The sequence below is a fragment of the Dipodomys spectabilis genome, unplaced genomic scaffold (genome assembly GCF_019054845.1).
Source record: "Dipodomys spectabilis isolate Male_0828 unplaced genomic scaffold, ASM1905484v1 ptg000210l, whole genome shotgun sequence".
NCBI lineage: Eukaryota > Metazoa > Chordata > Mammalia > Rodentia > Heteromyidae > Dipodomys > Dipodomys spectabilis.
Genome location: NW_024870887.1, coordinates 3,211,355 through 3,333,250, shown reverse-complemented (window position 1 = coordinate 3,333,250; position 121,896 = coordinate 3,211,355). Strand labels below are relative to the sequence as shown.

General features: G+C 45.9%; 3 protein-coding genes across 4 annotated transcripts in view; all 3 read right to left on the bottom strand.

Annotated features, from left to right (window-relative positions):
• Positions 1–7,844: 7,844 nt before the first annotated feature.
• Positions 7,845–16,575, bottom strand: Tmem214 (transmembrane protein 214). Its single transcript, XM_042696765.1, has 17 exons — positions 16,384–16,575; positions 15,314–15,513; positions 14,615–14,765; positions 14,245–14,379; positions 13,958–14,040; positions 13,451–13,556; positions 13,280–13,361; positions 12,926–13,027; positions 11,795–11,936; positions 11,323–11,414; positions 10,990–11,038; positions 10,716–10,820; positions 10,409–10,526; positions 9,551–9,647; positions 9,169–9,337; positions 8,894–9,033; positions 7,845–8,676 (listed from the first exon to the last, which is right to left on the bottom strand). Exons 1-17 carry the CDS (start codon positions 16,526–16,528, stop codon positions 8,550–8,552), a joined length of 2,043 nt encoding a protein of 680 aa, XP_042552699.1. The 5' UTR covers positions 16,529–16,575; the 3' UTR covers positions 7,845–8,549.
• A 4,329-nt stretch (positions 16,576–20,904) lies between these two features.
• Mapre3 (microtubule associated protein RP/EB family member 3) lies at positions 20,905–76,891 on the bottom strand. 2 transcript variants are annotated; one of them, XM_042696783.1, is made up of 7 exons: positions 76,733–76,891; positions 26,485–26,612; positions 25,811–25,956; positions 25,066–25,267; positions 23,634–23,788; positions 23,329–23,481; positions 20,905–21,788 (listed from the first exon to the last, which is right to left on the bottom strand). In XM_042696783.1, exons 2-7 carry the CDS (start codon positions 26,603–26,605, stop codon positions 21,720–21,722), a joined length of 846 nt encoding a protein of 281 aa, XP_042552717.1. In that variant the 5' UTR covers positions 26,606–26,612; positions 76,733–76,891; the 3' UTR covers positions 20,905–21,719. The 2 variants fall into 2 exon arrangements, with proteins under 2 accessions (XP_042552717.1, XP_042552715.1); XM_042696781.1 differs by lacking the exon at positions 76,733–76,891 and having other exon boundaries at positions 25,111–25,267.
• A 17,717-nt stretch (positions 76,892–94,608) lies between these two features.
• The window catches only part of Dpysl5 (dihydropyrimidinase like 5), an 81,391-nt gene continuing 54,103 nt past the window's right edge, over positions 94,609–121,896 (bottom strand). Inside the window, exons 3-13 of the mRNA XM_042696717.1 lie at positions 117,255–117,413; positions 115,138–115,317; positions 114,338–114,406; positions 112,675–112,719; positions 110,478–110,553; positions 109,282–109,438; positions 103,726–103,867; positions 101,652–101,794; positions 100,256–100,463; positions 96,937–97,105; positions 94,609–95,215 (exon numbers count right to left, since the gene is read on the bottom strand). Coding sequence (XP_042552651.1) covers positions 95,130–95,215; positions 96,937–97,105; positions 100,256–100,463; positions 101,652–101,794; positions 103,726–103,867; positions 109,282–109,438; positions 110,478–110,553; positions 112,675–112,719; positions 114,338–114,406; positions 115,138–115,317; positions 117,255–117,413 — 1,434 coding nt within the window. The 3' untranslated portion in view covers positions 94,609–95,129. The remainder of the gene's footprint in view (positions 95,216–96,936; positions 97,106–100,255; positions 100,464–101,651; positions 101,795–103,725; positions 103,868–109,281; positions 109,439–110,477; positions 110,554–112,674; positions 112,720–114,337; positions 114,407–115,137; positions 115,318–117,254; positions 117,414–121,896) is intronic.

Here is a 121,896-nt window from a genome sequence, read left to right as displayed (position 1 = left end):
CTTGCCAGTATCTGTTGTTTATCTTTAGAAATTACACCGTGGGTGTCAGTGGTTCATACCTGTAATCCTACTTACCTGGGAGGCTGAGGTCTGAGATTGCAGTCTGAAGCCAGCCCAGGCAGAAAAGTCTGTCTGTGAGACTCCTATTTCCAATTAACCACCAAAAAGCTGAAAGTAGAGCTGTGACTCGAGTGGTAGAGTATTATCTTACACACACACACACACACACACACACACACACACACACACACACACACACACACACACACACACACACACACACACAGGCTGGGAAGGTGGCTCAGTGGTAGAGTGCTTGCCTTGCATGCATGAGGTCCTGAGTATGATTCCTCAGCACCACATAAGCAGAAAAAGTGGGAAGTGGTGCTGTGGCTCAAGTGATAGAGCACTAAGCATGAGCTGAAGAGCTGAGGGACAGCACCCAGGCCCAGAGTTCAAGCCCCATGACCAACAAAAAAACAAATGACAACAACAACAAAAAACAAAACAAAACAAGCTGAGCGCAGGTGGCTTACTTCTGTAATCCTAGCTACTCAGGAGACAGATCTGAGGATCCCAGTTCAAAGCCCCCTGGCAGGGAAGTCCGTGAGACTCTTATCTCCAATAAACCACCAGGTAGAGCACTAGCCTTGAACTGAAGAGCCCAGAGTTCAAGCCCCATGACTGACAAAAAACAAAAAACAGCCGAGGAGGGCACAGAACTTGAGGGATAAAGGGTGAAAAAGTACAGCAGTGGACTCACTGGACATTATGAAAGTTAACTATACAACTTGTGGATGGAGAAGGGAGGAAGGGACTGGGAGAGAAGGAGGGAGAGAACTGGGAGAGAACACACTGTATGAAAGGAAACATACTCATTACGTAACTCATGTAATTGTAACAACCCCAATAGCCACTATATTAATAAATTGAACTCAGTTAATTTTATTACATTTATATTTTAAGATCATTTAAGGATTTTATTTTTTTCCTGTCTTTGTGAATGGATCTTCCATCTTATTCTCTACTAGTTGTCACTAGATGATGGAAAACTCCTCTTCCTTCTCTTTTTTTTTTTTTTTTTTTGTCAGTCACGGGGACTGATCCTCAGTCTGGGCGCTGTCCCTCAGCTCTTCAGCTTAAGACTCGTACTCTACCACTTGAGCCACAGTGCTACTTCCAGTTTTCTGGTGGTTAATTAGAGATAAGAGTCAAGGACTTTCCTGCCTGAGCTGGCTTTGAACTTTGATCCTCAGATCTCAGCCTCCTGAGTAGCTAGATTACAGGTGTGAGCCACCAGCACCCAGCTTTTTGTTCCTTTCTTGACAGGATCCTACTATGTAGCCCAGGCTCGCTTCACATTCTGAATTCTTTTACTTATCTACTTGATTACAGGCATGTGCCACTACACCTAGCTTTGTTTTGTATTTTATATCCAGCTAATTTACCACCCTCTCAGTAATTTTTTTTTCTTTTCCTGTCAGTCCTAGGGCTTGAATTCAGGGCCTGGGCACTGTCCCTGAGCTTCTTTTTGTTCAAGGCTAGCACTCTACCATTTGAACCACAGTGCCACTTCTGCCTTTTTCTGTGGTACTGAGGAATCAGACCCAGGGCTTCATGTATGCTAGGTAAGCACCCTACCTTTAAGCCATTTTCTTAGCCCCCTCTCAGTTAAAAAAAAAAAAAATGGAAGTGGGTTCTGGTAGCTCACTCAGGAAGCTGAGATCTGAGGATTGCAATTTGAATCCAGCCCAGGCAGAAAAGTCTGTGAGACTCTTATCTCGAAATAAACTGCTGTTAAAGCTGAAGTGGAGCTGTGGCTCAAATGGTAGACAATTAGCCTTGAGCATAGTGAAGCTTAGGGACCGCACCCAGGCCCTGAATTCAAGCCCTAGTGCCAGTGCAAGAAATAAAGCAAAAGCCGGGCGCTGGTGGCTCACGCCTGTAATCCTAGCTACTCAGGAGGCTGAAATCTGAGGATCGCGGTTCAAAGCCAGCCTGGGCAGGAGAGACCGTGAGACTCCTATCTCCAATAAACCACCAGAAAACCGGAAGTGGCGCTGTAGCTCAAGTGGTAGAGCACTCGCCTTGAGCTGAAGAGCTGAGGGACAGCGCCCAGGCCCAGAGTTCAAGCCCCACGACCGACCAAAAAAAAAAAAAGAAATAAAGCAAAGAGCTATGGGCATGCGTATTATATCTACAAATAATGACCATATTAGAAATTAAATGAGAAAAATAAATCATTTATGAATTAACAACAATGAATATTCATATTTATTAGCATAGTTTAAACATGTTTAAATGAAAGTGGCATTTTTTACATTAAAGAATTTCTGCTCTCGGGACTGGGAAGGTGGCTCAGTGGTAGAGCGCTTGCCTTGCATGCATGAGGCCCTGGGTTCGATTCCTCAGCACCACATGAGCAAAAAGAAAAAAGCCAGAAGTGGCACTGTGGCTCTAGTGGTAGAGCGCTAGCCTTGAGCTGAAGAGCTGAGGGACAGTGCCTAGGTCCAGATGTCAGGCCCCACGACCGGACCCAAAAAAAAAAAAAAAAAAAAAAAAAAAGAATTTCTGATCTCACTGAAAACAATATATCTTCTGTATTGAATCAGTTACTTATTTATTTATTCATTTTGAACTCTGGGCCTGGCGCTGTTTCTCAGCTCTTCAGCTCAAGGCTAGTGCTCTATCACTTGGGCCACAGTGCCACTTCTGGCTCTTTCTGCTTATGTGGTGCTGAGGAATCAAACCCAGGACCTCATGCATGCAAGGCAAGCACTCTACCATTGAGCCACCTTCCCAGCCCCCTTGAATCTGTTATTGATTTCATTAGTTGAGGATTAAGAAGAAAGTCTGGTTTCACACAGATAAGTAGTTGGAAAGGAAAACAGTATTTTGATACCCTTTCCAGCTAACCACCTCTGGTGGAGACATAACAGGAAGAATACAGTGACAACATAGCTGGTGTGGACTTGAATACCAGTGCTTGACCATGCTCAGGAACTAGCAGTTCTACTTCCTTTTATGCTAGATTTCTAAGTGGTGTCCATGTCAACCCAGTAACAAAAGCAAATGACATCTCAGAATTATTACGAAACAATTCTGAATTCTCAGAAGTCCCCAATAGGTCTTCAGGCTCTGGAGAGTCCTGGAGCACACTGTGTGAGCCGGTAGATTAGACTGCCCCAGGAGGCTGCGGAGACAGCAGACCCACCCAGCTACACCCCCCAGGCACTTCAGAACCATCAGCTTCAGTGATGGTCAGTGAGGGTCTCTCTAGCCAGAAGCTTCTAGGGGCTCTTCTCACCAAATGTGGAGACAAAACTTTTCTCCCATAGCTTCACTCCTAGTGCCCCCATGGCCAAGAGTAAACCACATTGGTTTCCTTCAAAAATATTCCTATGTTGGACTGGGAAGGTGGCTCAGTGGTAGAGTGCTTGCCTTGTATGCATGAGGCCCTGGGTTTGATTCCTCAGCACCACATAAGCAAAAAGAAAAAAAACAGAAGTGGCGCTGTGGCTCAAGTGGTAGAGTGCTAGCCTTGAGCTGAAGAGCTGAAGGACAGCACCCAGGCCCAGAGTTCAGGTCCCACGACTGGACCCAAAAAAATATTCCTATGTCAAAATTTTGACTCCATTTTAGCTCTGACAGATCCTCGCACAAGCGCATTGTGTCTCTGGGTAAAGACCCTCATGCCACCAGGTCCCCCACAGTGGGCAGATAACAGAGCACCAAGAGAAGTGGCTGTGGCCTGCCTGGCAAGCAGGACTATGTGGTCTAACGTGATTCCAGAAAGCATGAAGTATGTGGTCTAACATGAAGATGGAAAATGATCACTTAAGAAATTTTCAAGAGCCAGGTGCCAGTGGCTCACACCGGTAATCCTAGCTTTTCAGGAGGCTGAGATCTGAGGATCCTGGTTCAAAGCTAGCCCGGGCAGGAAAGTGAAACTCCTGTCTCCAATATACCTCCAGAAAAACTGGAAGTGGCACTGTGGCTCAAGTGGTAGAGCATTAGCCTTTAGCTGAAGAGCTGAGAGACAGCGCCCAGGCCCAGATCTGAAGCCCCACAACCAACAGAAAGAAAAAAGAAAAAAAAAAAAACCTTCAGGGCTGGAAATGTGGTTTAGTGGTAGAGTGCTGGCCTAGCATGTATGAAGCCCTGGGTTCCTGGGTTTGATTCATCAGTACCATATAAACAGAAAAGCCAGAAGTGATGCTGTGGCTCAAGCGGTAGAGTGCTAGCCTTAAGCACAGAGAGGCTTAGGGACAGAGCCCAGGCCCTGAATTCAAGCCGCAGGACTGGCAAAAAAAATTTTTTTTCAGTTATGCTTTCCAATTCCAATATGGCTTCTGAATTCTGTTCTAATTTCACCTCATCTGAACTTCTCTCAGCTCTCATGTTTAGAACCTATTCTGTGGTTGAAAAGATGCACCTCAAAATACATGGTGTAGCTGTGTGTTAGCGGCTCATACTTGTCATCCTAGCTATTCAGGAGGCTGAGATCCAAGGATGGCAGTTTGAAGCCAGCCTGAACGAGCAAGTTCGCAAGACCCCCCATCTCCAATTAACCACCAGAAAGTCAGGGGGTGGAGCTGTGATTCAAGTAGTAGAGCTCCAGCCTTGAGCAAGAAAGCTCAGGGTCAGCACCCAGGCCCTGAATTCAAATCCCAGAACCAGCACACATGTGGGTGCAAACACATGCACAAACAAAATTTTAAAAAAGTGATCAATGCCAGGGCACTGTGGGAAAGACAGAAGTCCAGAAACAGCAAAAAGACTAGTAGCTGCCCATGGCACTGGCAGTAGGGGCAGGAGGGAATCTAGGACAGAGAAACCCTTCTGTTGAGTGATGGGTGCATGTCACTAGGCAGCTCCTGATCTGTCGTATGTGAAACGAATAGCAAGCCTTTGATAAGTATGGATGCTAGGTAGTAACTGAGTTACTGTAAGCTTGCTAAATTCATGCACGTCCCACAATAAAGGATGTTGATGGAGAGGTTTTGTGTGTGTGTGTAGAATACGTGGAAGCTCCTACTTTTGCTCTATTTTGACTTGAACCTGCAACTGCTCTAAAAAGCCTAGGGGCTAGGAAGGTGGCTCAGTGGTAGAGTGCTTGCCTTGCATGCCTGAGGCCCTGGGTTCGATTCCTCAGCACCACATAAGAAGAAAAAAAGCCAGAAGTGGCATTGTGGCTAAAGTGGTAGAGTGCTAGCCTTGAGCTGAAGAGCTGAGGGACACCGCCCAGGTCCAGAGTGCAGGCCCACGACCGGACCCAAAAAAAAAATTTAAAAAAATAAAAATAAATAAAATAAAAAGTAAGCCTATTAAAAAGTAATAACTGATGTGCTAACATAGTAAAAGAATGAGACTCATGTTCCTCCAAGAACACATTGGAAGCAAATGCCTTTTTACTTACACAGGATATTCAATGTTCTATTAATATCTACTTATGCCCTGAATGGTGGAACCTCTCTTCAGATTCCATTCCTTATGCTTCAAATGTAAGGCAATGAGAATGGCCAGTGAAAGCGGAATACCACACAGGAAAAATGCAAGGCCCTGTGTCCCTGTAGGAACAGAAACTCTAAACTTTATAGATCATTTTAAGCACCCACGTAAATCCCAACTCTTTTGGGTGGTTAGACATTAAGATGCTCAGGTGTTACCTGACCACACAAACGTATCATTGCTAACTGGACCTTCTGTAATAGGGTAGAGTGGACAGGCCTATGGCCATAAAAACAGTGTATTTAAGGGTGGTGGCATTTTGAGCATGGATAGCAATGCCACAGGGCTAAGTCCTGCAATACTGTTATACACCAAGTACCATCAGACTGCCCTGCTCTGATACCAACAGTGGGGACACAAAGATGTGAAGGAAATGGAGGCTTGCTTTGACATGTGGAAATATAGGTTAGAAAGGACCTCTCTGCACATCACTTTAATAACAATACTGAGTTATTAAGCTGGGCAGTAGCTCACACTTGCAATCCTAGCTACTCAGTAGGCTGAGATCAGAAGACCCAGGTTTGAAGCCAGCCTGGACAGGCGAATTTGTGACTCTAGGAACCACTAAAAAACTGGACTGGAGGTGTGGCTCAAGTGGTTGAGTGCCAGTCTTAAGCATAAAAGCTAAGAGAGTGTGCCAGGCCAGTTAAGCTCTTGTACCCAGTACTGACACAGGGAAAAAGCCTATTTTCAGCTTTTCATGAGAATTGTGATAAGCACCCATACTCAATCAGCCCTTCTGTCATCCGAAACTTATGTGTGGAACTTCAGCTGTGTATGAGCAGCAGTTACAGCTTCCAGATGTCTGAGGTGACAGCTTCCTTCTATTCTCAGTAGCACGGCCAGACTCATCCCACACCCTGGAATACTCAGGGGGCTCATATTGGTTTAATTTACTAGCTCAGCTTGGATTCTCCACTTGTTGACAGTTATGTAAAAATGCAACGTCTGGATGTCTGGTTTTGCTTTAATGGAGAGCAGGTGCAGTGCTGGACTACTGACAGGAAAAATTGTGGACAATCTCAATATTAGGTCAAAAAAAAAAAAAAAACCCAACAAAACTATTGAGCCTGGTGTGATAATGCTATAGTCCCAGCACTAGGTGAGTCTGAGGCTTGAGACCAGCCTGGGATACACTGGGAGATGCTATCTCAAAAAGCCAATTAAGGTAAACTTATTACCTCGAGAGGTTGTGGAGATCCCAATGAGCCTAAGCTGAAGGGAAGTATTATCCACAAGTACTCTAGTGTTGGAAATTACACAAGATCAGATCAGATCCACTTCCGGTTAGGAGCCTGTGGTATTCCCAGTTGTTGGACCAAAGAATTCAGCCTTGCTGCTGTGGACTTTTCTTGGGACAAATGCCCTACCTGTCCCACGCTGCTTCCCACCTAGACTCACCAATTCAATACTCTTAGGGAAGAGTTGAACTCTTTTGCCTGATAGTTAACAGAAGAAATGAACCATGTCCTGGGACACTTTGACTCTTTCTTTGCCATGCAGGATTCCTCTTCTGGGGAAGAAAATAATCAGTTACCTGCCACTAGATGAGCAAGGGTCTGCAGAATGTAAGTGGTTTACTTCTGAGAGATACATTGTGAGATGCTGTAGTGGTCACAACTTCCCTTGGGTTGAGATGTTTTTACATATGCTATTTTATACTCTCTTGCTGCCTGGAGAAGCTGGGAATTTGTTGTTTTTTTTTTTTGGGTCCGGTCGTGGGGCCTGAACTCTGGGCCTGGGCGCTGTCCCTCAGCTCTTCAGCTCAAGGCTAGCGCTCCACCACTTGAGCCACAGCACCACTTCCAGCTTTTTTCCTTTTGCTTATGTGGTGCTGAGGAATCGAGCCCAGGGCCTCAGGCATGCAAGGCAAGTGCTCTACCACTGAGCCACCTTCCCAGCCCCGAAGCCGGGAATTTCTTAGGGGACCATTTGCGGAAACTGGTGTGTGTGTTGCGGGGGAACTGAAATAGCAGCTTCGGTTTGTTTGGAACCAAATCCTGTCCTGTCTTTGGAGTTTTAAATCTTTCACCCACTGCCTTACAAAATCAATCAATGAAGGTCTTGGCAAGCACAGGACTAGAAGACCCCCGCCACTCCCACACCTCACATTTCTAGTCATAAACACGCAGGCTATGGAAGCAAATTATGGGACAGGAATCACCATGACAAGTCAGACGATAAAAGGAGTGGAGCAAGTTTTGAATGATGGATGCGGGCTTTCCCTGACATCGATATAGCCGGTAGCCACAAGACCCCAGGCAGAGGCTGGCTACTTTGTTGTTCTGCCCCATATATTTGGGAAATCTGTACGTGGATGTGGACAGGAAAGCTAGAAATCCAATGTGTCCTTTATTCCACCTGGTAGGCACCCCTGGGAGCCATATGCTGACTCCCTTCTCAGCAGGCTGATGGAAGGTTCTCTGGCTCCCAGCTGAGAGTGGGCTGGGCAGTGGAGATGCTAAGCCAAGGCAGAGTCCTCAGCACTGAGGGGGGGCAGGGCTGAGGAAGGAGGACACAACTGGAGGAGACGGTGAGGGGCCTCAGAGGGCTTATTCTGGGCGGTCTGAGGTGACAGGCATTCCCCCATGTCCACCAAGGTAGCTGGGAAGAGGTGTAGCTGCTGCTGCCCATGGTGGTACAGAATCCTGAGGTCTTTGCCCTTTGTCACTGTAAAAACTAATGTTGTGACCAAGAGGAGGCCGCTGAACTCACCAGGAGCCCCATCTTTGGAGATGAGCTGTTGGAGCATTAGGATTTAGATGGAAGTGGAAAGGAAGGCCAAGAGAGCAGCTGAGAGGCTGCCAGCCCAAAGGAGGCTGAGAACTGTGCAGCCAGGTCCCTAGGTGTCCAGTGGTCCTGAGGGCAAGGGGCTGCAGACCCGTGGCCTGGCCCCCTGAGAGACAACTGGGGCAGAGGAAGCGGGCCTCTTGCCTAGGAGATGGAACGCGGGCACCAATGAAGAGCGCCACCCTCTGTGCTGCAGTAGCCTCAGATGGCCTGCCCAGGAAGGAAACTAGTGGCCAGGGAGACAGGGCTTATTGTTGGGATATCATGGTGAGTGCCCAGTCCAGGAAAGCCCCTGTGATGTCCTGTAGGAAGAGCCAGGTCCAGCGGGCAGCCTCACCAAGCTGTGTCTTCACACAGTCCCAGGTCACCTCACCTCTGGGAGAGAAGGAGAACATTTTGAAGTCAGGAAATGTGTGTGTGGCTGCATCAACTCACAGGACTACAATGCTGACCCACAACCTTCATCCCGGAGTATCCGAGAGTGAACAAGGGTGGGGAAAGGTGACAGACTCAACAGGGCTGCCTAATCCCTGGGGGCTGGGAGTGGGGCCATGGGGTGGCGGGGCTGCAGGGCCCCAAGTAAAGGTCCTACCTGCACGCCTTGTGGCAGTGCTCCTGGGCCTGGGCAAGGGCTGATAGCAGTAGATGCCACACTGGCAGTAGCACGCTCTGGTAGAGGAATAGTATCAGCTCCCTCAGAGACTGGTACAGCTGGTACAGGACATCAGGGAGCTGGACCACAAGGCATGGCTGGTCAGAGCACCCAATGCAGCCAACCTAGGTCCTGAACAACTCTCCCCAGCTCCCTACCACTGCCCCTTCCCAAGAACTCTGCCTCTTGTAGGACTGGCACCCTGTCCAGCTTACCCTCTGGGAGAGACCAGTGAAACTGTCACCAAACCAGGAAAGGTGAGAGGCACAATGGGCAGAAAGGAAGCTGAGTGTGGCATTGGTGTGAGCCCAGGCTAGCTGCAAGCTGGGCTGAAGCATGGTAAGCAGGTAGGAGCTGCAGGCCGGCAATGTCTCCTCTAGCCAGCTGTTGGAAGAGGTGGAGGGAAGAAGGGCAAGCTCTAAGTTTCCTCTGGCTAGCTTGGCTCTCAAAGCATAGCCAGGGAAGGGAACAGGAAGGGAAAAGAAAACCACAAGTACCTCCTGATATCTACATCCACCTTGTCCACCAGCCCCACCCTGAGCCCCAAGCCCTCTCTTTCACACCCTGGCTCTCCTTCTCTACCTGGGAGCAGCTCACCTGTAGCCGTGTAGGCTGTAGGAGTAGAGTTTGGTACACACTTGCTGGCCAGCAGGCACGACACCAGACGACTGAAGCAACTGACCGGTGAGGGAGGCTGAGTAAAGAAGCTCTGGTGAGCTGGGAGGAGGGGGGGCAGGGACTTGAGGAGACACCATTGAGTTCTCAGGTTGCAGGGCCAGCTCCAGGCTGACTGGAACAGGCTCAGAGGACGGCACACAGGCCTGCAGGGCTGTGCCAGGTAGTCAGGAGGAACAGGACAGCAAATTGGGCCCAAACCATAGGACTTAGAAAGCCTCAGGTCTGAAAGTCTGCTCTTCCATTTACTAGCTCTAATAGTAAGCTATCTTAAATCTTCAATTTCCTCTGGAGTTTAAAGGACATAACACCCACTCAGATGATGTTATAAATATGCAACCAACTGTGTGTGTGTGTGAGCACATGTGTGCACATGCACACATGCTACAGATTGGGGCTTGAGGTCAGGGCCTCATATTCTCCCTCGGCTTTTTCACCGAAGGCTGGTGCTCTGCCACTTGAGCCACATCTCCACTTTTGGCTTTCTTCTGGTTAACTGGAGATGAGACTCTTTTGGATTTGTCTGCCTGGGCTGGCTTCAAACCAGGAACTTCAGATCTTAGCCTCCTAGGTCATGTGAGCAGAGCCAGGCGCATAAATGTGTTACCACTTCCATGGCGCACGGTACCAGCCAAAGTGATGGAAATGTTATGTCTACAGATAGAAAAATCCATCAAAGTTTTTTCCCCTGAAGTGTTGGGAGCTTTGCAGGGCAGTGAGTGCGGGTGCCACGTCTAGCTGTGTGGGCCGCCACTGTGTGCTCTTCCAGTCACTGCTTACCCTGGAAAGACCTGTGTGACCACAAGTCATGGCACAGCAAACCTACAGCAAAGACCAGCAGCAGCAGGAGTAGCCGGGTCCAGGGTGGCTGAGGGCCCCGTGCCTGCTGTAACAAGCCCTGGGAGGACAGGGGGAGGAAACAGTGGTTAGCGGGGAGAGGGGCTGGTCCTTGCTTCCTGCTTCAGACCCCAAGCCAGGCCTTTAGGACGAGAGTCAGGCCCACACATCAGACATGAGGTAATGGGGGTTCCAGACAGGTAGAGATGTGAGCCAGACCCAACCTGGGGTGTGCCAAGACATGCTGCACCTTGCAGGCTGCTTCACAGGTGACGGCATGCGGGTTGCCCTTATTTAGCAGCTCCTGGTTGGTCAGCTTGAAGGACTGAATGGTTTCTTGCAAAGACTTCCGCACCTATAGTATAGCACAAGTTAGGTTGTGAATAGGAAATCTGGCCTGGGAGAGACTCCTGCTTCTACCCTATTTCATGTTCCATGCCAGGGACACAGCAAAGGGAGGGCAGTGGCAAAAGGGAACCCAGACACCAGAAGAGGCTCAGCCTCCTATCCACCCAGGCGCTTACCTTCTTGGGGATCTGCTCCCAGGTCCTGAGCAGGTGCTCCAGCAGCAGGCTGTGGGTGAAGAAAGCATAGCCCTTTAGTCAGGCAGCCCACTCTGGCCTTCTTGCTGCTTATGAGACTCTTGCAGGCTGGAAGCCGGTCCCACTGCCCCAAATTGCCAAGCAGCTCTCAAGGGCAAAGTTCCCACTTAAGTTGAAGCATGAGCCTCTAGAACAATGACCAGTGCTGCCCTTCTGCTTCCAGGACAGGGACAGGGACAGGCCAGTCTCAGGATGGAAACATGAACTGGAGTTTTTCTATGTGGGTCAGAAGCAAGCAACCCCACCCCCACATGCCTGGACTGTGACAGGTGCTTGGGGTACAGCTGCCTCCAGACGCTGGTGCTGAGGGGGTCCACAGTCAGGCATTGGGTCAGGCTGCTCAGGAGCTGCACAGGGGGGCAGAAGAGAGAGTGGAATGTGCTGGGGGCTCAGGTTGGTAGAGGAAGAGTGCTGAGAGGTCATTATGTAACACACCCACCCAGAGAGTGCAGAAATAGTGTCAGGACTCAGTTTTGAGACTGTCAAGGGGCATCGGACTAGGACTCAAAGATCATGCATCCATAAATGACAAAGCATCAGAGATCCCACACACCTGATACGCTGACTTTCCAGACCCAGAGCACAAGGATGCAGGGAAGGTGGCTGCAAGAGCACCTTGCAGAAATGCCAGGGAAATGGGCTTCAAGAAAGGCAGGACCCTGGCCAGCAAGCAGGGCCCACCACAGCTGATCTGGCCAAGGAAAAGAAGCCTCCACCAACTCTTTACCTCTTTCTTCATCCCAGCGGGACAGCTAGGGGTGGCTCTGGACAGGAAAGAAGGGAAGTAGGTGTGCAGGGTAGATTCCGGCTTTGCTCCAAATGCTAGCACCTTCAGTCGGGGGTAGAGCTGACACAGCTGCTCCTGCAGGCTAGGGAGGTAAGAAGGGCCAGGCCCTGGTGAGCTGTGCCATGTGACTGTTTTGCCTGCGTGGGAGACTATACCCTGATACCCTGGTAGAGGAGCTATCACTGAGGGCCTTGTGAGGGCTCGAATTCTTTTTACTCAGACTCTGGAAAACCTGTGGAAAGCCATACACCCTTTCCCTAAGAAAATACCATATGCCAATCACTGATGGGCCCATACAATTTCAGGGGTTCACCAGTCCCTTGAAGCTTCCCATTTTTTTTTTTTTTTAATTTTGTTTTTGTTGTTCATGGGGATTGAACTAAGGGCCTGGGTGCTACCCTTGAGCTCTTTGGTTCAAAGCTAGTATTCTACCACTTGAGCCACAGCTCTACTTCCTCCCCATTTTTTTCTTTTTCTCTTTTTAGTCAGTCATGGGCTTGAACTCAGGGCCCAGGCACTGTTCCTAGGCTTTTCTGCTTAAGGCTAATATTCTACCACTTCGAACCACAGCTCCATTTCTGGTTTTCTGGTAGTTAGCTGGAGATAATAGTCGCACAGACTTTCTGCCCAGACTGGCTTTGAACTGTGATCCTCAGATCTCAGCCTCCTCGGTAGCAAGGATTACAGGCGTGAACTACCAGTGCCTGGCTAAGCTTCCTATTCTTTTTTTTTTTTGGTCCAGTCGTGGGGCCTGAACTCTGGGCCTGGGCGCTGTCCCTCCAGCTCTTCAGCTCAAGGCTAGCGCTCTACCACTTGAGCCACAGCGCCACTTCTGACTTTTTTTTTCCTGCTTATGTGGTGCTGAGGAATCGAACCCAGGGCCTCATGCATGCAAGGCAAACGCTCTACCACTGAGCCATCTTCCCAGCCCCAAGCTTCCAATTCTTTAACTTCCCAGGTTGTGACTCTCAGAGCTAGTGTGTCTGGAACAGAAGGGAGGGGGATAAAATTCCTGGGCCTGACCTTGCACTGGGATCTTTTCCTCGCACGTGTCCCCCAGAGCAGCCCTACCTGGGCGTTAAGGAGTTGTTGGGCATATAGGCAAAGTCCAAAAGTGGGAAGAGGTCCTTGGGGCCAATCACGCCAAAGCCCTTGGTAAGATTGGGGTGCATCCTGTGGGATAGGAAAAAAGGTTTTTTGTTTTTGTTTTAGATCATGATCCCAGCTAAGCCAACATTAAGAAAAAGGGCATAAATGCTACCCTATCCCTTAGGCCTTAATGGCTCTCTTTCCTTCCTCATCATCACACTCAGAGGCGAGAGAAGCTCGCGCCCATGGAGGGAGACCAGGCTCATAACATCCCATTTTGCTGAAACAGCCTTCTATGGAAACCCTGGGCCTTCCCTCACTGTTCCCCATACTTACAGGAACAGCCGATCCAGGTACGCAATAGCAAAGGGAGACAGAGACTTGATTCCTAGCACAGGCAGCATGATCCCCAGCCACACTGACAAGACAAAGGTCAGAGAGGAAGCCTTAGGCTGATATACAGGAAACACCAAGTGACCAGCTCTTCTGGCCCTACTTCTCTGTTACCTTTCAGTCCCTCGGTGAGACTGGAAAAACCTGCTTGCCCCATGGCCCACATGATGGTCAGGCATTTGGCTGGTCGGCTCTGGTGGGATCTTAGCAATTCCAGGAACTGGTTGGGGAGGACAGGTTGAGATAGCATCAGAAATACCCTAGAGCCTACCCCATGGGAAGAGAGATGTTACCTGGGAGCGCAGGGAGCGCTGAGTGACATGGTGTGCTATGGCAGTGTAGTGCAGTGCTTCAGAGCACAGCTCACCCACCCACAGCTTCTGCCATGGACTGGCTGACCAACCCCCAAAAAGTCACTCTGTCTCTCTCCAATCCCACCAATAAAGTATGGGTCATGGCAGTACCTGCCTCGTGCATATTGCCAGCAGGTACACATAAGTGCTGGCCAGCTTGTGTTATTCCTGTGCTGCAGGGTCTTTCACCGTCACACAAAGGAGCCAGGTCTACAGATTCTGCCCAGACTCCCCAGTCCTGGCCCTGACATCCCCACCCAGGGCTCACCTTGGCCAGGTTTGCAGTGGCAATCTTGGGCCTATCCTGCAGAATGGCCTGGATACAGATGCGGTATCCATGTAGTGACTCCCCTGAAGAGACACATGTTCTCAGACTTACTTGCCATTTGTGGCGATCTCCTTGTTCTCATAGTTGTCATCCTAGCACTCAAGCTCAAGGAGTTCTAACCTCCTCCCTGTTCAAAAAGACTGTGAAAATTAGTACATTTCTCTGTTGGATACAGAAGAAAAGGAACAGGCTACCAGGTGGTTACGGCTCACAGGTCTCCCCCTCACCTGGTGTCTTATCCAGCTCTTGCAGCATGGTGAACAAACAGTGGTCAAAAAAGAGCTCCAGAGACCCTGCCGCCTTCGTCAGGAGCCCTCGGATGATCCCACGCAGCTCCCGGCTCACCAGGCTGTAGGGATAATCTGGTGCCCGTTGGGCTCTATATAAGTGCTTGGGACCCTGGTAGCTTCAGAACACTGCCTCCTGAGTGGAAGCAGAGGTCCCTGTGCTGAGTCTAACATCCTCCCTCTCCCAAGAAGGCCCAGCCAACTTACATAGCCACACATAAACCAGGTGGGGGGCACTGGGCTGTTAAAAATGCACAGTCCATTCAGAATTTCCTTGATCCTGTCTGAGCAGAGAGGTTGGGTGACTAACCATGTGTGTGCTGGCTCAGGGTGGGCTCGCTACGTGGGGCCTGGAGCTTGTAGTTGAGATAGCTGGCTAGGTCCTTCAGCCATATGGAGGGGTTCCCAGTGAACACACTCTGGCTCTTGTCCAATTCCTTCTGCAGAGCTGCCACATCTAGCTGCCAAGGACACATACTTCAATGGTGGGTTATAAGTGAGGGGAAGGGAGGCGAGGGAGGTTGGGAAAGGGGCTGAAAGGAGGGGGTGGGAAGGACCACAGGTTTCTGTTCTTAAGCCGAGGTATGTTGAACGCCACAGTTCTGCTGCATCCAGATCTTGAGAAAGCATGGGGCAGTGCAGCTGAGTAGGCTAATCTCAACTTCCTGGTAGGCCTTTCACATGTTCAAGGGGGAAAAAGCCAGAGGACAAGATGGGATGTGAAAGATCACTGCTTCAGTGAGAAAGGGAACCACAGCCAGCTTTCCTGTCCCCTTCCTGGTGTCTCCAAGAATTTCCTCTCACTCATCTGTGTTTCCATATAAACTTCCCATTTGTTTTCTATCTGAAGTGCAAGCATTCTTTTCCCCTTGGCCTTTCTATCTTTTTCTGAACCACTCAACTGAGTGTTCAAAATCCCACAGGTCCCACACCTGCCTGACTTCCCACCCCCACCTTCTCTGTACTCAAATTTCAGATCCTTCCATGCCTGGAGTCTAGGAACACTCACAGCTTTCATTGCCTCCTCCAGGCTTCGGAAGGGGCCCTGCTTCTGGTTCTGGTTGTTCAGAGTTGCCACCTTCTTTGGCTGCTTCTTGTTGGCTGGTTTCTTAGGCTCCACAGCAGGGGGTGGAACCTGTTCCTTATTCTGCCGCTTCATGATTTTCTCAAAGCCTCGCTCGTAAAGGGTGCTGGTGGTCTGGATTGGAGCTGGGGTGAAGACAGAGAAAGGGGGGTGACAGGAAAAGCTGAAGTCACCAGAGCTTGGCAAGGACAGTGGCCCCTTCTCTAACAGCACATAATTCATCTGCCTGGAGAAAAGTCAAGGCATCTTCTTGCTTGGGGGCTGCTCAGGAGCACCGTGGCCACCTGGTGGCTGTTTTCAGTCACCACAGTCTGGCTCTTGCAGACTGGACAAGTTGTTTTGTGGGGTTTTCCCCACTCTCCCTCTCTCTTTGAAATCAGAGATGTCAGAGTGTATGGGAATCCGCAGAGGCACTGATACAGAAACCTGGCTTCTTTGGTGCCTGGCTACTAGTCTGGGAGGGCAGGCTTTCCATCCCATTTCCACCCCATTTCCTCCTGATTCCCACATGACAACTCTATAATCAACAAGTAGCAAACTTTCTCCACTCCTCGGGACACCGAGGGCACCTATGCCAACTGGGACTAACTCCTGGTGGGTGCTGAGTGTGTTCTTTCGCTGGGTTACTGTCCGTCCCGTCCCGGCCTGCGGGCTCCTTGAGAGGCATGGTGTAGCATCCAGAAGCCATGCCTCCGCCCGACGCTCAGCCCGGGGACCGGCGAGGGCCCGGACAGCTGGGAGGGTAGCGTGCAGCTGGAGCCTGAATCCCAGTCCACTCCGACACGCGACCCTGGACCAGGAGTCCGCCTCGCTGGGGCTCCCTCCACCCTTGTGTGCGGAGAGGACGGCCACTCCCCGTGCGCCATTTGCCAGGTGGCCGGGGGATCTGCCGGCAGACGCAGGCCCTCGAGGGGCGAGGCGAGCACCGGGATCGCGAGCAGCTCGCCACGCCCGTCCCGCCCCGCAGGCCCAGGTGGGCGGCGGCCGGTACTCACGGGTCAGGTCGTATTTCCACACTCCGTTCGCCTCCCCGAGGGCCCGACGGTCCCCGCCGCCACCTCGACCACCGCCGCCGGCCCTAGGCCGCCGGCTCTTCTTCACCACTTCCCAACGCCCTCCACCTGCCGCTTTGGCTGCCATGGCTCCAGCCCTCCGCCCGGCCACCTCCCGTTTTTCCGGTCGGCGCGGGCGCAGCGCAATGCCACGTCTTCTAGCTGCCGCCGTGAGGCTGCTTGGGACTTGTAGTTCTTTTGCCGGTCACCGCGAGGCAACCTGGGACTTGTAGTCTTCCCACCGCGTTCCTTGCGGGGCTTGGGGCTGAGTGGCTCGGGGCTTGGGGCTGAGTGGCTCAGCCCAAGCCCCAACCTCTGCCTGGACAGCCACGAGGGGAAGCGGGCAGCTTGCAAAAATCCTTGACCCAGTACTTGCTGCACCCGTCCTCATTACTGGCTGACTTGGAGATGGAGCCGTTTCCATTTTTGTTGCTTTTCCAACGGTGCGAAAAGAATGGGCTGTAAATAGTTCTCACCTGGAGAGTGTTTGAAGCTTAAATGGTTCTTTCTTTCTAGAAAGGTGCTAGCAATTCTGTTGCTAATGATGAAACTTTAGGTTTAGTGGGCAATACAAATCTAATCTATTGAGAAAGAACCCGAAAGTGTATGGATTGAAGGGAACAGGCAGACTTTGGGAGGGCCTGAAGTGGAGAGGGCCAAAACACTGATCAGAATTTCTCTGATGAGAGGCAGAGAAAAGTCTGGAATTGCCAGATCAGGTTTCCCTTTCAGGCAGTGACAGAACAGGTGCTGGCTTCTGCCATTAAGTGTCCATCTCAAGTTGCAGGTGTGGCAGGGAAGTGGTCAGTCCCAGACTGTGGAGACCCTGCAGCCAGGTTACTGCTCAGATGTCCACATCCCTGGAGTGCAAATTCTTAAGAGAATGCAGAGCTAAGGGACTAATAAAGTCCTCAGATAGAAAGTTAAGGAAGGCTTTCTGAAGGAGACAACAGTTAAGTTAAATTTCGAGGAAAGGGAACATTTTCATTGCTTGAGGATTAGGGTGAGAGAACGTTTGAATTCTATAGGCGTATTAATTTAAGCAAAGCCCTAGAAGTGGAGAACTGAAAGTGGTGTAGTATGATAGTACGCTATGGGATTTTGGAGGTGATGAAATTGGAAAGGAATCGGAACCCATACAAGGGCCTTGCCTTCCAAATCTGGACTTCATCCACCAGGCCCTGGGAAGCGACTGGGAAGGTGGCATGAACTACTCATTTTTGGAAATGAACAAAAATTGGTTGGAAGGATGAGTTAGGCAGGGGATATTCACCATCCTTCATCCAGACTGGCTTTGCCTCAGTGAACTGAGATGGAATGATTTTGGTCAAGGAACATAATTAATTTCTCAGATCATTCGTTCAGCTCTACTAAGAGGGCAAGAATAAGCCCCCTCTTTGTTTGATCTCTGCTGTGTCTCACGTATGATCACAGAGAGGCCCTGTTTGGGGAAGAGAAACAGAAATGGCTTTCCATAGAGGCAAAGCAGGGGCTGCTCCCCAATGGAGACATGCATGATGGATGAGGAAGGGACTTCTCTTTTCTAGTTCTTACTGGAATAATCTGGAAAGTTATCCATTATAACTTGGCATGTAGGGGATAAAAGAAATTAGAAGTGACTTTGTATCCATAAGCTCTGGCTATTTGAAGAATTAAACATTGGCTATTGAGGCAATCCTAGGTAAGTACCCACATGAAATTTGGGACTCAGAAGATGTTGATTTAAGAGGTCAGGTAGATGTCCAGTGTAGGGGGGCACAAAGAAGGGTAAGATCATTTGATCTTTATATGAGTTTTCTATTGCTTATGTAACAAATCATCACAGGCTAATTAGGCTTAGAACAAAACAAATTTATTATCGTAGAGTTCCGAACAAGAGGAGTCTGGCTCACATCTTTTTTTTTTTGGGTCCGGTCATGGGGCCTGAACTCTGGGCCTGGGCGCTGTCCCTCAGTTCTTCAGCTCAAGGCTAGCACTCTACCACTAGAGCTACAGCACCACTTCTGGCTTTTACTGCTTATGTGGTGCTGAGGAATCAAACCCAGGGCCTCATGCATGCAAGGCAAGCACTCTACCGCTGAGACACCTTCCCAGCCCTACATGTATAATTTTTGTGTGTGTGCTGGTATTGGGGCTTGAACTCGGGGCCTGGGTGCTTTCCTTTACCTTTTTTGTTTAAGGCTAGCATTCTACCACTTGAGCCACAGCTTCACTTCTGGCCTTTGGTAGTTAACTGAAGATAAGAGCCTCACAGACTTGCCTGCCTAAGGTTGGCTTCAAACCATGATCCTCAGATCTCACACTCCTGAGTAGCTAGGATCACAGGCATGAGTCACTAGCACCTAGCTGAATGGACAGCTGTTTTGGGAGAGGCATTGTGCTACCTACCATACTCACTTTATGATCAAGATAGTCTAGGCCTAAAGTTGAACGTTGGATAATGCAGAAAATGACTCCTTTAACCTTGTATAGACTACATGAAATTATTTTAATATTAGGCAGGGGAATTAAAAGTCATCAAAGCCAGGTGCTGGTGGATCATGCCTGTAATCCTAGTTACTTCAGAAGCCTGAGATCTGAGGATCGCAGTTCAAAGCTAGCCTGGGCAGGAAAGTCTATAAGACTCTTATTCCCAATTAATCACCAGAATTAAGGCACTAGCCTTGAGCAAAAAGCTCAGGGACAGTGCTCAAGCCTTGAGTTCAAGTCCTACAACTGACCAAAAAAAAAAAGCCATCAAAGTAAATAAATGTAGACAAGGAACTTGGAGAAAAACAGGATAAGGTCTGTAGGGGTTGGTAGGGGTTAGAGGTCAAGTTTGGAATGACCAGACACAAGTTGTTTATTTGATTTGTGCTCTAGAGTCAATGGAATAATGGTGAGGGTCTCTGAGAAGGGTTCTTGGGCAGGCCAAAGAAGAGACAGTTACAACTCCATCTTGGTCAGATCCAGGATGGTAAGGAGACTTCTGAGAGGGATAGCCTAAAGCTAGAGGAACTCTGGAGGTCCTATCTCTGTGGTTTCTGGTGAGTAGTGAATCAGAAGTCAAGAGGTCTGAATTCTAGTTCAGATTTCTACCACCCTAAGCGAGTCACATCCCTCTCATCAGTCCCTGAAGGCTGATCTAGGTGACACAATGTGCTCACATTTACTTTAGCATACTTCAAGCCATGAGGCTTCCAGGATCTTGGCTGCTTCGACCCTTTTCCGGCATCTAGCAGGTACTTAGACTCACCTTTGCCTAAAAGCACTCATTCCTCACTTGGGCCTGCAGATATGGCCCTCTAAGAGGGTCACAGAAAGTAGGAGGAAAAGCTTGTCTTCCCTGTCTCCATTTTGATCTCAGTCCTTGCTCTGAGCCATTGCCTCTGGAGTCACCTTGCAGCCACCTTGAAACCCAGGAAGGTCAGAACTGATGGATAACACCTCGTGACCAAGGTCTATGCTGACCCCCTGCAAGGCAGCCGTGACTTTCTCATGGCAATCAGGCCCCACCTGATCATCCTGAAGTGACAAACCAGACCAATCTCTGGCCACCTGTGACTAGTTCAGCTTAATAGTTGTGCATTCCTCTCACCTTGCTTCAATTCTTACTTGATTAGAATCTGTAGCTTATGTTTGTGCCCAAAGCTGGGCTGGCATTCTTACTTTGCCTCTTCCTGAGGTATGCCTATCTTGTTCTTTATCACTATGCATCTCAGCATATTTGGCCTACTGGAGCTAGGGGCTAGACCTGGCAAGTGGAATACTTGGAGCTGGGGCCTGTGGCCTAGAACGGGAGGAAACACTGGGAATGTGGGCTGTGTGGATGAGGCAGCTTTTCTGACTTGCTTTTTCCACTGGAACTTGTTCTTAGATAACAACCACTCAGGGGATGAGGTGTAGCTCATTGGTAGAATGTCTGGTGTACACAAGGCCAGGAGAGAGAGAGAGAGAGAGAGAGAGCAGCACCCAGGACCAGAGTTCAAGCCCTATGACCAAAACCCCCCAAACAAACAAACAGAAAAAACAACAAAGAGAGAAAGAAAGATTGATTGTGCCCTCTGGGCCTCAGTGCTCATGGCTGCTTGTTTTCTGAACCCTCCCAGTCTGTCATGTGAGTCCTTGTCCCCAGCTGCAATGCTGCTGTGACAGTGGGTGGGGATCATCATACAGTGCAACTGGCCCAGAGGTGCTGGAACTGAGCACTCTCCACCAGGCACTCCATAGCCCCACAGCTACTTTCCAGGCTGCCACTGACCCGTCACAGGTCTTGACTCCGTTCCTCCTCAGGAAGTGGGCTCCTTTGCCTTCCTTTAGACTCTTGTCACCGGGGTTGAGTTAGCTCTAGGCAAGTCCAGTGCTATAGGTGGCTTCTGATGGCGGCAAGGCTCTCCTGTATAGCCATCCCTTCTGGAGCAGGAAAGGACAGAAGTGACCAACCCTGACTCTCAGCTGTGGTTCAGTCAAGGGAGACATACCATAGACTTTTTACCACACAAGTTTATTTAAATAAAAGTGGACACATATGTAGGCTGGTGCCTGAGGGGCAGGGGTTGGAGGTGGGCAATGGGGGCAGACGGACAGTGGGGGGCCAGGCAGAATCTGTGTGGTGTAAATCAGGCTTCAGGAGGGAGCTGTTGGGGCCTTGGGGCAGTGCTGGGGCCTTGGTGCTGGGGTAGGGGGTGAGCCTAGTGCCAGGAGGTCATTTCTGTCCCTTGCTCCCCGCCTTCTCTCTGGCCCCCACACCCATAGCACCGCCTCCTCAGCCCCTCTCCCTCTCCTGACATCAGCCCTCCCCTCAACTAGTAGGAAGTCAAAAGACAAAATAAATAAGAATCACTGAGTCCTGCCCTGGCCTTGGCCCTGGGGAGAGGGGAGCCAAGCCAGGCACGCTGCCCCAGCCCTGCTGTCAGCCCTGGAAAAGAACGGGTAAAGTGCAAGGACAATCCAGTAAGTAAAAATATACCAATGACTTTGTCAAATATACAGCTGCTGGCTGTCGGGTGGCAGCAGCACCCTGGGAAGTGTTGGCCGACATAGCATAGAGACAACGGAAATAAATAGGGGCGGGGAGAGGGCAAGGGTCCTTTCCCCCTGGGCCAGTGCCACTTGGAGGACCTGGATGGGCCTCTGCTTGCTCACCTGCCCCAAACCTCCCAAGCCCTGCTTGCCCGGCTCCCCCATGCTGGGGCACTGACACAAAGCACCCGCAGGCCAAACTGGCTGTAAGGAAAGGATTATAATGTGGGGGTGGCATGGGGAGGGGAGGCACGGGGAGCCGCGCAGTCAAGCCGCCCTCAGTACTCGTCCTGGTCTTCCTGTTGCTGTTCTTCAATCTCATCATCCTCAGGGGGTGCAAATCCCTCCTGGATAGGGGAAGGAGAGGGAAAGAGTGGGCCAAGGCCAGGATGGGAGTATCAGCTTCCATAGGTGGCCTAGAAGCAAGGGCCAAGTGCCCAGGAGCCCAGAGTTCCAGTCCTTCTTTCCCTGCTAATACTGCAAGGCAGGGTAGTGAGGCAAGGTGACAGGGAAATTAGAAAACAGACATTATTTAAACAAACAAACAAACAACCCTCCCCCCAAATAAAGCCTGGTGCCATTGGCTCATGCCTGTAATCCTTGCTACTCAGGAGGCTGAGATCTGAGGATCACGGTTCAAAGCCAGCCCAAGCAGGAAAGTCTGTGAGACTCTTATCTCCAATTAACCACCTGAAAACTGGAAGTAGGGCTTGTGACTCAAGTGGTAGAGCACTGGCCTTGAGCTGAAAAGCTCAGGGACAGAGCCCAGGCCTAGAGTTCAAGCCCCACGACAGAGCAAAAACAAAACAAAACAAAACAAAAAATGATATCTAGACTCAGGAGTTGTGACAGAACCAGAAACTCAGACTGAAAAATGACCAGAACAGCAAAGATCTGAGTCAACTATTTAACAAGGAGCAGACCTAAATTCCTTCTACCACCCTCTCTTCTCTCTTAGATGTTAAATGAGATCCACTGCCTTTAGGTAAGTAACTGGGTCTCAGGCAGAAAGGGCTTTTTAAAAAAAAATACATCTGTGGCCAGGAAGAATTACCGCCCCCTCCCCTTCACCCCCGAAAAAGACCACAATGAACAAGTACCTGTGTCTCAAGACGCTTTGATTGTAAGGGGCTACTCAGATCCATTATCTCCGTGCTTGGGTGAATATGACCCAAACAGGATAATGGGGAAATTATTAGGTAACCATATTGCTAGGCGGCCAGTTTTGAACTGAAACCCAAGCCCAGCTTTGGAGCATAAACAATAGAGTCCAAGGTCACCCACTGAGCCTTAGCTCCTATCTTCTGCCTGCTCTTTCCTTTTCTTTTTCCCTGCTGTGTCTTCCTGCACTAAGTAAATTCTGCTGGCCATTACTTTGAGGATGATTTCAAAATAATTTTTGTCATTAGCCCAAGACCCTGGTGGGTGGGCTTGGAAAACTGAGTTGAGTGTTCTCTTCTGCTGGGGAGATTTTTTTTCTGAATACCTTCCTGGTGCCAGGCACCAGTGGCTCACACCTGTAGTCCTAGCTACTCAGGAGGCTAAGATCTGAGCATTGTGGTTCAAAGCCGGCTGGGGCAGATAAGTCTTTGGGACTCTTATCTCCAAATTAAAAGCACTGACAAGCTTGAAGCAGAGCTCTGGCTCAAGTGATAGAGCACTAGCCTTGAGCACTAAAGCTAAGGGACTAGTTTAAGCCCCAGGACGAACACTCTCTCACAAAGAAATACCCTCCTGGAGACAGCTGAATGGTACCCTGTACTGGTGATGTCATCAGCTGTAAATATTCTCCAGTCCAACTCTCCAGTCCTACTGTGTTTCTGGTCTTGATGCAGGGCCAAAGTTTGGGAGGAGCCAGCAGGCTTGGGGTGGGATGGGGAGGCTCACCTCAGTGGCATAGAGAATGCCAATGATGCCCGAGATAACAGGGCTGTTTTCACTTTCATGTTCTTGGCAGATGAGCTCAATGTCACGAAGCTTGCTGAAGTAGAAGTCACGTTCCTTCTCCAGCCCATCCACTGTCAGCTTCAAATCCAGGAGCTGCTCAGGCAGAAGGCAGTGTTTAAAGCAGCTGTCCCGCGCCTCCTCTGCCTGCCTGCCTGCCTGCCTGCCTGCCTCTTATCCCTGGTCACTCCGTAGGGCCTAGCCTTTATGCCCGGAAGATCTCAGCTACTTTTAACCAACCCACTCACCTGCTGATTGAGTTCAAGAATCTGGGCATCCGTCTCATGGCCGCCATTTCGTGCTGATGGGGGATTCTTCCGGAGGATACAGGGTGGGGCCACATTGCTCAGTCGGCCAGAGGTCTGCATGTTCTTGGGGCCTGTGGGGGACGTCCTCTGTGGAACTGCCCAGAGGAGAAGAGTCAGGTGAAGCCATAGCAGGAGTCAGCCTGGTGTGAGGACTGGGGGTGGGGGTGGGGGTGCAGGCCCATGCGATAGGCAGGCACTCCCCCTGGGGAAGGTCATCTACATCTAGGCCTCAAGCCTTAGCCACATACAATATTACAGCAACTGGGCAGCCTTTGGCAAGCCTGGGAGCACAGGGGCCACTAGAAAGTAAAGGAAGGGTGAGGGGCTGGGGGGCAAGGCAAGCTGGCCTGGGGCAGGCACACTGCGATGCGAGACACTGGGATGGCAGATTTGGGAAAGTAGGGTTTGGAAGGGGTCAGGGCTCTCTTATACTTATGGCCAGAACCTGAGGGAAAGGAGCTGGCCCAAGGTTTCCCCTTACAGAAAAGCCCAGGTCCAAAGCCACTCTCAGTGACCCCCCCCCCCCCCCCCCCCCCCCCCCCCCCCCCCCCCCGCCAGCCCCCCGGGGGCCTATCTTAGGAGGGGCTCTGTCGCCCTCTGCTGGGCTACATGGGTATCTGAGCAATGGTGGCCACCGGCTCCTCCTCAGCACAGCCCACATGCTGTGGCAACTCGCTCTCTATTGCTGCACTTGCTAGACAGCACAGCTGCTTCTAATGCAAAGCAAGCGGTCGGTGAGGACAGGCCCAGGCGGAACAGCAGCGCAAACAGAGGAGGCAGTTCTGCTATGACGGGTCAGATGCGGGCTGGAGCTGCTTTTCTTCTCTTTCCCTTTCCAGCCTTGTTACCCAAAGCTCTGCCACATTTCCCCCACACCCTCTAGCACGCCAACAAAGTGATTTCTAGAAAGTCATCTCTCGGGGACTTTGGGCTACGGGGCTTTGGGAAGGGGCAGATAGGATCAAGCTTCGTAAACTCCTGCTTCCAGAGGGCAGGGGTGAGCAAGGGCTGTGGTGCTGGCACCAGGCCCTTGGCCTGATGGACTTGGAGGAGGAATCATGCCAGCTTGCTGCCTCATGATCTTGAAGCAAACATGTCAGCACACCCTCAGAAACAGAGTGCCCTGGGCTCTTACGGTCGGCTGCCACCATGGGTGCAGGTGGCTCTCCTTTCAGAGCAATTTTTGAAGCCCTCTCATCCCCTTCTGGGACTCCCTCATCTAAGTGGGCAGCAGGCGACGTCATCTGAACTCCGTGATAACAGTCTCCTCCAGGCTGGCAGGGCCGGGCCGGTAGCCCAGGGGGGCACTCCTGGCTATGAAGCTCTGCCGGCCCGGCCCCCCAAACTCCCTCCCCCAGCTCGGGCACATTACCTGCTGTGCCAATGAGTTTCTTGGATTTGTTGAAGATCTGATCACCTGGGTTAGGAGGCGGCGCTGCGTCCTGGCCCTGCCGCGCCAGCAGAGGGTTGTAATCCTTCCCATCATAGTTTGCGTCAAAGAATTTCTTAAACCACTGAATAAACTCAAAATTATCTTGGAATTTTCCTTTCACTAATTTCTCTACAGGAATGATCTGAAATAGACCACATAAGCAGAACATTTTAACCACCTGTGGTGTGGGGCTGGCTTCCTGGGTGAGCAGGCCCAGCTCTCAGGAAAGCCAGCCCCAAGGCTATCCATCTTTTCCACCCCCTCTCCCTCTCCCATGGCACCACAAGCAGATAGGTAGGCCGGAGGTCTGACCAGGGACCCAGAGGCCTCCCTTTCCTATAGGAAGAATTTTGTAGGGAGGTAGCCCACAGTCCTGGGGTAGTCAAGGCATGGGTGAGCAAAGAGACTTTTCTTGAACCCTATGGAGAGATATAACAGAGCAGAATACACAGAGCCTTGATATCTGGGGTTGGGGTCCATAGAGGAGAAAGGGAAAGGAAAGTCATCATGGCGTGATGTCAGGTGCTGGAGTGTTTTCCACTGTGCCTTCAACTGTGGAGAGTCAGGGGGTAGAGAGTTGCATGTTGAAATGACCCAAGCAGCCCTTGTCACCCTGGCTGGTGGGCCATCTTCTTCCCCAGGGGCACACAGCTCCTCAGAGACCCCTGGGGGAACAGACACCTACTTTGTCAACACCCATCTTCTTGAAAGCTGCTTGCAGCACCTTGAAGTTGTGGATGTATTCATGTTCTAGTTTGGCTTGGAACTTGACCTTCCTCAAATGCACACAGCCAGGGAAGAGCATGTCCATGAACTGGCAGTAGGCTGCCCCTACAGAGAAGAATGGTGGAGGTCATCTTCTACTACTTCAGTCCTCTGTTGTCTTGTCCTAACAATCCTGGGCCCCTCTTTTCCCTCTCTGTCCAAAGGCTGGGGCTAATACTCCAGTTTAGAAAGGTTCCCCCCAGTCTTCCAGGAATAAATGCAATTGTTACTGTCCATTTACTTACTTATTCTTGGGTGGTGCTAGGCGGGTGCTAAGCGGGCATCCTGGCCCACAATGGCTACTTATTGATGCATATCTCGTATTATCATCATCAACACTATATGTAGGTGAAGCCTATTGGCCACTTAGCTAGACAGGTGATAGTATCTCACTATGTAGACAGAAATCTGAGACCTAGAGAGCTGTAGTAACTTGCCCAAGGCTGCAGCAGCAAAAGAGCTGGGTGAGCGAGTAGGGTGGGCCTCCAGAGCTCTCTCTTTATGCTAATCACAAGCTACAAGCCTGCTGTGCTATTCTGCCTTCCTACTCTCCCTTTCCCTCCAACAGGGCCACTCCCAATCCCAGCCTCCTACCTGAACAGAGCTGTTCTATCTTGGTGTAGTTGAGGTGCAGGGAGTCATTGACCCACGCAAGCATATCATGGCGACTCAGATTTTCACTGGTCACAGATGTGGAGTACACATTGACGGCCATACCCCAGCTGCAAAGAGAGGAGAGGCGAGGTCAGACAGGGCCTCATGGGGTTTTCCAGCTGCTAGGAGAGGAGCCAGTGAGGCCTGGAGCCCTACTTCTTGGTTACCTTGCTACAAAAGGGGGGCATATTCATTCATTCATTCATTCACCATTTATTTCATTTTTTAAAAATAGAATCTCAAATTAGCCTAGAATTCACTATAAGAGGCTAGTTTTGAACTCTTGACTATCTTTCAGCCTTGCAAGTGCTACCACGTCCCAACGACTCCATTTTTAAAACATTTAAGCACCTGGCACGTGTGAGGAGCAGGTGATACAAGGGTAACTAGTATGGTCCCTGACATTAAGGAGTTCAGACAGGCAAATCCACTCAGTAGGGAAGGATGGACATAAAAGCACATAAAAATTCAAGGATGGCACAAACAAGGGTGTGAGCTCTTCGGTTTGGCAGGCTCCGTGAAGGCATTAGAGCAGAGATGTTGGAGCTTAACAAGAATAGGAATTTTCCAGACACATAAAAGGATGGGGTAGAAGGGCACTGCAGGCTGAAGGACTAGCAAGAGCAAAGGATGGCTTATTCCGAGAACTCTGGGTTGTTGGGGAATTCTGAGCATCATATTTCCGTTTTGGGGCATAGTGTGATGAGGTTGGCAGGCACAGACCTGGGAGGGTTTTGTTTACCACGAAGAGGAGCCTGGAATTTCTATTTAGTCAAAGGGAAGCCATGGAGGTTTTAAGCAGATAGTATAACCTAACCAGATTTATGTTCAAGGAAGCCAGCTAACACTTCTGCCTCTCCTCTGACTTCAGATTCCCCATTTTTGTGGCCTGTTGGCCTCCTGGCTGACCCAAAGACAACGAAATTTCATTTGTCCAGAACCTTCTCACAAAATACGGTTCAGCTTCCGTATTTATTTTTGCATCAAATGCCCCAACAGCCCCTAAGTGAGCTAAAAACTCACTTTAGGGCATCATCTGAGCCCCTGTGCGCCTCAACCCTCCTTCCTCAGTATGCGAGGCTTTTCATTTACTTGGGGGCTCCTAGATACTTTTTCTGTAGCCAGAGCCACAAAAAACCTTTCCCAAGCCCTTTTGGCCTGCAGTCCCTTCCCTCCCCTGTGTATCCCAACACTGCTGTGGTCAGAATCTATCTAACAGCAGGTCCAGCCACTTGTGCTCCAGCTTCAAGCCCGCAGTCATAAACAAGGCATCTGTGGCCGAATTTGCCTAGCAGTCTTAGCACTCACAGGGTTGGAAACATTTTTGACTTGGTGTCCAAAAATTTGAAGTTGGGAAACTTCACCCTTTGGGATTTCTGGCATCTTTGGGGGCCTACGTTCCTGTAGTCACACAACAGCTGGCACTGAGCAGAGATGCTCCCCTCTGACCGGCAGGCATGGCTGCTGCCCACCCCATCCACCAACTCACACAGAGGCCAGCTGTTCGCTGTTGCTTGTCACTGTTAGAGAAGAGCAAGTGATTTCGGTGACTTGATCTTCATCAGAAATGGAGAAAACAGACAGCAAAGGGACTATGTATTCCCAGAATTGTGGAGCTCCTACTTCTAGAGCGAAGAATATCTCCCCAGGCTTAATCTGCAGTGTTTTGTGAAGTGAAAACATGCCCCACACTCTTTCTGGTCCCCTATAAGCAACTGACACTCTCCCCTGCCCCGCCACAAATCCTGGGGCTTGAACTCAGGGCATGGCTGCTGTTCCTGAGCTTTTGTGAACAAGACTAGTGCTCTACCACTTCAGCCACAGTTTTACTTCTAGCTTTTGAGTGGTTAATTGGAGATAAGAGTCATGGATTTTCCTTCCTGGGCTGGCTTTAAAGTACAATCCTCAGATCTAGCCTCCTGAGTAGCTATGATTACAGGCGTGGGCCACCAGCACCTGGCAGCAGCTGGCTCTAAATGCCACCCTCCCCCAACACATATCCAATTCTAAACAGAGCCCATACCTCTAGCCTTATTGCCCACTTTTTCTTCCAGTTAGAGGCTAGAGCTCCCCATTTGCCCTGTCTGGAAAGTTGCTGCCACCCCAAGTTGATTCCTTCACTGCTTCAGAGATTCACAAATACCACCGGACCCGCAGCACTGGTGTAGTATGGGAGTCAGCTTGTGAGATATTTTATTCTCATACCTACTGCAGACCTGCTGAATCAGGATCTGCCTTTGACCAAGATGCCTACAGGGTCTGTACCCAGGCAGGGGTGGACTGCACTGATTTAGAGAGGAAACTCAGCTCACCATGTGCTGGGTTGGCTCCTCTCATGCCTCTATCGTGAACTTTTTTTTTTCAGTACTAGGGTCTTGGAGTACAGGGGGTTGCACTTGGCTAGGCGGGTGCTCTACCTGAGCCATGCTTAAGCCCTTAAAAGAACTTTTTCGGGCTGGGAAGGTGGCTCAGTGGTAGAGCGCTTGCCTTGCATGCCTGAGGCCCTGGGTTCGATTCCTCAGCACCACATAAGCAAAAAGAAAAAAGCTGGAACTGGCACTGTGGCTCAAGTGGTACAGCGCTAGCCTTGAGCAGAAGAGCTGAGGGGCAGCGTCCAGGCCCAGAGTTCAGGCCCCACGACCGGACCAAAAAAAAAAAAAGAACTTTTTCTTACAATAAGAATTGTGAGAGAGAAATCCTGTTATTACCAGGTGTCAGTGGCTTATGCTTATAATCCTCACTACTCAGGAGACTGAGACTCGAGAGTCTTGGTTTGATCTTGGTTTGACAAACTGAGAAGCTCCTTCCTTCAATTAACCGGCAAAAAGTGGAGAAGTGAAGCTGTGGCTCAAGCGGTAGAATACCAGCCTTGAGACCCAGGACTGGCACAAAACAACAACAAAGAAAATTCAAGACTGCCAGCCTTTAGCAAAACAAATACGCGTTAAAAATTTGTTTCTAGTTCTTCATCCATTTAAAAAATCAGCCTTATCCTTTACTGCCTGGAATCCCAGGCAGGGATCAAAAGCCAAGAAAAACAAAAATGATTATCTTGGGAGCTTCTGAAGACTTAGAAACTGGCAGTTTCAGAGGTTTTCCAGGGTAATTTTGACTTGCACAGTGGCTTTGAGCCTGCCGTCCTACATTCCAACCCTTGCACTGAGCCTCAGACTTGGTTCTTTGCCTGCCTCCTTATCAGGAAGTGCCTGGGCTCCCAGGCCCTGTCATAGGCAAGGTGTTCAGTAAAGCTAGAGTCACTGATGGCTGAATGACATCTCACATTTTCTCCTCTTAGTATCTTCTCTGCTCCCACCCCATAGGGCTTGGCTTCAGCATCCTCTCCAGGGACCTTCCCCTGAACCCTGTGTGGGATGCATGTCCTACACCTCTCTTGCTCTGTCACCTGAGCACAGATCCCCCTGAAGTCATCTTTGACCAATTTTTAGTGAAGAGCAACTGTCTGACCATGTTGGCAGAAGGGAAGGGCAGACACTGGAGCTAAAAGGGTGTTTCTGAGCTTCCAGGGGCATCATCTAAGGAACTAGCAGGGAAAATGGATTGTACTTAGGACTTCATACTTGCCAGGCAAGGACTCTACTACTGGATCCACATTCCAAGCCTTTTGTTTTAGTTTGTTTTTTAGGTACGGTCTTATACTGAGTAGCTGAGATTACAGGTATCTACTACCACATCCAATCCCCCTCTTCTTCTTGGTACCAAGAAAAATTCTCCACTTTCCCTAGAATTTAAAATACAATTGAAGACCTTCCTGTCAGAAGTCATCAAGAACTACATGGCCACTTTAAAATGTTCAGGTCTTCTCAGCTTGCCTAGACACTCCCGATTCGGTGGTGCCTGATGATAGGAGGGTATTTTTCCATACCTCTCATCTTGCCTGTGACAGGGTAAGTAGTAACAGTGACGGTAAAAGGAAACTGAGAAAATGGTTCTTCTTGGGACCCAGTAATTAAGCATGCTGCCATTTCCATGGAGCTTTTGGATGAGTGGGCAGTCAACACTAGAACCCACATTTGGGCTGCTTTCTGCCCTGGCTGGGGGCATCTTGGCTCAGGATGACTCAGCCAAAAGTATCCAGGGGTGTCGGCAAGAATCCTCCATTACATGTGCCTGGGCTCCAGGAAGAAATCAGCCTTCCTGTTTCCTTGCCCCTCACCAAGCGGAGGAAGGCGGGGAGCCCTTTTAATTTTCCTCTTGAATTTTGGCACTATGCCTGGAACTAAATATGGCCAGCAGGTGGCACCCAGGTTCTGAGCAAAGATTCCTTTAACTGCCTCCCCCATCCCCATATCATCTTTCCCTGGCTCAATTTAGAAAACAGAGAGTCTCTGAACTTGGATCTAGCCCCCAAAGAGGAAGCCAGTGTCCATGAAAATTTGGTCTCAGGGAAGGGCCTAGCGTGGCGTGCCTGTCCTCTCAGAGCTGGCCCAGCACTAGCTGCATGAGCGTGGGGGGGGGATGGAGGGGATGGGGAAGGGAGGAGGGGTCCTGCTCTAGGGCTGAACTGAACGAAACCAGCTCCCTTTCCCTTAAACCGTAGTTGAATTTGTCAGACAGTCCAACTTTGGATGGCCTTTGATGTGGATGACATAGGCCTGGACACAAAGCAGACCAGCTGCTGGGACATGAAGTATTTGCCCAAGCATCTGGTTCACTGTGACCACCTGCCTCAGTAACAGCAGAGACAGTCCAAGAAAACAGTGATAACACATTTGTACAAGAGCTCTTTACCTCTGAGGGAGAATAGAAGGTAACAGCCGGAGAGGGCAGCTCTGTCTCAAGAGCAGTAATAGCTGGGTCTTCTAACCCTGTCTTTCCACCACCATCTTTGACACATAGTGACTGTCTGGAAAAGCCACATCCTGACTAAGTTATAGCATGTCACCCCTCAAATGGGGCTGTGCCTCTCCAGATAGACCAGATCAAGACTTGGGAAAAGTCTGTTTTTCAGGGTATTGACTCCTGGTAAGACTACCATGTCTAGAGATGGGGGAAGAAAAAGTCTAGGAGGGTGATCCAGGCACTGGTGGCTCATGCTTATAATCCTAGCTAGGAAGCCTGAAGCCAGTCAGTGAGACTCTTATCTCTAACCAGCAAAAAGCTGGAAGTGGAGATGTGGCTCAAGTGATAAGAGTGACAGCCTGAGTAAAAAGCCAAATGAGAGTATGAGGCCCTAAGTTCAAGCCCCAATAATCCCACACAATATAAACTTTAGGACATTTAATCTGGTGTCTTTGCTTAGTCATTTCTTATGCCAGAATCCTAGGGTCTTGGCACATTTACAGTTCTTGTTGAAGGTGAGCTACTGGTCAGTTGCATACTGAAGCCTTGAAAAATGTTCATCAAGCCCAAATCTTGATATCCAAAGGCCAGAAGCATTTCTAGAGACCAATCACCTTTCCCAGATGCCCCAGATGCACTTATCTTAGGAACTTCTATTCTGAAATTATAAAGATGGTCAGTGAGTCTGAATACCTCTGAAATCTCACACTCAATTCTTAATATTACCAGCCTACATTTAATTTTGCCTTTGTGTTTTTAAATCTTCAGTGAAAATCTCTCTCTACAGATATGTATTGAAAATAATTCAGGATCCTCAATCTTTCTTAATTCTCAGAACTCTACCACTTGATCCATATTTCTACTTCCAGGTACAGGGCCTGGGGCTTGAACTCAGGGGCTAGGTGTCCCTTAGCTTCATTTTCTCTACCCATTGAGCCACCACACCACTTCTGGCTTTTTTTGGAGATAAGAGTCTCACAGATTTTTCTGCCTGAGCTAACTTCAAACCACAATTCCAAGATCTCAATCTCCTGAGTAGCCAGGATTACAGGTATGACCACCAGTTCCTGGTGCACTTTCAGCATTTTTTTTTGGTCAGTCATGGGGCTTGAACTAAGGGCCTGGGTACTGTTCCTGAACTTTTTTGTTCAAGGTTAGTGCTATATCACTTTGAGCCATAGTTCTCCTTCCAAATTTTTCGTGGTTAACTGGAGATAAAGTCTCATGGACTTTTTTAACTGGGCAGGCTTCGAACTACCATCCTCAATGTCAGTCTTCTAAGCAGCTAGGATTACAGGCATGAGTTCCCAGCACCTGGCACTTTCAAGTTTTTGTTGTTTTGTTTTGTTTTGTCTGTCATGGGCTTGAACTCAGGGTCTGGGTGCAGTCCTTGAGCTATTTTTCTAAAGGACAGCACTCTACCACTTTGAGCCCCAGCTCTACTTCTGGATTTTTGTTTTTTGAGTGGTTAACTGGAGATAAGAGTTTCAAGGGGACTTTTCTGACCTGGCTGGCTTTGAATCTCGATCCTCAGATCTCAGCCCCTTGAGTAGTGAGGGTTGAGCCACTGTCACCTGGCTACGTTCAGCTTTTTGATGGTTAATTAATTGGAGATGAGTGTCTTGGATTTGTCTCCCCAGGGTGGCTTTGAACCTCTATTCTCAGATCTCAGCCTCCTGAGTAGTTAGAATTATAGGTATAAGCCACTGGTACATGGCGCCAGTGGTCTTTTTACCCTACATTCAGCCCTGTTCTGATGGTCTCTAGAAAATTCCTTGTAGATCTCATCTCTTCCCAGGATGGCTATGAAAGACACACATTTTCTATTACTATAGGTAGTGACTGGCATGCAAACCAGCCATCTCCAAAGTCTATGCTTTGATAACCCTGAATCTCTAATGAGACCACCTGGGTTCAAATTCAAGTCCTATCATGTCCTGTTTGATTTTAGGACTTGGATTCCACAGCTAAATAATGGGACCAGTGACAGCTCCCATCTCATAAAACAGTTGTAAGAACCAAGTGAATGACTGTACAAAGCCTTGAGCATAGAGCTTGGTGCCCAGTGTTTGCCAAGTGTTATCAGCATTACTATCCAACAGTGAAAACCCAAAGGTATATATTTGAGAAGAAGGCTCCCAGTACAGAGCCATCTTTGAACTCTGAGACCACAGATAGGCCAATTCAGAAGGAAGACAGACTGCAGAAATGCACTTTTCTCTGCCCTGTGTCGAGGGACAGCCACCTGGATTTTCTGAAGTGGAGTATCTAACTACGATCCTTCCCCAATGCAGATTTCCCATATATCTACTTAATAGATACCACCATACCTTCCAGGAAAACTGGAACAGACACTGTGGGACCAGAGGAGAGTGAGCTCTGTGGAGTCTGCCAAAACCTTTCTGCTCCCAGTGTGGAGCTATGCCCATCTTCACTGGGCTACCCTTTCCTGCCCAGGCCCAGGAGGGCTGAAGTCACCTGTTTGGAAACTCTGCAAAATTGCTACCCCTTGCCCCCTTGGCTCACACATCCAGGCTGTCCTGGAGTTGTGTGCAGGCAATATATGCAGGCAGGGATGGAGAGTTCTGAGGGCCTGGAAGAGCCCTGCTAGCGGGTCACAAAGCCCTGGTCACTCAGCCAATCACCTTCTTCTAATGGCCAAGCAAGGACTCGACTCATAGAGAGGCTTAAAGTTGAAGCAGTCAAAGTAGAAAGGAGCCAATGGGTAGTTCCAGGGTTGGCTGGGACAGTATGCACCTACTCCAGCAGATCCAGCACGGACAATTGTAGGGACAGGTAGGGCCCAGAGCTTCTCCAGGATTCCATTCTCCCAACTCCTTCATGTTATATTGCTCTTCCCAAGATCCTGAGCCTTACTGCAGTCCCAGACACTGTGTGTTGGTATATTCTGCTAAACACTATCTGGACTCTGTGGGTTACCCTCATTCCAGCCTGGGAAATATAGCCACACCCCTGTAGCCACTGTTTAGAAGTTGTCCTTGGGGGAGGCCTGGGTATATTGTTCTTGCTGACCATAATTCAAAGGCTAAAGGGAAACCCAGGACCATAGTAAAGAGAACTACTTCTCACTGCTAAAATGAATCCCTTTTATTAGGCTCACCCATATGGCCAATAGAGAGGTCCTAGAAAACCTCAAAGTTTTCCTTGGGGTATCTTTAAGTTCTTTAAATGCTGTTTTATATATATATATATTTATATATATATATATGTGTGTGTATGTGTATATATATATATATACACATACATATATACATACACACACACACACACACACACACACACACACACACACACACACACACACACACACACATATAATTTTTTTATACTGGTACCAGGGCTTGAACTCAGGGTCTTATATTCTTTCTTTAGCTTGATCTACCACTTGAATCACACCTTGAGTCTGGCATTTTACTGGTTATAGTTAATTAGAGATGGAGTCTCACAGACTTTTCTGCCTGTACTGTCTTCAAACTGACATGTTTAAGCCAACCAACTTCTATAGAGCTACCATCAAACCAAGGCTACCAGCATCTGGCTTCTGGAGGCTCATTTATCCTCTACCCTTTCTGCCAGAAAGCCTGCCCTAAAGATATCCAGAACAAATTTAGTAAGATTCAGTGTGCATTCTCTGTCCTCTTGCCAGCATTTCAACCATTCTTTTTGTGGTTGTCCTGGTACTCCACCCTGCAGGCTTATCCTGCAGGACTAACCCCAACTGGAGATGGCCAGCCCCCACCTGAGTGAGGACTCACACTGGAGAGGTTCCAGAAGGTTCCAGAAACTTCTCTTCTGGCCGTTACAAGGAATTCCTACCAGGAACACCCTCCCCCCCCTTTAATTTTTGAGCTGGTACTAGGGCTCAAACTTATGGCCAGGAAGCCTTCTCAGCTTTTTTTGCACAAAGCTGGTACTTTACCACTGGAGTTGTAGTTCTGTTTCTGTTTCTAGCTTTTTTTTTTTGTTTGTTTGGCCAGTCCTGGGACTTGAACTCAGGGCCTAGACTCTGTCCTTGAGCCTCTCTCTGCTAAAGGCTAGCAGTCTACCACTTGAGCCACAGTGCCACTCCCAGTCTTTTCTGTTTATGTGGTACTGAGGAATCAAACCCAGGGCTTCATGCATGTTAGGCAAGCACTCTACCACTAAGCCACATTCCCAGCCACCATCTAGCTTTTTAAAAATAAATTTTAAATTACTTTATTGTTATTATATAGGTAATGTACAGAAGGGCTGTAATTAAATGAGTCAGGTAATGAGTACATTTCCTTTTGGTTAGTGCCTTCCCTTTCCCCACTCTCTCCCAAGTCCCTTCCTCATGTGTCCGCCCATGCGTTATATGGTACACTTTTATCAGTGTCCATGTATGCATGTGTGTGTCTAGATATATAAGTATAGCTAGATATCAATATCAATATGTACATAAATATCTTTAATTTTTGTTACGGATGGTTTTAGTTTTGCTGTCAATTGTGAATGATAGTTTCACTGGGCACACCAGTTTGGGTTGGCAGTTGTTGACCTTCAGGGCTTGAATTACACCATTCTAGTCTCTCCTGGCATTCAGAGTTTATGGGGAGAGATCTGCAGTAATTCTGATCTTCTTTCCATTGTAATATAGTTTCTTCTTTAATTTTGCTAAATTTAAATTTAATTCCCTAATAAAAACGAATTCCTTAAGTCCAGAGTTTTCACTATGATGTATGTAGAAGTATTTCTTTTTGGGTCCTGTCTTCTAGGAATGTTATATGTGGAGATTCTCTCTAAAGTTTGGGGATGTTTTCTGTTAAAAGTTGAATGCTTTTCAGTGCCTTCAGTTTTGAATTCTTCTCCTTCATCTATTCCGACTATTTGCAGAGTTAATCTTTTGGCTGAATCTGCCAATCTTGGATTTCTCTTTGGGATGTTCTGAGTGTTTTTTCCATACTTTTGATTTTTTTGGTTCTAATTCCTGTGTTTTATCCTCAGCTCTGGATACCCTATTTCCTATTTTGCTTAGTCTGTTGCTTATGCTTTCAACTGTGATCTGCAATAGGGAAATTGAGACTTTCATGCTTCCAAAATGTTTGTTGATATCAGTTCATAGGGTGTTAATTTCATCTTTTAATCAGGTATATAGTGTTTCTATCTCCCTCCCCATGTCTTTTTGGGTGACCTGTATATTCTTGGTCATTTCCTCCTTATATTCTTCTATTTGTTTTTGGATATGCACTGTCATTTCATAGGCTAATTGTATCATCATTGCTTTAATGGTCCTTTTGTCCTCTATCACTTTTTCTTCACTCTCACAAGGTCCTTCCCTGGACTGCTGTTGGCTTTTGAATTTGGTATGTTGTCTTGATTGTTCATGAGTTTCGTAATCTTTCATTGTAATTTATGCAATTGGGTTCAGGGACTGTTGGGGACGTATTAAGTTAGTAGTGGTAGGGTGTGACTCACTGGATGGATCTCTGACTTTGTGTTTAGCAGCTTTCACCTCAAGGTGGTACAAACAGTGTAATGGGTCCTGGCCAGTTGTTAGGCCTCTGTGGTGGGCTGGGTGTCCTAGCCTGGGTTTAGGCCCAGTGGCAGGTTCCCATCATGAGGTACCTGCACAGAAGTCTACTGTTCTGGTCTGGACCTGAGTCTAGAGTAGACAGATGCCCACTAGTGGTAGTGGGGAGGTCATGTGCCTGAGTCCTGGACTGGTGTCTACTTCCAGTGAGTTAGGAAGCAGCATTCTGTTGCCTGGACCTTGTTTGAGTCCCAGAGGGGGCCTAGTCACTGTGTGATATGGGGACGTCCTGGACCGGCATCTACTTTCCACGTGGTGGGGAGTTGCATTCCAGTCTCTGCATCAGGTATGAGCCCAGGAGGGGGCAGGCTACCATAAGGTGTTGCAGGAAATTGTCTCCACCAGAGTCCTGGACCAGTGTCTAATTCCCAGGGTGGGGAGCTGCATTCCAGTCTCTGGACCAGGTGTGAGCTCTAGAGGGGGTGGGCTCCTTTTGGGCAGTGCTGGGGAAATGGTTCCCACTGACATTTAGCAGGTCAGGTTTTTTTTTTTTCCTCTGTGTTCAGCCATGGCTACAGAAAGTGCCCATTTTCAGCTTTTGCTGAAATGAGTCTCACAGAGTTTTCTACCAGGGATGGCTTTAAACACCAATCATCAGTTCTAAACCTCTTGAGTAGGCTTACAGCCATGAGTCACTGATGCTTGGGTTATATTTCTTTTGAAGTTACTGCATGGTTGCTTTAACTGGCAAGTATCTGCTAACCACTAACACACATACTAAATGGTCTGTGGGGTACCCTGAAGCCGCAGTACCATTTTAAGGCCTGGGTGTCTTGTCTTTAAGGAGCCTTTGTTTGACTAGCCAGATTAAAAGTCTCCCATAAAATAAGGGATCAGAAAACTAGAAGTGCTCAACAGGGCACATACATTTGTCTTTCATGCTCTCTGCAGCATGCAAAGGATGAGTGAGGGCTCAACAGGAAGGGGGTTTATCAGGGTATCTGGTACCTACTTTAGGCTTGCAAAGATGTCAGGAGGTCAGCAGTGAAGAGAAACTGGGGAACTGGGAACACTGGGAACATGTTTACTATTACTGTTATTTGAAAAAGTGAGTATGAGACCCATGACTAAGTCTTAGAAGAATGTTAGGGCACATAATCAAAGAAGAGAAGGTGGAGAGTGGTAGGTGAGGTCCAGGGAGCCAAGGGAAGGGCCAGGATCCAGAGGAGGACATCTGCCTTGTTAATGCTACCAGACATTACATGGAGAAATGGTCATTGGATTGTACAATAGGGCATGATGAAACAGTGAATCATCGTGTTGTTGGAGAATGGGGACAGACGCTAGATCTGTAGACAATTTGGGAGTTCCAGATTGTTTGCTCATGAGGATGCTAAGAAATCAGGAGTATATCATCAGGCCATTGTGTCTGTGCAAAGTTTCAGGGAGACCAGAGTGGTTGCCTGCATGGCAGCCACTTTAGTTAAAATTTGAAGAGACAGATTGAAATACAGGCTTGAGCTCTTCAGCTTTACATCCCCCATTCTCTTTTGAGTCCATTGCCTACTACCCTAAGAAAGTTCTACTTCTTTTATCTGAGCAGAGAAGCTCAGAGGTACAATCTTATGATCTCCCTCAGCTGCTTAAACCACTTTGTCAAATGTGAGAAGAAGAAACAGGGAAAATGATAATGTAATAAAATCTTAGCTAAGCTGATCATTTGGAAAGTGCTGTTTTAAATATTCATGTGCTGCACTGTTTAGCTGTGGCTAATCAGAACTCCTTCTGACCTTTAGTTTTATGGAAAATTAGTGTATTAGGACAGGGAGGAATAAACAATACTGATGACCAAGGACTCTGCAGAGGCTCCAACCCATTTGGTCAGTCACTCACCCATCACCATTTATGGAGCAGGTGCTCCTCTCACACAATGTTGAGTTTCAGGCACTGTGCCAGGTTTGGGTCCAAAGGAGGGACTGAGGCTCCTGCAGGAACCCAAGAACAGTGGGAGCTGTTCAACTGAACAAAATTACCGAAGGAAATCATACTATGATCCGCTCTTAGACACTGTTGGAGCCATGCTGCTGCTTATTCAGGCCAGGCTCACAGAAGAGGCAGAGTGTGAATTGAGGACCAAGGTTAGGGAGACGTATGAGGAGGTGGGAGGCCTGCAAAAGCTCACCCAGAATACCTGTTGCGGTAGGAGATACTGCTAGAAAGGTAGACAAAGCCACATCAAGGACCGCTGGACTGCTTTTATCCTAGGAAGAAATCCACCAAAGGATTGTTTCTTATGTGTATAGTATATTTATAATAATATAAAACACTGGTAACAATACTATAGGAAAAATAATAACCTAATTTCCAAATAAAAGTTATAATAAGTAAAACTATAGCATTTATAAACAGCATACAGTAAATAATTTTAAAGAGGATTTATTTTATTTTTTGGTGGTCCTGGGGTTTGGCCTCAGGCCTTGTGCTTGATGGGCTGGGGTGGGGGGCGGGGGTGTCTATCACTAGAGCCACACTTCCAGTCTGCATCCCTCTAAATTTTTTGTAACTTTTATTTTTATTTATTGTTATTATTAAGTAGTTATAGAAAGGAGTCATAATACCATAAGTCGGGTTATGAGTACAATGCTTCTTGGTCAATGTCACCCCTTCCTTCATTTTCCCCCATTGAACTTTTAATGTTGAAATAATTTTAGACTCACAGTTCAAACAGAAGAATTCCTATGCATTGTTGCCTAGCTTCCCTCATAACATATAAAGATGATGATGATGATGATGATGATGATGATGATGATGATGATGATGATGATGATGATTTGTTGGTCAGTGGCTTGAAATCTGGGCCTGGGTGCTGTCTCTCAGCTCTTCAGCTCAAGGCTAGTGCTCTACCTCTTGAGCCACAGCACCAGTTCAGGTTTTCTGGTGGTTTACTGGAGAAAAGAATCTCACGGACTTTCCTGCCTAGGCCTTTCCTGTCTGGTCTGGCTTTGAATCGCAATCCTCAAATCTCAGATCCTCAGATCTCAGCCTCCTGAGTAGCTAGGATTACAGATGTGAGCCACCAGCACCTGGCTTGTAAAGATCATTATTTAAAATTTTTTTATTGTAAAGATATGTACAGAGGGGTTACAGTTACATGAGTAAGGTAACATATTTCCTATCGAGCATTGTTACCCCCTCTTTTGTTTTCCCCCTACCATCCCTTCCCTCCCTATCTCCCCAACTCCTTCCTCCCCCCCCCCCCCCCCCCGCAAGTTGTAAAGTTTGTTGGCTTGTAAAGATTATTAAAATCAGGAAATTGACAATGGCATCTTATTAAAATACAGACCTTACTTGTTTTTCACCACTTTCTATGAAGTTTATCACAAGTTATGGCCACTCTACTAGGATACCAAACTGTTCAAAGCCAGGTGTTAGTGGCTCAATCTGAGGATTGGGAGGTTTGAAGCCAGCCTGGGGAGACAAATCTGCAAGACTCTTGTCTCTGATTAACCAACAAAAAGCCAGAAATTGAGATGTGGCTCAAGTTGTAGAGCATCAACCTTGAGCCAGAAAAACCTTAGTTAGAGGCTCTGATACAAACAAAACAAACAAAAACCCACAACAACAACAACAAAACCAACAACAACAACAAAACCTCCCTTCAACTACCTCTGGGAACCACAGATCTGTTCTCCATCATTATAATTTTATCATTTTATGAATGTTGTATAAACGGAACCATATAATAACCTTTTGTATTTGGTTTTTTCCCTCCTTAGTCCAGTGTTTTTGACTTTCATCTGAATAACCGCAGGGATTAATAGTTTTTTTTTCACTTCTGAGTAGTATTCCAATTAATGGTAGGTGGCTAGAAGCACCACAGTTTATTTGTTCACTCACTGAAAGACTTGTAGCTTGTTTCCAGTTTTTGGTGATTACAATAAACCCCATGAAAACATTCCCAGATATTTCTTTCTTTGTTCACAAGGATTAGGCCCTGAGAAAGATCACTCCAAACCTTTCTATCTTCTGAGAACTGCAAACCTGGTTGAGGTATAAAGAACACAGATAAAACCACAACTTGACTAGGTGCCAGTGGCTCATGTCTATAATCCTAGTTATTCAGGAGGCTGAAATCCAAGGGTTGCAGTTTGAAGCCAGCCCAGGTAGAAACATCTATGGGGCTCTTTTCTCTAATAAGCTGCCCAAAAGAGCCAAAGTGGAGCCCTGGCTCAACTAGTAGAGCACTAACTTGAGCAAAAGAGGTTCAGGGACAGAACCTGGCCCTGAGGTCAAGCCCCAGGATGGGCACAAAACAAATTAAAACAAAACAAAACAAAACAAAAACCCACCACCATTTGGAGTCCTTACACTCATTTTATAATGGGGAGTAGGAAATGTTTCTTTTTCATATCTTTCTACTTTATCCCTTACACTAAAATAAATCCTTGATCAAAACTTTCATCTTGTACAATTCCTTTTTTGTAAGATACTTTAGAAACGCTTTTCACATGCGAATCTCAAGAACTTATGATTTTTGCATAGAAACTGGGAAGTTGAGGGAACTCACCCTTCATTTGGTGACACTAGGATTATTTGGCTGAATATATCAAAGTTCAGAATGACTTATTTGAATTTCTACACAAACTTGAACAGTAACTAAAGGAGATCTAAAACAGTCAAAAACATGGTAGAAAAATGACTTAGTGGAGAAGTCTTTAAAGGTAGGATCCTGGCTCCCATTTAAACCCCCCAGTGGCTGGGGCTATAAATTTTCTCAGGATGTTGGAGTCATAAACAGAACATTCCCTCACCAGAACAAAACACTTAAAAAAAATCTCCTGTGCCTTCTGAGGTGGCTTATTTTACAGATGTAGCTATATACCCTGCTTTCACAGTGTTGTTTTTGCCTTCCTCTGGGAATATCAGTATACATGGACTGTTCTGTCTCAGAGATTTACTGAGAGCGGATTCCTCAACCACAACTTCAAGGATCTACCCTGTTTGTCATTCTGCTTTTGCTGTAGATGTGGATGGTTTTTTTCTTTTGTTTTTTTTTTTGTCTTTTTTTTTTTTTTTTCTTTTTTGTCAGTCTTGAACTCTGGGCCTGGGCGCTGTCCCTACACTCTTCAGCTCAAGGCTAGAGCTCTACCACTTGAGCCACAGTGCCACCTCTGGTTTTCTGGGTGTTAATTGGAGATAAAAGTCTCACGGACTTTCCTGCCTGGACTGGCTTTGAACCGTGATCCTCAGATCTCAGCTTCCTGAGTAGCTAGAACTATAGGCGTGAGCCACCGGTGTCCAGAGTAGATTTTTTTTTAATTTCTGCATGTGCGTGTACATGTGTGTGTGTGTGTGTGTGTGTGTGTGTGTGTGTGTGTGTGTGTTCTAGAGGTAATATAGAATCTAAGACTGAGCTGGGCACTGGTGGCTCACGCCTGTAATCCTAGCTACTCAGGAGGCTGAGATCTGAGGATCTCGGTTCAAAGCCAGCCCGGGCAGGAGAGACCGTGAGACTCCTGTCTCCAATAAACCACCAGGAAACCGGAAGTGGCACTGTAGCTCAAGTGGTAGAGCACTCGCCTTGAGCTGAAGAGCTGAGGGACAGCGTCCAGGCCCAGAGTTCAAGCCCTACGGCCGACCAAAAAAAAAAAAAAGAAAGAATCTAAGACTGACTACAGCCATCTTTGTTTTCTTTTAGGAAGGACAATGGGGTTTTCCAGAGAGTTAACAATTGTGAGTTGTCCCAGGGAGCAAATCCTTTAGTTCTGATAGACTGTTGGCCATTCCAAACTCCCCAGGGAAAGAAATCCTGGCTGACCACTCAGCAAGTCTCTAACTTTTCTGTAATCACTGAACTTAAAAGTATGGCTGGATGGTTCATAAGCACATACTCAACCACCTCAGCCCTCTGGAATGCATGCAACCTTGTTCCTTAGTAATATAAAGATCAGGCCTTTTATGAATTAATTATTCCTTAACCAATCTGCTATCGTGAGCTTCCTAATTCTCACAAATCTTTCCACCTATCTATACATGAAGATACAGACAAACCATTGGGGTTATGACAATTTTTGCCAGTCCTAGAGCTTGAACTCAGGAACTGGGTGTTGTCTCTGAGCAATTCTTTTGCTCGAGGCTAGCACTCTACCACTTGAGCCACAGAGCCACTTCCAGCTTTTTCTGAGAAGTTTACTGGAGATGAGAGTCTCATGAATCTGCTTGCCCAGCTGGCTTCGAATAGGTGCTCTGACCTCAGGCTCCTGGGTAGTTAGGATTATAGGCGTGAGCCCTGGCAGAAGAACTTTTATTTCCTCTTTTACAATGGGAGTTCTCTCTCTCTCCCTCTCTCTCTCAATCTCTCTCTCTCTCTCTCTCTCTCTCTCTCTCTCTCTCTCAATCTCTTTCTTTTTTTGTTGCTCATGGGGCTTGAACTCTGGGCCTGGGCACTGTCCCTGAGCTCTTCAGCTCAAGGCTCTACTACTTGAGCCACAGCCACTTCCAGTTTTCTGAGTGGTTTACTGGAGATGGACTTTCCTTCCCACGCTGGCTTTGAACCATGATCCTCAGATCTTAGCCTCCTGAGGAGCTAGGATTATAGGTATGACCCACCAGTGCCTTGCAAGTTATCTCTCTTGACTCGGGTACAAAGCACATAAAGCATCCCCTCCTTGTCTGATATCCTCAGAAGTTACACTAGCGTAGGCATCAACACACCTTGTTTCAGGATAGCCTTTCAAGATGACGGTCCTTCCTACTGTACAACATGTGCTTCTCACTGAAAATACAAATTTCCCAGCCAGTGTGTTTACCACAAAGGAAATCCTACTACTTCTCTCTTGCCTATTTCTATTCATTGTGGTCATACTTTGAACCCTGCTCCTCTGCCTTCCCAAGGCCATATGGCCCATTGGCTTCTGCTCTAGGAACAAGAGATTGCTGGATAACTTATCGGAGGAGACACCCTGGGTCTTGACTTAGGAACTCGTGCCCTAACCATTCAAAGAGCAATCAGGATTGCTTTCTCTTCTCCTCAAGCTCTTTCAATTCATGCTTGATAAGAGACCTAAAAAGAAGGGTGAATCCTACTAAATGTAAAAGTGATAGGATTTGCTGCTGAAGGAGATGTGAAGGAGACAGGTCAGGAAAGAACTTCATGTTCTAGCCTATGACATAGAAAGCATGAAGAAACTGCAGGAGGAGCAAGTTTGAGTGTGGGTGAAGACCAGGAGCTCACTTGCGTTATGCTGTTAATCATATTCAAAGAACACTCATGAATATTAGAGATTTTATTTCAGTGTTTGCCAAGTATGCTGCCACTGAGGCTATACCTCCAGCTTCAGAAACATGTGAAATGGGGCATAATATTCCATACCATTATTAAGTCATTCACAAATTGCCAGACATTTTTGATATTTAAATATTCTTGGAATTAATATCTTTAACATTCAGTTTTTGTTAAATATATAACTATATTACTAGGTCAAAGGTATGACATATTTTCTAAGGCTTTATATCTTTCCAGAAACCTGTACTTTTCTTTTTCTTCCAGAAGTTTATGAATGTTCACTTCAACAATGCTCACAAACATTGCTATTTTAAAGAAATGTGTTGATTTAATAATGGCCTTTTGGGTTCTTTACCCTATTTCTTTGATTACTAGTGAAGGAGACATTTCCATGATTACCATCCACATATATTTTGGACAATAGAGTTTGAAAGATGCTTGCGTGTAATAGATATCTAGAAATCCTGATGATGAATTCTCAGCATTCACACCTTCTACTGAAGATCTAGGATCCAGGGATGTCTGTACTGATCTATATCCATGGCATTTATCTTTTTAAAAGTAAGTCCTTGATAGTCTATATAATTTATTATGTAATGAAACTTATCCTGAGATATTAGAAAACATCCCTTTATGAAGGTTTTGAAGACTCACCTGAGATGCATCTGAATAATGTTGCCATACTCAAGCTATACTGAAATGTAATTTGAGATAGAAAAAGTAGAAGTTTGGCAACAATGTAGAAAGCCTACAATCCTAGGAAGCCAAGACAAAGCAAGATATTATCTATGATATTTCTCCCTCATATTTCTTTTTTTTTTTTTTTGTCAGTTGTGGGGCTTGAACTCTGGGCCTGGGGGCTGTACCTGAGCTCTTCAGCTCAAGGTGAGCACTCTACCACTTGAGCCACAGTGCCACTTCCAGTTTTCTGTGGTTTATTGGAGGTAAAGAGTCTCATGGACTTTCCTGCCCGGGCTGGCTTTGAACCCGATCCTCAGATCTCAGTCTCCTGAGTAGCTAGGATTACAGGTGAGCCACCAGCACTGGCTCTCCCTCATATTTTTGTCTAGAAGATTGGTGTGAGATAAAACAAAGTTAAGAAAGGGAAATGACTTAGGTAAGTAGAAGAAATTGAGAATTCAAAGGCAAACATTAATTGTGCTACCAAAATAGATAGCCTTGTGGTGAATTTCCTAAAAACTACATGGACACATTTAGCCATGTGGACAGGCAGTGCTGTACATGAAAAAAGGAGGGAAAAGACCCTGAAAGGCCCCATTCCAGCTCTGCAGCTTGTGATCTTCCATGCTCTGGGGAATGGCAGCCTTCCTAGGCTTGAGTTTCTTACCATAAAACAAAAGCACTTTTGAGCAACACCATGGGTATGACTCAGAGGCACAGAGATTCTCTGCCACAATTCACGGACAAGAGATGCAAATAGTCAACACAGGAAGCACTCTCACCTTTGTTAGCAATCTAAAAACATCTGTCACCAGACAGTCATGAAGGTAAAAGATAACCTCAGGTACAGCCATAGCAAACCTGACACTGCTCAATTCAAGTTAGATATGTGTGTGTGTGTGTGTGTGTGTGTGTGTGCGTGTGTGTGTGTATGTGTGCACGTACACATATTAATCTTAGGGCTTGAACTCAGGGCCTGAGAGCTGTCTCTGAGCTTTTTTGTTCAAGACTAATGCTCTATCACTTAAGCAATAACTTCATTTCCGCCTTTTTGGTGGTTAATTAGAGATAAGAGTCTCATGGACTTTTTTGCCCAGGCTGGCTTCAAACCATTATCCTCAGATCTTAGATCCCTAAGTAGGTAGGGTTACAGGTTGAGTCACTAGTGCTCAGCTTAGGCCATGGATTCTTTTTTTTTTTTTTTTTAATTTTTTTATTGTAAAGATACTATACAGAGGGTTACAGTTACATGAGTGAGGTAATGAGTACACTTCCTCTTGAACATTGTTACCCCCTCCATTGTTTTCCCCCTACCATCCCCTCCCTTCCTCCCTTAGCCATGGATTCTTAATGCAATTTTGGTAAGTAGAAGGACACTGAGGACTATGATTGTTCAAGTGTGCAGGATTGACTTTGTGGAGATTACATTGGGGAAGGAGAGATTTTGGTAGAATCCTTCCCTGAAGAGTTTGACAGTAGGTGATAGAACAAGGCTGTGGCTTCAGCTAGATTCACAACAGATGCCTCATAGTGTCTTTCTTTTTTTTTTTGTTGTTGGTCATGGGGCTTGAACTCTGGGCTTGGGTGCTCTTTAGCTCACGGTGAGCACTCTACCGCTTGAGCCACAGAGCCACTTCTAGTTTTTCTAGTGGTTTATTGGAGATAAAAGTCCCACAGACTTTCCTGCTTGGGCTGGCTTTTGAACCATGATCCTCAGATCTCAGCCTCCTGAGTAGCTAGGATTACAGGTGTGAGCCACTGGCACCCGGACTTTTTTTTTTAAATAAGTTTTTTATTGTGAAAATACCATAGAGAGGGGTTACAATTACATGAGCAAGGTAATGAGTACATTTCTTATCAAGCATTGTTGCCTTTTCCTTTGTTTTTCCCCTACCATCCTTGCCCTACCATCTCTACAACTACACTCCACGGCGCCCCCCCCCCCCCCCCCGTAGTGAGTTTCTTTTCCTTTCTCTTCTCTAGTGGTGGTATTAATGGACAAATAAGCATAAAACCATACCCCAAGAAAAGAGCTCAGAGAACCCAGAGTCCTTCCAGTACTCTGGGGTGACTTATGTAAAGGACCACTAAACTAGAATCCTTGCCATTTTCATCCTGGCATCAGACTTCTAGAGTGCCCACCTGCCTGCGTTCAGCTTTAGTTCAGCCTAGCTCACCACTCACTCCTCTGAGCACATAGATTTCATGAATATTTTAGTACCTGCTGCATGCACAGAGAAGATCCGGCCAAAGGACTTCAGTCCAGGAAGTCTTCCTCTGGCCCATGTCTGAATCCTTGATGAGGAACATGCATAGTGGCTAACTGCTCACATAACACAGTGGTGATGCTCAGGGATAATTTACTCTTAATTCTACTTCCCCAGGAAATTGCAGCATGTCACAATAGCAGCTTCATGTGATTCATTGTCCCCAGAATCCACTGATACTGTCTTCTCAGCTTTTTCTCTGTTACAGATTGTGGCCAGTATCTCCCCTTCCACCCGCAACCCCATCTTTAGGAGCAGCTCCAAGTTTTTCCTCTATCCTCTTAGCCACATAGGTCTTGTTAGACATCCCATCCTCCCAACTCTCATGTATTAAACTCAGGGTCTCACACTTGTGAGGCAGGTGCTCTACCACCTATAGTTTCCAGACTCAGTCTTGAATAAGACATTTCTCTAAGGTCCTTTAGGGGAGAGATAATCCAGTTTGAAGACTTAAGAATCACATAAATATTTAAGATCAAGAGAGACAGTGGCAAAGCAGGGAAGGATAGGAGAGCTCCCTATGACACTGTTTCCTAAGCGGGGGCCAGCAAAGTGTAGGCCACAGCTCTATCTGCTTTTCCAGTAAAACATTTTGTTGGAAAAACATTCATGCCCATTAATTTACCTACTGTCTACAATTGCTGTCATTTGACAACAGCAGAGGGCTCCACTCCCACTGCCGATAATGTAGGCTAGAACTCAGCCTTGTGCCCACTTTGCTTGCTTGCTTGCTAGGTTTGCTTGCTTATAGCTGGTGTTCTATCACCTGGACTACACTTCCACCAGGATGTTTTTAATTGGAGATAAGACTCTTGAGGACTTTTGAGCCTTGTGATCCTCCGGATCGTAGTAGTTAAGATTATAGGTGTAAGCCACTGGTACCCAGCTCAGAATGAAGTAGTGTTCTGACTAAAACCATCTTGCTTGAAAAAGTCAAATATGTATTAACTGGCCCTAACAGTACCTACTGGTCCTTGTTAACAAGAATCTACTTATTAATCTACATAGGATCACCTAACCGGAGAAATAATGTGGTTTGGAGATATTGCAGATGACAAATATGTCTTCCCAGGTATTATCCAGCACTGCTGATTTAAAATTTATCTCTGTAGAATAAGTTATAGACTTGGAGACCTATCATATGGTATGCTGTAGGATCTGGTTATGGTGGCAATTTTAAACAGAAGTGGTAGTTATTATGGAAGCTAGAAAAAGTGGTTGAAGAGCAAAACAATTTTGTTCATACAATTTTGATGATATCCAGGAATGGCGTCCTGTTTAGCTAGGATTTATATTCTGGTTACCAGGACAATGCCTCATCCAGCTGACAGAAGAGAATTAGACAAGCTTGATGGTGTGGATAACACGTGATTTCCTAACATCTTCCAACTCTACTTGTCCTGATTTCATGCTCACAAAGCAAGCTCCAATTACTCTTCCTATTTTCAAGGCACCATGATATTGGGAAGAAGTATATTGCTTGCTACATTAAATTGATCTTCTGATACAAATGTGTCTGCAAACACAAATTAAGTAAAATTTCTCAGGGCTCAGTGACCTTAAGAAGAGATGATCATTAAGACGTTAGATTTAAAAACCCAAGAGGCTGTAAACCTGAACTGTATCAGTTTCCTTAAAACATGGCACACAACAGTTAAGACAGAGCATCACTAAACTTTTCCAAATGTGCAGATGCACATGTATGCTGAAATGTTGGACAGCTCCTACCTGTGAAGATGAGGGCTCAACTCCTGGGGTATCCTGGAAGCAATCCCCAACTCAGACAAGCACACTTCTCCAGATGTCCATTATATGCCTTGGGTTTTCCTGCCAGACAAGAACTTTTGGACCTATCCAGTGCTTGTGACCAAGCTGGGCCTACAGTGGTTAAGATAAAGGATCAGAACTATCATGTTCCCTAAACCCAGCAATTTCAACTAATATAGCTGAAAAGGGGATATAGAGGCTCCCAGGTGGTCTTCAACCTGGCAGTTGCACAGTGCAGTGAGCCATACTGTACACCAAGAACTTGGTCACCACCTAGTGGCCACAACTGTAAGGCAGGCATTACATTTCCTTTTGACCACCAAGCACTCTTCCCCAAGAAGCTTTCCCATCCCTGAGAGCAACTTCTGTGTTTGAGGAGGGACTTAGGCATATGACTATGGAAACTGGTATATTTTGTTTTTTGTTTTTTGTTTTGTCAGTCATGGGGCTTGCACTCTGGCACTAGCTCAAGGCTAGTGCTCTACCACTTGAGCCACAGCATTACTTCCAGTTTTCTGGTGGTTTATTGGAAATAAGAGTCTCATGGACTTTGCTGCTTGGGCTGATGTTGAGCCATGATCCTTAGATCTCAGCCTCCCGAGTAGCTAGGATTACAGGTGTGAGCCACCAGCGCCTGGCTGAAATTGGTGTATTTTGGCAGAGGAATTTGTGAATTTTACACTAAACAGCTTAAAGTGACTTAAAGTCGAAGAAAGAAAGGAGGCATAGCAAACCGGTTTCTGGTTTTGTTTGCAATGCTCTAATGTGGTATCTTGTTAGGCCTTCCAGTTGGAACATGCATAGTCATTCCAAAGCCATGCAATCCTTATGACTGAATTGAAGCCAACTCCTCCAGCCAAGTGAACAAACATAAAATGAGTCTGAAAGCACAACATGTATAGCAGGAGATAAAATAGAACCCTAGATTTCTCAGGAGAGAAGCAACACATTATGCAGAATCAACCCTCCATGTAGAGAAAAGGTTTTAAGTCATCTTCATACTTCTGGCCCACAAAGTGTTCTAACAAGGACGTAGCTAAGAAAGACACAATCAGTGGTTATTTGATTCTAGCTTTATGAGACTTATAACATTTGTACTGCAACTCTATTATCTTAGGAGATTAAGAGCTGAGGATCCTAGTTCAAATCCATCCTGGGCAGTAAAGTCTATGAGACTCTTATCTGCAATTAATCAGAAAAAATCTAGAAGTGGAGGTGTTGGTCAATTGGTAGAACACCAGCCTTGAGCAAAAAAGCCAAGTGAGCGCAAGTCCCTGAGTTTAAGCCCCAGACCAGTTCACATCCACACCAAAAAAGTATTATGAAAGCAGGAGTAGGGATAGGGGAGTGTCTCCTAGTTTTGTCTCTTTAATTTCAAAGCATAGTGAAAGTAGATGCTTATTGTTTGCTGTTTACACCTGACTTCTTTTTTCTTTTTTTTTTTTTTTTTGTCAGTCATGAGGTTTGAACTCTGGGTTTGGCGCTGTCCCTCAGCTCTTCACCTCAAGGCTAGCACTCTACCTCTTGAGCCACAGTGTCACTTCCAGTTTTCTGGTGGTTTATTGGAGATAAGAGTCTTGCAGACTTTCCTGCCTGAGCTAGCTTTGAACTGCAATCCTCAGATCTAGCCTACTGAGTAGCTAGGATTACAGGTGTGAGCCACTGGTGCCCAGCTCATCTGACTTCTATTACTTTCAAATGTCATTTCATCTCCTAGAATAAATAAGTATTAAAAAAATGATCTAAGCACATCACTTTGTTAAGTGCTAGGCTTCCCCTAAAATGACTATATATAATTTTTTGGGGGGGGATTGAACAAACATTGAGGATGCAAGGCAAATGCTCTACCACTAAGCTAATATTCAATCCTAAAATAATATTTTTGTCAGAGGGTAGAGCTATTAACTTTTAGATGTAAATATAAGCAATATAAACATGTATCATTTGTTCTCTCTTAGCTAGGAGTAGTAAGCAGTCATTTGTTCATGACTGGTCTCATTTAGAGTTTGAGAACTGACTACAAGTGTGAGACTGAGCATGGATTGACCAGAAGGTGACAGGGGCTTCCAGAGAGATGATTTAGGCAATTCCATGATAGAGGATTCTGAAAGAGTAGAGACAGACTAGCGATGTCAAGGACTCTTAAAATGAGTGCATTTCTTTCTGTTCTACAAATAATGGATACAGAGTTTTGAAATTTCTGTTTTGAGTAAGAATAGAAGTTACTTTGGAACAGGCAGGCATGGGTCATAAAATTGAGTCGTGACTTTTAATAAAGCATGTGGTCCACAAACATTTATAGTGAACTGCCACCACAAAGTTCCCTTCTTCCTTCCACTGCTGTCAAACTCTCTTATTATGGAGGCTGTAAGCAGTTTTGGTCTTAACTACCACTTCCTTCCTGCTACTGCCCTACTATTAGGACTAGTCATGCTAACTGACCTTCAGCTGTCCCTCAGAGTCAGCTCTGACCATCCCCCAGGATGGCCGTCTAAACCTCACCAGAATGTGCTTAAGTGTTCTCTCTTTTTCTCTATTCCTTCTTCCTTTTCTCCCTCCCTCTCTAATCACCCAGGTTGGCCTCAAATTCACAATCTTCCTGCCCTAGCATTCTGCATGCTGTGATTACAGTGTTCACTTAGCTAACTACTACTAGCTAAGAGAGAACAAATGATACATGTTCATATTGCTTGTATTTACATCTAAAAGTTAATAGCTATACCCTCTGACAAAACTATACTCTCTGAGAATATTAGCTTAGTGGTAGAGTATTTGCTTTCATGCTCAATGTTTGTTCAATTCCTCCCCCCCCAAATTATATATATTTTAGGGGAAGCCTAGCACTTAGCAAAGTGATGTCCTTAGATCATCTCTTAAATCCAATAAATATTCACTGTGCACTCACTGAATGACCAGACAGTGCTGGGCACTGGTGACTGACAGATAAACAGCATGAGGCCCTGCCGTTAAGGACCTTATGACTAAACAGTAGAAAAAGACATGTACGATAATAACATGACATACAAGGGCTATCGATGCAATGAATTCTTCTATGGAAACTCTGAACAATTGCAATAATTACTTTGTTATTAAGTTAAAACTTACATAAATACTGTAATCCTAGCTACTTTGGAGGCCGAGATCTGAGGACCACGGTTCAAAGCCAGCCCAGGCAGGAACGTCTGTGAGACTCTTATCTCCAATAAACCACCAGAAAACCAGAAGTGGCGCTGTGGCTCAAGTGGTAGAGTGCTAGCCTTCAGCTGAAGAGCTGAGGGACAGCACCCAGGCCCAGAGTCCAAGCCCCACAACCGACAACAAAATTATATAAATAGAATACAAATTAAAAATAACACAGATGAGTTATTAGGACCTTGGATGGCTTTTCTTATCAGTCAAGGCGATATTAGCAAAGCATCTTGCAGGGCCCACCTCATTCAGAGAAGAGCCATTTCCCTCCTTGTCCATAATGGAACAGGCACTGTCTGAGGCTCTGGAGCTTAGCAAGTATTCAGAAAACAGCTGCCAGAAGTTCCATGCAGCCTCTTCTTTAGGATTCTGACAAATGTCAGAATGCTATCACACAATGAAAGATGGTTGCATTTCAAGATTTGGTTTCTCTACTAGGAGCTGTTTATGAGCAGTTGTTCATGAGCATGTTGAGTTGGTAATAATAAGCTTGGGATTTCCTTGAAGGCAGTGTTGAGCCAGTGCACAACTTTGTCCTGGTCCAAGGTGACAGGAAAGAAGTGTGGCAGAGTTGAATGAAGCCCTTCAAGCCAACATAGACCTCATGGAATATAAATGAGAATGATTCAGGAGATCAGTGGGGTGGAGTCAGAAAAGAGGGTGATGAGGGGATGATCATGATCAAAGTACTTTATATGCATGTATATTAAAATTGGTAAAAAAAAAAAAAAGGGGGGGGGAGGGGATTAAAATGGGCTAAAGGGGAGCCAGACACCAGTGTCTCACACCTATAATCCTAGCTACTCAAGAAGCTGAGATCTGAGGATTGTGGTTCAAAGCCAGCCTGGGCAAGAAAATTTGTGAGATTCTTATCACTAATAAACTACTAAAAAAAGCCAGAAGTAAACCTGCTAGCCTTGAACTAGAGACAGTTCAGGGATAGCACAGAGGTCCCAAGCTCAAATCCCAAGGCCAGCATGTACACACCCACCCACACATACACATACACACAAAGGGCAAATGGGGGATGAATTTGATCAAAGAATATTAATTATATACATGTCTGGAAAAACCACAGTGAAAACTCTCTGTATAATTAATATATGTTAATAAAAATATTGAGCTCAGAATTTGGTGTGTAAATAAATGACCTGAGTGTATGATGACTATTCAGATTCCTGACACTCCCACAGAGAAGCAGATATGGACCAGGGCTTGGGACTAGTCCTGAGACCTCGCCCCAGTGACCTTTGCAAAGTCTCCCTGCAACTGGCCCTGCCCTTGCCACTGCTAATCAGTCAGTAAGGAGCTGAGTCACTGTTATTCAGTCAGTATGAAGCCAAGTCACTGCTAATCAGTTAGTATGAAGCCTAGTCAGGACATAGCATATTTTTTAACCTATGGGGTTTTTTGTTTTTTGTTTTTTTTTTTGGGGGGGGTCCAGTCCTGGGGCCTGAACTCTGGGCCTGAGCGCTGTCCCTCAGCTCTTCAGCTCAAGGCTAATACTCTACCACTTGAGCCACAGAACCATTTCCAGCTTTTTTCTTTTTGCTTATGTGGTGCTGAGGAATCGAACCCAGGGCCTCATGCATGCAAGGCAAGCGCTCTACCACTGAGCCACCTTCCCAGACCCTAACTTATGGTTTTTTTCCTCATCTCCAGAAGCATCAAGTCCTTTTTCTTGGTTTCTAGAGTGTTGTGATAGAATAATGCCAAGTGGGGGACAAAAATAAATATGCTGACTTTGTATATAGATGCTAAAAAATGTCTATGATAGGTCATAGCTACAATGATCACCAAGCTAATTGCTTTCTTCTGCTAACATTTATAATTCAGTTAAACATATGCAGTGTTCTTTCTTAATGATGAGACATGCAGATTTTAAAAGAATAGAGACTAGAACAGATGTTACTTCTAATAGCCACAATGCCAAGATTTTCCACAAATTGGCTTTCCTTACTTTAAACAGTATCCTTTTCAATTAAAAAAATTTTCATTTCTGTCCAATGTGACTCAGAATAAAAGGTTTAGTGTACAAAGTTTAGAAGTGACGTCTTTTTTTAGTTAAATAAAATATATGAATATGAGATTTATTTTTTGGGGGGGTTCTGGTCATGGGGCCTGAACTCTGGGCCTGGGCGCTGTCCCTCAGCTCTTCAGCTCAAGGCTAGTGCTCTACCACTTGAGCCACAGCACCACTTCTGGCTTTTTTCTTTTTTCTTCCCAGCCCATATGAGATGTTTTTAATCTTTAAAAATTGTCTAGAGCTGGATACCAGTTGTTCATACCTGTAATCCTTGCTACTCAGAAGGCTGAGATCTGAAGATCTCAGTTTGAAGCTAGCCCAGGCAGGAAAGTCCATAAGACTCTTATCTCCAATTAACTACCAAAAGGCTAGAAGTGGAATTGTGTGGCTCAAGTGGTAGAGAGCAGGCTTTCAGCAAAATAAAAAAAAAAATGAAAGCATCCAGGACAGCATCTAGACCCTGAGTTCAAGCCCCCATCAGGCACAGAAAATAAATGATAAACTCTCAAGAAGAACCCTTTTACCGATTCAAGAAGCTAGTGTTACAAAAAAAAATAGTGGTTGGGAAGGTGGCTCAGTGGTAGAGTGCTTGCCTTGCATGCATGAGGCCCTGGGTTTGATTCCTCAGCATCACATAATCAGAAAAAGCCGGAAGTGGTGCTATGGCTCAAGTGGTAGATCACCAGCCTTGAGCTGAAGAGCTGAGGGACAGTGCCCAGGCCCAGAGTTCAGGCACCATGACCGACACACACACACACACACACACACACACACACACACACACACACACACACACACACACACACACACACACACACACACACACACCACTAGTGTCACGTCATATGTTTGCTCAGGCTAGTGGGCCAAAAGTCACATCCTGTTTCAATGGCCACATCAATGTTTCAATGGCTTGCACACACACCCTCCAACAGCTGGTCTGCTAGGAGGTAGTAGCAGTGTTGCCTATGGAAAGATGGTTCTGGAGGAATGAGTTCCTCTGCTGTCTTTTGCCTTGCTCTTTATGTTCTTAACTAAAGCAAACATTCAACAAGCTCTCTTTTGAAGTGAAATTCATTAACGGGGGTCTCAAACGCTCTTGCTTATGAAAGAAGAGCTGAGGTAGAATTAAGCCAGCAATTTCCTGGCAAGGTTCTAAACACTGGTCAGAAATCTTTGCTGCATTTCACAAGCATGTAAGGGGTAGCAGTTTGCTGACATCTTTGTCTAATGCCTCCTCCTAGAATGAGCATGGGAGGTTAGGAACACACACATTCTCTCCTAATTGACTCTTCTCAGATCCTCGTATTGGTGTCAAATCTCTTTTTTGAAATTCTCAACTTTATATTCAACCATGAGAAACTTTTAAAAAATAGGCATGAGTGTTTCCTAGTAGATAATTTTAATGTTGAGAATTAATTCTCTTCCCTAGTCCCCAATCTACCTCTTTGAAGTCAGCATGCCTTTCATCTGTAAATGTGAAAATAAACATGAATTATAAATTCTTTCTCATCTCCAAGGAGGAAGTTCTATTTACTTCTGAGGAAGAAATCCTTATTTTTCAGAGCTAGAGAGACAGGAACAGAATGGGGACTCTTTTTTGATGGTTGGGATATATTTTTAAACTAAAAATGTCTACTTTTTATTTTGTCGGTTGTGGGACTTGAACTCAGTGCCTGGGCACTGTCCCTGAGCTTTTATGCTCATTGCTAGTACTCTACTACTTGAGACACCTCCACTTCCAGTTTTCTGGTGGATAATTGGACTTTCTTGCCCAGGCTATCTTGGAACGGAGATCCTCATATCTCAGCCTCCCGAGTAGCTAGGATTACAACATCCAGCTTCCATCTACTTTCATTAGCAACTATGACTAGGCCACTCCTCCTGAGCTCTTCTCTAGATGTATTTTATACAATGGGTATGAGCAGTCTGCATCTTTTACAGTGGGAGTTTTAGCACCTCCCACATGCCCAGTAATGGTTCTATTGTGAGGAACCTGACCATCACCTCTAGTCCCCATGTCATGTATCCTGTGACTCATCTCCAGTACTCTGTGCCTCCAGGGGCATCAGCTTTATGATTGATGGATACACAAAATGTCCTTACTAGGTCAAACCAATGGTCTTCTAGGCCTAGTCTGCCTAACAAGCTCTAAAGGTGCGTGTTTTGGAAGATATAATCCACCCACCTTTTTAATCACCTTAAAAGCTTCAAAGGAACACTACATCTTGCAAAGCTCACATTCATACCCCCTGCTTTTTACCACTACTAATCGTGTCCTGTCTATGTTTCTGCCAGAAGTCTGGGAAGGTAATACACCCTTACTATATCAAGAAGCCTTTCCTTCATTCTAACTTTCTCAAGCTTCAATTAATTAATTAATTTTTTGTCTCTACCACTGAGCCACCTTCCCAGCCCTACATTATCTTCTTGCTAAGTTGCAGTCAGCTCCATGCATAGGGGTGGGGGTAGGGGCAGTCCAGCAGCCATTTTCCCGTCCCATTGCAAGATTCAGGTGCAGAGTGCTGCCCGTTGCCACACCTAGCATTGCTGTTTTTATCCTTAGGAGCACTTCTTCCAGAACACTGAAATATCATATCAGGAAACTTTATTTTGAAGTCACCTCATCCTCAAGGGATACTTTTACTGTGCTAGCAGAGACCTGAAACATAGCATGATGACTTAAGATCAAAATAAAACTCTATCTTAGCTACACTTACCCACAGGTGTCTGAATGCTCCCCCTCACTGGCTGGCCTGACTATAAAATTTACTGGAGCATTTAGGAAGGAGTAGAAGGGACATGCCTGGGTCCTGAATTCTTCCTTGTCCTTTAGCCTAAGTATCAGTTGCTTAATATGATTTATTGGTTGATTTCATAAGATTGATTATACTGGAGTTTGTACTTTGGACCTTGTGCTTGCTACGTAAGCACTCTACCACATGAGACATAGCTCCTGTTTCTTTTTGCTTTAATTACTTTTCAAATAGGGTCTTCCTTTTGCCCAAACTGGCCTAGACTACAATCTTCTTATTTATGCTTCCCACATAGCTAGAATGACAGGTATATGCCAATATGTTCAGGATATTGTTCTTTGTTTTATTATTGACTGAGATTGGGTCTTAGGAACTTTCACTGAGGCTGCCTCAAACTATGATCCTCTTTATCTCTGCCTCCCAAGTATTTAGGATTATAGGCATGGACACCGTACTCATCTTTGCTTAGATGGAAGTGCTTCAGCCCCAAGAGAGATTGTGAAGACAATTGCTACTCAAACTCATTTCTTCCCATTTAGGGAAGGATGTTGACTGTTCCTCAGGGTCAAACACAATCCTTCATGCTCCAAGCTCATGAGGTATTTCACAATATTCTTGTTCACAATATTTCCTGAGATTGTGTCTATACATCTCATTTCCCTATGTGTAAACACTTAGCCAAGAGAGTTCTGAGAGCACCAGTCTGAGTGTCACAACCCAGAGTAGCCTCTGCAGAGTGAGAGTGAGTCAGGGTGACAGGAGGTATGATCTAGGCAATAATTTCTGTCTCTTCTTTTTTTGTCAGTCACGGGGCCCGAACTCTCGGCCTGGGCACTGTCCTTCAGCTCTTCAGCTCAAGGCCAGTGCTCTACCACTTGAGCCACAGCACCACTTCCGGCTTTTTCTGCTTATGTAGTGCTGAGGAATCGAACCCCGGGCCTCATGCAGGCAAGGCAAGCACTCTACTACTGAGCCACCTTCCCAGCCCCTAGGCAATAATTTCTTATTGCTATGTAACAAATTACAAATTTAGTTGAATAGAATAGCACATATTTATCATTTTATAGTTCTGGAAATTAGAAGTTGTCTCGGCAGGCACAGTGGGTTAAATAGTGACTCCCAAAATATCCTAAACCACAGAAAATGTGAATATGTATGTATGTGCATATTTTTATCAGTTGTGGGGCTTCAACTCTGGGCCTGGGCATTATCCCTGAGCTCTTTTACTCAAGGCAAGCACTCTACCACTTTTTTTTTGGGGGGGGGGGTCCAGTCGTGGGGCCTGAACTCTGGGCCTGGGCGCTGTCCCTCAGCTCTTCAGCTCAAGGCTAGCGCTCTACCACTTGTGCCACAGTGCCACTTCCGGCTTTTTGCTTTTTGCTTATGTGGTGCTGAGGAATCGAACCCAGGGCTTCAGGCATGCAAGGCAAGCGCTCTACCACTGAACCACCTTCCCAGCCCCACTCTACCACTTTGAGCCACAGTGCCACTTCCAGTTTTCTGGTGGTTAATTGGAAATAAGAGTCTCATAGACTTTCCTGCCCTGGCTGGCTTTGAACTGTGATCCTCAGATCTCAGCCTCCTGAGTAGTTAGGATTACAGGTGTGAGTCATCAGTACCCAAATGAATATTGATTTGACAAAAGAATAAGCATTACCTTCTAAGGCAAAATGTATGAGAAGAAATTTATCCTGGATTATCTGGATGACCCCTGAATATAATTGCATGTATTCTTTTTCCAGGACTGGGAATGAGGCTCAGTGGTAGGGCCCGTGTCTAGCATGTGTGAGGCCTGGGTTTTCATCCCTACCACCACATACACCATATTAAAATAAAAATAAAATATACTATACATATATTTTTTATGAGAATAAGGTAGGAGTTTGAGCGAAGAGGTGACAGTATGATTACAGAAGCAGAGATTGGAATGATGTGGCCATTAGCCAAGGAAGCCACCAGAAGCTAGAGGAACAGCAGATTTCCCTAGAGATTTCAGAGTACAGCCACTTTGATTTTGGACCTCTGGCCTTCAGGAGAGAGAATACATTTCTGTAGTTTAAACCATACAGTCTGTAGTAATTTGTTACAGTTGCATGAAAAATGGATACAGTTGGTCAGCATCAAGGTTGGTAGGGCTTTCTTCTGGAGCCCCTAGGGGTTAAGAAGGGAAATCCATATCCTTGCCTTTTCCAGCTCCTAGATGCTGCCTGCATTCCTTGGCTCTTGGTACCTCTTCTGCTTCCATCATCACAATCCTCCTGGGTTTTCTCTTCTAAGGACCAGATTGGGCCACCTGGATAATCCAGAAATATCTTTCCATCCCCAGATTGTTAACTTACCCTGCAAAGTCCCTTTTGCCATTTATTTTTATTTATTTATTTATTTATTTTTTTGGGTCTGGTCATGGGTCCTGAACTCTGGGCCTGGGCGCTATCCCTCAGCTCTTCAGCTCAAGGCTAGCGCTCTACCACTTGAGCCACAGTGCCATTTCCGGCCTTTTTCTTTTTGCTTATGTGGTGCTGAGGAATACGAACCCAGGGCCTCATGCATGCAAGGCAAGCGCTCTACCACTGAGCCACCTTCCCAGCCCCTAACGCAGTAGGTGTTTTTTTTTTTTTTTGGGGGGGGGTGGGGGTCTGGTCATGGGGCTGGCCTGAACTCTGGACCTGGGCCCTGCCCCTCAGCTCTTCAGCTCAAAGTGAGCACTCTATTACTTGAGCCACAGAGCCACTTCCGGTTTTCTGGTGGTTTATTGGAGATAAGAGTTTCATAGACTTTCCTGCCTGGGGTTGGCTTTGAACTGCGATCCTCAGATCTCAGCCTCCTGAGTAGCTAGGATTACAGGCGTGAGCCACCAGCGCCCGGCTCTTTAAACATTTTTTTTAGGGGCTGGGAAGGTGGCTCAGTGGAAGAGTGCTTGCCTTGCCTACATGAGGCCCTCAATACCACATAAGCAGAAAAAGCTGCAAGTGGCGCTGTGGCTCAAGTGTAGAGTACTAGCCTTGAGTTGAAGAGCTGAGGGCTTCACAACTGACAAAAAAAATAAAAATAAACTTTTTTTTTAGTGTTGGAGTTGACCTCAAGGCCTCACACATACTAGCACTCTGCCACTGAGCTACACACCAGCCCATTCCTACCCACACCCATTAGGACTGTAGACTGTGGGAGGCTCCCCAGGAATCCATGTCCTAACGTCAGGAAGCTGTGAATGTGTTAGTATAAATGGCAAAAGCGGGGCTGGGAAGGTGGTTCAGTGGTAGAGCGCTTGCCTTGCATGCATGAGGCACTGCGTTTGATTCCTCAGCACCACATAAGCAGAAAAAAAAAAAGCCAGAAGTGGCGCTGTGGGAAAGAAGATACATGTAAATGCAATCAGATATTCACATATCTGGTGCCTGGTCGCACCAGGTCTTCCTATGGTGGGCATAGGGCTGGTACTGGCAGGGAGGAGGATTGGAAACAGAGGGCCTGTGGCTATACCTGCAGAACAACAATATTTATACATGGATTGTATGTTTAGTGGGGTCACTTGTGAAGAAGGTAGTGCTTCAGCCCACTGAAGCCACCGTGGCTTCAGTCTGAGTGGAATAATTTCAAGTGGTTAATTCTCTCAGTCTTTTCTACTCTTTAATTTTTCTATAAAAGAAAAGTAGTAAGATCCCATTTTTAAAAAATAAACTGTGGCTAGGTGCCAGTGGCTCATGCCTGTAATCCTAACTACTCAGGAGGGTGAGATCTGAGGATCACGGTTCACAACCAGCCTGGCAGGAAAATCTATGAGACTTATCTCAAACTAACCACCAGAAAACCAGAAGTGGTGCTGTGGCTCAAGTAGTAAAAAAAACAATAAACAACCACGCCCACAAACAAAAACTTGTTAATGTGTATATAGAAAAAGTTAGGATAGTCAACAAAATAGCAGCAGTGATTCTTTGGGGTCAGGTTATAAAGACCTTCTACTTCCTGAATTATGCATTCCTGCAATGTTTTGATTTTAAAGTAATTTTGAAGTAGGTTTCTTATCTAAGAAGTGGGGGAAGAGTGTTTTGTGACTTGGAAGCTTCTCTGAAAAGATGGGTAGAAGGCTGGGAAGGTGGCTCAGTGGTAGAGCACTTGCCTTGCATGCTTGAGGCCCTGGGTTCGATTTCTCAGCACCACATAAGCAAAAAGAAAAAAGCCGGAAGTGGTGCTGTGGCTCAAGTGGTAGAGCGCTAGCCTTGAGCTGAAGAGCTGAGGGACAGAGCCCAGGCCCACGACTGGACCCCCCGCCCAAAAAAAAAAGAAAAAGAAAAGATGGGTAGAATATGATGATATTTGAGAATAATCTCCCCTACCTCCTCTCTCCCCTCCCCTCCTTGCCCATAAGTGAGGGGGACTGCTAATCCATGTATGCAAACACTAGCGGATGAAGGGGAGGCAAGTGGAGCAGAGGTCCTGCTGGGAATACTCTGGAGGAATAGCTGTAGGCTGATGGCCACTGGAGAAACAAATACCTGTTATATCTCAAGTCCTCAACACTGGGAAGGTGGCTGGTGCTCAGGATAACCTGGAGTCAAGGCACTGAGGTACATTTCACACAAGGACTAAGCCTTTAAGATATGAACTCTGAGAGACATTCTAGATCCAAACTATAATAAGTCCACATTAGTACTCAGGAAGCTGAGACCTGGAGAATTACAGTTTGAGGCCAACCTGGGGAATAAAAGTCCATAAGACTCCATCTCCAAAATGACCAGCAAAAAGCAGGAATGAAGGCATGGTCCAGGGTGGTAGAGCACCAGTAGATGAGAAAGCTTTTCAACTGCAAGATCCTAAATTCAAAACTAGTACCACCAGAAAAAGAAAACAAAAGTGAATGCATCTGAGTTTCACCTGGAGACTCCAGCCTAATGGGAGTGGCATTTCCACTGTCACTCCCAACCTGGAGATGAAGAAGTCAAAGAATGGCTGTTCGGGCACCCTTTCCCCTCATGGACACACATGAGGGCTTTCCAGTTCTTACTGAAGTCACTTCCTTCTCCTAGGAATTAGTTATAGAACTAAGGACAAGCTACACCTCAGAAATCCTCTCTTTCTGTGGTGTTTTTTGAGGCCCAAGTATTGCTCAGGTCTTATTTGTTTGGCTGTTTTTTATTTTGGCAGTACTGGGTATTGAACTCAGCACCTTGTGGTTGCTAGGAACACCTAGGCAACACACCTCCAGTGTGCTGTTCAAACACATTAAATGCTATTGAAAAAAACAGATTTTTTTGTGTGTGCCAGGTCTAGGGCTTGAACTCAGTGCCTGGTTACTGTCCCTGAGCTTTTTTGCTCAAAGCTAGTGCTCTACCATTTGAGCCATAGCTCTACTTCTGGCTTTTGGTAGCTAATTAGAGATAAAAGTCTCACTTTCCAGGCTGGGAAGGTGGCTCAGTGGTAGAGCGCTTGCCTTGCATGCATGAGGCCTTGGGTTCAATTCCTTAGCACCACATAAGCTAAAAGAAAAAAGCCGGAAGTGGCGCTGTGGCTCAAGTGGTAGAGCTCTAGCCTTCAGCTGAAGAGCTGAGGGACAGCACCCAGGCCCAGAGTTCAGGCCCCACGACCGGACCCAAAAAAAAAAAAAAAAGTCTCACTTTCCTGGCCAGGCTGGCTTTGAATTGTGATCCTCAGTTCTTAGCCCCCTGAGAAGCTAGGATTACAGCCATTGGCACTCAGCTGATAGAATATTTTGTAAAGTAGAATATTTTGTAAAGTAGAATATTTTGTAAAGTAGAAGAATATTTTGTAAAAATAAATTTGACAACTCAACACATATACAAACACTACACATATATATGATAAAACAAAGGTTTCATTAAACATTTCTTATCCTTACTATGAGCAATGCACGCTGATATTTTCAGGTGCATTCACTTTTGTTTTCTTCTTCTGGTGGTACTAGTTTTGAACTTAGGGTCTTGCAATTGCAAAGCTTTCTTGTCTACTGGTGCTCTACCACCTGGACATGCCTTTACTCCTGCTTTTTGCGGGTCATTTTGCAGATGGAGTCTCATAGACTTTTATTCTCCAGGCTGGTCTCAAACTGTGATCCTCCAGGTCTCAGCTTCCTGAGTACTAATGTAGATTTATTATAGTTTGGATCTAGAATGTCTCTCAGAGTTCATATCTTAAAGCCTTAGTACCTGTGTGAGTGATGCCATTGGGAGGTGTTGTAACCTTAGGAGGGGGGCCTAGTGGAAGGAAGTTACATCATTGGGGTGTGCCCTTGGAGGGGATTTGGGGACCCAGGCCTGTCTCTTTCTCTCTCTCCCTCTCTCCTCTCCCTCTGTCTGGCTTCCCAGTCACAATAAGCTGAGCAAGTTTGTTTTACCACGCTGTATTGGATCAGTCAACCGCAATGGCTCAGTCAACTGCAGACTGAAACCCTGGGTCAAAATAAATCTTTCTTGCAAATGGATTTTCTCAGGTATTTTGTCTCAGCAACAGAAGCTAATACCAGGACCCAGACCTAAAGTGGAATTAGGGTGCATGTCACAGAATACTTCCCTGTAGGAAAGACATTAGGCCAACACTTAGGAGGTTAGGAGAGTTAGTTCCAGGCAGAGGAAAACAGCATGTACAAATATCCCTCATTTCAAAGGAAATATATCAAGGAGATGTGATTTGCTTAAGGTCCCCATCATGCAGGCCCAAGTCTCCCAAGTTCAAAGATTCTCCACAGCAGCCTATCAGTTGTATTGTTCTTCATTTTACCTAATTAAGAACCAAGGACTAATTATTCTCTCCTAGGCTGACTAGGAGAAAAGAGAGAACCCAGGAGGCTATGTTTACAGAAAGCCCATTAAATTCTACATGCAAAACAATGCCACTAAACTCCTACCCCACCTGGCATGAGGCCTGCACTATGGGTGTTTGTTCCTTCCTGGTAGGACCTGGCCAGGAGCCAGACCCCTGCTTAGTCCAGCTTTCATGAAGGGGCATTTCACAATGTCCAGATGGGGGTTAGTCTCTGTTGAAGGGATTTCTATCTCTGCACATGGATGCCTACCCCTAACTTTCCACATGGTTTTTTCCACCCCACAGTCTCTGCCATCAGCACTGCGACGGCTTCACACTGTGAGCTGTGTAAATGACTTCAGCTATGCAGCGTAAAGGTAATGTGAGTTGAGTAAGTCAAATAAAGGTTATGACCAACAGTGTCAGTCAGGGTCAGGGTCACATGGACAATGTAAGAGGACAGGCACAGAGGGGTCAAAGGGCCTCAGGCCAAGCTTCAAACTTGGCAAGTTGTATAGTTTGTCTACTTCCCCAAGCTCATCTCCAGCTGAGGGGATGAGTGAGGGCAGGAACCCACGGACAAGGAGTTGCATCTGTCTAGAGGACACGCGGCTGGTCCTCTTTCACTTACAGAGACTGGATGGTCTTTCAGTGACAAAGGCGGGAGAGAAATGGCTCAAGAGGGCAGGTGGTCAGAGTTGGAAACAACTGGACCCATACACAGCATGTCTACAATAGAGTATCAAGCCGGGGAAGGTTTCAAACACTGGCTGTGCAGGCAGATAAGGACTGGTGACAAGCAGGGAACATAGGAACCACAGCTGACATGCAGAGGTGCCACACAGTGCCAACACCTTCTCAAGCATGACTACCACCCAACTCCACTACTTTACATTTCTCCCTCATCAGTCTCAAGGTAATCTAATTATAACCGCAAAGGCCTAGCTCTTCTGAGATTTTAACTATTAGTTTTGAAATATTACTAGTTTTACATGTCCACTAAAAAGAATCAAAATGTGATACAAGGGTAAACAAAAGTAAAAACAGCCTCTGTCAAACTGTAAAGTTAAAGTTACAACCTTCACTCTGCCAACAACTTCCTCACTGCTCACCCATCAAAGTCCAAACCTGTTTTCTGTTCTTGCTGGGGTTGTAATTACTCTGCCCCCTCATTCTGGCTGGCAACCAGCACCGACTTAGATCTGCAGCCCTTCCCTCCACCTCTGGCCTCAGGGCCAGCTGCTTCACTTCCATCCTCAATTGTGCCTTCTCAGAAACTTTGTCCTGAACATGCCAAACCACCCCCAGTCGTGGTGCCCCTCCCATTGCTGCTCCTCCAGGCCAGCATTTTGAAGACCCAGCCAATTATGAATTAAAGAACCCAACTTGGCCCTTGCCCTTATACAATATGACTTTTATTCGTTTCCACACACCCAGGCTCAGTTCTCACCATGGCTAATTCAGGCCTTTCAGACCTCGATCCCCCACATCCTCCTCCTCATCCCCTACTCAGCAAATGGACTTGGCTCTGCTTTAGAGGATGTGACAAGCTTTTTCTCAGTAGAAGCCCCAATTGTGTCCCCCGAACGTCATCTGCAAGTGAAGTAGAAAGAGCCATTCTGTCAGATGCCAGTGGCTCATGCCTATAATCTTAGCTACTCAGGAGGCTGAGATCTGAGGATCCTAGTTGGAATACCACCCTAGGCAGAAAAGTCTGTGAGGTGCTATCTCCAGTTAACAAACAAAAAAGTTGGACTGCAGGCATGACTGGAGTGTAGAGTGCCAGCTGTGAGCAGAAAAAGCCAAAGAAGAGCATGAGGCCCTGAGGTCCTAGTACCAGAAAGAAGCCCTCCTACCAGAAAGAAAAAAAGCCATCTGCCGTCTTCTCCTTCAAAAGCCCCAGAGAAAGGGAGAGGGCACCTTTCTCTGTGAAGTGATCCCTTCCTTTTTGTTCCCTTTCTCCTTAGGCCAGACTATTTTCCTCAAAGAGGGTTTTCCCTTGGTATCTATGGGGAACTAGACCCCTCATGGATACCAAAATCAGTTGATGCTCATGTCTCATATTAAACAGCGTAATACTTGAATATAACCATATACATATTTATTTTATTTTTTGTCTGTCATGGGGCTTGAACTCTGGGCCTGGGTGCTGTCTCTGTACTCTGTAGCTCAAGGTGAGCACTCTACCACTTGAGCCACAGTGCCACTTCCAGTTTTCTGGTGGTTTATTGTCAGACTTCCCTGCTCGGGCTGGCTTTGAACCTCAATCCTCAGATCTCAGCCTCCTGTGTAGCTAGGATTACAGGTGTGAGCCACCAGCACCTGGCTCTCCCTTATATTTTTAATCAGGGTCCAGGGACAAAGTGGATGAACTAAGAGTGCATGAGAAGATTACATATAATACTTAATGTGATAGCTACAAATGGCTTCATTTGCATGGGTTCAGTATAGTACTTGGCACATGACAAATTAAAGTTTTGCTTCTGGAAACTTTCTAAAACCAAAAAAATTTCTCTGTGGTCAGTTAAGTTTACAAATGTAGAAGCTGCAGACATGGAGGGCTGGCTGTAACTTTTTTTACTTTCTGCCACTAAATATGCTCAGACCTCTCCAGTATCAAAAAAATCACTCTAATATCAAACTCTAAATCAAAAGTTTGTTGGATCAGCACAATGTATAACAATACTATTCAAAATAAAAACAAGTCAGACACTGGGCTCACACATAATCCTAGCTACTCAGGAGGCTGAGATCTGAGAATCCTAGTTCAAAGACAGCTTGAGCAGGAAAGTCTGTGAAACTTTTTTTTTTTTGGTCAGTCATGGGGCTTGAACTCTGGGCTTGGGCGCTGTCCCTGCACTCTTCAGCTCAAGGCCAGCGCTCTACCACTTGAGCCACAGTGTCACTTCCAGTTTTCTAGTGGTTTATTGGAAATAAGAGTCTCACGGACTTTCCTGCCTGGGCTGGCTTTGAACTGAGATCCTCAGATCTCAGCCTCTTGAGTATCTAGGATTACAGACACGAGCCACAGGTGCCCAGCTGTCTGTGAAACTCTTATCTCTAGTTAACCACCAGAAAACCAGAAGTGGAGCTGTGACTTAAAGTGGTAGAGCACTAATCTTGAGCAAAAGAGCTCAGGGACAGTGTCTAGGTCCCAGAGTTCAAGCCCCATGACTGATTAAATACATAAATACCATTTGTACCCTTTGCCTTTATAATTCCATTTTATTGAATATACCCCCAAAGTAATATCCATAAAAGAAAAACTCTCTTACACAATGATGTTCAAAACAGAATTTCCTTTTTTTGGTGTGTGTGTGTGTGTGTGTGTGTGTGTGTGTGTGTGTGTGTGTGTGTATGTGTCAGTGCTGGAGTTTGAGGTCAGGGCCTGGACACTGCCCTTGAACTTTTTTTTGTTGAAAGATAGCACTCTATCACTTGAGCCACAGCTCCACTTGTCTTTTTGATGGTTAATTGGAGATAAGAGTCTCAAAGACTTCAGACTGTTCCTCAGATCTCAGTTTCCTGAACAGATAGGATTACAGGTGTGGGCCACTGATGCCTGACTTTAGAAAAGAGATATTTGTACATAAAAATGTTGGAAATAATTCAATTGCCTATAGCAGATAAACGGTGATGAGTACTTGGTATACAAAGATATGACAAAAGAAATGAAGTCGTCAAAATGATGATATATGGATTAGGTTAATAGAGAAATCTGCAGGTGAAACACCCTGTAATATATCAAATATGTTTTAAACAATAGCTATATAAATTACTATGAAACAATGCATCACAAATTCATCTATGTTTGCTGATAAAGAGCAATTTTATAATAAAGAATGTATTCTACCACTTGTTCTGATCACTACCTTTCCCCTTCCATTCTCATGTGACCATCATCAATCCCACCAATTCCCCACTTACCACTGTGTAATCGTGGTTTCCCTCTCCAGTTTACCTGAACTGACATCCAAAACAATCACCAAATCTTTCTTCCAGTTAAGTCAGCAGCACTGAAGCCCTCTTCTGGATAATTTTCTTCCCTTGACATCACACTATCCTTAGTTCCCATCTTGTCACTTCTTTAGCTATGGATCATTCTCAAAGCTTGTTACTTGGGATCTGGCCTTTGTGTCCAAGACCTCCTACCTCTGTGTTGTTGACTCCACATCTCTTGCTTCATCCCAGCCTTACCTTCAACCGCTAGTTCTATGTGATCATTTCACTTGGATGTCCCCATTGTCATATCTTGCTGTCCTCATCAAACTGCCTCTTCCAATGTCCTAATTTCCTACTAGTGTTTCTCAAACTCCAAACCTCATGTGGCACGGGTGCCATGCTCAGGCTTCTCAGTGCCCTCTCTCATGGAACCATTCTCTCACTGCTGCCACACCTGTCCTCATGGAAAGTCCCCTTCGATGTTCTGTTTACTCACGGTCTGCTTGTCTTCAGCACAAGATCAGATTCTGCTTCCTTTGAGAAGTCTTTCCCAGTTCACAGTGATCCTTTTCCTCTCAAAAGTCTTCAGGGATTCAGACTCCAAAGAACCACTGACACCTGACACACAGTTCACTTCTTCTGCCTGACTCTTGCTGAGCTGTCCATCCTGCATACTCAGCTCTAGTGGGTCTCCTTCTCTTGAAGCCTTCCCTGGTTTTCCCAGGCTAAGGGCCACTCCTCCTGCTGGGCTACCATGCACCCTTTCCCATCACTGCTAAGTTCCCATCTTCTTAAGCTATATCACATACAATTATGTTTGACTCACTCACCAGAATGTTAGCTGTGTTCCATAGGAGCAAAGATTACATCATATGCAATAAAGCACTAGAGATGTGTTGCTGGCCTCCAGTGTTGTTATATATAACCATCACCCCCACATCCACCTTATCTTCCACACCAGACTACAGTCTCCTAAAAAACAATTGAATCTCATTATTTTATACCCTATAGTGACTACAAACACAAAACAGAGAAAGAACTTTTGATACTATATTTATAATAAGGTATTGGGAAGACAATATGCAAATTTAGAGAAATAGCCTGTAAAGTTGTAAACTATATTTTGTGCAGAATACAACAAGCTTTATTAAGTTGTTTCAAAACATTGTACCCTGCTATTTGGGGCCAGCATGACACATCTCTGTACATACAGGGCTCTTGTCACATAAGGGTGTTAACAGGATGCCCAAGTGGGATCTTTCCGCTGCCAACTCTACCAATGTAAAATCAGAGCAAGCCAGAGACCAAGTCAGAGTCCTTGACAAGAGGCAACAACCTGCAAGGAAGGGGGAAGGGAGGACTCTGGCTGGCTGCCAAGAGCTCAGAAAAGTCTGGCCACAGGTACAGTTTATACCATCAGAGATAAGCCCTCAGCACAACACTCCTCACGTGAAAAGGGATATTTAATTTCATCCAGTGGGTTGAGACCTGGCCCTTTCACATGGCAACACTATGTTGGTCCAAACTATGATCTTGCTGACTCAGAGGGAGGTAAGATTTCATATCTTTCTAGTCAGGTAGTACTATTACAGGGTGACTAGGATATTATTTTATAATTATATTATATTACAAGGTGACCAGGACAACAATGCCCTAAGAAAAGATGATTACTCCTCTGACAACCACTCAGAAGTAGAGCCTTGTTCATTAATTCTAGGCAGCAGGGAAGGCATCTGCCCCATCTGGGACAAGTGTTTGGGTCGTCAGAACCATTGGAAAAAAGAGGCAGATCCTGCTTAGTAAACATTTATTGAAGCACAGGGCGAGCTGTGCGACAGGCCATATGTCCCTCATCTGCAAGGATCTCCGGGAGGACGCCAGAAACACTACTTTTCCTGTGCTCAGAGTTGGGCAGATTCCACCAGTATTAGAAGTCAGGGTCCATCCACTGAACTGAAAGATAACTTGGGGGTGTGGAATGACTAGCAAATATGATGATAATGGATGTCAGTAACACATCTTTGGTGCTTCATTGTATAAGATATAGTCTGTGGCTTTATTCTAAAGCCATATACAGTGGGTAGGGAATACAGGCAACAAGACAGCTACTGGGCCAGCCCTGACTGAGAGTCAGTGGCTCCAGAGACCTGAAGTAGGAAAGAGGAAGCTGATTAGCCTGTCCCTGTACAGGTTTCTGTCCATGATGGTGGGGACTCATCTGTCTCCATCCCTAGAAGAAAGAAGGGCCTCAGAATGGATAGACGAACAGAATCTGACCAAGGACTAAAGGAGAAAAGAGGCTGCAGCAGTCTTTGAGGATGTTTTAGAAGCCTAGGAAGTCTTTGAGGATGGTTTAGATAGGTACACCATACATCCAAACCACAGTTAAAGCCCTCATGAAGGCCTCTGAAACACCGAAGAACTAAGAATTCAGTCTAAAAAGATATGGCAAAAAGAAAGGCCTTGTTGGGTGACTTCTAATAAAAGTCCCCAGCAAAAGTTAAGAGGCAAATAAGACTATCTCAAGACCCACTTTCATAACTTTTTTTGTGGTATTAATGTTTGAACTCTGGACTGTGGGCTTGCAAGGCAGGCATTTTACCACTCAAACTACATCCCTAGCCTTTTTTACTTTAGTTATTTTTGGGAGAGAGAGAGTTGCATTTTTGCCTGGGTCAGCCTCAACTGCAATCCAGCTACTTATATTTCCTGCATAGCTGGATGACATATGTGTGCCACCATACTCAGCTATGGTTGAGATGGGGTCTCACTAACTTTTTGCCGAGGTTGGCATGGAACTGTAATTCTCTATGCCTCGTCTTACAAGTATTTTCATTGTGTAGTATTTGTATGAGCTTGACCAATCCCTAATTGCTGGCTCTTTTGGATGTTTAAAGTATTTGATATTATAAATAATATTATATTGCCGGGTGCTGGTGACTCACACCTGTAATTCTAGCTACTCAGGAGACTGATATCTGAAGGTCGAGGTTAAAAGTCAGCCTGGGAAGGAAAGTCTGTGAGACTCTTATCTCCAATTAACCACCAGAAAACCAGAAGTGGTGCTGTGGCTCAAGTGGTAGAGCACTTGCCTTGAGCTGAAGAGCTCAGGGACAGCACTCAGGCCCAGAGTTCAAGCCATATGACCAACCCCAAAAATTATAGTAATAAAAATCTACATACAGTACTTTTAAATACACTTTTGATTTTTCTGACTAGTCCTAGCATAGTAATTTCTGGTCTAAGGACATATGTCCTTTTAGGGGTTTTGATATATATATATATATATATATATATATATATATATATATATATATATATACACATATACATATGTATATATATAATAAATATTATCTAGTCAAAACAACTAGGCAAATTTGGAGTCATGCTTCTTGCTTAGTTATTTTAAATATATCATACAAGTGGTATGTATCTCCTATATATAGGAAACAGTTTCGGGAAAAGAAATCATTTTGCATGGAATTAAAACATTCCAAATAGCCCAAGTCTTTATTTACTTGAAACAAATCAAGCATCCAGGGCTTAGAACACTGATGTTATGATAAAAAAGTTAGGCAACAGTACCCAGCCAGTTTAGCAAAGTTAGTAGGGCCCTATGCTAGTGAAAACAAGTCTGAGTGCTTGGGCCAGAGTTGGCCAGCCAACTCCACATAGGGAAAAAACATCCTTGGCCACAGGATGCCTCACCAACCTTAGCCAACTGTCTCACGAATCTGTACTCCTGGCCAAAGAGAAGATTGGGTGCTGGAATGTGAATTACTCAGCATGAGCCATCCTAACTTCTGGGTAAGCACCCAAAGCACATGCCTGACTGATAGGTGTGTCATCTTTCTATAATAAACAGGGCACCTGGTAAAAACACACAACTGGCCAACTTAGGCCCAAATCAAAGCAAGATAGGCAATTGCCTCTTTTGTACCAAAATATCAAAATGGATTTACTGAACTACTACTGCTAATGGCTTGACAAGGTCTTCCCTAAAGTACAAAGCATACAGGCATGTTATAACAGGTCAAATATTGGAACATAAAGTAAAAGCTCCCCTGTAAGTCTTTTTCTCTTCCCTACACCCACATTCCACTTCCCAGAAGTATATACTATTGCATTATACTATGTTACACTATGTATTATCTTTTCAATCTTCATTTATTTGTGGCACTGGGAATCAAACCAAGGGCCTTGTGCATGCTAGGCAATGCGCTAGCGCCAAATTATACCCTAGCTCCTGTTTTCTATATGTATGTATGTGTATGTATGTGTATGTGTGTGTGTGTGTGTTCCAGTCCTGGGGTTTGAACTCAGGGTCTAGGTGCTGTCCCTGAGTTTTGTTTGTTTATTTGTTTGAGTCTAGCGCTCTACCACTTGAGCCACAGCTCCACTTCTGGCTTTTTTTGAGTGCTTAACTGGAGATAAGATTCTCAGAGCCTCCCTTGCCTGGTTTGTCTTTGTATCACAATCCTCAAATCTTAGCCTTCTAAGTAATAAGAATTAGAGGCATGAGCCACTGGTGCCCAGCTAGCTCCTATCTTTTCCATCTTAAATGCCTTACATGGTTATTTTCTTCCCTAATAATGTGTGTGTGTGTGTTATTAAGTTTTGAACTCAGGGCCTCATGCTTTTTAGGCAGGTGCTGTACTGCTCTAACTGCTTTTTTATTGGGTTGTTTTTATACAGAGTCTCACTTCTTGTCCTAGTATGTACCTGGACCAAGATCTTTCTATTTTTCGATTCATATGGTGGCTGGTATGACAGGTGGGTGCTACCATATCCAGCTATTGATTGAGAAAGTACTTTTCTGCCAGGCTGTCCTTAAATTTCAGTCCTCTTGATCTCAACCTCTGAAGTAGTTAGGGTTATAGGAATGAGCTTACCAGCACAGGATTCCTGAAATTTCCATAGGAATTTAAATTTATTTGTGTTCCCCACCTGAACAGCTTGGCCTGACTCCTTAATTACTCCGTAACTGCTATTATCCAAATGACCTTCCCTTATCTCTCCTCATTATTCAAGGGGATTTCTCCCCTAAGATGAATAGCTCTGGTCCCATTTCCTGCATCTCATGAGTGTGGAAGGTGATTTGAGCAGTAAAGGTACACTTTGAATGGTAGAAAAAGTGAATGAAGGCTATATTAGTTTTATTCACAAACAAGCACATAGCAGTTTTTCCATTTAAAATTGAGATCATTCGCTACACTGGCCTCTATAGACTACCCCATGACACACAAACATGCCAAGTCTGTGCTGTGCTACAGTCAACTGCTTGTGCCTGACCGTTCTTTCAGATAACCAGGTCAGCTGAATACATGGAGACAAAGGGGCATTTCATATACACTGTCTCCTATTTGGCAGTTGAAATAATACTGCAAGTGGCAGGCCTTTACAGGACAAATCTCTCTGTGCACACCAAACACACTGTGAGGGTTCCCAAGGGAAGGTGGGGGGGGGGGAAACTAAGTGGAACCAGGGGAGACTTAAGTCATGATAAAGTTTAAAGGCATTATTTTTTAAAAATTTGGACATTGGTAAATATGAAATAGTGATTGTTACCTCTTAGTTAACAAATACTCTGTATACTTTATTCATTTGATCCAATAACCCTGTAAAATCGTCAGTCATTATCCAGGCTTCCAGGTGAGGAAATTAGCAGTTACATAACCTGTCCAATGTCACCCAGCCAGGAAGAGGTCCCACTGGAATTTGAACTCAGATCTGTCTGCTTTCAGATTTCCTCCTTTTCCTAGGATAAGGCTTAGAAGTCCCTATGGCTCCCAGAATCTACAAAAGATTCCATTTGAGAAACTAATTCTGAAATTATTCAATGTGTGTACTCCTGATCTGAGCCCCATTTCTGCCCTTTCCATGTTGCTTCTGGAATGTAGCACACAGAAAAGAAGCTGAAAAGACTTCAGCTAACAAACTCTGCATTTGCTGTTAGTTGATGCAAATTTTAGAAATGAAAATCTTCCTGAAGTCAGAATGTGTAAGGAGAAACTATTATTTTCAAGGTGGCAAGAATAAATTTTTAATTAGACAGTGTCACACTAAATTTTGCCTGACTTTGCAACATCTCAGATAATTAAACAAGCCTTTGTTTACAGGGCTAATTACACACTACTAAATTATTTTTATTAAAACCCTCTGGACTATTAAGTATGAGGGATGAAACAATGTAGTGGTGTAAAATTTCTAGTCTGGAAATTAGGGTTTTAATCCTCACTCAGACACTAATAACCACCAACAATCATGCATAGTATACACAATGCAAAGCGCTTTCACATACTTTTTACATTTTGTTGAGTAACCTTGGGATAAATCACTTAACCTTGGGGTCTCATGTCACAATCTGGAAATGTGGACATTAAACTATGCCACATGAGGTCCCCTCCATTTCTGACATCCTAAGAAGGGGGAGGAACACCATGATCTTTAGAATTCTTAGAAATATATGTGTAAACAAATCATGGAAGATGCATTCTGGTCAGAAAAATTGTATTTTCTATTCAGTTTCTGAGAAATACCATTTGCCTAAATCAGTTACAGGTTTCAGATGATGTTTGCTGCTAGCTGTTTGATCATTTTCTGGACAGTACCATAGTAAGTTCCCTTCCAAATGGGAACTTTCCCCTACCATGCCTAACTCTACTCGATCACCTTCCAAATACAGCCCTCAAAATAGTCTGGCTTGAAGGAAGGCATAGGAGAAAGCCATCTTCAGAGAGCATGCCACTCTCAGGAGGCTCTGAGTAATGGCATCATCACACAGGAATACAAGAACAGCATCCTTTCTAATGCAAAGATACAGAAAGACCTTCAAGTCTTGCCGCTCCCTGCCTGTTTTACTTTTGTTGGTGGTGGTGGTTGTGGGGCTTGAACTCAGGGCCTGGGCACTGTCCCTGAACCTCTTTGTGCTCAAGGCTAGCGCTCTAACACTTGAGCCACAGCACCACTTCCTCTCTGCCTGTTTGAATGTTTCTGAAATTAGAAAGCACCTTGGATTCAGCATATATATTTTGATCTGGCAGCATCAAATTATTTCACCTAAAAGTTGCTGGTAAATTTCTGGTGTATCTTAGAATGAAGGAAATACAGTCCTTCCCAGCCTTAACATCCATCACAAAGATTTAGGTCTAATTCAGTTTAAATCATGTCCCTCTTTCTAATCTTAACAATTACCTTCAGTAACACTTGGAGAGGTGATGTATAAGAAAGGTCTTAGTCCTGTTTCCTAAGAGTAGAAGTTTAAAAGGCATTCCATCATCATCTTATAAAACATTAGTATGGATTTCAAAGGCAAATTAGTCCATATAAAAACCACTGTGATGTTCTGAAAACCTACTATCCCACAGCAAACTGGAAAGGGAACATTTTACTCACACCCTCCTGATCTATCTAGCCTTGACACATTTTCTTAAATCACAACCCTCCACCCGAGTCATAACACTGATTCCCAAAATACACTCAGCCCAGGAGGAGCAGCTCTCCAGCACAGCTGTCTTCTCCTGCCCTCCTCGGGTATTTCAGTGAGCTATGTGACACAGAGAGGACCACAAGAAGGAATGTAACTCTCAGGCCCCAGAGTTCCCACTGTACTACAGGCAGGTGCATCCCACCAAACCCCAGAGTGGCATTTGGAACAGAAGAAACTGCATTGATGGGGGCTGCAGTTTCCCCAAACTTCATCTCTATGTTTAAAACTAGGACGACAGCCGTCTTTGCTACTGTAAACTAATCTGGTGGGCATGGGGGCAGGGAGTGGCTCTAAGAAGGGTTGCCAATAGGCCAGGATTGAGCAGAGTCACGGAGAAAAAAAAAATCATTATCTCCCACTCCAAATGAGTGGTTCCTTCAGCATGATTTTTCAAAGAGGATTAGCTACTCTTTTGTAGATTTCAGTAAAAAACTGAAAGCCTCATTCAGCAGGACTGGCTTACATTATACATATTTCCTAGCAGTACACTGAAATCTGGAAGCCAAAAGAAATGGGAGAGGGAAGCAAAAGAAGTTGAAAATGGATAGTTAGGAGACCTCAAGTTGAGGCATGAGGCATGACTATTAAGAGCTTCTGACTGTGAGAGACAACTTGCAGATTCTCACTGTTGGAGACTGTCCTCTATTCCAAGATTAGGGACTGCAAGATGGGCAAGTGGGTAGATAGCAAACTTAACCCAGGGGGTTGTGCAAATATGCTAGAACCCCCTAACAAGTGACAACAAGCACCAAAATTCAGATGCAGAGGCAGGGAGACAGGCCTCAGTCCTATATCATGTAAAAACCTAAATTCTCCCTCCTCTCCACGAGGCTTCTGCTGTCAAAACTCCATCACAGGGTTAATCACTCCAAGGAACTCACAGATACCAGAAATCAAGTGCTGCCAATATCCTTCATCATACAAACCGGAAGCACTTGCTGTAGATACCAGGTCTAGTTTGAAATCTTACATTACACCAAGGTTAAAATGCTATGGGGGTGGGAGTGGTGCATTTTAAAGTGTTCTACAAGATGCTTCTGCACAACAACACACCGGAAGCACTGGAACTTAAGCTCCAAACACACCCTTTCTCCCCCTCCCTACTGGAAGGCCACCACGCAACAGCCGGGGGGTCACCAAACAGTAGCTGCTCAGGATGGGACTGACCCCTGCTCAGCAAAGCCTATTCCGAAAGCCCCGCAGACTCTGGGCAGCCAGTTACAACTGCCCAGCCCAGCCAGGGCAGGGGTGTGCGGGTCCGAATCCTGGGGTCCCGAGGCTTGGACGAGCAGAATGCCCGCTCCGCAGGTCTCCTCTCTCACTAGTCATTCTTTCTGGCATTCTTTCTGGGGAGAGGCAGAGAGGCCAGGAGATGTCAGGCCCGGGAGAAGGGAAGGGGAGAAGGGACCGACCGGAGGTAGTTTGGGAGGTGCCGGGGGGCGGGGGGGGGCACCAGGCCCGGGCAGAGGTGCGGCACCACATCAGGTGGGGACCGACCCCAGGTGGGTCCGAAGGGACGGAGGGAGGAAGGGAGAAGCGGCTGGGAGGCCTGGTCGCTGAGGCCGCGGGGAGCCCCGGGGGACGGGGGGAGGCGGGGGCGGCCGTGGGGGAACGGGGGAGGCGGAGATGGGGAGCCCGGTTCCCCTCCCCCAGCCCGGGCCCGGGCCTCCCGCTGACTCAGCCCCACGGCGTCGGTCGCCTGGGCCCCGACTCACAGTGCGCGAGGTGGCTCCGGCGGAGGCGGCGGGGGAGGGGACGGGCGGCGGGGGGCGCTGCGGCTGCGGCTGCGGCTCCGGCCCGAGGCTCCGGGGCGGAGGGTCCTAGCTGAGGCCGCCGCGGTCTCCGGCTTCAACGCACCGAGACTGCGGGGGGACGGGAGCACTGCGCAGGCGCGTTGCGGCCGCCGCTGTCAGTCCGAGCGGGGCGGGGCCAGGGCACCCGCCGTCTCCACGGCAACCGGGAGGCGACGGGCGGGCGACGGCTACCTCCACCTCGCCTCGGCAACTGCGGCGGCGGCGGGGAGGTGCGGGCGAGGGGAGACAGTCTCCCTAGGTCGCCATGGCAACGAGGAGTCGAAACTGCGTCGTCAGTGCGCGGCGGTACCGCGGGAACGCTCTTACCTTGTCACCATGGCAACTGGGAACAGCCCCTTCCTTCTTCCTTAGCAACAGGGTAACAATCCCTCCGTCCCGTCCCGTCACCGGAGGGATAAGCCTTCCCACCCGAGTCCGTCCGTCGTCGCGGGAAGACGCGTTCTTCTCCGCGGCCGCAATGGCAAGAGCGCAGACCATTTCCTCCCTTCGAGGGACGTGGAGAGCCGGAGCTCGGCCTGATAACCGCTCCTCGGTTTATGGCTTCAACCACGGCCTGTGATTCTACACCCCAAACGCGGTTTTCTCCACCGGTGTGCATCCCCTAGGAGGGAGCCTGCACCTTCACCCCTACATGGAGGGAACAAAGTCGTCCTAGGTAGCTTAGCACTTAGGTAAACACGTCACTTTGGCTTTTGTTATGTGTCTGTTTGGAAGCAGGGTCCTGGCTGCCTAGCCCGGGCTGGCCTTGGACGCATCCCCCGATCGCAGGTAGGCACGCCACACCAGGCGATGTCACTGGAGTTTTGTACTGTCCCTCTCCCCATATATTTGTGAGCGTTTTGCTTCTTCCTCTCTCCATTAGCTACTCATAACCAGCTCTCTCTTTTGATATGCCTGTTCTGTGTTCTGAATTTCCTGTTCCAAGTTTGCGTTTAGGGCTTCCGAGTTCTTTCTTTTCATGCGTGCTGTCCTTGTTCCCATTTCTCTTCCTGGGGGCTCCACTATGTCCAGACAGCGTCTGGCTCTCATGAATGTCTTGTGATCATCACTGTACCCATCTTTATAACACCTTTATTCCACACTTTAAGTATTAGTGTCCTTCATTTACACATCAGTCTCCTCAATCAGATTATGTGTGTCTGGTGGGCAGGAATTCTGCCTTATTCATCAGCCACGTTAGCATTGAGCACAAAACGCAACACGGTGTCCCAATAAATGTTTATGTAATTGAATCAAGCAAACACAAAGGTTTTCATTCTTTCTCACTTTCTCTAACATTACTGTGTCACACTTCAGTCAACATTTTCCTTATTGCTTATATAAGTACTGCTACTACTATTATACTGCTTCCATACTCTTAGTTCTTGATCTTAATGCCAAAACTCTATTCACCTATTGATCAAAGCTCTAGAGTTCTCTGTGGCATGAATCCTGACTTCTTGATATCCTTCTTCCTAACTAGCCCAAGTATTTCCACAGAGGTAGATTTCCTGACTTCTGTCAAACCTTTATATCATTGTATGCTCTCCATCTATTCCTGTTATATGGACTTATAACCTACCTCTGCACAAACACTTTTGCTAAATACCACTGGGTTCTGCTGGCTTGTTGGTATGCCAGAGATACTACATTCTCTTCTAGTGACTCAAAAGCATAGTCTAGCATTCTCCTCCAAATCTCCTGCTCTAGCTCCCACAGACTTCATGCTGATGTCAAAGCACCACAATGGAGTCTGTATTCTCAGGGGAAAAAGGAGAAAGCAGATTACAAATAGAATAAGAAAAGAAAGGGACAGGACACACACTGAACAAACACCCTTCCATCTAAAACAACTCTTGGAAGAAGGTGGTTAACAATAATTCCCAAGACAAATCAATACATAGGAGAATGAAACCTATAGGTCGCTGGGTGCTATAATGACACGTCAATTTATTTTACTTCCTTTCCCTTTCTGAGGTTCCTGCTCAGTTCATGTTTGCAGGCATGGAACTGGTTCAGAGGCTCAACGGCTCTGAGCAATCCTGAGAAGAGACTTTAACCTTTGTATTTCCTCACTTTTATGACACAGAAGGATGAGGATTATTCTATCATACATTCCGATATGCCCTTTACCCCAATTCTCTACCTGCTAACATTTTAAGTTATCTATTTCTACAGAAGGAATCCCTCCAGGTTAGTAGTGTAAAACAACTATTTCACATCTTCAATCTTCACATCTGTGGGATGGGCATTTAGGAGGAGCTCAGTTAGGCTGTGCTGGCTTAGGGTGCCATATCCTATTAGTTGAAAAATTTCACAAGGACCTACCAGTGTCAAGGGAAAGTACATAGACCCTCATCTCTTCAGGGAAGATGCATCAAGTCACCTAAAAGGTATGCGAATGAGAATTGTTATCAAACTCAACATTTTGGAAAATAGAATTTGCCACACCCTGCCCTCTGATCACAATTTACAACTCACTCAGCGCAAAATACACTCAGATCCTCTAAGACCCTCAAGGCTCATTCCATGACAGCCTGAAGTAGGAGACAAGACCTTGTCATCTGAATCAGGACCCCATACATATATGGCTCCTCAGGTCCAGCACCTTGAGGCAACTTCTTAGTAGCAATCCTCTGAGTTCAAGGACTTTGAAAATTCAAAGACATGTCACCTACCTCTCCTATATCGAACATACAACAGTGGTCCAGGCCTAGGATAATTGTTCTGGACATTTTCACTTCAAAAAAGGAGAGGGGGCTGGGAAGATGGCTCAGTGGTAGAGCGCTTGCCTTGCATGCATGAGGCCCTGGGTTCGATTCCTCAGCACCACATAAGAAAAAAGAAAAAAGCCAGAGGTGGCGCTGTGGCTCAAGTGGTAGAGCGCTAGCCTTGAGCTGAAGAGCTGAGGGACAGCGCCCAGACCCAGAGTTCAGGCCCCATGACCAGACCCAAAAAAAAAAAAAAAAAAAAGGAGAGAAATAGGGGCTGGGAAGGTGGCTCAGTGGTAGAATGCTTACCTTGTATGCATGAAGCCCGGGTTCAATTCCTCAGCACCACATAAGCAGAAAAAGCCACAAGTGGTGCTGTGGTTGAAGTGGTAGAGTGCTAGCCTTGAGCTGAAGAGCTGAGGGACAGTGCCCAGGCCCAGAGTTTAGGCCCCACGACCGGACCTCCCAAAAAAAATTTGTTATGTTAACCATTGGAGAGCCTACGGTTCAGTGGTATTAAACAGAGTCATCCTGTTGTGCATTCATCACCCCCATACATTTCCAGGATTCTTTTCATCTTATATAACTGAAACTCTGTCTCCATGAAACAATAATTTCCCATTCCCTGCTCTTTAGATGCTGGCAAATACCACTCTACCTGATTTTTACCACTTTAAGTATCTCATATATACAGTTACAACTGTGACTGGCTTATTTCATCCATGTTATAGCATATATTAGAATTTCCTTCCTTAAGGCTGAATAATGTTCCACTGTGTTTGTACCACATTTCCCTTCTCCATTCATTCATCAGGGGTCTTTGAGGTGCTTCTACTGCTATCTGCTATATACTGCTATGTACCTAGGGATGCAAACATCTCTCTTTGATAGCTTTGAATTCTTTAGGGGTATATAATCAGAAGTGAAATTGCTAGGTCATATGGTAATTCTATTGTGTGTGTGTGTGTGTGTGTGTGTGTGTGTGTGTGTGTGTGTGTAAAAGAGAAGAATACTGGGGGCAGGGGGTGGTGGTGGGAGATAGGAAGGGATGGGAAGGGGAAACAAAGGAAGAGGGAACAATGCTTGATAAGAAATGTACTCATTATCTTGCCCATGTAATTGTAACCCCTCTATATGGCATTTTCACAATAAAAATAAAAATAAAAGAGAATACTGGGTCTTGGACTTAGGATCTCACCCTCTCACTTGACTTTTTAGCTCACTGGTGCTATACCTCTTGAGCCATGCCTTCAGGCCTACATTGTACTGCTTGTTTTGGAGACAGGATCATGAGGACTTTTCTGCCTGCTCTGGCTTCAGACCGTAATTCCCCAGGTTTCATCCTATAGCTAGGATCACAGGTGTGAGCCACCAGCACCCAGGTTGATAATTGTCTTTTGATGTATTTATTTTAAAAAAATCATGAAGTACAACTTGTCAATCTTGTTTTTCTTCTGTGGCCTGTGTCTGTGGTATCATATTCCTGATATATATATATATATATTTTTTTTTTTTGGGGGGGGGGTCCGGTCGTGGGGCCTGAAGTCTGGGCCTGGGTGCTGTCCCTCAACTCTTCAGCTCAAGGCGAGCACTCTACCACTTGAGCCATGCCTCCTTTTCTATTGTAGTTATTTTTGACATAGGGTCTCACTTTTTGCTCTGGTTGACCTAGACCACACTCTCCTTTTCGTGCTTTCCATTTAGCTAGAATGACATACATCCACTATGGCACTCAGATTTTTTTAAATTGAGATAGGGTCTTCCAAACTTTGTGCATGTGTGCCAGTACCACTGCTTGAACTCAGGAATTTGCATTTTTTTTGGGTCTGTCATGGGGCTTGAACTCTAGGCTGGGGCACTATCCCTCAGCTTTTCAGCTCAAGGCAAGCACTCTACCACTTGAGCCACAGGGCCACTTCCAGATTTCTGAGTGGTCTATTGGAGATAAAAGTTTCATGGACTTTTCTGCCTGTATTGGCTTTGAACTACGATCCTCAGATTTCAGCGTCCTGAGTAGCTAGGCATGAGCCACCGACGCCTGGCTAGGACTTTGCATTCTTGCTGGGCTTGTTTGCTCACAGCTGGCACTCTATCACATCAACCATGGCTTCAGTTGGCATTTTTTGCTGGTTAATAGGAGAGGGAGTCTTGTGGACTTTTCTGCCTGGGCTGGCTTCTGACTGCAATCCTCTAGGTTTCAGCCTCCTGTGTAACTAGGATTACAGGCATGAGCCACCAGCATCTGACTTCAACCACTTGATTTTAAAGATAAGATATTTGAGAAGAGCTGGGCCTGAAGCCAGAATGCTCTCAGCCCTCTTGCCTACTGCCTTTGGGATACTCCAAGAAACAGGCTTTTCAGATAAAAGTTCAGTCTGTTTCACATGGTGAACACACAATCTGATTCCAGCCAAGCACGTTTGCTTCATCTTCCTCTTCTTCTACATCCTGTCCCACCTCATTTCTTACTAGGTATCAGCCACGAAGGTGACTGTTTGCAATTGCCTCGGCAAGCAGTTCTGCTTGAGGCGGAGCCTGCCTTATGGGGTCATCCCTTCTTTCCTGCATCAGGCAAACTTTCCCCACTGCCAATTTTACTGTGGGGTCGAGGCACAAAGGCACTGCCATGCCCATCATGGTTACCAGCCCTGCTCACTATTCATAGGAAACTAGCTAAGAGTGGAACAGGGCACTAAAATAGACAGATGCCCTCATAGAGGGAGCCCTCGACATGGTTTGCAGCATTTACATGTGGGCAGTATGTAATTTTGCTGAGGAGAGAGTTTTAATTACATGCCTGGAAGTGAATGAGTCTTTACTTAGAGACTTCACGAACCCTCTGCCTACTGTAGTTCCATAAGCAGCAGGCCTCATGCTTCCTGGGCATGTGACTTTGACATTAGTTTTCCTCATGTGGTTGTGATGGTTAAGTGAGATAATGTATGGGCATGCCTGGCAGTGCCTGATGCACCATAATACTCCAAACATGGCAATGACTGGTAATATCCAAAACCTCTAGAGTTGAGAAGCTACTTGACTCTCCCTCCCCACGAATACCTTATTATTACATGGGAGCAAATATCCACATTGAGAATTTGAAACTCTCTTAAGACAAACCCCCTAGGGCATCCAGCCTAGTTGCTTCCATTAGAATGCTACTCAGATTTCTGTGGAAAACACCACCATGATTAAATAGGTGGGTGATAAAGATGTAGATTAACCTGTGTGAGTTTGAGTTGGGGTGGGGGCAGGACTATTTGCTTTCCTCTTCTCAGCTGACTGCTGCTGCAGCTTAGCAGGTACCATCTGTGCCTCTCAGGGCTAAGATGGAGGAACAGAGTATGAGTTGGGAGTTATACAAATCTGAGTGGAAATGCTAATGCTTCCACTTGCTGGTTCTATAGCAAACCACTTACCTAGTCTTCTCATTCGTCAAGTGGGGATGGTCATAGTAAACACCTAAGAGTTCATAAAATGATGAAACAAGATGATGTTTATCCAGTGTTTAGGATGCAGGTTTAGGCAGGTTGTGAACATTAAAAAAAAGTGGTAGTGGCTATTGCATTTTTATTGATATTTATTTATTTTTGTTGGTTGTAAGGCCTGAAGTCTGGGCCTGGGAGCTGTCCCTCAGCTCTTCAGCTCAAGGCTAGCGCTCTACCACTTGAGCCACAGCGCCACTTCCAGCTTTTTTCTGCTTATGTGGTACTGAGGAATCGAAACCAGGGTCTCATGCATGCAAGGCAAGCACTCTACCACTGAGCCACCTTCCCAGCCCCTGCAGTTATTTTTAAATGAAGAATTACCTCTTTTGTAGAGATCTTCCCAAAGCCAGTAAAATTCACTGCTACTATGACATTTTTATGAGTCCTTCTCTGATTTAGCATTTCATATTTGTAAAGAGGAAGCTAATGTTAAGTACCTACTAAAGTCAAGCATAAGATACATTTCACTAGCGGGGTGCCGGTGCTCATGCCTGTAATCCTAGCTACTCAGGAGGCTGAGATCTGAGGATTGCAGTTCAAAGCCAGCCTGGGCAGGAAAGTCCGTGAGACTCTTATCTCCAATTAACCGCTGGAAAACTGGAAGTGGCTCTGTGGCTCAAGCTGCAGTGTGCTCGCCTTGAGCTGAAGAGCACAGGGCCAGAGCCCAAGCCCAGAGTTCAAGCCCCACGACTGACCAAAAAAAAAAAAAAAAAAAGATACCTTTCACTTTTTCTAACCTCCTCGGCTACCCTGTGAAGGTGGTATTATTCCTACTTCCATCACAGAGGCCCAGAGAGGCTGACAACATGTGTAAGATCACAGTCAGCACTAGAAGTGGAATTTGAAGCTGGATACCGTGGCTCACTCCTATAATCCTAGCTACTCAGGACACTGAGACTTGGAGGACTGAATTTTGAAGCCAATCAGGGCTGACTGGTCGGTGAGACTCCATTTCCAAAACAACCAGCAAAATGCCTGGCTGGAGACAAAGCTCAAGTGTTAGAGTCCCTCTCATTAACAAGGAAACAATCAAGAGAATGATGCCCTGTGTTCAAGCCTTGGTACACACATACATATGTATACATATGTATGTGTATACACACACACACACACACACACACACACACAAAGCAGGATTTGAACTTAGAGCTAGCACCCAAATCCAACTCCTTCCAATCTTCCAATGTCCTATACTTCATATGCCTTCATAACTTCCATCCATCCTTTTCTTTTCCTTCTTTCTTTCTTTCCTTCCTTCCTTCTTCTTTCTTTCTGCTGTTAGGGGGGCTTGAACCTTTAAATGCAAGAGCTACACTTGATTTTTTTTTATTTTAATACTTTTTATTGTAAAAATACCGTACAGAGGGGTTACAGTTACAAGAGCAAGGTAATGAGTACATTTCCTATCAAGCATTGTTGCCTCCGCCTTTATTTTTCCCCTCCCATCCCTTCCCTCCCACCTCCACAACTACACTCCCCCCCATTTTTTTGGTAGTATTTAATACAAACCTATAGATGTTTGAAAATTCATGTAAGTTAACCCAAACTAAAATTATCATATAAACATATGACACCTTAACTATGAATTTCATCAGACAGCATTTTTTTTTTTTTGGTCCGGTCGTGGGGCCTGAACTATGGGCCTGGGCACTGTCCCTCAGCTCTTCAGCTCAAGGCTAGCGCTCTACCACTTGAACCACAGCGCCACTTCCGGCTTTTTTCTTTTTGCTTATGTGGTGCTGAGGAATCGAACCTAGGTCCTCAGGCATGCAAGGCAAGCACTCTACCACTGAACCACCTTCCCAGCCCATCAGACAGCATTTTTAAAGTATTAGTATACTACACACACTATTTGGGACTTACTTACCCAAACAAAATATTTTTATATGAATTCAAATGCAAGCGGATATTCTGTATTTTTTCTTTCTAAGTCTAGGAACTTTATCTTGTACTGGAGATTGGCTTGGAGAGACAGCTTCACCAAGGGAGTTCCAGGTAAGAGAAAGGCTGTCGTGGTCCTGCGTGCAAGGGCTGGCCCTGAGGTCCTCAGAGCTATCCTGGGGTCCTCAGGTTGAGGATAGTGACCTGGTTGTCTCCCTTTCTGAGTTTTTCGTGTTTACCTAGGCCAGCCTTGGCATCCAAAAGCCAAAGCAGCAGCCATTGGTGAGCTTAAAGCGCCACCTGGAGGTCTTTCTGGGTAGTACTGTGGCCAAGGACATGGGCACAGAGGCCCTCCCAAGCAGGCGAAGATTAGGCGAGAAAGGAATCTTGAGTGGAATAGCCGCAGGTTTAAGTAGGCACACCTTCCTGGCCTTCTCCATTTGCAGCTGTGGGTCTAGATGCCTGGGAGCTGAAGACACTTTCCAGAGGAGGTAACTTCCAAAAGCTCCCCTTTCCCAGACTCCCCAAGCTGTTCCTGCTTCTTTTCCCTAGGTAAGAAGTGCTAACTGGAAGACAGGAATCATGACCTGGTTTGACTGGTCCTATTGGACCTCAGGCATAAGAGTGGTTTAAATATTTTTATTCTTTCTTCTCAGAGGCTTGTCAGATATCATTACCTCCTAGGGAGGACAAAGTCTTTGGTGATGGGAATGTGTTGTGTTCTCATGACTCAGTGCTGTTCCCATGGCTGGGCCCATTGACTACCCTCCCCAGCTGGGATCTTCCCGAAATTCTCCAGGCAGAATCTTTTTTTTGGGGGGGGGGTCCGATCGTGGGGCCTGAACTCTGGGCTTGGACGTTGTCCCTCAGCTCTTCAGCTCAAGGCTAGCGCTCTACCACTTGAGCCATCGCGCCACTTCCAGCTTTTTTCTTTTTGCTTATGTGGTGCTGAGGAATCGAGCCCAGGGCCTCATGCATGCAAGGCAAGCACTCTACCACTGAGCCACCTTCCCAGCCCTCCAGCCCAGAATCTTAATCTAAATGTGAGTTCCGGAACCAGGTCTGCACCATAAACTCTCAAAACTCTTTTGAAACTCTTTGAACCCTCCAGCTACCTGCACCCCTACCCTCACCCATGAACCTACTCAAAGTCCCTCTACCCCCGCCTCCATTATGTCTCACCTCTCCTGACTCTCCTCAGGACACCATGACCATCCCTCTTCAACTTTCACTAAAGTTTGATCTGGTCTGTTGAGATTGATTTCTTTGTCTGCTTTCATTCTTCCTGATTCCCCCCCCCCCCCCCCCCCCCCCGCCCTGTCATGGGGCTTGAACTCCTGGCCTAGGTGCTGTTCCTGAGCTCTTCAGCTCAAGGCTAGTACTTTACCACTTGAACCATAGCACCACTACCAGTTTTCTGATGGTTTATTGGAGATAAGAGTCTCACAGACTTTCCTGCCTGGGCTGGCTTTGAACTGCAATTCTCAGATCTCAGCCTCCTAAGTATCTAGGATTACAGGCGTGACCCACCAGTGCCTGGCTTTCTTGTCTTTTAAGATGTTTCCCCTCTCCCCAACATTTGAGACAGATGATAAATTCCAGCTTCATTCTAATCTTGAACTTAGAACTCAAATTTTTTTTTTTTTTTTTTTTTTTTGCCAGTCCTGGGGCCTGAACTCTGGGCCTTGGCACTATCCCTTAGCTCTTCAGCTCAAGACTAGCGCTCTACCACTTGAGCCACAGCACCACTTCTGGCTTTTTCTGCTTATGTGGTGCTGAGGAATTGAACCCAGGGCCTCATGCATGCAAGGCAAGATCTCTACCACTGAGCCGCCTTTCCAGCCCCTAGAACTCAAATGTTTTAGTGACGTTCTTACTTAAGAAGTGTAACCTCTCTTTTACCTGTGGGGGGCAAGACCCAGGTGCTAGTGGGATTTCCTGTGGCTGGAAGACTACCTCCTGACCAACCTATCTTCAAGCAGGTGTGGCTGCTTTTCTCTAAAGAGGCCCCTTGGAATTGTGGAAGGCCAGATTCCCATCATCTTTGTCAACTCAGGGTTCAAGATCCTGAGTTGGCCATGGAAATAAGTAGAAAGGCTGTGGTGGATAATTCAGAAAAACAAAAACATGCAAGAAATGCAAGAGAATCAGGAGGAAAGGTTAGAAAAAAAGATGGAAAAGACTGCAAAGCAGACATCGTGGAGGAAAATAAGTCTAAAGATAGTTTGTTTGCAATGCTGCCACTCCCACTAGGTTTTGACAAGTTCACAGTGGAAGAGAACCCCAGCAAAGGGCACATGCTATCAACTGCTCAGGGAGGGCCTGGCTGGGTCACTGAACAGGCAGCCTAGATGTCGCTAGAGGCTCTGTGGTGGCGGTGGAGGGGGGTATTGGCTGCTCTGGGGGTGTCCATAGGCACCTTCTATACATACTCTAGGCTATCTCATGCTCTGGGGGTTAAGGGTTGTGGGCCTGCTGGTGCTACCCCTCATTAGTAGGAACATTCTCAGCACATCTTTGGTCATAAAACTGTATTCTGGAGGCTCCAATGCCACACTTTAATGTGATAATAAGTAGCATGAAAACAATGCTATGGGCTGGCATTGAAGGAATCGGAGTTGTTTGCTTAGAGCAGGCTTTTCAAAGCATGGTTCTTGGCACACACTTGGTTCTTTAGCTCACTGAGTTGGAAACTGGAGGTTGGGCCCAGCAAACTGTGTTTACAGTCCATCAGGTTATTTTTTCTTCTTTTTTTGCCAGTCCTGGGGCTTAAACTCAGGGCCTGGGCACTGTTCCTGAGCTACTATTGCTCAAGGCTAGCACTCTACCACTTGAGCCACAGCACCATTTCTGGCTTTATCTGTTTATGTGGTGCTAGAAATCAAACCCAGGGCTTCATGCATGCTAGGCAAGCATTCAGCCACTAAGCCACGTTCACAGCCCTCCAGGTGATTCTTATGCATGCTTAAATTCGAGAGTTTAGGGAAGCCTGAATGGGTGGGGAGTTGAAGCCCACGATCGCCATCACCAAGAATAGAGATCAGGTGATGGGAGCGCGCCAACTTTTTTTTCCCTTCAAGATTTTGTTTACTCTTCTGAGTCCCTAGCAATTCCAAATGAATTTGAAGAATAGGTTGTCAATTTTAACAAAGAAGCCATCTGGGAAAAGAGGGATAATATTGAATCAAAAGGGAGAATTGTCATTTTAATGATATTGTCTTAATGAACATGTAGATTTTTTTTCATTTAGGTCTTTTAAAATTCAACAGTTTTATAGTTGTATGCTTTCTCAAACTTATGGCCAACACTTTATTCTTTTGATGCTATTGTAAATGTTATTTTCTTAATTTTACTTTGAGTGGTTCATTGCTAGTTGGTAGGAATGCAACCGAGTGTGGTATGTCATAGTGTCCTACAACTTTGCTGAATCTTTTTTTTTTTTGGTCATGGGGCTTGAACTCTTGGCCTGGGAGCTGTCCCTCAGCTCTTCAGCTCAAGGTGAGCTCTCTATCACTTGAGTCACAGCACCACTTCTGGTTTTCTGGTGGTTCATTGGAGATAAGAATCTCATGGACTTTCCTGCCAGGACTGGCTTTGAACTGGGATCCTCAGATCTCAGCCTCCTGAGTAGCTAGGATTACAGGCATGAGCCACTGGCACCCAGCGAATCTGTTTAATTTGAATAGCTTTTTAGTGGATTCCTTTTGATTTTTCTATATAGCTCCAGTTCTGGTGGTTATATGTCATCAATAAATAGAATTTGTATGGGGGCTGGGAAGGTGGCTCAGTGGTAGAGTGCTTGCCTTGCATGCATGAGGCCCTGGGTTCGATTCCTCAGCACCACATAAGAAAAAAGAAAAAAGCCGGAAGTGGCGCTGTGGCTCAAGTGGTAGAGCGCTAGCCTTGAGCTGAAGAGCTGAGGGACAGCGCCCAGGCCCAGAGTTCAGGCCCTACGACCAGACCCAAAAAATAAAATAAAATAAAAATAAAAATAAAATAAACAAATAGAATTTGTGTGTGTGTGTGTGTGTGTGTGTGTATGTGTGTGCTGATACTAAGGCTTGAACTCGGAGTCTGATACTGTCCCTTAGGTTTTTTTGTCCTCTACCACTTGAATCACAGCTCCACTTCCATGCCCCTTTTACTGGCTAATTGGGGATAAGGGTTTTGTGGACTTTCCTGCACAGGGTGAACTGTATGTAACCTTTACATTTCAGCCTCCTGAGTAGCCAAGATTACAGGGTTGAGCCACCAGCACCTGGCAGCCCCTCCCCAGCTAATTTCAACTAGAGGGAAACAATGGATAGCAAGTTATATGTCCTTTACATTTTACAAACTTCACATTGAGCAAATAAAAAGCCAGAAGAGTCTAAGTTGAAGAATTCCACTTAAGAGTTCAACACCAGGCAATGAGAATATCAGAAGTATTATTAGAAGTATTGGAAGTCAGAGCAGTTTGGTGTAAAGTGATGTTCATGGGAAAACTTCCAAAGTGGGCCTCTGCCTCCATCTGGCTGATCACTTTGTACATGTTTATCTAGCTACACACTTAGATCTTAAAGCTTTTTCTTGTCTACCTGTTATATTCAAAGCAAACTATTTGAAATGAGAAAAAAGATAAATCCTTAGTGTCTTAATGAACAGGTTTTTTTTTTTTTTTCCTGCTGTATAGCATGTCAACCCTTCCAATGGCCTTCATAAGGCTGGTCACCCAATGTCTACCTCCTTCTCCAGCTGGGAACCCTGCAGCTTCCCACATGTGACCCCCACCTCCCCAGGCACCCTCCAGAGCTCAGAGTCTATGGACACAGGGGTTGACAGCTGCTGGGAAAGGGAGACACTGAACTGAAATCTCTCTGCAGGGCTCAAGACACACGGTCCTCCCGAAGTCAACTCCAACAGTTTCTGCGCCCTCAGCCATGAAGAACAGAAAGAATATATTACTGAAACGAACCCTGCCAGGGCCATGAAAGAAACGTGGCATTGTGGGGTTGCTGTATTGCTGGGGACCAATCAAGAGGCAGGAACTCCCATCCCGACTGCCAAACCTCCGAGGTCACTTCAGTGCAGAATTCCACAAAACGCAACAGGCACTAAGGAGCTGACGAAATTGAAAGAAATTGAATAGTAAGCAACCATTTTCAATGTGAGGTATTCTTGGATTTATAGGGAAAGAATTGTTCCCCTCAAAGGAATTTGGAGGCTATGACATTGTACCAGGCTATTAAGTTTGTCCAGTTAAAAGTATTCCTTCCAGTTTCCTACACCATACCTTAGCACTGGGGATTGAACTCAGGACCCTGCACTTGTTAGGTAAATGTTCTTAACTGGAGCCACATATCCACAGCCAGAAACCTGTCTTAAAATGGTTTGCTTTCTTTTATTTAGGTACCATATGAAGAATGTGCATTTCAGGGAAAATACTCAACGTATTTGTGTGACGTAAGCTCTAAGTATTATTGGAAATATTGCCAAAAGCCCAATTTTTTCTCCCTCCCTCCCTTCCTTCCTTCTTGCTTTATAGTCCTGACTAACCTGAACTTATTTCCTCTTGCATCCATTTCTTGCATGCCTGGCTCAAAAGACATTATATTAATTAGGACTATAATATATACTGCTCCCTTTGTCACAGGGTTTCTTCTTTGTACCTTGGGTGCCCTTTTTCTTCACTCACAAGTTGGTCTCCACGGTACAAGGTACCTGCAATGTTAAGTCAACATATAATTCCAAGTCAAGGCTGCATAGGTGCTGACCAGTTTTCACGTGTCCAAATGCAGATTCTTTTAAATAACCAAGCCTGAACTGCATGTGTACTGAAGTATCTAGTGTCTTCCTGGGTTCCTTGTCTCCGCAGACTGCCTGATGCATACCCATGGACTCTCAGATGTGTGGCCATGCTGTTTTTCCATCCAAACTTACTGTGGATTTTTGGTGTTGATCTAATTCTGGTCTCTTCTCCATCAACTCAATTTTTTACATTTGAGTTTTTGTCTTTGGGGCTTAACAAATACAAGTGAACCAAAGAACTAAAACCAGCAGTTTCGCTTCTTCTGCCCTGCCCCTCCTCATTCTGGGGATTGAACTCTGGGCTTGGCACTGTCCCAGAGTTCCTTTTGCTCAAGAATAGCACTTGAGCCGCAGCACCACTTCTGGCTTTTTCTGTGATTAACTGGAGATAAAAGTCTCATGAACTCTCCTGCCCAGTCTGGCTTTAAACAGCAATCCTCTGATCTCAGCCTCCTGAGTAGCTAGGATTACAGGCATGAGGCACCACTGCCCAGGCACCTTCTGCTTGTCTTTTGAGGCAAGATTTTGTTATGTAGCTCAGGCTGGCTTCAAATTTGTGATCCTCCTGTTTTAGCCTCCCAAAGTGCTGAGACAATAGGTGTGAGCTACCACATTCTTCATTTTTGTGTGAGCGGTCAGATAATCCCTTCCAAAATCCAGCAGAAATCTAAAGAGAAGGTAGAGTGTGGGCAGGATGGAAGGGGTTTGAGCATGGAGAGGCCAACACCAAAGGTGGGGTCTGGAAAGCCAGAAAGCAGCTAGATGACCTTTGAAGACTCACACTGACCTTGGGACAGCACTTTGCTAGATGACCTTTGTAAGGCTGCAGTCCCAGCAGCCAAGGTTCTTCAGAATGAACAGAGGCAATGGGCTTCCAAAACGATAGCCAAGAGCACAGGTGCCAAAGGATAGGTGGGAGAGGCCCAGTGGTTCCCCCTTTTTTCTTCTAATCCTTCCCACTTGCTTTTAATCATTTCCATTTCTGATAACTTGTCAACTATGTCTCAGGAAATCTGGCAACAAAAACGTTGGTTTTGTTCCCATTAGAAATTCTGGACTCCAATCATTAAAAAGGGCAGTTCTAGTTATTGGATTCAAGGCTTCACTTGAGACACACATTCCTAGTCCTTTTGCTATTTTCAGACAGGGTCTCATGCTTTTACCCAGGCTGGCTAATGCCACGTAACTTGGGTTACAAGTGAGTCACTTCCCAGCACACACACACACACACACACACACACACACATACACACACACACACAGTTATACAGTTTTATATATGTATAGTTATATAGCTGTAACTATGTAACTATATACAAAACTATATATAGTGACATTGTTTAAAATGTCCACACCTTGGACTGGGAATGTGGCTTAGTAGTAGAGTGCTTACCTAGCAAGCATGAAGCCCTGGGTTCGATTCCTCAGTATAGAAACAGAAAAGGCCAGAAGTGGCGCTGTGGCTCAAGTGATAGAGCACTAGCCTTGAGCACAGAGAGGCTCAGGGACAGTGCCCAGGCCCTGAGTTCAAGCTCCAGGACTGGCAAAAACAAACAAGCAAGCAGGAAAACAAAAACAAAAACTTACACATTGCTGAAGCCATCAAATAAGAAGCGATTGATCAAAACTGAGTTTTCTAAGCAATGGAAGCCATATCCCAGCCATTGTATAAGAGGCTCACTCTTTGAATAAACACAACAGAGACCAAGTGAGAAGTAGCTACAGTTTAATACAAACCTGCACCACAACACGTGTCGGGCTGTTTTGTTTTTGCCTCAAATGGTGGCCAAAGCACAGGACTGTGTGTCACCTTGGGAGTGACACAATCGTAGCACCATGACATTTACAGAGGAGTGAGAAAGTCACTTGGGTCCTGGGGTGCTGGCGGCTGCATCCCGACCCCAGGCTGCCTCGGCAGCTGGAAGGGGAGCGGCTTCTGTGTGGTTCTGTGATTTCTGGGTCAATATGGGAAAAGCCCTCATCACAGCATCGGCTTGACAAGAGACCTACTGTGGACTCCTAGCACTACATACACGCACACACACATACACACACACATACGCGCACACACACGCACAGTAGCACAAATTTCTGGTAACTTAACCCCACAAACCTAGAGAGCAGCTAAGGCAAGAACAACAGTATTTATTCAGCAAGTACAAGACCAGTTTGAGAGCTGCATTCGTGGCAACCATAGCCCCTGTCCTTCCAGCCAGGAGCCACTGGGGCTGGTGATGGCGTGGGCTGGAGCTCTGCATGAGGCAAAGTGGGTGGTAGGGGATGAGGATGACTGGCTTCTTGGACCTCCTTCTGACTTCCATCTAGAAGCTCCTGGGCAAGTACAGGTCTATGTAAGGGTTGGGGTGGATGAAGTGGAAGACCTACAATGGCCTCCCCAGCATGTGATCTCCCAGCACCCGGGGTCACCCATCGCTCAGGGAGAGGCACTCAGAGAAGGTAAAGCTTTCCTAGGTCAACCAGGTCACCTGCCTAGCTGGCCCTACCACCACTTGACTCTTTGGCATCTGCCCAAGGCCCAGCTAGGCCTGAAAGGGATAAAGATGGTGTGCATTGTTCCAGGGGGTTCCCCATTTCTGTGGCCCGTGGAGGCTTTTCCAGGATCCCTACCTATTATCTCCACAGCTGCCTCTGCTCCCTGCGTTACCATCTCTGTCCTCTCAGCCCCCAGGTGAAGGGAAAGGAAGGGAATGGATGCTGCACAAACCACATGGTAAGCAAGCCTGCAACATTTGCTAGTCATGGTTCAAAGTGAAATAAGCAGTAGTTTTGTTTCTAATGAAGATGAGAAAAAAAAATCTACCTACTTGTGTAAAACAAAGCAGAATATCTATCAGGGAATAAAGTCTTCTAGTTGGCTAAACGGATGCAATCAACCACAGACATCACCCCACACCTATTCTCCACAGCTAGGTTAGACAGTCAAGGTCATGAGAGCGGTCATAGATAGTTATGGGGTAAAAGGGCCTGAGGTTTCCGAGCCTCAGTTACCTCATCTGTGAACTGGGGAGAGAACATGTACTGTACTGTAGGGAGAGCTTCTATATGGAAGTGTGTAACTACACAAGCAGCACTATAAAAGTCTGTAGGCGATGGCCATTCTACAAGAGTCCAGACACCTCCTGCAAGGCTGGGGTGCTCAAGCCAAAGGTTCAAGCTCATTTCCCTTAGCAAGGGCAAGCAGTGGGCTCCTTCCCAGATCCAGCACCCGCCCAGGACACTCTGTAGAGCTTCTGAGGCAGGGAGGGCCCTACTGGACATCGACATAGATGAAGCTCCCAGCTCAGCCAGTGAGGGTGTGGTGCCTACTGCAGGATGCCACAGCACCTTGCAGTGAGGTGAGCTCCACAGCCAGGCCCTGTGAGTGGTGGGCAGGAGTCATCTTCCCTCGCACCTGGCAGTCCCTCTCCCACTCCCCCTCTCTCAGCAGGCATGAGGCCTTCTGCCAGTCACACAGGAGGAGTGGCCAGGCCTCTGACCAGCAGGAAGAAGTGACAGGAAGCTGTGTGGGGATGTGGGGTAGTGTTGGGACTGGTGGGCCAAGATGGGAGGGCCACTCTGCCTGCTTGAAGGTCTCCAGGGCCAGCATCCAAGCTCCCTCTTAGAATGCAGGAAAACAGACTATGAGGGGAAGAGGGCCTGGCCCAGGGTGTCTTGGCAGCCTGAGGACCCCAAGTAGGGGGGAGATGGGCCCTGTGTTGTCTGGTTGTAGCGAGTGCAGCGTCTCCTAAGGACCACGTCTATTCCTGTTTCTATGCTATGCTAGTGACACGAAGCACCGTTATTTTTCCACAGGATGCACAAACAAGTCAAACCAAACCACTGCGCAAACCAAACGTGCAAAACAAAACCATTTACACGCGCCTGGCATCAGGCACAGGGGGTCCCAACCACCCCACCCCCAGGGTGTCTGGCCTGCACCCACACGGGGCCAGAGGTGAGTCAGGAGAGATGAGACGTCCTGGGCATGGCTGGGAAGCTGACACCTGTCTGACTTGGGAAGTATCACCACGGGGCTTAAGGGGTGGGGAGGGAGGCCTTTTCATTATAAAACACATCTGCTAAAGTGCTCTAGACACCCAGCTGGGCAGCTGGGGCAGGGCACTAAAGCCTGGGCCTTCCCAGGGCCAGCACTGGAGGCAGCGGTGAGAGGAGGGGCTGGGCCAGGCTATGCATGGGCTCTGTGCATAGTGAGTAGCCCCCACTGAGGCAGATAGCACCCAGCAGGAAGGACAGCTCAAAGTGCCTGTTAGGGATGGCTCGAAGCCCTGGGAAACATGTTCAGACATGGGGTGGGGTCCCCTGGGTCCTGGGACCCTCCCACTGGTGGCAAACTGCCCATCCCAGCCTCTCCTGCCCCCTGTAGCCGTGGGCTGAAGGTGCGTGGGCAGGTGGTGGTGCGATGCATCCTCACTTGGTGGGGGCTGGTCAGTGCCTTTACCAAATGCCGCTCGACCTGCCGCCAGGGGGCGCGAGGATCCGCGCCGAGGCCCGCTTTGGAACGTGGTCATCAATCTGAGAACCTGGGGGAAGAAAGCAGAGGGTTAAGTAGGCTGCCCTGCCTGCGTGGCCAGCCACAGCTGCCAAAGACCAGAGGCTCAATACGTGCAGGGGTGGAGTGAAACTGTCTGTGGGTATAATCTCATTGAACCCACGTGACTCCATCCTTTTTTTCCTGTGGAGAAACTGAGGCTCAGGGATGTGATATAACTTGCCCCAGTTACAAGTGTGTAAGGGATAGAGACTAGATTTGAACACAGGTCATTCTGATGTTGAGTCTATTTAAAGGCCCCAACCCATTCTGCCCATCTTGCTGCATCTAGCTTCAGGGAGTATAGGGAGAGAGAGAAAAGGGAGGGAACGCCTCTGCTTTGGAGAAGGAAAGAACCATGCCCTCCCCCAAAGGTTCCATAGCTTGAAATCCCATCTAAACAGATGAGCCTGCAGGGACCGGGACAGGCTGCCTGAGCGCTGCTGGGTCACGGAGATGCTCTGCTCATCATGGTAGTTGGAGATGAGGGGCACAAGAGGCCACTGGCCAGGGGGGTCCCTACCTCCTGGGGGTTCTTGTCACTTCTCATGTGGCTGGCTACACTGGCCCTACGATTGGATTGGCCAGGCAAGGCCTAAGTGTATCTGAAGTCTTCCAAACACATGCCCCTTTCTGACTCCTGGCACTGATGTCCCTTCGTCAGTGAAAGTAGCAAGAGTCTGCAGGGTGGGGTGAGAGGGCCCCTCCTTATGGGTCACCAGCACCCTCCATGGCAACTGTTTGCTTCTGCCACAGTGGCTCCTGACACAAGGCTGGGCATGGAAGGGTCTCAGTAGGCAGGGCCCTTTACTTCCCCAGTGCCTTTTGGTGTAGCCTCTGCCTCTCCTAAGATGGTTTGTGTTTGGGTCTCGCTCCTCAGTGATCTGGGTCTTGTTCCTCTTGTTTGTCCCCCAACCCCACCCACCCTAGCACAGCGTAGCCCTTGCAGAGTAAGTTCTCTGATTAGTCCCGAGGGCCGCTCAGCTGTGGCCAGGGAGACTTGAGCCCTGGCCTTTCCAAGTGGTGATGAGAATTTCCACCAAAGTGTCTTGAAGGACCACGGCATCTCGCAGCCTTCTTCCTCCTCTTCCTGAGGGTGGGGAGCAGCAGCCCCTCTCAAACTGCACAGCTCCTGACGTCTGTGGCTACACAGACAGCAGCAGCTACCTAGAGGAGCTGCAGGTGTCAGCGGGAGATTCTGACTGAGAATAAAAGGGGACCTGTTCAAGAAACTCAGAGATTAAGTCAGACTGGGACCAGGACATGGCCCTAGGGACAGAATGAGGAGGAAAGAAACTGGGAGTCAGAAACTAAATGAAGAAGTTAATGAAACATATACAATTCCTGATTGCGAAAACAAAACAAACAAAAGCAGTGACAGCAAGGCCAGAGGGAGGAAAGTGCCAGGGCAGCAGCCCTGGTACAGGAAGAGACAACTGGGTGCAGTTTCTTGAACAGAGATGTCCTTATATCCTTGAGATGTTTCAGGGGACAGAAATATAAGAACTGAACACCTCAGGGAGAGCCCCTAATTGGGTCATGGCCTGTTAGAGGGGATGGTGAGCCCCCCTGTCCCTCTCCCTCATCCCCTAATACATGTGTGTGTCTAAGAGCACAACCGGCCCTCATCACCCAGCATGGGGGAGGGAGGGAAGAGGACCCAGGACACATAAGCCAAAGCCATTGGCTGGCTCTCCACACCCTTGCCCTTACCAGAGAGGCTGAAGCTGGACTCATGAAGATCCCGCATGCCCCCATGTCGTGTGACCGGCCGAGTGGGAGTATCCGCCAGCGGCGTTCCCATCTCCTTTTTCCCAGGATGCACCACCACGGCAACATCCCCCAGGTAGGGAGTGCGGTCCACTGCCCTTACCTTCAAGGTCTGGAGAGGGGAAATGATTAACATCAGTGGTTAGCAACATGGGCTACTTGTCACTCCTCTAGAGACTCAAGTCATGCAGAGGACCAGGCTTCTTTTGAGCCCTTGGCATGGAAATTCTTCACATTGCTCCTAAATAGTGCATGTGTGAGCATGCATCTACAAGTAGGCATATATACAAGTGAGCACGTGTGCGCATGTGCAGGGGGCCTTGCTGGCTGCCCTCAACATGGACAGACTCCTTACAGCATATCTATAGCATGGCGGCTTCAAAGGTACTCAGCCTTAAGAGAGCACCCTTTTTCTGGGTAAAGGTATCTCCTCAATACCAGGCCCCAAGAGGCCAGAGCTTTTCATTGTGGTCTGACATCTTTGTGGAGATTAAAGCTCGGTATAGCTGTTGTGGACACAAGAGACCCCAGGTAGCAATACTCTACTCACAAAGGCCGAAAGATTAAGAGCTGTATTTGGCAACCCTAGGTTCCAATCTCAACTCTGTCACTTCTAAGCTATGTGATTTGGAGTAAACTACTTCATCTCTCAGCACCTGTTTCCTTATTTGTAAAATTAGGATGATAACTGTATCTCTGTCAGAGAATCAATGAAATGATATGTGCAAAGGTCTTAGAACTGCTCTGGTCTTAGAACCAGCACAACTATGTTTATTGCAGCATTATATACCATAGCTAAGATACGGAACTAACCCAGGTGCCCCTCAGTAGATGAATGGATCAAGAAAATGTGGTCTCTATATAAGTGAATTCTATGCCTCCATCAGAAAGAATGACATTGCCCCATTTGTTAGGAAATGGAAAGACTTGGAAACAAATTATATTAAGTGAAGTAAGCCAGGCCCAAAGAAACATAGGTCTCATGGTTTTCCTTATTTACAATAACTAGTATATGTCTGAGACAAGCAGAAAAGGTCAGATAAGTTGATGTCAGGTGAAATGAACCCATAAGTATTCAAATATTTTTTTTCTTTCTTGCGATTGTTTCTAACATATTTGTATGTCCCTCCCCCATGGTATAACCCCTGCTTTCATTGTATTTGTTGTTGGTATAATTTGTGGAGGGGAAGGGCAAAAACAAACCATTTAAATAGGGATACAGGTGGACCCATTGCAACAAGGAGATGTACAAGTCGTAATGTTGAAAAACGAACTTTACAACTTTGGCAGGGGGTGGGGTGGGGGGGAGAGATGGGAAGGGATGGGAAGGGGAAACAAAGGAAGAGTCAACAATGCTTGATAAGAAATGTACTCATTACCTTGCCCATGTAATTGTAATCCCTCTGTACGGTATTTTCACAATAAAAAATTTAAAAAAAAAGAACTGGTCATGAAGAGCACTTGACTGCTAGTGCTTCTGTGAGGAGCAGGAGGAGGAAGTATAATCAGATGTATGTGTCTGGTCTAAGGGAGCAGCAATGACAAGCTACGCCTGGTACCACCCAGGAAAGTAACTTCATTGTGTTTATCAGCAATTGAATTAAGAAAAACAACAGGAGCGGGGAAGGTGGCTCAGTGGTAGAGCGCTTGCCTTGAATGCATGAGGCCCTGGGTTCAATTCCTCAGCACCACATAAGCAAAAAGAAAAAAAGCCGGAAGTGGCGCTGTGGCTCAAGTGGTAGAGCGCTAGCCTTGAGCTGAGGAGTTGAGGGACAGCGCCCAGGCCCAGAGTTCAGTCCCCATGACCGGACCCCAAAAAAAAAAAAACAAAAAAAAAGAAAAATAACAGACACAGGATTTCCTGAGGGTCATTCCCCTTCTGCCCATTCCTTCATGTTCTCTGATAATAAATCTGTAGTTAGGCTCTGCCTGGCTTCTTCCATTTGGAATAATGGTTTCAAGATTACCATGTTGTGTGTGTGTGTGTGTGTGTGTGTATAGTGTTTTTCAGTACTTTACTCCCTTTTACGACTGAATGATATTCCACTGGATGGATATACTGAGATGAATTTATCCACTCAACAGTTGATGGACATGTGGGTTGTTTCTACTTTTTGGCCTTTAGGGACAGAGGTACTATAAACAATCATGTACTTGTTTTTGTGTGGCCCTGATTTCATTTCTTCTAGATATATCCCAGACTCTGGAACTTCTGGGTACCACTCTGGTATATAAGAAAAAACAGAGAAGTCACCCGCCAATTCACTGACTTCTGGAGAAGTTGCACCATTTTCCCAACACCACATCTCTACCCCTATTTTCTTTTTTCTTTCTTTTTTTCTTTTTTGTTGGTTCTGGGCCTGGGCACTGTCTCTGAGTTCTTCAGCTCAAGGTGAGCACTCTACCACTTGAGCCACAGCACCACTTCTGGTTTTCAGATGGTTAATTGGAGATAAGAGTGTCACGGACTTTCCTGCCCCAGCTGGCTTTGAACCACGATCCTCAGATCTCAGCCTCCTGAATAGCTAGCATTACAGGCGTGAGCCACCAGCACCCCCTGCTTGTTTTCTATGAGTTTGATATCCCCCTTTTGTCAGATAATCTTGGTGTGAAAGGGTTGCTCTTCCTGCTCTTTTTGGAATCTTGTCCTGAGGGCCGTTGCCCACGCCCTATCCCCATCTGAGGAACACTTCAGAGATGTGGTCATTCACCTGTTTCAGTAAGTCCCTTTGAGATTATGTTTGGCGTCATTGCTGTGGCAACCAAGTCCTGTTTTTTTCCCAGCACCCCAAGCCTGTTCCCATCAGCAGACTTAGCTTTGGATTTCTTGGCTGCTTGGCCTCAGGAAAGTAGGGCCTCAGTGGCTGTGAAAGTGTGGGGCTCTTACAGGTGCAATGGCTTGATCTGTGGTCTCAATGCACCTGGCCTGTTCACAGGCTTGGCATGATGGCTTTCAGAACAGACCCCTCAAGCATGTGTATGAGGAGGAACTCATGGGTTACAGACATGCTCAATTCTTGGGTCTTCAGGAACTCAGGGCTCTGTTTGCTCTCTCGTTTAAAAGTCTATCTGCTAATCAAAGATGGAGAATGGAAACCAGCATTTTCCAACTCTAGCATTCACCATCCCGTACTACACACCCACAGGCGGCATTAGGGTTCCCTGGGAAAAAGTGAGCATAGCCTTAAAAGAGGAAGGGAAAGAAGTCCTCAAATAGGAACTTCACATTCTTCCCACACCTCTTCTTGCCTCCCCACCTTACCTTCTCTCTCTGCACCAGCTTCTTGTAGACAGTGTCTGGGAAGGATCGCAAGGGACAGAACTTGCCAGTCCCCTCAGCACACATGAAGACACCATTCTCGTACACCACACGCCCCCGGCTGATAGTGACCAGAGGCACTCCATGGCAGCGCATGTTCTCATAGAGATTGAAGTCTCCTCCTTGCACCTGGGTGCTGGCTGAGATGGTTCTGGTGGGAGGTGAGGGTGGGAGAGCAAGTTCTGAGCAGAGGTCAAGATGGCACCACTCTACAGAGAAGGGTGATGTCCAATGGGCAGGGATGGTCCCCAAGGGCTTATTATGGCTTGACTTCATCCCCCTCAAAATTCCTATGGCCTAACCCCTAGCACCTCAGAATACATCCACCTTTGGGCCAGGGCTTTTAGAGAGCTAATTAAGGTAAAATTAGATTACATGGATGTATCCTAGACCAATCTGACTGGCATCTTTATAAGAAGTGGTGACAGAAACACCAGGCGTGCTGCAGAGAGTAAGAACAGAGGAGAAGATGGCTCTCTGCAAACCAGGATCACAAGTCCATGTTGCAAACAGTGCAAAGATTATATGCCTTTGGAATTCTGTAATACAAACTCTTAAAAATCTCAAGTCCTGCTGGGTGCTGGCGACTCACGCCTGTAAGCCTAGCAATGCAGGAAACTGATCTGAGGATCAGGGTTTGAAGCCAGCCCAGGCAGGAAAGTCTTTTAAGAGTCTTACTTTCAATTAACCACCAAAAAGTCAGAAGTAGAGCTGTAGTAGACTGTTAGCCTTGAGTGCAAAACCTTAGGGACAGTGGCCTAGGTCCTGAGTTCAAGCCCCAGGACTGGCACAAAATAAAATAAAATAAACACACACACACACACACACACACACACACACACACACACACACACACAACTGCAAGTTCTTGCCTAGGTCCTGAGTTCAAGCCCCAGGACTGGCACAAAATAAAATAAAATAAACACACACACACACACACACACACACACACACACACACACACACACACACACAAAACTGCAAGTTCTTGCTAGGTACCACTGGCTTATGCTTCTAAATCCTAACTACTCGGGAGGCTGAGATCTGAGGATTGTAGTTTGAAGGCAGCCTGGACAGGAAAGAATCTGAGACTATTTCCAACTAACCAGCAAAAAGCCAGCAAAAAGCTCAGTGGTAGAGCACCAGTATTGAGTGGAAAAAGCTAAGGGACATCACCCAGGCCCTGAGTTCAAGTCCTAGTTTCAGCGAGCACGCGCGCGCGCACACACACGCGCACACACACACACACACACACACACACACACACACACACACACACACACACACACACACACAATCCCAAGTCCCTCTAGCTCTGAAGACTTGAAACAAACTTTACTTTGTGGCCTCTGGGTCCCACACCACCACATCAGCATCCGCTCCAGGGATGATACGGCCCTTGCGGGGATACAGGTTGAGAATCTTGGCTGCATTGGAACTGGTAACAGCCACAAAACGGTTCTCATCCATCTTTCCTCCAACCTGAAACATTGCAAAAATGTCAAGTCAACGAGGCTGTGTGTGAGAGAGAGCCTTGGGAACCTTCAATCCTAGCCGTTAACTTCTAGCTCAGGGTCAGAAATATGGTCCTAAGGAGAATGATTCTATGGGCTCTGTTTCAGGTAAGCCAACCTTCTAGGCTTGGTTCCATAACCCCCTTCCTCTTCTCCCCAGTTACATCATAACTGGGGTCTTGTGTCAAAAGGCTTCCCACTGGTATATATGTACCTCTAACCCTAGAGGATCTCTGAAACCAGATAGAAACTAAACCCCAGGTAGTACTGGACTGGGCATTTTCTTACACATGCATAGCTACAGATAAATAAATTTCTAAATTAGGCTTAGTAGGAGATTAACAATAACTAACAGAATGAATTTAACAATACACTGTAATGAAAGTTACTTATTTTTAGTTGGTCATGGGGCTTGAACTAGGGCCTGGGCGCTGTCCATGAGCTCTCTTGCTAGTGCTCTACCACTTTCAGCCACAGCGCCACTTCTAGTTTTCTGGTGGTTAACTGGAGATAAAAGTCTCATGGACTTTCCTAACCTAGCTGGCATCAAACTGCAATCCTCAGATCTCAGCCTCCTGAGTAGCTAGGATTACATGTGTGAAGCACCAGCACCTGGCCAGAAATGATGAATTATTTTTGAGGCTGTTACTTACTATTTTTGGACTGGGAACTGAAATCATAGTAAATGAAATTGTGCGTTATGTGGGGGCAGCTTCCCTATGTGCTATGGGCTGGAAAAGCATCTTATCACCCCCACCCTTCCTAAGGGCCAAGCAGCCTCTCTTCAAGGGGCATTTCTTGAGCTTATTGTCCTACCCAGAGTAGCTGTCTTAGTCTGAAGGACTTCATATTTCTTTGGGCTCATAGTCTGTTGAATTTAAGCCATGACAGATCAAGACCAAAAATACGTACTCTTCATGAGGAGAACAGGTGGTATTCAAATGAAGTTCCAGACCCTATCTGTTTGAAATGCAACCAGACAAAATATTCCAAGAGCCTTAGAAATGCTCATATCCCTTGGCCCAGAAATCTACTCCTAGGACTCTATCCCAATGAATTAATTAGAAATCCTGACATCCATTCACCACCAAAAGAAGGTCTCTACAGACTAATTTGTTAAGTAAAAATTTGAGACAGACAAAAGTTCCAAGAAAAGGATTAATAAAGCATAGTACTTCCGTTGGAAAGAATATTGTTCAGCTATCAAAAAAGATGTTTTGTGACTAGGGATGTAGCTTGGCAGGGGAGCACTTGCCTAGCATGTCTGAATAACAAGACTCAATCCTCGGCACCAACCAACCAACCAAGCCATGTTCTAAGGGCACTCAACATTTATAATAATGAAGAAAAAGAAGACTAATCTAGTAATTAAAACAACATATAGTACATAACATTCAACAAGGAAAAACCCACACTCAAGGCAGGTGCACTACCACTTGAGCCACGCTCCACTTCCTTAACATATTTTTATATAAGATGAACAAATATTAAGTTCCATAAATCCCTTTTCTTTGTAGGACCATAAGCTCATCAGGATCATAATTACTTCTCAAATTTCTATAATATGTTGGGGGCATTGATCAAGTGTCTGCTTAGCACTGCAAAAAAATATATTTTTTTTCTACAATAGAGCTTATCACTCTTCTCATAGGGTGAGGTGGTGGTAGTGGCAGTTTAGAGGAGGCCTTTTTTATTTTGGAGGGTTTTTTTTGGTGCTTGGGATGGAACCCAGGGCCTTGTGTGTTACTCATGAGCTCTACCACTGAGCTCTACCCTCGCCTCCTGCTTTTGAGTGAGCCAGGAGCTGTGTTTGAGCCAGATTCTAAGAATTGCCTGGCAGGATCCTTTGAGTAAAAACGTTCCCTGGGGCCCTAGCACGCAGGGCTCCAGGACACCTACCACTCCTCTCTCCCAGATGACACTCATGCGGTCCTGCACGCCGCTCACTCCATGTGGGATCTTGGTGAAGTCCTCCTTGCCCATAGCTTTCTGCTTCGTGGTGAATGGCCGGTGATCTGATGCCACAATGTTCAGAGTGTCACTGGTGAGAGAGACAGAAATGAGCAGTGAGGGCCATGGGATGCACACGCTGCCTCTCATCCATTCCAATCCAGCTGGCCACAAGCTGGTGTTTGGTAAAGCATTTTCAAATAACTTGGAGCCATAGCTCCAGAAGGGATGGAAGGATAAGACAGAAGTCTGACTTAATAAACACATGGATTCTAAGTCCATAAGTTCATTACCAATGCCATCCATGACCAGGACTTCAGATGGCTGCTAAGGCACCAACAGGTCCTCAGGAAGACAGTGGGAGAGTACCTATGGTAACCTATCCTCTGCCAAAGAAGGGGAGGGCAGCATATGCAGAGATCTCTGTGGACCAAGGGCTCAGAGACAAAGGACAGAAGAGAGAATAGCCATGTGACCAGGACCAGAGCTACCTTAGGAGAAAATGCCCTGGGAAGGTAGCAAGGGACCTGGCTGGAGCAAGGGGATCATGAAGAGCCAGGGACCCAGTAAGTTGCCTGAGGGTCAGCTGCAGGGGTGTCATATTACCCTGTAAGGGAGCACATGTGTGCCACTCTGCTGCTTACTCCAAAAGGGAACTAAGAGCAGAAGCTGTTGTCTCATGGGGTCAGGAGACATCCCCCCTCCCAGGCACATAGAGGGCTGTCTCCATTGGGGCCTGCTAGGCTCTTCAGTCACAGCTCTTGCCAAGTGACTAATGTCTTGGCCAAATCCACAGTAAGATGACTTAGCTCTTCTTGTGGCATGGGCTGACATCATCCTGGACTGCAGAGACAGTGGAAGAGATTCTTCCATCGAGTAGGTTGTTCTAGAAACGCTGCAACCCCCACGCTTTCCATCCACACCACCCACCAGAGACAACGGGATCTCCAGGATGGGAAAGGTGCCCGTTACTATATCATGGACTACAGGTCAGGAACCTCACAGCTTGTATTCAACTCCCTTCCTTTAACTGAACACCCAGTTTCCTCAGAAGAACCCCACACAAGCAGAGGCTGCTAAACAGGTGTAAATGAATGTGATCCCTTTCTAGAAGGCTCTGAAACATTCAGGTGCTGCCCTGAATCTGGGAACTGAACAGATACTTTTCAAATGAGGAATACAAATGGCCAAGAAACACATTAAAAATATGTTCAACATCCTTAGCCATTAGAGAAATGGAGATCAAACCACACTGAGATTCCATCTCACCCAGTTCAGAATCGCTATCATCAAGAAAATAAGTATTGACAACACAGGGAGAAAGGTACTCTTTCTCACTGCTAGAAGGAATACAAATTAGCCCAACATGGAGATTCCTCAAGAAATTAAAAATAGATCTTCCATATGATCAAGCCTTACCACTTCTGGGCACAGATCCAAAAGAATCAAAGTCAGCTTACTAGAGAGATACCATGTTTATCATGGCACTATTCACAAAAACTGAATTATAGAATCAGCCTGCATGCCCATCAATAGATGAATGGATTAAGAAAATGTGGCATATATACACAATGGAGTTTTACTTAGCAATTAAGAAGAATGAAATGGTTATTAGCTGAGAACTAGAGATCATCATGTTAAATGAAATAAGCTATTTACACAAAGACAAGAATTGCGTGCTTTTTCCCATGTATAGAACTTAGGAGGAAAAACAAACAAAGAGGTCTTGAAAATAGAGGGGGGAACTTAACTAGGGAATTGGAGAGGAAAGGGAAAGAAGGGAGGGAAGGGTAAGAGATTAGTGGAGGTGTGAATATGTTCAAAGTACCTTATATGCAGGTACGGAACTGTCATAATGAAATCCTTTCCTGTGATTTTTTAAAATTTTGTGCTGCTACTGAGGCCTTGTGCTCTCTCCCTTGGCTTTTTCTGCTTTTTCTACTTGAGCTATACCTCAAGTCCAGCATTTTGATTGTTAATTTAAGAATAACAACTCCCAATTAGATCAAGTCTTGCAAACTTGCTACCTGGGCTGGTTTGAAACCATGGTCCTCAGATCTCAGCCTCCTTAGTAGCTAGGATTACAGGCAGGAGCCACTGGCACCTGGCAAAATCCCATACTACATATAATTAATAATACCATTAAAAAATTTAAAAGTACCTATAAAACCCTTTAAAATTCAAACTATAGCTGGCTTTGTCAAGCATGATACATTGTACAGATAAAATGAAAAAAAATTCTGGTCCCTTTAAAAAGTCAGGTTGTGTGTGTATGTGTGTGTGTGTGTGTGTACACGTGTGCACATGTTTGCCAGTCCTAGGGCTTGAAACAGGGCCTGCACTTTTGTGCTCTATGCTAACACTCCACCACTTGAGCCACAGCTCTATTTCTGGCTTTTTGCTGGTTAATCGGAGATAAGTCTCACAGAGGGCTGGGAATGTGGCTTAGTGGTAGAGTGCTTGCCTAGCATGCATGAAGCCCTGGGTTCAATTCCTCAGTACCACATACACAGAACAAGCTAGAAGTGGTGCTGTAGCTCAAGTTATAGAGTGCTAGCCTTGAGCAAAAGAAGGACAGGGACAGTGCCTAGACCCTGAGTTCAAGGCGCAGGACTGGCAAAAACAAATAACAACAACAAAACAAAAACAAAAAAAAGTCTTGGGCTGGGAAGTTGGCTCAGTGGTAGAGTGTTTGCCTCACAAGCATGAGGCCCTAGGTTCAAATCCTTAGCACCACATAAGCAGAAAAAAGCCACAAGTGGTGCTGTGGCTCAAGTGGTAGAGTGTTATCCTTGGGCTAAACAATTGAGGGACAAGCCGGGTGCTGGTGGCTCACGCTTATAATCCTAGCTACTCAGGAGGCTGAGATCTGAGGATCGTGGTTCAAAGCCAGCCCGGGCAGGAAAGTCTGTGAGACTCTTATCTCCAATTAAAACCACTAGAAAACCAGAAATGGTGCTGTAGCTCAAGTGGTAGAGCGCTTGTTTTGAGAGTTCAAGCCCCAACACCGCCAAAAAAAAAAAAAGAGCTTAGGGACAATGCCCAGGCTCACAGTTCAGCCCCCATGACCAACAACAACAACAAAAAGTCTCACAGACATTCCTGCCCAGACTGGCTTCAAACCATGATCCTCAGATCTCAGACTCCTAAGTAGCTAGGATTACAGGTGTGAGCCACTGGTGCAGCAAAAATCAGATTTTTTTAAACAAAGGAGAAATGTAGAGATTGTATTTTTTTTATTGCAATTTAGACTAAGAATTCACATACTAATATAAATAATGATAGAGCAGTTCTCTTACAGGAATGATAATGGGTGTCTGGGTTTTCTATCAAGCACTTTATGTCATATAAATTATACAAACAAAATGTTATAAAAGTAAAGTTATAGTAATCATAAAATCCTTTATATAGGGGCTGGGAAGATGGCTCAGTGGTAGAGCGCTTGCCTTGCATGCCTGAGGCCCTGGGTTTGATTCCTCAGCACCACATAAGCAAAAAGAAAAAAGCCGGAAGTGGAGTTGTGGCTCAAGTGGCAGAGCACTAGCCTTGAGCTGAAGAGCTGAGGGACAGCGCCCAGGCCCAGAGTTCAGGCCCCACGACCGGACCCAAAAAAAAAAAAAAAAAATCCTTTATATAATTAAAATTAGGAGCTGGGAAGGTGGCTCAGTGGTAGAGCGCTTGCCTTGTATGCCTGAGGCCCTGGGTTCGTTTCCTCAGCACCACATAAGCAAAAAGAAAAAAGCCGGAAGTGGTGTTGTGGCTCAAGTGGTAGAGTGCTAGCCTTGAGCTGAAGAGCTGAGGGACAGCGTCTAGGCCCAGAGTTCAGGCCCCACAACCGGACCCCAAAAAAAAAAATTAAAATTAAACTCCAAATTCTATAAAATAGTACATATATTTATAATATGTTCTGATTAAAAAGGGATTCAAGCTATTGTTCTAATAACCCAAACCACAATTCTACTTAAATGAATTAAATTTAAGTAATTTTTTTTTTTTGGGTCCGGTCGTGGGGCCTGAACTCTGGGCCTGGGCGCTGTCCCTCAGCTCTTCAACTCAAGGCTAGCGCTCTACCACTTGAGCCACAGCACCACTTCCGGCTTTTTTTTTTTTTTTTTTTTGCTTATGTGGTGCTGAGGAATCGAACTCAGGGCCTCAGGCATGCAAGGCAAGTGCTCTACCACCGAGCCACCTTCCCAGCCCCGAATTTAAGTAATTTTTAAAGTGGGACAAAATAGACTGGATATAAAAACCTAAGTTAAAAGAAACATAGGCCCCATGTTTTCCCTTATTTTCAATAACTAGTATATGTCTGAGACAAGCAGAAAAGGTCAGATAAGTTGATGTTAGGTGACATGAACTCCAAGGTAAGTATTCAAATGTTTTATCTTTCATGTAATTGTTTCTAACATATTTATAAGATGATTTCTTTGTTGTTTTGTATGTCCCTCCCCCATGGTATAACTCCTGCTTTCACTGTATTTGATGTTGGTATAATTTGTGGAGGGGAAGGGGAAAAAAACAAATAGTTTAAATAGGGATACAGGTGGACCCATTGCAACAATGATATGTATAGGTCGTTATGTCAAAAAACAAACTTTACAACTTTGGGGGGGGATGGGAAGAGGAAACAAAGGAGGAGGCAACAATGCTTGATAAGAACTGTACTCATTATCTTGCCCATTAACTCCTCTGTACAGTATTTTCATAATAAAAAAAATAAAAAATAAACCTAAGTTATTCACTTAATAATACTTTCTTTCCCTGTCTATTTGAATTTGTATGGGTTTGAGTCCTGTAATTTGTGTGAATTGATAACAATGAAAAAGGAGCTTGTTTTTTCTGAGAACATTAACAGCCACAAAGGAAGAGACAGCAATGTCTTCTCCCTAAAATGTCACGAGTGGGGAGAAAGAAGCTGTAAGCCCCTAGTGGGACAGAGCCAAATATGTTTATAATTATGCCATACTGACTTCAGACAGTTCCTTGAACTATTTTCTTTAGGCTGGGGTTGAATGGATAAAAGCAACATGGACAGAAAGGAGCTGGAGTAAAGGGGGTCTGGAGGGAGTGTATAGGAGGGAGTGTATAAGAGGAAGAGAAAAAGAGAACCATACAGAAGGAGGGAGGGACACAGGAGAGAGAAGCCTGGGCGATGGGAGGCAATGAGAAGCCTCTCAGAGGTGGAGCAGAGAGAAGGACCACAGGACAAGAGGCTGCCGGGTCACATTCCTCCTGCTCCCCAGCGTTCTCTACAATGCTGATTAACCACTGCTTACTGCCTTGTGCACTTCTCCCATTCACTTCAAGTGTCAGAGGTGATGGTGGTGATGATCTGATGGGCTGTGGAGAAAGAGGCACAAGCAAAAGCATCCTATGGGCACAACCAAGTCAAATTTAAGTCACCTTTGCTCCTGGGATCTCTAAGATGTCATTAAAGAACTATGAAGTCCCTTTGTGGCATGCACCATGTGCCAATGGCTATGTCGTTCCACTGAAATGCCTTACTTGGCCAGCAGGCTCATGAGGTAGGTGGAGGTGTTGGTGTCGAGTCTCAGGGGAGGCACCGTCACATAGGCTGCCGCGTGGGACCAGTCCTGGTGGTAGTAGTGTAAGCCTGTCAGTGTGGCATGTGCCGTGGTGGTCTCAGCCAACACCACCTTCCCTGGAAGGAGAAGGGTCAAGTCATAATTAGGAAGCCACTGGCTCTAAGGGCTCATTAGGTGAGTGAAGGAGTGAAGGTAGAGAGGGGAAGGAGCCTAACAGGCTTGCTAAGGCATCTGAGTAGGGTTCAAGCCCCTACTTGGCAGGGGGAGCAGAGGCTGTGTGGGCACTAAGTGGTGCTTCAGGGAGTCTGTTTTGACTGTGGGTGGGGTATGGGCAGTGTGCTGTGCTGGGGGAAGGAGACTAGTAGTATGCAGAGTGTGTGGCTAGAGGTTGTCTAGCTTGTTTTCTGAGTAGGCCGGTGCTATGAGGCTGCTTTAAGAGAACTAATGGAGTGGGATCTGGAATAGGAATGGAGGGGAGGGAGCTAGGAAGGCTGGGGCTGCAGTCCAGCTGAGATCCCACAAGGAGCTTCAGTACAAGTGGTCCATAGGGCAAAAGGCCTCGGGTTGGGGTGTCCTTGCTTCTGACTTACAGCCCCAGGAGAGTGACATTATGACTTTGTTTCTCCTGTTACCAGACCTTACCAGCACCACATCCTGGGCAAGGCTATGAACAACTACAACGCCTTTCAGGCATTGCCAGGTGCTCAGCACTGGAGTCAGATAAGGTGCCCCTCAGGGCTCAGATATGGTTCTAGGTGGCTTAAAAGGGAAGCTGGGCCCACACACTGTTCACTCTCCAGGGATTCTCACAGCTCTCCCTGAAATGCCCATGGGAACTGGTCCCAGGTTTTAAGTTAGTTGCTAAGGCAACGTTAGTAAAACCTAACAGGCCAAAAAGACACCAATTAGAGTCCATTTAAAACTTGGATAATTTTACCAGACCCAGGGTGAGGTGACAGACATTGCTTTAAATGCTGCTGAGCATACAAATGTGTGGAGGAAAGAATTCTGGTTTTCATGGACTCAGTTCAGCCTAAGAGGGAGTGCCCTGAGGCAGAAAGTAGAAGGAAAGATGGTCTCAGCTGCTGCCCTCAGGAGCCTGGACCAGCCAGTGCGCTGAGCTGGGAGACTCCATCTTTGAACCTGAGGACTCACCTTGCATCTTAGCAGCTGCAATAACATCACCAGCTGAGATACTGGACACGTTGACCAGGTAGATGGGGCAGTGAGTCTAAGCACAAGATAGTAGGAAGTAAGAGCATCAATCCATAAACCTAACCAACACCCAAACAACCCTGGCATGAGCAGTTCTTGCATCAGCATCTCCCCCTGCATCACTCAACCCCCATTCCCAGGAGACAATCACTCTGGTAACATAGGGGTGGTGGCCTAAGCACAAGCCAGGCTTGCGCCTGGAAGGCAGTGAAAAGTGGGAGCCAGCACCAGATCCTGCCAACCAAGGAGACAACCTAAGGCAAGACTGTTGAGTCTGAATTTCAGTGTTTTCTCCCACCTGATAACCATGACTGTTTTTCTTCTATTTTTAATTTCCTGTCCATAAACGTGACATCCTAGAGAGAGTGTGTATTATATCCTCTATCTAAAATTCTGATGCCTGCCATCTGAAAGTTGCCTTATTGATAGATGAACTATGCCCTGGAAAATGGGTTTAATATCTAGGCAAATCAAGACTCATCTTGTGCCAGGTGCTGGTGGCTCACACCTGTAATCCTAGCTACTCAGGAGGCTGAGATCTGAGGATTGAAGTTCAAAGCCAGCCCGGGCAGGAAACTCCGTGAGATTCTTATCTCCAAATAACCACCAGAAAACTGGAGGTGGCACTGTGGCTCAAGTGGTAGAGCGCTTGCCTTGAGCTGAAGAGCTGAGGGCAGCGCCCAAGCCCAGAGTTCAAGACTCACGACTGACAAAAAAAAAAAAAAAAAAGACTCATCTTGTGAACAGACATCTGGATTGTTGTATGATTAGCTGATTAGCTCTTCTACTAAGCTGTGCAAATAGTCATGCCTTAACTTCTCTGTTTGAGAAGTTTTAGCTCTGTTTGAGCTAAAAAACAAAGAATGCCTTTTGGTTGTTCAGCTGTTTTCTTTTGTTGTTGTCTATGTTTTGAATATTTTTATTATCTATAAGTAGTTGTACAAAGGAGCTGCCATTCAACAAAGCAGTTTATGAACACAGTACATCTTGATCAATGCACCCCTTTTTAACACTCTCACTCTCAGCTCTTTTCTTATTGTGTGTTAACTTTTCATCTGGAAGTAACTGGTAAAGTAATTGTTGCTGTGACACAAAACAAGGGCCTTCCTGTCTGCCTATCAGATCTGTAAAAAACAAAGGGGAAATGGTTTCCTTTGATGTTGAGTCTGAACTTCATTCTGATGGTTTCTTTGGGAGGACATAACTAGTCTGAGGTTTTGATATGCTTGGCTTGAATGAAATGGTGAATTCTGGCACTGGCTGAACCTCCTTCCTTGTCCCCTATTCCTAAAATAATACTTCTCTGCTTATATCTTTCTGCACAGAGCTGGCCATTCCAGAAGGGAGACTCTCAAGGAGTCATTCCATTAGAATAAAGACTGCTGGGCAAACCCCCAACCCTACACCCCCAGTTTCTCCCTGGGGCCTGAGAGTTCCTATTTGCAAGTCCCTGATTCTGCTGGTCCAGGGATCACACTTTGAAAACTTTTGTTCAGATTAGATTATCTCAGCAAACTGAATGCTTTAGTGATGGTTTAGGAGAAAAGACCTTCCCAATGGTTTATAAAGTGCCTTTTCTCTTCCTTGGCTCTTTTGATCCTCAACAGCCATCCTGTGCAAAGCAAGTAATGCTATCATCCTGATCTTATATAATGAGACAGGGGATCAGAGAGGAGGCCTGTGGTTGAGAGCTTGTCTTAGATAAAGGCCAAAGCTGTAACTTCTGGCACTCTCTTGCTGGTTTCCGGCACCGCACTCCACCAGGCTTTGTTAAGAGCTCTACTCTTAACCATACCAACATAAAAAGGTTGAAAACAAAGGTCTAGCAGCAAAGATTTAAATGTATGGCTATCTAAATCACAGTCTGCCTTTTCCTCCAAAAGAAACGCATTCCAATTGTAGTGAGGCTCCTGGTCCTCGCCCCTTCCTTGCTTCCCTCACTTAAACAATGAATCTCAGCTTCAGCTAGCTCCAAAGGGATGGAAAAGAGAAGCTAGGGGCCAGTGGGATCCATGCCAGAACTTTGGGAATAACAAGTCCATTCAGCAATCCTGTGAGCCAAACGTGGTGCTGCTCCCTCACGCCCTAGGATAACGGGACCACACAATGCACTCAGCATGCAGATTAGGCGACTTACCCTGTTTGCAATGGTGATGACACGATGAGTGGCTTCAGCTTCCAGCTGTTAGAAACAAGAGACAGGAAGGAACCAGATTCACACTCTCCTTCAAGCCAGATGCACCTTCCTGAGAGCTCTCCACAGAGAAAGTGTGAAGGATGTGACGCAGAGCAGGAGGAGCTGGCTGGACCCTCAGGGACTGGAAGAAGGGGTAGAAGCCTGGGCAGGGGCACCAAGCTCTAGCCACCTTGGTTCTCATGGGAGAAAGAATTTGAGAACTGAGAGTACCAGCACATCTTTGCTAGGTGTGACCCAGGATTCCAGCAACAAAAATAAGAGATACAAAGACATGGAGTTTTATCTCTCCTGTCTTCTGACACATTCTCTCCACAACCACTTCAAACATGCAGTCAAAGGACTGATAACAAGCTGGAGAGAAGCTCAGATGGGGTTTTCTGTGTCTTGGCTCTCCTGATATTCCGAGTGGGCAAGTCTTTGTGGTTGGGGCTTTCTGTGCATTGTGGGATACTTGTCAGGGCCACACCTCTATCCAGAATGCCAGTATCATTCTGCCTTTGAGACAGCCAAAAACTACTTCTAGACCCAGGCTTCTCCCTTTAACCAGCAGATGCTCATGGTGATTACTACTGTCACCAACCCTCAGGAAAGAACATTGATTCTTTCTAGTGCTGGCTGACAAAAAAATCCCAGAATGGGTCTACCTGAGCTTGGCTTTGTTCTCAGGGGTATGCCCTCAGTGGGTTTACTTTGTTGAATCTGGTGCATCTTTCTCTACCAATTCTGAGTTGCCAAAACAGAACCTATATGCAAGTCAGTGGAGGATAGGGGGAAGATCCAGGGCTAGGAGATGGGCTGACTTGGCTCCTAGGTGATAGTGGGACCAAATGTCAGATCTCCTGAACATCTAACTACCACCCTAAAATTTTATTCACTTTACGAAGGAAGGTCTTTCTTTTTTTTGGGGGGGGGGTCCGGTCATGGGACCTGAACTCTGGGCCTGGGCGCTGTCGCTCAGCTCTTCAGCTCAAGGCTAGTGCTCTACCACTTGAGCCACAGCACCACGTCCGGCTTTTTTTCTTTTTGCTTATGTGGTGCTGAGGAATCGAACTCAGGGCCTCAGGCATGCAAGGCAAGCGCTCTACCACTGAGCCCCCTTCCCAGCCCCGAAGGAAGGTCTTTCTATGGCCTCAAACTTGACATTTACCTGCCTTAGCATAGCAGGTACTGGGATTACTGAATGGGATTAAAGGTGTGCATTACCATGTCCTGCTCTGAATTTTAAGCTTTGAAGAAAAGACCACCCCACAAATGGTGGAGAATGTCTGAACAGGGCACAGAGCAACGTGGCATCATTTATCTAATGTGGTTTCGCCGGAGATAAATTAGTAATACTTGGGCAAAATAATCTCCAGGGTGCAGACATTTTTTTTCTCTCTCAGGGTCTTAAAATCAATCAGATGGGATAGGATATGATTTGTCCCAACTGTCTCTTCCAAGGAATGACATGATCAAGTTGGCCTCAGCACAAGGGAGAAGCTGTTCATTGGGAAGCTTCAAAATGGGAATGACCTAACATATATAATTTGATGTCTCTTCTGTCCTAAAAGATTCTGAGGGTCTGTATGAAAGAAGCTGAAACAGAGACAGGATGTTTTCTCACCTCCTCTGGACGGCTGATCTCGATGCCTTCTGGGCCTGTGATACCCAAATCTAGTGCCTCTTTAGCACCCTGCATAATAGCAAGACAAAGAGAGCTGAATCTCAGAGAGATGAGAAAGTACTGAAGCCAAGGGACAATAAAGCTAGACATAGCCCATTCCCAACAGGCTTGCCTCATGTGTCACTTTTGAAAGATAAACCCAGGAGGAACCCATGCGTTAAGGTTTTCCTTGTTCTCATTTCTTAATGACATATCTTTTTCTCTTAAAAATAAAGTTCAATAATTAGCCTATAGGCCTGTTAAGATAAGCACTGTTAGTCAGCTTCAAAGCCAGGGTTTTCTCATTGGAAATCTAGACAAATCTCTAAGTTCAGCATCTCCTAGATTAGTTCTTGTAGGTTTACCTAAGAGAATAAAAGATCCATCCTCCTTGATACAGGAGATTACATGTCTAAAATAGACTCAGACTAGCTTTTTTTTTTTTTTTTTTTCCAGACTAGCTCTTTTGAAAGGTACAGAAAGGTGGAAAGCTGATTCTTACTTATTTCACTACCAATGGAATTCTGCTATCATGGCATTCAAACTAAACATTACCATCTATGATTTAGAAATCTTTTTGGAGATTTGTTCTTTATATAGGAACATTTGGATTTTCTGGCCATGATTTGATCCCCAAAGTTTCACATCTTATTTTTTTCTGAATCTAGTAGGATCGGTAATAGGGGGTCAGGACTCCCATGCAAATGTTTTCCATTGGTGCCACCCCTACTCCCAACCAGTAACCTCTATTAAAGACTTGCCTCAGCCACAAGCTCCCCGTTTTCAGCATGGACCCGGGCGATTGCCCCAATGTCCTTGCAAGCATACAACACTTGGTACAACTCATTGTCTCGAAGCATGTACAAGTCCTTGTAAGTCATGAACATCTGGAATGAGTTGACCCCCTTCTCCCTCACCAGTGTCTCCATCTCTGCTTTCACCTGGAGAGCAAAATGCAAAGGCAATGGCAGTTTAGTACTGATATCCTAGAAGCTGACTAGCAAGTGCAGGTGAGCAAGGAGGAGATGTGGGACCTGCCCCAGCTCTGTATGGCTTCCAGAAACCTCTTAGGGTTTCACTTTCCTTCACCGCCCCCCCCCCCCCGTCCCGCCCCGCCCCGCAAGGCTCTTGTAAAGTTGCCTGAGCAGAAGTATTTCAAAATTGTCAAGTTCAACACAATAATGGGAACTATATTCTGACTATAGGTTTCTGCCTCTGAGGCAGCCTTCTCCTTCTCTCTCTCTCTCTCTCTCCCTTATTTTTTGCTTTTGTTTTGTTTTGTTTTTTTGGTACTGGGGCTTGAACTCAGGTCCTCATTCTCACTTGGCTTTTTCACTCAAAGCTGGTGCCCTACCATTTGAGCCATACTGTCACTTCTGGCATTTTACTGGCAAGTTGAGATAAGAGCTTCTCAGATTTATCTGCCCGGGCTACTTTTGAACCATGATCCTCAGATCTCAGCTCCTGAGTAGCCAAAGTTACAGGTATGTGCTTGCCAGCACCCAGCTAAGGCAGGCTTCTTGGCAGAAGTGATATTACAAAGAAAGCATACTTAGGCTAAAAAATCTAGATACTAGAAAAGCCAAGTTAGAAAAAAGTGAAACATGAACAAAGTTATGCAAATAAGGATATTTATTCCAACATAATTTATTCTAGGAAAAAAAGGGAAGCAACGTTGGTCTGACAGTAGAAAACAACAGGAGGTTCTACTTCCTAGAACATCAGGTGGCCTTTATATTAAAGGTCAAGAAGAACCTGCAGCCACATAGAAAATGCCAGAAGGTTACTAGGAAAAAAGTATGTCCAAAAAAGACTTGGAAAGAAACAACAGGGATGAATTATGTGCTTCCTTTCTTTCCTGTTTTTTAAGATCTGTAATTAGAAAATATTTGCTAAAGAAAGGAATTTTAATTCTAGATGCATGGAAGTCTTCATAACTTCTGACAGCTTAGGGATGCCTGGCCTGGCCTGAGTGCTACCGGGAGTCTGAGTTGGTCCTCTATTCCAGGACAACTCCAGGGGGAATGCAGAGGGGATCAGGACAGGGTCTCCACCCAGAAGGGTCTCCAGAAAGGAGATGCCCATCTGAGAAAAGGGACAGCTGACATTAAGCATGGTTTGCATTGCTGGCCTGAAACAAGGAGGAGGGGGCCTTTATGCCCTGAGTTTCAGGACTACAAAGAGTTCCATAAAAACCAGACCAGAAGAGCCTAAAGGAGTCCTTAACTCAAGGCTAAAGCCAGAGAGTAGAAGCAGACTGAGGTTTTGAATGATTGTCTCATAAGGGACTTGGTCTCTTTTAGACCAAAACTCACAACTGCACAACTTTGTAAAAGTTCTTATGCTTTAAGTCTTCTTCTCTCTAGCAGGATTTATGCTCTGGGTGCAAAGAAACATCTGGAGAGCTGTCAGTACCAGGCAATGTTGACACAGGATCCGGTGGACCTTCAGCTTAGAGAATAGCTCAGTGCTGTCAGTTTCCAGAACAACCAGGACACAAGCAACCCTCTGTGCCTGAGCCTTTCTGGCCACCACTCACTAGCACTGTTCCTAAGAGGGGGAGCAGGCTGCAGACACACTAGGATGTGCTAAGCATCTGCAGCCAGAGCAGGAAGCCAGTACTTCCCAGGCTGACTTCTGGCTTTGGACTCTGGTGTACCTTGGGGCTCTCTATATCAGTGGGAAGCCAGTGGGGCATACCCACCCCCTGCTCTTATGGAAGCTAAATGTTTTTCCTCTTGGCACAGGGCCCTGGGCTGGTGGTGGGACTAGGTGTGGTGCTCACTCATGCAGGACAGCAGGAGGCCCCAGTTTGCTCAGCCCGCATGGTTCCTCTGCCCACTTGACTTTCTTTGAGGACTCTAGCAAGCACTGTTACCTTGGGTGCCCACCAGGTGATTCCCATGTGAAGGGCATAGTCACAGCAGACCTTGGGGTCAGCCAGACCCCGGCACTTCTCATACGCCTCCACGAGGGACATTTCCTTGTCAGGCAGGACGTGGCCGATGATCATGGTAGTACCTCCAACAAGTGCAGCCTGAGGGAGAGGGGAGAAGACAAACCTATCACAGCTCTGCAGGCACCAAAAGCACAGTCCTCAGCGAGCGCTCAGGACAACCACAAAGTCTTCCTCACGGAAGGCAGGGGGAACCGAACGCAAGGTTTGGAAAGCTGTAAAGGTTGGTATGGAAATGAGTCAGTGTGACCTTTATTACTGTGGGTCCAGCACACAACTTGGAAAACAACTTGGTATGTTTCTGAGCCTAAGGCCAACCCCTATGGCTCTAATAAGATCACCCCAAAATGATGTTTAGCCAACTTAAGTGTATAGATAATATGTTCAAATGTCTTTGCATAATACAAAATGGGACATAATAAAATATACTCACATATATTTAAACCATAATGTATAAAACGTTACTTTGGATGTGTTGTTCTGTTTCATTCTCTCACATTTCGTGAAGGAATCTTTTTTTTTTCTTCCAGTCTGAGGTTTAATCTCTGGTCTTGGGCACTGTCCCTGAGATCCTTTTTGCACAGGGCTAGTGCTCTACCACTTGAGCACCAGTGCCACTTCCAACTTTTTCAGTGATTAACTGGAGATAAGAGTCTCACAGACTTTCCTGCCCAGGCTGGTTCTGAACTGTAATCTCAGATCTCAGCCTCCTGAGTAGCTATGATTACAGGTGTGAGACACTGGCACCTGGCAGAATTTTTCTTTTTTAATGGATTTCATTATGACATTTTCATACATGTATGTAATATACCTTGATTATTACCCTTATAAAGTAATTTTCCTCTAACTTTTCACATGGTTAACATCAGAATCTTTGTCTTCAGTTTTCTCAAACACATTATCCTTCTTTCTTTTTCTTTGTGTGTGCCAGTACTGGACTTGAACTCAAGGCTGGACAGTTTCACTTGGCCTTCTCACTCAAGACTGATGTTTTACCACCTGGTCACACTTAGATTTTTTTCTAGTTAATTGGGGATAAGCATTCACAAATTTTTCTGCCCTGGCTAGTTTCAAACCACAACCCTCTGTTCTCAGCCTTTTGAGTAGCTAGGATTACAAGCATCAGCCACTAGCACCTGGCTGCTTCTTTTCCTAGCTTGTCTGAGACTTTTTAGATGAATGACTGATTTATTCCTGAAAACAAATACAACTCATAATCTCTACAAGATACTACTTTAAAAAGAACTCTTTAAGAAGTCCCACACCAGCTGGGCGCTGATGGCTCACACCTGTAATCCTAGCTATTCAGGAGGCTGAGATCTGAGGACTGCTGTTCAAAGCCAGCCTGGGAGGAAAAACTCTAAGACTCTTATCTCCAATAAAGCACTAGAAAACTGGAAGTGGCACTGTGGCTCAAGCGGTAGAGCACTCACCTTGAGCTGAAGAGCACAAGGACAGTGCCCAAGCTCAGAGTTCAAACAGTAACCCCTCCGTACAACACCTTAATAAAAACAATGAAATCAAATTACATAATATAAAAAAGAAGTCCCACTCAATCACAAAGCACACCTCGATGATAAATTATTAAACCTGCATTATATTTCCTTCAACTAAAAAAAAAAAAAAAACTAATTTGGCCAGGTGATTTCCAAGAACTTTCAAAACTAGCATTGTCTCAAAGCTATTTTAGGTGAATGTGTTACTCTCAAACAAAATCAGTAGTAAAATAACAGAGAGGGCCTGAACTGTGACAGCTTTTGTGGGAGCTTCCAAGTGAGTTGACTTTGTAAAAGATGCCTTGCTATTTGACTCAGAGTTGTCTGAGTCAGAGGTTTGGGTTCAAGTTTCTGCCCTGCTGACTGGGGGTAACTTCCCTGAGGTGCTGATTCTTTATGCATTCAAACTAAGTCAAATAAAACATCACTCTGGAATAAGTTTGGTAAATTGTTGTCCTGACATGTATGTTCAATTATACAAATTAGATTCTGTTTTCTATAGGAAATGAAAAAGCACAATAAAATCATTTTAATGATTTTATGTTTCTCTACTCAACTAAATCCTTTATCACAACTCAGAAATGTTGACGGGAAATAAGGCATGTAAAAAAAACCAACAAAACCTAGTTTACTGAATAAACAACAATTAAGATGCAAATAGTCAGAGCCTGGGTCTCCCTAGCTGATGTGGGTTGAGGCAGTGAGAATATTTCCCCTGCTCTCCCTTGGGGCCAAAATGATCTGGCTTCTTGCATTTCTTAAAGCAACCACCAACAGAGGGCGGTAGTTCTGTGACCCATATAGTAACAGGATGGGGGCGGCAGAGACCCAGAGAAGGGAAAGTGTTAGGCAGATTGCTGCTTACAAGCTGCCTTCTATTTTGGATTCTGCTGGATCCCGCCAGGCTGATTCATCCTCGTAGCAGGTGGTTGTACTCTATTTTGTCCTGCAAGGCATTTCTTGCTTTTACACATGCATATGGGGGTGTCTGATATTCTGGGTTTTACACACTGAATTGTTTTATTTTTCTGTGGTTCTAGATTGCTTTTCTTTGTACTCTCCTCAGAACAGCTGCAGTCTTAAATGGAAAAAAAGAGACCCTATAAACAGCACAGTGTGATAAAAGAGCCAGAACTCTAGAGATCCTCAGGCAAGAGTAGAAAAGGAGGTTCGTGTGGCAAATCTCTAAATATTTAAAAGTACAGATCAAGTTAATAAATCATTACACCAAATACACTCTATCCTGCGACTCTGACAAGTATATTCTTTATAATGACCAAGAAGATTAAGTTTACATTTAGAAGGGTTTTTTTTTCGGGGTGAGGGGGGCTGTCCTTGATTTTGAGCCTATGTGCCTGCCCCAATGCATACCTCCCACTGGGGTTCATGTTATGGCCTACACATATAAGTTTTGTTTACTCCCTTGTAAAGTTGCTACCCAGGGGTCTACTGTGCAGAAAATCACAGTCTGACTCCTCCCCACCCCCATAACCAGATAAAGGATTCGAGTTTGTATAGGCCCAGGAGGGGATCTGGCCCTTTGGTAATTCCAAGGACTCAGAGTGGTTGAGTAGTGGGCTAGGAATCTCTGGGCAGACACATGGCATCTGGGCCTCGTGGTGAAGGCATACAGTTGTCAGAAGGTTGAAGCAATATCCTCTAGATTCCAGGTTGAAGTAATATCCTCTAGATTCCAGAGCCCAGGGCAGAGGCCCTTCCTGCCTGGGTCTAAGTTCTGGAAGAAGTCTGGAGCACTGAAGAGTGCCCTTAACTTCTTCACTTACTGGCTGTAATGCAGGAGCTGTCATGTGCCTCCTCTATAGAGAAGTCCGGGGTCAACAGACATGAGCGCATTTGGAAGGAACACATTGGTCTCTGGAATAATAATAGTAATAATAAGCTGGGCGCTGGTGGCTCTCGCCTGTAATCCTAGCTACTCAGGAGGCTGAGATCTGAGGATCGCGGTTCAAAGCCAGCCCGGGCAGGAGAGACCATGAGACTCCTATCTCCAATAAACCACCAGAAAACCAGAAGTGGCGCTGTGGCTCAAGTGGTAGAGCACTAGCCTTGAGCTGAAGAGCTGAGGGACAGCGCCCAGACCCAGAGTTCAAGCCCCACAACCGACAAAAAAAAAAAAAAAAAAAAAAGTAATAGTAACAACTATAGTAGTAATAATATTTAATATGATTATGATTATGAGTACTGCTGTTCCCTCAGGTCTCCAAGCAAGAGTTCACAGGCTCAACAAATCCCCTCACAGGCTGGAGTACCCACCTGATGCTGGAAGTACAAGCACTCACCTCCTCTCAGCAAGACACACATGAAGCTAGCTTTTTAAATATGTGTGGTCCCTACCTAGGATGAATGCCACAAGTGTTCACAGGAATGTGATCCCATGGATGTGACAAGCCCTGTTAACATCATCCCCCAGAAGAGCCCTGCAGAGATCTCAGCAGAGCACTGTGCCATCCTGCTCCTGACACTTCCAGAAGGATTGCATTTAAGAATATGTGACTGAAGCTGTCACGTGATCAAGTCTATGTTTGCACAAATCAGTGCTGCTGAGGTGAACCGTGGAAGATTCTAAATGAAAGTCAGTAAGATGATGTTCACAGAGGCTAATTCATACCATGGAAAGATTTTGCTCTAATGAACAAAGAAAGCAGAATTCAGTATCTGCACACTACATGCTTAGCACTGTGATTCAACACACACAGCCCCATACAAGGGGGAAAAGTGGGAGGAAACAAACCAAAATATTAACAATGGCTGTTGTGTGGTGATGAGTTTCTGAGTAAGTTAGTTTTCCTTTTCTAAAATTTATTTAATAGAATATATTATCTTCATAATATGCACTAAAATATTTGTTTTTACAATAAACACTATACAAATAAATGTGGAGGAAACAAAAACAATTTACAATTTAGTCATGCTCATACAATTAAAATGCTTTTGAAAATAATAAAACATATATCATACACATGAACCCACTGCTTAAATTTTAACAGATGTGAATATTTTTGTCATATTTACCAAAAGTTACTAATTTGGGGAGTGCTAGGCTCTAT

Excerpts from the sequence above, each read along its gene's own strand:
- Tmem214 (XM_042696765.1), bottom strand. The coding sequence starts at position 16,528 with ATGGCAGCCAAAGCGGCAGGTGGAGGGCGTTGGGAAGTGGTGAAGAAG. Across the intron at positions 14,766-15,313 it reads TGGAGGAGGCAATGAAAGCT|CTAGATGTGGCAGCTCTGCA; the intron begins GTGAGTGTTCCT and ends TGTCCTTGGCAG. Across the intron at positions 13,028-13,279 it reads TACCTGGATCGGCTGTTCCT|GATGCACCCCAATCTTACCA; the intron begins GTAAGTATGGGG and ends CCTATCCCACAG.
- Mapre3 (XM_042696783.1), bottom strand. The coding sequence starts at position 26,605 with ATGGCCGTCAATGTGTACTCCACATCTGTGACCAGTGAAAATCTGAGT. Across the intron at positions 23,789-25,065 it reads GAAACTCATTGGCACAGCAG|TTCCACAGAGGACGTCCCCC; the intron begins GTAATGTGCCCG and ends TCCTCTGGGCAG. Across the intron at positions 21,789-23,328 it reads GCATTCTCTATGCCACTGAG|GAGGGATTTGCACCCCCTGA; the intron begins GTGAGCCTCCCC and ends TCCCCTATCCAG.